Below are 121,896 nucleotides of genomic sequence, written 5' to 3' on the forward strand. Positions count from 1 at the left end.
GAAAAGCCTGGAAGAAAAAACGGGAAACAAAAAACACCACTCAAAATATGATCGATTTTTCCTTGTTTTAGTCCATTCTCACGGCCTCCACTCATTCGTGTGCTCTCAAGTCTCTCCTCCCACCCACCCTACTCCTCTCTCCACACTAATTTATCATGAAAAAAAAATCATGGTTGCCAAAAATGGCCTTAAGTGAGAGATATTACCTTGGAATTTATTATTTTACTAAATTTCTTAGCCATGCTATGCATGGCTTGGGTGGAGATCGTGGGACCCACCATATCCAAAGATGAGGTAAAATGGTGGGCCTCACACGATGCATGGATTTACGTGGATGGTGGGACCCACACTAATCAAAACATAGATGTAAAATGGTGGGCCCTACACTATGCCACTACTTGTCGAGCGCAGGGAGGACTTGAATGGATACTTATTCATCCACAGGATAATCACACAGGGAGGGGTACGGCGAAAAGCCATTTGCCGATAAGAAAGGCGAGAATCTCGACAAGTAAGGGAATTAGTCATATGGATGGAAAGGAGAATCTCGATCTAGACCGATTCAAGAAGGTTTTTTCACGGGGCTAGGATGCTGCCAGTATCTGTCACGTGTGGACTATGAATTGTTGTGACATACCACCAAAATAGAGCTATGCTTTTCACGGTTTTCAAGTGGTGGTGGTTGGGGGTTCGCTCAACAGATCGAGTCCTAATCATTATCGCTATTAAATAAATGTGGCTCCCAGATCAGCTCTGAATTATATATAGACCCCTTTTCGGATTAGCTCTACTCGGATTCAGACAACTATGTGATGCCGGGTCCGGAGAGAAAGTCTACCCGCCTAACTGAGAAGCTCCTCTCTTTTCTCAAAGATCTCCGGCTAGTAGCTAGATCCACCCCTCTCCTCTCTCTCTCTCTCTCTCTCTCTCTCTCTCTCTCTAAAGCTAAAGGAGTCGTTCTAAGGATACAATTTCTACCATACAATTAATTATTATTGGGTGGCCCCATTCATAAATGTAAAATGGTGGGTCCCATATGCACAAGCTTGGGTAGAGATGGTGTAGACATACTATAAAAAAATTACAATGCAGCTCCCCTTGCAAGACCCAAAAAATTGATTGTTAGAATTAGTCTCGTCTGTCTAGACATACTATAAAAAAAAGAGGGCACTGATAAATCGACTCCCCATGTGTCCATCTCTCTCCTCTCTCTCTCTCTCTCTTACCCAGAGGAGAGGGAAAAACACATGGGGAGTTAATTTAAGATATATGTGGGTCGATTTATCACTCCCCTATAAAAATAACTAGCATTATTGGCCTATGGTATGCACAGATAAATAATAATAATAGTGAGCTCCATCCAACGAGGTGTAAATACCCTATCCTACGCATGGACTTGGGTGGAGATCGCGAGACCCAACCATCAAAACATGAGGTAGAATAGGATTTAAAATGATGGCCCTCACCTTATCAAAACATTGTTGTAAAATGATGGGATCCACCCATGCAATGCATGAGGTGTAAAAACACCTATCAAATATGTGGGCCCTATCTCTACTTTTTTCTTTTTCTCTACGTGCATAGAACAACTTTGGCTCCAACTTTAAGTCACTTAACAAGTTAAGTATATTTTGATGGACGAATGGAAGTTTAACTCCTAAAGAAGCACTTCGCGTAGCTTCTCGTAGTTTGATTGATTTATTTATTCATTTTCTACATAGTGATGGTGAGGAAGAGGACATAAATTTAGAGTATAATATCTAATAATTCCCCATAATACGCCTCCATTTCATAGACACCCACTATAAAAGTACCTGATCATCATCTTCCTCAAACACTCAGTAAATATCAATAAATTTAGAGGACAATATCTAAAAATAAGAAAGATGATTTTTTCGCCCCACTGTCGGATAATGCACCCCTCTTTGTAACGTGAATCGTAAGAAGACTTTAAACGTCAAATCACGTTAAAAGTGGAGGGAGCGGGGTGTATTATCCTAAGAGGGGCGAAAATCTTATCTCCAAAAATATTCCAATTAGTCAACACAACGGAAAATAAAGTGGGCCCACAAATGAGGGGTCATTTTCACCCCCACGTAACGGAATCCATCCCGCTCTTTAAATACTTCAAACCCCTCCAACACAAGGATTCCCAACTCCCACTTCCTGCAACCCCAAACACAAACCCTACAAATCTGAAATCTTCTCATTGAGAGAGAGAGAGAGATCTGTTTAGTAATGGCTTCTCCGGCGAGAGTAGATCTGGACGGAAATCCGATCAAGGCAATGACGATATGTATGATTGGAGCGGGAGGCTTCATAGGATCTCATCTCTGCGAGAAATTAATGGCGGAGACTCAGCACAAGGTTTTAGCTGTTGACGTTTGTAGTGACAAGATCAAGCACCTTCTCGAACCTACTCCTTCAAACCCTAACCTTCCATGGGGAGATCGCATCCAGTTCCACCTATTCAATATCAAGAACGATTCCAGACTCGAAGGTCTCATCAAGATGTCCGATCTGGTCTGATTCTCTCTTTTTCTCTATTTTTTTGTTTCTTTCATCTTTTCTTGTAAGTTTTGTTTGTTTCGCTTGATAGGAAAATGCAGAAGTTTCTGATTTCTCTACATTTTGTTTCTTTCATCTTTTCTTGTTAGTTTTGTTCGTTTCTGATTTTTATCTTTTTGTTGCTTTCATCTTTTCTTGTAAGTTTTCTTCGTTTTGAAAAATATGAGTTTGTAAGTTTTCTTCGTTTCGCTTGGTATGGCCACCCATCATATAGGAAAATGCAGATCTGTTTCTGATTTCTCTACATTTTGTTTCTTTAATATTTTCTTGTTAGTTTTGTTTGTTTCGCTTGATAGGAAAATGCAGATCTGTTTCTGATTTCTCTAAAAAAAATTTCTTTCATCTTTTCTTGTTAGTTTTGTTCGTTTTGCTTGATAGGAAAATGCAGATCTGTTTCTGATTTCTCTACATTTTCTTTCTTTCATCTTTTCTTGTAAGTTTTGTTAATTTCGTTAGGAAAATGAAGATCTGTTTCTGATTTCTCTCTAAATCTGTGTTTTAATTTTGCTTCTTGATTTGTAGACTATCAATCTCGCGGCGATCTGCACGCCTGCTGATTACAACACCAGGCCTCTGGAAACAATTTACAGCAATTTCATTGACGCCCTTCCTGTGGTAGGGTTCTTTCTGAATTTTCTTGTTTTTTTTTCTTTCTGGAATACGCTCTGCTCGTTCTTGATTCCTTTTTTTGTGTTCTTGTTTTTCATGACGTTGATGTGTGGATGGATATGTTATCCAGGTTAAGTATTGTTCTGAGAACAGCAAGCGCCTCATTCACTTTTCTACTTGTGAAGTCTATGGGAAGACTGTGGGTAGCTTCCTCCCCAAGGATCATCCTCTACGACAGGTAAATACCTCCATCTCTCTCTCTCTCTATTTGATTATTTTGCTATGACTATTCATTTCTTAGGGTTTTGATCTTCTTCTTGATTGCTGTGGTCAGTGCTTGACTAGTTTTTCCTTTGTATTTCGTACATATAAATACAACATTTCAAGAACGGATCTTGGATCCTAATTTAGTATCTTATGGTTACCCTGAAGTGATTCTTGTTTTCTCTCTCCAAAATTTCCACTGGGAGCAATTATGGGTTGAGTTCTTCACGTTAAATGTGATTGCATTTCCTTGCAAGATTCATGCACGGCCTTTTTTTTTTTTTTTCTTCTGCAAATTAAATGTGTCACAATGTTTTTCTGTTTCGTTTTTAGTTTCCATTTTCTGTTATATGTACTTTTACTGTTTAGACTGTTGCAAGAACATGTGACTTTCGAGGAATTTAGGAACTATAAAATGAGTTCTGATTCAATAAAATCAGCAACATGCATTCCCAAATCAACATAAACATGACAAGAATAATCAAAATCAGCCAACGATTTTTAGAGAATTCTAGGTTGGAAATTTCAAGCGTTCCATCAAAAACAAATTATTGATAACATGTTCTATATTATAAATCCCAACAAGAAGTAACTAATAAAACCATTCAATAAAAAAGAAGTAACTAATCAATATGAAATAAAAATTAGTCCTCAACTGTAAATCTATCGCAATAATCAGGCATATGAAATCCAACCAATATGGCTTACCAAATGTCCCAAGGGGTGAAGATATAATGGGTGAATGGGGTGAGAGAGAAGAAATGAGGAGAAATAGGGGTGAGAGAGAAGAAATGAGGAGTGGAGAGGGAGAAATCGCAAGTGGTGAGAGGAGGCTGTGAGGATATAATGGGTGAATGGGGTTAGAGAGAAGAAATAGGGGTGAGACAGAAGAAATGAGGAGAAACATGGGTGAGAGAGAATAAATGAGGAGTGGAGAGGGTGAATTCGCAAGGGGTGAGAGGAGAGGCTGTTTTTCATTTTCCAAAACACTCTTAGGACTTCCCTCCAGGTCTTCTGTACAGGGGCTGAGGGTGTGGGTGTGGGTGTGTGTGTGGTGGGGGGGGTGGTTCATACTCACTAAAAATAGGGCCTTGGGTAAAATGGGCGTGAGAGAAGAAACGAGGAGTGGAGAGGAAGAAATTGCAAGGGGAGCGAGAAGGTTGTTTTTCATTTTCCAAAATTCTCCTAGTACTTCCTCCTTTTCTCTTTTATATAAGGGCTGATGGGAGCTTCTTACTTACTAAAAATAGTAAGTCCACGCTTACTAAAAATGGTAAGTTTTGCATTAGTGATATGTGAAAAAATAGTAAGTCCATGCTTACTAAATGCTATAAGTTTGTACTTTGCATTAGTGATGTGTGAGCTTGGACTTACGTGATAGTAGGCCTTAGGGAAAAGGTGGCCTATATGTTGATGGGACATTCCCCACATCTACCTAGGATAAATTGTTATAACTAAAAATAGAAATAAATCCCTAATAAAAGAACTACACAAGTCACTAGGAAAATAAAACTAACTAAAATCAAGTCTATGGTGGATGGATCCCATCAATTACTGAACTGAAATCACGTCATAGATGAAGAATTTTTCTCAAGATGATTGTTTATGTAGATTAAATAGCATTATCTTCCGACAAGTTGAGTTCTACCGATCATTGGGTAGCGTGGGTTGATTTGATAATTGCAAACTCTCCATTTAGACAATTCATGGTGGGTTTGGGATCTCTTTTGAATGCCCCCTTAGTTGAGGTTGGCTGTTTCCTTGTTTGTTGTCACACAAATATTGTGACTTTGAGAACATATGCTCAATCCCTCCGTACCTATTAAAAAAAAATGACCCTTTGGAGAAATATTGATTTGATAACCAAAACAGAGAATATGGCCAGTTTAAGATGGGAGAAGAACACCCATTCTATTTGGGGCTCATGATATCTTGATTTGTAATGTACATGTTATCTGTGTACGCCACATGCATATCTTGGGTATTATTTTATACTAAACAACAAGGTGTCTTTTATGGATGAGGCTCTCAAATTGAAGTATCTAGGTAAAGGTGTCCGTTTGAATTATTCATTTCTGTATTTTTCTACTGTATTCTAATTTCTTGTTCTTTTTTTGCATTCTTTGACAATATGCTTCAGCCATACAGTTTTCGTCTTAAGGGAGGTGCCAATTTGTTTATTGTTTTCTTTTTCCAGATCTTCAATTATGCACTCATCTTTTTTTCTAATGGCAATTATGCACACATCTTTGTGCATGGTATGTTGTTCAAGATTATATTAATCTGACAGCATGGAAGTATTCTTTCCAATTGATTTCTGCTAGTCTTTGCTTCGAAACTGGTTGTTTTGTCTTTGGGATGGTTCATGCATGCCTGTGCAATTTTTCCTTATAGTGATTTTCCTATGAATTTAGCATTAAAATTTTGAAGTGGTAGCCTGGTAGGGCACGCAACACTTTTTTCCTTTTGGTATTCCCTCCTATGTCGTTTTATCACAAAATGGAAGAGACTTCAAATTCAATAGAAGTTTAGGGCGTGTTCGGCAACCATTCTAAAGTGGTGTTTCCTACTTTTAAGGCGCTAGAGAATGAAATACGCAATAAAAAGAGAGAAAATCTCATTCGGCAAATTCGGCCGCTTCTATCCATTCCTATTTTTTAGCCGTATATTGATGAGAATTTAGGAAGCACTCCAAGTCGCTTCCCTAGATTCTCATCTCTACCCATTTCCGCCGGATTCTATAGGAAAAAAATGAGAATGGTTGCCTAACACAACCTTAATGTTTCCAAAGTTTCAGATTTCAGGTTCGATATGCATTTCGGTCGTGATGGAAATTGAAATACGTCGGTTTCAAATGGAAATTTTGTAAAATCACAGAAACGTATGGAAACATATTCAAATGATGGACATTTAAGATGAAACTTTTGGAAGTGCCAGAATATAAATATAATCATATAATACATATTGGTATAGCTTACCATTAATATTTTACAGTTTTGCTTTCAGTTAACATGGGTGGTAGTTGGGGGTTGGTTGGGGGGCATATTTAGCAAGAGAAAACTTATATTTTTCTCCAAATTTATCATGAAACCTAAAAATTTGATTGAAGGTATCAATCTTGAAATTTTTAAAAGATTTCTACAACAATCATGCTTCTTCAGGATCTCCCATTTTCTATTTATGAGATTGGTTGAAAACTTGAAACCAAAATTTTACATTACTAGCGTTGAATCTTTAATTGGTTTTGGGGTTGCTGTCACTAATGATTTGGTGAGTGTGTATCACTGGAGGATTTGGTATTGCTGAGTACAATCAAACCAACATGCACTATAATTTTAATTTTGGTAATGCTTCTTGTGGATGCCCCTCAAACAAGTTTTATAAAGGGAAATCCTAAAAAATCGTCCAAAAATGTATTCCTCTTGGAATTTTTGCAAAATTTCTCAATGGACTGGAACGAACATGCCAGAACAGATCGGAACAGGTCTAATAAAAACAAAACACGGTTGAATGTTTCGTTTTGCATTTTGTTCGTTCTGGGTGAAATAGAAAGGAATTAGTATGTTTGCTTCTGTCCATTCGTTCTAACCTCCATATTTTCGGTGCTTTCTGATGATAGGACCCTGCATTCTATGTCCTCAAAGAAGATGCCTCTCCCTGCATTTTTGGTCCTACTGAGAAACAGAGGTGGTCATATGCATGCGCAAAGCAACTAATTGAAAGACTGATTTATGGTAGGCAATTCATTGATCTTGGTATATTGTTGGACATGCATTTGCAGTATATTCTCATGCTTGTGTGGTGATAATTTTCTGTTATTTTTGGGCTGGTTATAGGTGAGGGAGCGGAAAATGGGCTGGAATTTACCATCGTGAGGCCTTTCAATTGGATTGGACCAAGGATGGATTTCATCCCTGGTGTTGATGGTCCAAGTGAAGGTGTCCCAAGGGTTCTGGCTTGCTTCAGTAATGTAAGTTACATTTCTTGCGTAGTTGAAGCTTTCAATACTTTCATGTAAATTCAAACCTTTCTTTTGTGTAGAATCTCCTACGTGGGGAGCCATTAAAGCTTGTGGATGGTGGCGAGTCCCAAAGAACCTTTCTTTATATCAAGGATGCCATTGAAGCTGTTCTGTTGATGATTGTATGTGATTTTATTTACTTTATTATCCTTTCATGCTTCCCATTTCTAAAGCAAAGTGGACTGACCAATCCTCTTTCTTCAGGAAAATCCTGCCAGAGCTAATGGCCATATCTTCAACGTTGGAAATCCAAACAATGAAGTTACTGTGAAGCAACTTGCTGAAATGATGTCAGAGGTAGGTTACACAGAGCGGCAGCAGTTGATCATGTGCATTTCATTTACTTCCTTTCCCTTAACCAATAAATTATTTTCTTCCAGATTTACGCAAAAGTAAGTGGAGAACCCTCATTAGAGGTTCCGACCATCAATGTCAGCTCCAAGGATTTCTATGGTGAAGGGTATGATGACAGTGATAAACGAATTCCTGACATGACCATAATCAACAAACAGCTCGGTACTTTCTCACTTTTTATTGCCCCCCTTCTTCTAGCATTCAGTCTGGTAATGAGAGATCAACTTTAAAAAAAACCTGTCATTGGCCAAGTTAGTCAGTTTGGCCGGGGGACCGAGTTCATAAACCTACCAACATAGTTACTGCATTTTCTTCAAGGTTTTTTGTGAAAATTTGGATGAGTCTGTCAAGAGTCAATTAGTGATAGATTTTTTCTGTTTTGGCTCTTGTTGTCCGTCTTCTTTTCACTTTGACTTGGGGTGTTTATTAATGTTGGAGTCTTCATTTAAATCTCTCACGACCCATCATCATCCACTTTGAAATCACTCCTTCCATTTAAAATAACTGGAGTCGTGTACCCTTCTGATTTCTTTTCTTTCCCTAAATCTAACAACAGCCTCTTCGTATGGAAGTATCCATTCTTCTTCTGCAAATAGTTCTTCTCTCAGACTCTTACTTAAATGTTGAACCCCAAATTGAACCTTGATATTTTTCTCTGTCAGCGACCCTAAAACCCTAGAGTTTTCTCCTTTATAGATGCTAATCAATGGATCAGCAAAGAAGTAAAGTCATGTAGCAGCATATGCTTTTTTGCCTTTGTTTATTTTTGATAATATAAAGTCATGTAGTAGCTTTTATGCTATTTTTTTTTTTTACCTTTGTTTATTTTTCATAGTCTTGTTCTTGTTTTTCTTATTGATCTTTCTTGGACCTGCATTATGTTTCTCTTAGGCCCTGTTAGTTTTGGATATTGAGAATAAAACTGGTTTTTGGACTCAAATTTGCAGTTAATTTTGAGTCCAATAATTAGTTTTGGGCTCGAAATCAATTCTCAAAATCCAAAACGAACAGGTCCTTGGTGAAATGTCAGCCTGATTCTGTGTCAATTTCATTTTCTTGTAACTATAATTCTTATTGTTTCCCTTCCTGCTCTTGCATGCAGGTTGGAATCCTAAAACATCACTCTGGGACTTGCTAGAATCAACATTGACTTACCAGCACAGGACTTATTCAGAGGCTATCAAGCGGGCAATTGCTAAACCCATCCCGTCCAGCTAAAATTGGAGCCATCATTAAAGGAAGTTAATTTTTTACTGGCCATTGTTGCAAGGCCCTATTCTTTTGAAGAAATCACATATAGTTTAGCAATTGATATATAGTTCTCCGGCATTGCTAAGTGCTTGCTGTATCTGAAGTAGTAGTATAAAAGCCTTGGGATATCAAATGTCACCATGGTCATACTGGAGTGGCGGCCTGCTTAAACTGCATTGGGTGGGGCAGGGTGGGTGGTATGAGAAACCTCATCTTTTGTCTTGTTGTATTTTTTTTCCCTTTTCTTGTAGGTATGAGGTGTATTTTTTTTTTTTTTTTTGAGACAGATTCAGGCTTCAGGGCGTGCCATTATCATTTAATGTGGTATGCAATCATCTTAGGAAGTTTATGTTCATTTAGCACATTCCTTGACTGAGTAAACTGTTCAAAAATGATCTAAGCAAAAAAACAGTGCTTAAAGTATCATGTGAGGTTCCTATGTTCACGTCTTGCAGGGTAATCCATGGATTTTGCGGGGGACCTCTACCGGCTTATTAAAAGATACTTCATGACATGGGCTTACACCATAGATATTCTAACAAGAATTTTCTGACAAAGCCTGCGAACCAAAAACATATTTCTTGTGGGAAGATTTGTGGACAAGCTGTGTTTGTCCATTTTTTCTCATTTTTCCCTCCACTGTTGCATGGGTTAAGATGATCCTATGAGGCTGATTTTTTGTGGACACCCTATCTAGGTAAGGGCCTTTCAAATGAATGGTTTGGATCACTCCAAAAATGTGGGCCCTCACTGTTTTTAACCCGACTGAGTAGATAAGCTTATGTACTCGACCGAGTACGCACACCTTTCCCATTTCTTATACTCCCTATTAAAAAAAAACAGTACAGTATAACTTACAACATAGGATGATCCAAACCGTCCAATTGATGGGCCACATCGTACATAGGGTGTTCCGAAAAAACAAATTGCCATGCGATGATCCTAGCCCTGCAATCTATAGAGGAACGGCATATTTAGGAAACATTTATTGGTTGGAGGGTTGTAATTATCCTATGGAAATAAATTTTCAAGAACTCCCTAGCAGAGTCGCCAGCCTGTGGACCCCGATCCGAGAGAGGCGGGGGACAGGTCCTCAGAAAGTCTCTAGATCATCCACGTGATTGAGAGCTCTATCAAGGAACTCTCAAAAGAATGCCTCTCACAGTATGAGTGGCGATGTAAAGTGAGATACCTCTCGATTCGGGGACTAGCCCAGATTCGAGGCATACCTATAACAAAGAAGAGTCGTCATTCAAGGAAGTGGACCCTGGATCCCATACTATGCTCTGTCGCAACGGATAACCAAAGATACAAAAAGGTCCGTGCCTGATGACGAATGGGGAAGGGGTTAGGCGCCCCCAATTCGTCCAAGTGCAAGCACCTGGTCTCTTATGCCATTTATAATTTTTTGGGCAAAAATTATGTGAAATGGGAACGAATATCTCTGAGATAACGTCTAGCTAATCATGCATGTCTCGGAGAGGAATAATAAGCACACACAAAAAGAAATGAAAGACATGCCACCTAAGAATAGCTAGGTTATGAGTGTCATGCCTAATTGGTGTCTAAGTTCTGATGGGCAAACACATGGATGCTAAAGCTAAAGGTATAGGGTCTGTACATGAAAGTAAGAAAACACGGCAAAACACACAACACGACTCGGCACGACAAACCCTAGACTCTAATGCGATACTTGACTCGAACCAAGATGGCCATCCATCCTGGCTGCTCTACGTATTCCGGCCTCGGGAAGAATCAGAGTCAACGTAGTTCGGCGACCTATGCTAAACTACGATGCCTAACCATCTAGGACCGCTATCCTTGACTCGATCAACTAGACTCGACTAGTTTTTAAAGCTTCTTGCGCTACTACAATGCCCTAACTAATGCAGGTGGCCCTACACCCTATGAGTGACTAGGATGTGCGTCCTAAGGAAAACCATGGGCTATCTAAGCACATTCTAGTCTAGCCATCGGCTCGACTAAGTGTCTAACCGACCACGACTTGAGGCCTCCTAACTCTAGGGATACTCACACGACAAGACACAGCATATCAACGCAAATAGGACAGACTCCTAACTCTAGGGGAAGATCTTTTTGAAAATGTTTGTAAGCTTATTTTAAAGAATTTTGGTTTTTGAAGAAAATTTGGAATGTTTATTTTTGAAGGTTTTTGGTTTATTTACTTACAAAATAGTGAGAAATACTTATAAAATGCTGAATGGACTCAGAATGCTTGCTGCATACATGAGCTACCTACGTACCCCTCAGCTAGGGATCAAGCCATCCGTAGTTCAGAAATTTTCTAAACTACGAAGCCTAGGAACATGCAAAGACTGACTCTGAAAGATGTAAGGACGGAATCCTAAACTCTATAACGGTAGGACAAACTCCTAACTCTATAGGGGGTAGGACAGACTCCTAAACTTTATAGGGGATAGGACAGACTCCTAAACTCTATAAGGGTAGGACAGACTCCTAAGCTTTATAGGGGTAGGACAAACTCCTAAATTCTAAAAGGGCAGGACAGACTCCTAAAATTCTATGACAGCAGGCCAAACTCCTAAACTCTATAGGGGTAGGACAGACTCCTAAACTCTATGGGGGGTAGGACAGACTCCTAAACTCTATGGCGGTAGGACAGACTCCTAAATTCTATGAAAGACCCAAAGAAAGAAAGAAATCCCTTAACCTGCAAAAACTCTAAGGCAGGAAGGGAAGGGGGTTGGCTCAAGATACATTCCGTCATAGCCCGAACCCGGGGGAAACTCAGAAAATCGATGAAGGCCCCGAAAACCGAATGAAATATCAAAGAAAAGAAATTCCAAAACTATGCAGAGAGCAATCCTGAAAGAAGGAGGTCGTTAAAAACCCTGCGAGGCTCTCGAATGCCAAAGCAACATCAAATGGAGTGACGTAAGGGTAAATAGTGAAGGGCTTGCTGTTGACTTGTACCACATGAAACGAAGTCAACTCGACTAAGATGGATAACATTTAGATCAACTTGCTTCACAAGAAACAGAACCAATCCGACGAAGTAATAAATCAAGTATCCCGATTGACCTGTTCAAGGAACGAAGTCATGCGGGCCAAAAAAATGAAATATCGGTCGCATTGATCGGCTTGCTCCGCAAAGAACGAAGTCGATCGAGCCCCAAATGCATCAAAATTCCAGACAAGGATGAAGTTTTACCCCCATTTCACTCGGGATACAATGTGAAAGCTCAACAGAGGATTACATGGGGGTTAATCTTGAAAATTATTCGAGACTTATCTCTTTCGAGGGTTGAAAATGCTGATGAAACTTGGGCTTATAGACCAAACTCTATTCTAAACCGACATTGAACGTTAACTTTGAATATTTACTTGATTACTACCAGGAACAAGCCTCCCCATTTCTGCTCTCCTTTTGAATAGCAGCATAAGAATTAGAATCAAATGGATGCCCAAGAGAGTCAGAACGACAAAATGATCCTAGAACAGTGGACCCGTACATGCTGCCGAATGGGGTTCAAAACGAAGATCTTAAGGAGGGTCAAATCTACAGAACAAGATTGTTTCCTCTCCTTTATAACAATTTATAAGAGCTAGATCCCAAAACGAGTTCAAGTAACTATCAGGACATGAGAATACACATACATTTTCAAGATGAAATGTAAAGACGAAAGAAAATTTGATGACTACCACCCTACAATTTTTTTTTTCTTCTTTATTTTGATTTTTTTTGCAGAAATTCATTTCATTTCCCATCAACTGAATTCCTTCTTGGGCCCATGGGACGCAAAAGGACAAATCACAACGAGGACAACAACTTGACTTTTGCACAAACAAAAAAACCACAGGTAGTGCTGATATGACAAGAGAATAAATGTGACAACCTGGGCACAAATTTTAACTAGGTGCTTGCATCAAATTTGTCACAAATTAACAACAAAGAATATCAAAACAAGATCAGCTGATGTCATTACCCCAAGCAAACACCCATGTCACCATAATTCCGTTGAAATATTCACAACAGACTCACTTACAGAGAGGAAACCAATCGACTTTCTGTCACATTTAAGGTTAAACACCCTCCAAAGCGAAAAAAAGACAAAGTCTATTTGATCCAAAAATACTGATAAAGTAATTTAGAATCAAAACTCCGGAAACAATGAAATTACCTCCCCCTTTTCTTCTCTTTTTTACCTTTGCAAGGGATGAGCACTTAAACTAATTTGGATTTTAAAATCGAATTTTCACGAAGAAGGTTGTACCCAGAAAAATACGAAAAGGGATCGTAGAACCGATCATGATACTTTAATTTTAACCAAGTAAAATCATGCTCCAAACAGAGACAAGCACAACCAAGTCATCGGATTAAGCCGCCTCGAAGAGGAAGCATCAATCGGTGAAAATAAGAAAAGTACTGGAATGGAAAGAAAAGAATAGAACATAGATTACCTCTTTCACTTTTTCTCTCTGAGATTTGGGAATTGTCGGAGCCACGGAATCGCTTTCTTTGCCGAGATCGGTGTTGGGCATACTGAGATGGGGGTCAAGTCTCATTCATCTCCTTCTTTCAATCAGCTGAGAGGTTTGTGGTCAGAGGGTTTTGTGACCGGAATTAATGGGGTAATGGTCGGAAATTTTAGGGATGGCTGTAAATCCTAAATCCAAAGAAACGGTGGTAGAAGATAGAGAGGATACTGATTAGAGATAATGGAGGTGGTCGGAGATGGGCGTATGGGTCGGATCTTGTTGTGAGGGGAAGAGAAATGAAGATGATGGTGGAAATGGGTTTGATAGTTTTGGGGGAAATGAGAAGAGGGTTTGACAGCAGGGTGGCGTTGAGATTTAAGCGGTGGCTGAGATGGTCGTGGTGGTGGTGATAACGGTAGGAATGGCCGGAAAAAATGGAGGGTTAGCTGGAATGGGGATTACGGCTATGATGTTGGAATGAGGCAAATGAAATTAGGGTTTGTAGTGATTGTAGCTCGAAAGTGGGTTTAATGGGGTACGGTGGCTGAGATGGTAGTGGTCGTGGTGGTTGTCTGGGTTGCAGAGGTTGTGGTGGCTCGGTTTTTTAGAAACAAGCTTATGGAAAATGATGTGGGTTTGATGGGGGAGATGGGGTTCGGATGAGGAGATGGTGGTCGAAGATGTTGCAACTGGATTTCAGAGAAGGGTTTTGAATTAATGGCTCTTTGAGATGGAGATGGTGTTAATGGATGGAGTCGGTGGCCGTGGAATGGGATGGGCTTGCCGGATTCCGGCAAAATCCGCCGGAGAAGATGGGGATGGGGGTCAGATTCCGGGGTTTCAGAAAGAGATGAATAGGGTTTTGATGGAAATGGGTTTCAAGGAGGTGGATTTGGGATAGTGAAGGACATGGAGATGGAGATGAGATGGGGTGGAAGATAGAAGTAGGGGTGGCAATGGTGAATGGGCGTAGGGTCGGATCTCCGGCCGACGGCAATGAAGTTGGCCGGAGAAGATGGCTCAAACTCCCCTCTCTCTCTCTGCTCGCTCTCTCTACTGTGTTGCTCTCCTCAAAAAAAAATAAAAATAAAAATGAAGAAGACTCTCCCTTGGAACCCTAGTCCGATGGCATATAAAGGGAAATGATAAAAAATATTCCTCCCCCCATCCCCCATGGACAGCCACCTCCTATGCATTTATCACTATTCCATTACACTAGCAAGGGGTGGCTCAGGAAAGAAAAGGGAGAAATGAAAAGGAAGATTCCTTTCACCCTACACAATCTTAGTAAGGGTTGCTTGCAACAAAAGTAATCCCAGAATTACAAAATTGCCCTTATAAAGATAGCAAACCCCCATTTTGCCCTGAATAAGGCAAATGATATCAACACCCCAAATTTTGATACTTGCACAACCCAACTTGTCTCTTCCTCTTCCCTTATGATTTTTGCAGGGTATTTTATAAAATGACAATGATCACTGATGACCCATTAAACGCCTAAAGAAGATAAGCTATCTAACATGTCGTTTGGAGCTTAGGGGTACGAATAGAGGAGTGATAATATCAAAACTCACAGGCATTTCACAATTTTTGCAAATTTCAGGAACACGGGTACGAGGACCAGGGTCAGCGATTCCAGGGTACAAATGCGATTTTGGGTTTTCCTGGGTTGTGAAAAATGTTCAATGGGCTAGGCAACAACAATATTTTTTTCAAAAATTTTGGGTTTATTTATGACTTCGGGACCTTATTCAACCTCGGGATTTTATTCGAATAAGGAAATTTATTCAATTTTGGGAAAAATGGTCTAGTCAAAATGGGGTGTCTACAGATGCCCCTCTTTGGCAGAGGGTGCTTGTCGCACGAATGCCAAAGCCGAACAGACAACACATTTTGACTGCCCAAAGCTTCAAACGAAAGGGGTGTAACGGGGGAACAAGATGGATTGACAAGACAGATTCTCATTGGATTGACTGGCGAATTGGCGAGACAGACTCTCAATGGGATAGTGAGACAGACTCTCAAAAGGATAGTGAGACAGACTCTCAAAAGGATAGTGAGACAAACTCTCAACGAAAGGACGAGATAGACTCTCGATGAGAAAATGAGACAGACTCTCATAAGGCTATTGAGACAGACTCTCAACTGAAAATAGTAAGACAGGCTCTCACAAATTGCACAATGGAATGATTAGACAGCCTCTAGTTAAACCACTCAAGGAATTGGAGATTACAAAGCGGAATGATTAGACAATAATCATGATTAAGTCATTCTAGGATCTGAGAAGACGGCCTCTTATCAGATCAACAAAGCAGAATGATTAGACAATTATCATGATCAAACCATTCTAGGATCTGAGAAGACGGCCTCTCTTATCAGATCAACAAAGCAGAATGATTAGACAATTATCATGATCAAACAACTCTAGGATCTGAGAAGACGGCATCTTAATAGATCAACAAAGCGGAATGATTAGACAATTATCATGATCAAACCACTTTAGGATCCGAGAAGACAGACTCTTGACAGATCAACAAAGAAAAATGACTAGACAATCATCATGATCAAGCCAATCCAGGATCTGAGAAGACGGCTTCTTAACAGATCAACAAAGCGGAATGATCAGACCATCATCATGATCAAACCACTCTAGGATCTGAGAAGACAGCCTCTTAACAGATCAAAAAATGATTAGACAATCATCATGATCATTCCCAATTTGAAAATTTGACTTAGAAAACGCGTTCAAGTTTCTCAAACCTTGATTTGTCAAGACTGCTATCTCAACTATCATCGCATGCTAGGTATCTTTTATGGCCTGACTTTTATCAGGACATAAAAGATATCTCTAGTATAATTTCGCTTCCAATACAGGTGTCTTAACAAAACTCGAACAAATTCAAGCTTTCTTTCATGAAATTTGGGTTACAAAGATTTTTGAAAGTACAAGAGACTGATTCTCGCTGAAAGGTCTGATCTTTTATGCCAATAGCAGGGATTTTGGGCCTCAAAGACTTTCAAATGCACAAGAGACTGATTCTGCCTGAAACACCTTCAATTTTGTGCCAGCTGTCAGAATTTCAGGTTATAATGGTTTTCAACTTCCCAACAGACTGATTATGCTTGACATATCATCAACTTTCTGCCTGCTGCAGGAATTTCAAATGGGCCTGAGAGCTTGCCGCGCTTCTAGACCATGTATACGTTATTTCGTCTTCTGGAGATACGACTTCATTTTCTGGTACCTATTACCCCAACTTTGGAAAAGATATTGGACCGAACAGGCCATTTGGGACACACCTGACTTGACTGGGTACATAACTTTGACTTAACAAAGAATGACCTTGACAACTGCTTGACAGAGGACTCTTGGTGAGTACTCGACCGAGTTAAGAAACTGACTTTCAAAAAGGACTGAATCTGCTTTTTAATTTGATAATTGTTTTAAGATGGTATAGCTTACCACTTTTAGAATTCTTTGAATACCATGTTTTAAGGTGATTCCGCCTCTTTCTGGTATTTAGCCTTGGTTATTATATCCTTTGGATTGCTCAGTTTTAACCCCTAGCTTAGAGGAATATCAAAGGAAGCTTTGCCGGCACTATTCAGACCTTGGAAGTGATGCCGATACAAATATGAAAGTCTCGCTAGCTTCTGAAATTTAGTCCTTTGTGAGAAGTCACTGCCATGACCAGATCGCTCTTTTGGGTTTTCAATTTAGCGGACCGTCTGCCTTAATTTTTGCCTGGACTGCCTGCCCTTGCAGGTTTTCCATCCAGCAGGCTCCACACTCTGATTTTTGCCTAAGCCGCCCTTTCGGATTTTCAGCTTAGCGGGCGAATGACCCTAACTTTTGCCTAAACCGCCCTTTTCGGGTTTTCAGTCTAGCGGGTCTAAGACTCCATTATTTTTTTCTTTTTTCTGTTTCTCCACAAACCTTTGCCCTATCACACCAGGAGGACTTCTAGGTGGGTTAGGGTTTGAAAGAATTGGATTAGGGTGTTTGCATTGACTGGACCGAATCTGGACCCTTCCAGATAGCCTACGTACCTCCAAAGAGTGAGGATCAGGTCCGCGTAGTTCGCCCATTGGCAACTTTGGGTTGAGATTGTTTTGATTTGACTTTTTCTCTCCTCCATAGATTTAAAGGATTTGCTTTTCTTTTCTTTTTCTTACTTTTCAACAGCTTTGAAAGATTTGACCGAACCCGACTTTGTCAGGTTGCCTACGTACCCTGTGGAAAGGAATCAGGTCATGGCGTAGTTCAGGTCTTGCATCTTTTATGACGCAAGTCATAAAAGATGCCCCTGGCTTGAGAGTGACAAAGAAATTTTGATTTTACTTATTGGCTCATAGGGTTTGCAAACGGTCTTTGGCTTTCCCTCTTTTTTTCAATTGGATTTTTGGATTTGAAGCTCAGATCGACCAAGGACGGCCTCCTGGTGTCTTAGGCATAATACTTTTTAAGTTGATCAAGATTTGTAGGTTCTGATCAAGGAGTCTGACGGCTTTTCCAGGCAGGACTTCATCGACAATGTAAGGACCTAACCAGTTTGGTCTGAACTTTCCTCGGGGATCATAGACCGGTGCCCTGTAGGATTTCAAAACGAGGTCACCCTTCTGGAGATCTCTGATCTTCACCTTCTTGTTAAAGGCCTTCTTAATTCGACGCTGATATCCTTGGACATGATACAGAGCTCTGAGCCTCTTCTCATCAATCATCTGTAACTCCTGATACCGGGCCCTTGCCCATTCTGATTCTGGCAAATCAGCCTCCATCATCACCCTTAATGAAGGAATTTTCAGCTCAAGTAGTAGGACCGCTTCCATCCCGTACACTAGCGAATATGGCGTAGCTCCAGTAGAGGCCCTGATCGACGTTCTGTAAGCCCACAAAGCATATGACAGCTTATTTGACCAGTCCCTGTACATCTCTGTCATCTTGCTGATGATGGCTTTAATGTTCTTGTTTGCGGCTTTGACAGCTCCATTTGTCTGAGATCGGTATGGTGAGGACTTGTGATGCTTGATCTTGAACTCCTCACATAGGTGTACCACTTCTTTCTTGAAGTGCGATCAATTGTCTGAGATCAGCTCATGCGGTACCCCATATCTGCAAATTTTGTTCGTCCGAATGAATTTAGCAACTGAGGCTGAAGTCAGCGATGCGAAGGATGTAGCTTCGATCCACTTAGTGAAGTAATCGATGGCCACCAGGATGTATTCATGCCCACTTGAGGATCTCGGAAATACCTTTCCAATAATATCGATTCCCCAAACTGAAAAGGGCCACAGCGAGGTCAGAGAATGCAACTCAGAAGGCGGCACATGAATGAGATTGGCATAAACCTGACATTTATGACACTTCTTCACGAATGCAAAGCAGTCAGCTTCCATGGTAGGCCAATAATATCCAAGTCTCGGGATTTTTCTCAACAGCATCTTTCTGTTCATGTGAGGCCCACAGACTCCTTCATGCGTCTGCTCTATGAAATTAGCTGCTCGATCTTCATCTACACAAAGAAGCTGGATTCCATCAAATGACCTCCTGAAGAGCTCATTGCCACAAATAATGAAGTTAGCGGCCAAGTTCTGGAGAGACCTCCGTTCTTTTCCCGACGCTTCAGGGGGGTGCCCTTGGCCCGAAATGAGATTCTTATTGTCAGTGTACCAGGGCTTTCCATCTGGACATCTGGCTGCTATCTCTATGGCGTTTACATGTGCTGGAGTCCATTGTAACCGCACTGTTAAAGGCTGAACTTCCATTGATGCGGAAATGTCTAACATTGAGGCTAGTGTAACTAAAGCGTCCGCGAAATGATTTCTCACCCTTGACAGATGAGTAAACGTAACATTCTTGAATCTCCTGACCAAAGAATCCAGATACGGGTTATACGGTATCAATCTATCTTCTTTTGTTTTCCATTGACCATTGATCTGACAAATGATCAAGATTGAATCCCCGAAAACATCTATCTCTTGAATATGCAAAGTCAATGCTGCTTCGAGACCAGCAATGCACGCCTCATATTCGGCCTCATTGTTGGTACACTTGAACTGCAATTTGATTGATACAGGGATGTACTCTTTCTTCGAAGATATCAACACCGCCCCAACCCCTTGACCTCGGTTGTTCACAGCACCATCAAAATACATCAACCATCTGGTGTTTTGGACCTCATCTTCTACAGCCATGATCTCTTCGTCAGTAAAATCTGCCGTCAGAACTGCATTCTCATCTACAGGCGCATCAGCCAACTGCTCAGCTATCACACGCCCTTTAACTGATTTCTGGGTCACATAAGTGATGTCGAATTCAGACAATAACAGCAACCCTCTGGATGTTCTCCGAGTGAGGGCAGGCTTCTCGAACAAGTACTTCAACGGATCCATCCGTGAGAGTAAGAGAACATTGTTTGATAATAGGTAGTGTCTGAGCCTCTGAGTTGCCCAAACCAATGCCAGACAAGTCTTTTCCAAGATAGAATACTTCATCTCGTACTCTAGCATCTTCTTGCTGATGTAGTAGATAGGCTTTTCTTTCTTCGACTCAGGGTTTTGCTGGGCTAACATGCAACCCATAGCTGTGTCAGTGACAGATAGGTATAGCAACAATGGCTGGTCCGCAATAACTGGTGACAAGACAGGAGGCAAAGCTAGACACTGCTTGAATTTATGAAATGCTTCCTTACACTCATCATTCCACTTCTTCGGAGAATTCTTCTTCAGCAGCTTGAAGATGGGTTCACATGCCGTCGTCAACTGATTTATAAACCTTCTCAGGTATTGAACATTTCCCAAGAAACCCCATATCTGTTTTTCAGTCCTCGGCGGCTCCATCTCTTAGATTGCTTTGATTTTTTGAGGATCTACCTCGATTCCTCTTTCGCTAACCATGAACCCCCAACAAATTCCCTGAAGTAACCCCGAATACACACTTGCTCGGGTTCAAGCGAAGCTTATACTTCCGGATCCTTTCAAAAAATTTCCTCAGGACTACGACATGCTCTGGTCGAGTCTTAGATTTAACAATCATGTCATCGACGTAAACTTCGGCCTCTTTGTTAATCATGTCATGCAATAAGGTGGTAGCCGCCCTCTGATAGGTTGCCCCAGCATTCTTCAGCTCAAACGGCATCACTCTGTATCAATACGTTCCCCAAGGAGTGGTGAACGCCGTTTTTATCATATCCTCAGGGGCCATCTTGATCTGATTATATCCAGAAAACCCATCCATAAAAGGATAACAAAGCATGACCAGCTGTATTATCCACCAGAATATCAATGTTCGGCAAAGGAAAGTCATCCTTGGGACTCGCCTTGTTCAAATCTCTGAAATCCACGCACATTCTGACTTTCCCCGTCCTTCTTGGGCACCGGTACTATGTTAGCCAGTCATTCTGGATATTCAACCACTTCAATGAAAATCACATCTAATAGATTTTTTATTTCATCATGGACTTTCAACTCCCACTATGGTTTTAATTTTTGAAGTTTTTGCTTTTTGGGCTTGGCACCCGAGATTAGGGGAAGACGATGCTAGACGATGTCTTCACTTAATCTCGGCTGTCATCATAGGACCAAGCAAAAACTTCTTTGTATTCCTTAAGCAAAGTGATTAATTCTTCACGCTCCTCCGGGGATAACATTTTGCCAATCCGTATTTCCCGGATTAAGGTTTCATCACCTATGTTGACAGTTTCAATTTCTTCTTCAAGTGGTTTAGCTCGGCGCTGCTCCTCCTGAGTAATCAAGTGTTTGATCTCAGAGGGAGTTTCGTCGGCATCCTCATAAGAGGGGGAGTTTTGATCATTGTTATTAGTTTTATCAATTTGAGAAGCAGAAATAGAGACAGGAAGCTTTTGAAATGAGTTCTTTATTTCATTCATAGAATCAAGAATTACATCATTAATCAACTCGCCCACATCAGGCTCTACATTATGCTTAAAAGAAATGTTTGTATCGTCAACCGAAATATTGACACCTGACTCAACTGGACTATTTATAGACTTTGTAATAAATTCTATAACGGACTCATCTTCATAGACAGCATCCAGAATGGAGGACTCGCCATCTACACCAGAAATGTATAAGCTTCCTAAGGTACCTGCATCCAAAGAATTGTTAGAAATAACAGACTTTATGGAGGTTTGTGGTCAGAGGGTTTTGTGACCGGAATTAATGGGGTAATGGTCAGAAATTTTAGGGATGGCTGTAAATACTAAATCCAAAGAAACGGTGGTAGAAGATAGAAGGATACTGATTAGAGATAATGGAGGTGGTCGGAGATGGGGGTATGGGTCAGATCATGTTGTGAAGGGAAGAGAAATGAAGAAGATGGTGGAAATGGGTTTGATAGTTTTGGGGGCAATGAGAAGAGGGTTTGACAACGGGGTGGCGGTGAGATTTGAGTGGTGGCTGAGATGGTCGTGGTGGTGGTGGTAACGGTAGGAATGGCCGGAAAAAATGGAGGGTTAGCTGGAATGGGGATTATGGCTATGATGTTGGAATGAGGCAAATGAAATTAGGGTTTGTAGTGATTGTAGCTTGAAAATGGGTTTAATGGGGTACGGTGGCTGAGATGGTAGTGGTGGTGGTGGTTGTCTGGGTTGCAGAGGTTGTGGTGGCTGGGTTTTTTAGAAACAAGCTTATGGAAAATGATGTGGGTTTGATGGGGGAGATGGGGTTCGGATGAGGAGATGGTGGTCGAAGATGTTGCAACTGGATTTCAGAGAAGGGTTTTGAATTAATGGCTCTTTGAGATGGAGATGGTGTTAATGGATGGAGTCGGTGGCCGTGGAATGGGATGGGCTTGCCGGATTCCGGCAAAATCCGCCGGAGAAGATGGGGATGGGGGTCAGATTCCGGGGTTTCAGAAAGAGATGAATAGGGTTTTGATGGAAATGGGTTTCAAGGAGGTGGATTTGGGATAGTGAAGGACATGGAGATGGAGATGAGATGGGGTGGAAGATAGAAGTAGGGGTGGCAATGGTGAATGGGCGTAGGGTCGGATCTCCGGCCGACGGCAATGAAGTTGGCCGGAGAAGATGGCTCAAACTCCCCTCTCTCTCTCTGCTCGCTCTCTCTACTGTGTTGCTCTCCTCAAAAAAAAATAAAAATAAAAATGAAGAAGACTCTCCCATGGAACCCTAGTCCGATGGCATATAAAGGGAAATGATAAAAAATATTCCTCCCCCCATCCCCCATGGACAGCCACCTCCTATGCATTTATCACTATTCCATTACACTAGCAAGGGGTGGCTCAGGAAAGAAAAGGGAGAAATGAAAAGGAAGATTCCTTTCACCCTACACAATCTTAGTAAGGGTTGCTTGCAACAAAAGTAATCCCATAATTACAAAATTGCCCTTATAAAGATAGCAAACCCTCCTTTTGCCCTGAATAAGGCAAATGATATCAACACCCCAAATTTTGATACTTGCACAACCCAACTTGTCTCTTCCTCTTCCCTTATGATTTTTGCAGGGTATTTTATAAAATGACAATGATCACTGATGACCCCTTAAACGCCTAAAGAAGATAAGCTATCTAACATGTCATTTGGAGCTTAGGGGTACGAATAGAGGAGTGATAATATCGAAACTCACAGTCATTTCACAATTTTTGCAAATTTCAGGAACATGGGTACGAGGACCAGGGTCGGCGATTCCAGGGTACAAATGCGATTTTGGGTTTTCCTGGGTTGTGAAAAATGTTCAATGGGCTAGGCAACAACAATATTTTTTTCAAATTTTTTGGGTTTATTTCTGACTTCCGGACCTTATTCAACCTCGAGATTTGATTCGAATAAGGAAATTTATTCAATTTTGGGGAAAAGGGTCTAGTCAAAATGGGGTGTCTGCACTTGCACTATATAAAAACTCTCATAATCACATCATTTCCCTCTAAATCATGGGGAAACGGGTCAAACGGGTCGGGTCAAAATCACCCGGGAAATTTTATGGTTCATTGGGCTTGGACGGAATTTTGACATTTTTTTGAAGATATTTTTTTGTATAGAGATTTGCTAGCCACCTTCGCCGAGGCACTTTGCTGCAAAGATTGGCAAAAGTACGATTTGTGCAAAGGTGGCTAGCAATACATAATAGCAATAAATAATAATGATGCAGGTCCTAAGTTTTAAATGAAAAATTACGGGCAAATGGCAGCAAAGTATCAAAATTATGAAAAAAAATACCGAAAGAGTCTAATAAAATATGACAATTACGGCAAAAAGTACAAAGAAAATTAAAAAATTATGACAATTACGGGCAAAAGAGGCATAAAAAAGCAAACAGCTGGCGTCTTTTCTTTTTTTTTAACTCATGTGCAAGGGCATATGAGAAGCGGAAATGACGAAAAATAAGTAGTGAAAAAGGACATAAGTGGGACTTTGACGGAAATTAAGGGGGACGCATAAGGCAATAGCAGGAAAGAACGTGCCGAAAAATATAGGATTCTCGCTTTTAGTATAAGTAAGGATAAGGATTACAGGGGAGTTGCTACGTTCCATCGCAGAAGGCATTTCATGTACCGGCTGTTGCATGAGAAAGCAGCCACATAGGCTTAGATTTTGTCTCATTCATTTAATTCATCTGAGGTGGCTGCTCTCCCATGCAACGGTGGTCTATGAAATGCCTTATGCGATGGTCCCTAGCAAATCCCCTATCAGTCTTTTAGGGCCCGTTTGGATACCCCTTGGATTTGGATTTGGAGGTGAATTTGGATTTCCAAAATCCATGGATTTGAAATCAAGAATTTTAAAATTCACAAATTTATAAATAATGCCGTTTGGATGACCACGTATAGATTTGGATTTCAAATCTAATTTTATTTTTTGTTTGGATGCTCTTTGGATTTGAATTTGAAATCTAACAAAACCAAAAAGCCCTAAAATACTTGATATAGGGGCATTTCAGCCATTTTCCATGATCCAGGGGTATTCTAGTCATTTTACCCTATGTGGGATATTTTGATCATTTTTTATGTCGTAAGGATGTTTTAGTCATTTTCCATGACTCAGGGTATTTGGTCATTTTCACCCGGTATAGGTGTATTCCGGTCATTTTGCATGACCAGGAGGTATTCTAGTCATTTTACCTAATATGGTGTATTTTTATCTCATTAGGTTATTTTTAGTCATTTTAGTCATTTTTCATGAGTCATAGGTCATTTTTACTTGATATAGGGATATTTCGATAACTTTCCATGATCTTGGGGTATTTTAGTCATTTTACCCTATATGAGGTTATTTTGATTATTTTACGTCATAAGGGTATTTTAGTCATTTTACACGACTCGGGGGTATTTTGTCATTTTTACCTGGTATAGGGGTATTTCTAGTCATTTTACCTAATATGGCGTATGTTTATCAATTTTATCTCATGATGGTAATTTTAGTCATTTTAGTCATTTTTTATGAGCCATGAGTCATTTTTACTTGATCTAGGGGTATTTTAGTAATTTTTCATGATAATGGGTATTCTAATCATTTTACCCTGTATGTGGTTATTTTGATCATTTTTATGTCATAAGGGTATTTTAGTAATTTTGCACGACTCGGGGGTATTTTGTCAGTTACCTGGTATAGGGGTATTTCGGTCATTTTGCCTGACGGGGGTTTTCTAGTCATTTTACCTAATATGATGTATTTTGATCAGTTTTTAGTGTCATGTGGGTACTTAAGTCATTTAACACTTTTTTTGTATATTTTGGTCATTTTAACCCCTGAGCTCTGTTTGGTTGCTGGGTTTTTTTTTCTTAGGATTTATGTAGGAGAAAAAAAACCAATGTTTGGTTGCTTTTGGGTGCTGGGGTTTAGGTGGAATTAAAAGTCAAATGGGATTTGGGTGGGATGTCGGTTAAAAAGGAGAAAGCTGGCATCTTTGAAAAGTGGGGTTTGGTTGTAAAGGCAAAAGGTGGAAGTTTGCTAGAAATGACAAAAATTCCTGCATTTGGTTGCAAGAATATGTTGAGGAGAGGTGTCGAAAAGTTGTAAAAGTGGCATTTGGTTGACGGAATTTGTAGAGGAGCTTTGAGGAGAAGTTGTAAAGTTGCATTTGGTTGCTTGAATATAGGTGGGAGACTATTGAATGTTATGTTTATTTTCAGTGCTTGGGCTTGGTTATTTGAAAAAAATAGGCAACACAAATTAGGATTTCATTCTTGAAATAGAAGGAGAAAGGTTGAAGAAAATAGAAATAACAATAGAAACATACAAAATAGGGTTCCACATATCCTTCTCAACCAAGGAAAAAAATAGGCAACACAAATTAGGGTTTCATTCTATAAATAGAAGCGGAAAGGTTGAAGAAAATGGAAATGACAAAAAAAAATGCAAAATAGGGTTCCATAGATCCATGATCGAAGAAAAAAACATAAAAAATGGTGCGAAATTACCTCGAAATGCTTCCTCCCTCGCTGTGTTGGCTTCGATGGGGAGTGGAAGGAAGAAGATGAGCTTTCTGTTCTTGAAGCAACGGAAGAACAGAATGAGGCCATTTTTTCTTGGTCTCCCTGCATGCTGTCGAATCAAGATCTAGGGGAGATCTCTCGGCTTGAAGAGTCCTTTCAAAATCCCATTCCAACGTAGATTCCAGAAAAAAAACCTCCTATTCTGTGGTTTACAATTCGGCTCCAGTTTGCATTCCACGTCAGCAGACAGGGTTCCGACAATCCCAGTAGTCAAAAAGGCTTTTGGACGAAAAAAAAAGCAACCAAACGTGTAAGGTGTTTCAAATCCCGTTCAAATGCTTCAAAACTTCCTCTTTTTTTGGCAACCAAACACAGCTGGGTACTGGGAAGAAAAAAAAGTCCTAGAAGTATCCCAGTAAAATAAGAAACCCATGTTTGGTTGACCAGACTATGGTGAGCAAAAATTTTTGCTTTGTTTGGTTGCTTGAACTATTGGGAAGAACAAAATTCTTCTCAAGCTTATTTTTGGTTCCTGGGATTATTTTGGTTCCTTGGAGTATTTTTTTCCCTTCCTCGGTTTCGTGCGGGGTTATTTTTGTTCCTGGGATTATTTTGGGCCCACAAACCAAACGTGGGTTTCCTGAGGAAATCCCACAAAAGTCCCAAGAATAAAAAAAAGTGCCCACCATAGTCCGGTCAACCAAACATGGGTTTTTTTTATTTTACCGAATACTTCCCCACCAATCTCCTTGGATTTTTTTTCTCCCACATAAATCCCAGGAAAAAAAAAACTCGGCAACCAAACAGTCAGAATTTAGATTTATAAATAATCTCTCGCAGAAAGGATTTATAAATCCAAAAAATTACACTAGCATGAGGAATTTGTAAATCTTGTGGATTTCACTCAAATCCAAATCCAGATGTCATAAGAGCCCGTTTGGATACCCCTTGGATTTGGATTTGGAGGTGAATTTGGATTTTTAAATCCAAATTTGGCGTTTGGCAAGCCTTTATGACATTTGGATTTGGATTTGAGTGAAATCTACAAGATTTACAAATTCCTCATGTTAGTGTAATATTTTGGACTTATATATCCTTTCTGCGAGAGGTTATTTATAAATCTAAATCTGACCTGTAAGGGGTTAAAATGACCAAAATATACCAAAAAAGTGTTAAATGACTTGAGTACCCACATGACATTAAAAACTGATCAAAATAAATCGTATTAGGTAAAATGATTAGAAAACCCGAGTCAGGCAAAATGACCGAAATACCCCTATACCAGGTAAAAATGACAAAATGCCCTCGAGTCGTGCAAAATGACTAACATACCCTTATGACATAAAAATGATCAAAATAACCTCGTACAGGGTAAAATGACTAGAATACCCTAATATCATGAAAAATTACTAAAATACCCCTAGATGAAGTAAAAATGACCCATGGCTCATAAAAAATGACTAAAAATAACATCATGAGATAAAAATACGCCATATTAGGTAAAATGACTAGAATACCCTCGGGTCATATAAAATGACCGGAATACACTTATACCGGGTGAAAATGACTAAATACCCTTAGTCATGGAAAATGACTAAGACACCCTTACGACATAAAAAATGATCAAAATACCCCCATATAGGGTAAAATGACTAGAATACCCCTGGATATGGAAAATGGCTGAAATGCCCCTATATCAAGTATTTTAGGGCTTTTTGGTTTTGTTGGATTTCAAATCCAAATCCAAAGAGCACCCAAACAAAACAAAAAAAAATTTAGATTTGAAATCCAAATCTATACGTGGTCATCCAAACGGCATTATTTATAAATTTGTGAATTTTAAAATTCTTGATTTCAAATCCATGGATTTTGGAAATCCAAATTCACCTCCAACTCCAAATCCAAGGGGATTTGGATTTGGAGGCCCGTTTGGATACCCCTTGGATTTGGATTTGGAGGTGAATTTGGATTTTCGAAATCCATGGATTTGAAATCAAGAATTTTAAAATTCACAAATTTATAAATAATGCTGTTTGGATGACCACGTATAGATTTGGACTTCAAATCTAAATTAATTTTTTTTGTTTGGATGCTCTTTGGATTTGAATTTAAAATCTAACAGAACCAAAAAGCCCTAAAATACTTGATATAGGTGCATTTCAGCCATTTTCCATGATCCAGGGGTATTCTAGTCATTTTACCCTATATGGGGGTATTTTGATCATTTTTTATGTCATAAGGGTGTTTTAGTAATTTTTTATGACTCAGGGCATTTGATCATTTTCACCCGGTATAGGTGTATTCCCGTCATTTTGCATGACCCGGAGGTATTCTAGTCATTTTACCTAATATGGCGTATTTTTATCTCATGAGGGTATTTTTAGTCATTTTAGTCATTTTTCATGAGCCATAGGTAATTTTCACTTAATATCAAGGTTTAAAATTTCGATTTCGACTGAAATTTCAAATTTTCGGTCGAAATCTGGTACTTGACCCGAAACTAATATTTTATTCTATATTAAATTTTGGCCGAAATTTCGGTGAAATGTTAAATTAATATTAAAAAAATATATTTTTTGGGTCAAATTTCGGAAAAACCGAAATTTTGTCATTTTTACCTGGTTTAGAGGTATTTCTAGTCATTTTACCTAATATGGCGTATTTCTATCATTTTTATCTCATGATAGTTTTTTTAGTCATTTTAGTCATTTTTTATAAGCCATGGGTCATTTTTACTTGATCTAGGGGTATTTTAGTAAATTTTCATGATATTGGAGTATTCTAGTCATTTTACCCTGTATGAGGTTATTTTGATCATTTTTATATCATAAGGGTATTTTAGTCATTTTGCACGACTCAAGGGTATTTGGTCATTTTTACCTGGTATAGGGGTATTTCGGTCATTTTGCCTGACTCGGGGGTTTTCTAGTCATTTTACCTAATACGATGTATTTTGATCAGCTTTTAATGTCATGTGGGTACTTAAGTCATTTAACACTTTTTTTGTATATTTTTTGTCATTTTAACCCCTTACGGGTCATATTTAGATTTATAAATAACCTCTCGCAGAAAGGATTTATAAATCTAAAAAATTACATTAACATGGGGAATTTGTAAATCTTGTGGATTTCACTCAATTCCAAATTCAGATGTCATAAAGGCTTGCCAAACGCCGAATTTGAATTTGGATTTTAAAATCCAAATTCACCTCCAAATCCAAGGGATATCCAAACGGGCCCTTAGGGTATTCGGTGTGTAGGTCAGTGCTTATTTCTTAGTATTTGGTATCAGCACTCACTATTACAGCCAACACCAGTCTCAGATTCAAGTCATATAAAAGTGACCTATGAAAGAACTACATGGAATTACGGGCTCAATCCTAACCCGAGTCTAGTGGTTGGTCAACCCTAACCCAATCCGCCTATAAATTTCTTAACCCTAACCTGACCCATTTAACCTGTTTTTTCCCAAATCAGGTTTGGTTGGGTCAGATTGAGTTCAGGTTAACCTAGGGCCAGATGAAAAAAAAAAGGCCCTAAAATTAGAGAAGGTTCAGCCTGACCCAAGTTGCATCCCTACCCAAACAACTACAGTAAAAGCCTTGACAGTATTCATTATATTCCTAACACTCAATGCTCATGTTTTGATAATACACTGAAGCCACTACCAACGAGGGAAGAAGAAGAAAAGCTCATTTGTTTTTAAACGAAATGTCTGACTCTGATTGAGAAGAAGAGATGAAGAAGGCATGATGGGGTCATCGTTTGTTTACCGAACAGAATCAGCCCATTATCGGCTGTACGAATTCGCAAAGACAGCTCTTATAAAGATATTCGTCTCTCCCTACGCCACCGTCTGTGATTTCTATTGCGGAGGAGGCCCCGACACCGATAAGTGGGACGATGCCCAAATCGGCCACTATATTGGACTAGGTAAATAGTAAATACAATACCTTATTTAGGTTTTGGTTTGAGAATTTTGATACTAATTTGTTCTCTTTTCTTACCAACAAAAATCCGAGAAAGCAGATGGTTCTTCTTCTGGTATGAGCGAAGCACGTGAGATGTGGGAGAGCCAGAGAAATCCTTACACTGCAGATTTCTGCGAGCTCGATCCTTGTATTGTCAGTTTTTTTTTTCTTAACCCCCTCTCTTCTTTTACTTTATTGCTTTTCTTCTTGAATGTAATCTTGCCCTGTTTGGATTGCTGGAATCTGTTTGGATATCCCCCTTGGATACAATTGCGAAAACCACACTATCCTCTTCCAATTCATACTCGGATTCATGTCTAGAAAGGCACACTATACCTTTCCCTTTTTTCAAATTGGGTTCACTTTGGAAGGTATCAAAGTGTAATTCTCATCATTCATATAAAGTACAGATTTTTATTTTTTTTGAAGGGTATAAAGTATAGATATTTTCCCTACCATCATGCATAACATATCTTTCAAACTTCCGAGTATGAAATTGATGCTTTGTGTTTACGTCATCTTGAGTTCTTTCAATTTGTCTCTACATGTCTTCGCCTAGAGTTTGAGGCGTCTGAGCGAGAGCAGTGTTGTGTTAGGCGAACTCCTCCATCTCTTGATCATGTTCTCCACTTGTCGTGTTATCTCTCTAACCTCTTTAAGGTTCTTTTCATTCTCATTTTCACCCAATTCATGACTGGGCGACTTCTTAGGAGCCATCATAGCTCTGCTAACAAATTTATGCTGCAGCCTTGTATGAAACCTATGTCAAGAGTTGATGAATTGCTCTTGATAAAGAAAAAGAAACTACAACAATTTTCGTCAAGTCTGTAATCAAACTAGAAGATAAAATCTGCTTCAGAAAATTTGATATAAAACTAGATATTTACACCAGCTGATCAAAAGAATAAAGAAATCTGCAACAAAAAACTCACGAACACATTTTCTCCCTGTTATGAAAACAATAATAAAAGTTTCACTTTTTGAGTTTCAACGGAACTTTTAAAGGCCCTACAATTGTCGGTCATCATTCTTTAGAATCCAAGTCATCATGGACTTCCTAAAACAAAAAAGGAAACACGTCTACTAAAGCATGCTACATATAAAGCAAAGCTGAGTGTTTATAAAAACATTGTTAGTGAAAGGCGATAACAAAAATTGTTAGTGAAACACGATAAATAAAAACATTGCTAATATAAAGCAAAGCTGAGTGTTTATCTCTAAATTTGCATTGATAGCGTTGATCTCTAAAGGATTCATTTAGCCGATCCCAACTAGTTTGGGACAAAGGCTTTGTTGTGTTGTGTTGTTGTTGAGCCTCAATATCTCTTCATATATGAAGTTTTTATCTCTGAATTTGCTTCACAATGCACATGGTGACATCTACTTGAAGTGGCTCAAATACATCTTAATTCCGTGTTCCTTATTTTTTTTGCACTAGTACTTTATTTCATGTGGAGCTACACTGGTGTTACTGCTTTGACAGGAAAATTTAGAATCGTATTTGCATGACAAGGGCATCCCAGCAGACATTGTTTGCTGTTTGCAGCACTTGCAGGTTTGCTTAGTTTCTAATGTACTCTCTTGTAGTTTCTTTTGCTTTAATTATCTCAAAAATTAATATTAAAAAAATTTGTCTAAAAAATTGCCATACCTACAGTTGTGCTTTGAAACAGAGGAGAGGGCAAGGAGCCTTCTTCGTAATGTATCATCTTTGCTGAAGCCAGGGGGATATTTTTTTGGTATTACTCCAGACTCATCTACCATATGGTATGCATTTAAGCATTGTATGCTTTCTTCTTTTGTCTTTTAGTTTCAGCTTCCAGTCAAAGCATGCCTTTATTGTCACCTGCTGTCCACAGAGATGATATTTTGGTATCTTATACATCAAAATTGCATATTGTTACTTCTTTTGTGGGTATGTCAAAATAGTAACCCCAGTTCTTGTAGCCATCTCACAAACTTGGCCTTCAGAAAACATCAGACACTTGTGTGTGTATGGGATTTGCTAGCGTCCATTCCAGAAGGCATTTCGCAGACGGGCTGTTGCATGTGAGAGCAGCCACCTCACGAATAAAGACAAAATCTGTTGAAAAGTGAGCCTGTGTGGATGCTCTCACATGCAACAGCCCATCCGCGAAATGCCTTCTGCGATGGACTCTCGCAAATCCCTTTACATATTTATATTTATATTGAATGAAACAGCCTGAAATTTATTGCAGAAAGTCTCCTGTTATTCCATGCAATGTTACCTGGAAACTTCTACTTTACAATATTTTGCCGTGCCCACACTTGGGGACACTTGGAAACTCCTTGTCGTGACACTTCTAGAGATGCATGGCTAAGTGTCGATGACGTATTAAAAACAAGGTGATCTATTGCACATAAAATGAAATTGATGATTTCTTAGTTTTGATTTTTTAATTGAATTTGTCAACTTAAAAAAAAAAAATTAATTGAATTGATGTTTTCAAAATTTTGCTTTTCTCTATTACTCTGTTAGAGTTTTATTACTCATTAGTTTATCTATTATTGTATAAAGTGTGCATGGGTCTTGGATTTTTAAGGTAGCCTTTTCAAACACTTGAGACACTTTGACAGTTGACACTTGGACCTAGAGGCCTTTACTTGCTTGTGCAGACCATTTTGATTTCTTAAATATCCAGTCTTACGCTATTTTGACTTTTTGGTTTGCCTGAAACAAATAAAATTAACACAACTTTTATGAACATCCAGTCATGTATTGATAAGCAGGTGATTTTTATACTAATTATTAATTAAGTGAACAGTCTTGAGTTAGTTTTTACTTGACCCGCATTGAAACAAACATATGATAAAATTTACCTTGCACATTTTATAAGATTTTTGGGTGTAAATTACCCTCAACAAAATTTCACAGGCAAAAGTTCTTGCTGATGATTTTGATAAAAACTACACCTGTTGGTCTAAGGCTAACATTTCTTTTTCGGTTTTTCCCAATAAATTCGATAATGAATTTTCAAGTGCAGTTATCAATCACAATATCTCAACACCTTTTGTGTGGAGAATGTTGCATATAGCAACGGCAAGCCTCTATGATGCAGACTCATGCATCAAAAGGCAATCGTTGACCCTTTAGGCTTTAGCCATCTATTCCCAGTTGCAGCATGCAATGGTCTGTGGTTGCATTCCTAATTCTCATAGCTATGTGCATGGTTTTAAATTTAGGCCGAAATCTCAAGAAATTGATTTTTTTTAAATATAGTAGTATTATTCCGAAACTTCATAAATAATAAAATAATAGTTTTTTTTAATTACCGGGTTTCGGCCGATATTTCGGTTTCAGACTTAAAATTAAATCCATGGGTATGCGGGACATTTATGAAAGACTTGATAGCTAGGAACATAGAACATGACCTTGGATGGGATAGAATGGAAGAAAATGATCCACGTGTAAGAACCCAACAAGAGCCAGGTAGATTCCCTTCACCTTTTCATGAAATTTTTCTAAAGGATTCATTTAGCCGACCCCAACTAGTTTGGGACAAAGGCTTTGTTGAGTTGAGTTGAGTTGAGGGTATGCGGGACATTTGTCGCAGGGCATTAACATCTCAAGTTCGAGAATGTGATACCTCATGAGTCCTAAGGGATAATGAGCATTAGGAGGGGGGTGCTGTTTTCTTTTTCGTAAATAATAATGTAGAATCTATGAAAGTGTCTTGCAAGGTGATGCAAATTTCTTACATTTACCACATTGCCTTAGTGGCCATTTTCTGTTCATATCATTGTACCTACATGTGCAGCAAATATGTTAGCTCCTAGAGTCTTGGTTACAAAATTCATAGTCACGTATTGCCAGTTAAATATCCCATCACGGTCACTCTTTTTTGATATATCATGTACAAAGTGAGACTTTTCCTTGACCTTGATATGTTTAAACATTTTTGCATGAAACTTCAGATTTTTGCTGAGTGCAATCAGTGATATCCCTGCTCACAATCCTACTTGAACGGCTCCTAAAATTCAGAAGAAATTGAGTTTGGATACAAACTGAACCCAAATGGGCCCTTTGCATAGTGACATCATCAGTAGGCGGTAGAAGAACCCATTATCAGCCTCTTTTTTCTTCTTATTTGTCTTGCAAGACAATTCTCTTCCCCAGTTGGATAGAATTTCCCCTTGAATTCATGTCTGAATCCAATGGTGCATTACGGCTGTTTGGTCATCGCCTTCAGATTGATCTTTTAAATCACGTGTTTTAAACACAAAATGTTGCAGGAGGAGGGCCCACTTGGTTTTATAGAGTTTTGATGCAAACATGCCCTCTGCTGTGTCATCATGACGCAAGGATGACAATCTGGTGACATGACAGTTGGCTAGAAAAAAAACCCCCTCAAATTTTCCTTTTTCTTATTGTTGTCTTGGAGAAGTTCCGTTGGCGAGTTGGACCCATCATATTGAGTCAGCAACGTGGATACTTATGGTTACTTTTGGCTAATAGGGGACTTGATCTCCTGCACCTTTGTATCCGGGTCTGCTATCTCTCCTACACTGTGAAAATGTGTATTTTGTATCTTGTTTCATTGCAATCAGGAGACCAATTTATCAAAAGAAGATTCTTAATCTTTGTAATGACTTCCATTTTTAGTTATTATTACATCTGTAGACATTTTTTCACAAATTGCCTCTATATCCTTATTTATATTTTCTTATAAAATGTTCCTCATCGCTTAAACGTTGGGATTATATATTTGTTCCTGCATTCCAGCATCAATATTTAATTGCTTCACGTGAGCCATGTTTGATAAAAATTTCCTTTCATGATGAAAACTCAATCAGGACAAAGTACCAAAAGAATGTTGAGGCATCGCACAATAAAGGGAGTGGTATGAAGCCGAACACAGTTCCAAATTGCATACGATCAGAGAACTATGTCATTACTTTTGAAGTTGAAGAAGAGAAGTAAAAATGAAATGACCTACTCAGGCATTTTACTTTTTTCATATGTTTGCTGTTCTTCTGCGACACTTTTTTTATGGATGCCTTGGAGACATCTTAGAATTGCATGCATAATCAATTTCAGATTCCCATTATTTGGAAAGAAGTATCAGCTGAAATTTGCTAATGAAGTGGCCTCTGAAATTCATTGCTTAGTGCACTTTCCAAGCTTGATCAGGTTAGACATCATCCCTTTTCTCTTTGGATTTTGAATTTCCATTATGGTTATGGGTCACTGAAAGATGTCATTTTGCATCAATTAAATCAGGTTGGCCAGAGAAGCTGGTTTGGAATATGTGGAGATTCAAAACTTGACTGAATTTTATGATGATAACAGGTAGTATTTGCATTCTACCAATTACGAACCTTTTTTTAAAAACTTTTATGTGTGGCCTTAACATGCTATCTTTTTTTTCATACTTTTTGGTGGATCTTGGATAATGCCATGTCAATTTTGTTGTTCAGCTATGTTTATTAATTAATTTGTATCTGATTTTTTTGAAAGGAATATATTAAGAACCGAGCTGGTTCAAAGCAAGATACAGAAATAGTGAGAGAAAGAAAATACAAAATCAAGGAGGTAGAAAATCAAACCGCTCCAATCTAGGCCTAAATACACCACTCCGAGCTAGGGAGTCAGCCTCTGAATTAGCTGATCTCCTCATATGCCTAAAGGATATAGACGAGAGAACAACTAAATCATCTAGTTCCTCAAAGAGAGATAAAAAATGCCACGGAGGAGAGGCCGCACCCAGAAGCCAGAGAATAACATTAGAGGAGTCCCCTTCCACAATCACCTTATCTAACACAGACATATCCAACGACTTAATCCCACAGTGAACAGCTCTCACTTCCGCTTCATTCGAATCTGCCACTCCAATGGGGCCCGAGAAAGCCCAGAGAACATCCCCCTTGGAATCTCTGCATAAACCCCCAATCCCTGCATCACCAGGATTAAGAGAGGATCCATCGAAATTTAGCTTTATCATTCCCTGATGAATTTGTGAATGCAATAAGTGTATCCATGTCTCATAAGTTTGGTCTGGTATGAATTTGCCTTGTACATACCTGGGATTAATCTCATGTGCAGAAAAAAGATTGTGTTACCTTTCCTTCTATCGTAATATTACTTTGATAGTTTGATTCTTCTTAGATCCTCTTACCTTTTTCGGAAGCACAGTTTTTCCTCAGTCTAACCTAGAAGTTTGTGATGATTGGGTTCGAGCCACGGAAACAGTGTAACGACCCGGATTTGGGGCAAATTTTTTAGACATGATTTTTTTTTCTGCAAAATCCCAAAATCCGATTTGCTACCCTAAAAGGGAAACAAGGGGACTAAAAAAAACCCAATACAACTCACAAGGTAAAGGCACTTTGCCCAACAAGGCCACATGGCCAACACTCTTTCCTCGATCCCTTTAAACTCCTTTATTTTGAGTTAATGTCATCATGTCAACCTACAAGAACTGTAGTAACTGAGTCAGAACGAGCTGAACAAGATCCCTTAGTGGGCTCACATAATAAAAATGCATAGTAATGAAATTGCATTATAACAATGATCCTTATACCGATGAACAGAATAGGCAACGACTTGAATAGAGATATGAAAATCGAAATAAGAGTACGAGTACGATAGTCAAAAGACATGAGAACAAATAAAGAGGATATCAATGGATCATAGTAGAGATAAATAATACAAGAATCAAAACCTCATATTGGAGGAAAAACATAGATAGGCACTGTAAAAAAGTCACATCGTATACCAAAGTATACGGTCTCAATCCGAATCATCATATGTATATATCAAAAGTCATCATCACCTGGCCGAAGCGAGTGGAAGCATAGGTCTTTATATATATGCCACGCATATATATAGGTCAATAATGTTACCATACGGCGACCAGGAGTATATGCATAAGATCATACGTCTTTTTTTATTTAAATCAAATCTTTTCAAAACTCTTGTTTTTTTCCTTTGAAATTCCAAGGTACAGAAATATGATGCATGAGCATAGGGAACAGAACTATAATATCAAAACATTAAAGGAACCATTATCATGAGAGTCCACTATCAAGTTGCCTTAATGTTTGACTATGGAAGGAGATGGAAGGCTATAAGTATCAATTGAGAAGCAACCCTGTATAGTTTATATATCAAGCATGTTACCATTGGTTCAAGTGCTCAATACTTTTGTACTAAACTTGTTCGTATTTATACCAAATTTATTACTAAAATATTGATTTCTTCGTGAACCAATTGTTATAACATATTGTATCATTATTTATAAATCTGATTTCTTTTGAAAACCAAAATAAAATGATTATTTAACCCCTTTTAGGTGCTGATTTTAATGAAAATCTGCCATTTAAGGCTTATATAATATACACGTATACCATCTCTTTCATGCAAAACAACATATGTATATTCTATAACAATTTTATCAAAGATGTGTATACAAAACAACCCATTTAAACACCCATACTTGTTGATTTTTTTGGAAATCAGCACTATAAGACTTAGATACATTATTTATATATCACATACATTACATAAAACACTTACATGAGTTATATAATTTATATACGATAAAATCTTTACAAAACAGTCATTAAACACACTGTTTTTGTGCTGATTTTGTTGAAAAACTGCCATAAAAATCAGATATAACACACCTATGTATCTTATCTTTCATGAAAAACATCTTACATAATTTATATGAGAAGTACTCGATGAAATCTCGGAAAAACAATCAGTTTTAAGTGCTGATTTTTAAGGAAAACAGTGATAAATCCTCTAAAAAATCACACGTATAGATTTAGACATCCAAATATAATTTCTACTACATTCTAGATTACTCCAATTGGGGCTTTTCGTAAGTAAATACAATACATATATTTTTAAGGCATAAAATTTTAAAAAGAAAATTTAAAATAAGTTTCTTGATTCAAAAGAAAGTAAAAAAATCAATAAAACATTGTTGGAAACCCTACTTAGGTTGAAATAAGATAAACAAAAGCAGAAACCCTAATTAGGTTGACATAAGATAAACAAAAGCAAAAACTTTGAATTTAAACAAGAAATTACGAAAAACATAGTTTTCGACGAAAACCCAAAACGACGAAAAACACCAATTCTTCTTCTCCTTTTCTTCTCTTTTCCTTTTCTTTTCTTTCTTTTTTTCTTCTTCTCTCTCTCCCTCTCTTGGTGTGCACGAGTAGGGTTGCAAAAGTCCATATTTTGGATTTTTTATAGCTAATGAGTTTTGTGCTTAAAGTGGGTTTCCCAATTAGATTTGATGTTAAAAATTAGTTTCCTAGTCTAAGTCTTCCACAATTAGCAAGAGTCCATCTTTATTAAAACTCCCTAAGGGTATACTTATCAAATTTAACAACTAAATTAAAGTTTTAAATAAAAATAAAAACCCAAAAGTTGCCTAATAAGACAAAACTCGTAACTATGCCTAACCCTAATAAAAAAAAGGTCATAACTTGCTCAAATCACGTCCGAAACGCTAAATCTTGGGTCCGTTGGATAGGTATTTAAAATACCCATCTACCGGGACCAAAAATCATGTCGAACGAACAAGATTTGATGCCCCACAATTGGTTATACTAAAAAAATGGAAATACATTGTTGTGATTTTTGGTCTGGGGATCTATGGTCAAGATTTAACTGAGGTTATTAACTTTCTAGGCCCGTGTGGGCTGGGTCTTTACAAACTACCTCTCTGCAAAGCAGGGGTAAGGCTGCGTACATCTAGCCCTCCCTAGACGCCGCAATGGCGGGAGCGTCGTGCACTGGGCCGCCCTTTTTTTTATCTGACCTAGAAGTTTGTGATGATTCTTATTCAATGTCATAATATATGTTACTGGTATTTTCGAGACATTTTAGTTTCTATTACTTGTGGCTTGACCCTTTTGATCACTCATAGGTGATCTATAAGGGATATTTATTCGGAAGTAATTTCTAGAGAGATGAATTTTAAAGAAATTTTAAACTATAACCATATGGTGTGGACAAATAATGCGGACCTTTCTAGGTCCATATTCTAATTTTTAAGTGTCATTTAGGTGTCTTTTAAGTCTTATAAGTTATAGGAGGGGTACCATGGTCTTTTCCAATCAAAATCACCTAAGTTCTTTGAGTTATGGGTGTTTTAAATAAGCCCCCGTACATCTATTATGAAAATTTAAATGGGGAGAGTCATTAAATCATTAGAGGGTATTTTAGTCCAAAAGTGTCCAAAAGTGTAAGGTTTCTGTTTTGGGTTTTAGAGCTTTCTAGTTTTCTTTCTTTTCTTATTTATATCCTCGGGGCACTTTTCTTTGATGCTATGCAATGATGGAATGAATAAAGATTAGGAGTTTTTTTTTCTCTTGTGTGTGTGATGCTTTTCTGAAGTGATGTTTCATATTAGGTCACTTTTCTACCCCTAAATTCTTTCTTTTTTAAAAAAAAATGACTACCCCTAAATTTTTATCTTTCTTTCCTTTATCTTCTCCTCTCCTCTCCCCCACATCCTCTCTTGATTGGGATTATAAGCCGACATCCCCTTATGCTTTCTTACATCAATATCTCCATCTCCATCTTACTTCTCATGTCTCTTTGTTTCTTGTCTCATTTCTCTTTTCCCTTCATTTTCCCAATTTTATCTTTACCCTTCCCTTCATTTCTACTCTTATCACCCTCTTTTTTTATCTTGATCTTGATTATTTAATCTTTCTCTCTTTCTCTTGGTTGTTATAGATTCACATCAATTTGGTATCAGAGCTAGATTCGCATCAATTTAGTTTCAGAACCAGGTTTGAATGGCTTCTTGGGATAGCAGGAATATGGAGGAAAGCTCCCAGCCCATGGATCGTAATTAACACTATGAGGAATAAAGACATACATGGATTTTATGGAGTTAATGAGCGAGAATGTCTTGATCAGATAGAAGCGTTGGAGATGTATTTATCGCAGCATATCTAGGCAATGACCAAATAATTTGCATGAGGTAGAGTCCTAGACAACTTTGGTTGGAAGTGCCGTAGAGTGGTGGCTAACATTGAAGGAGAAACAACGCATAATGGGAAAAGCACATGTTATTCATTGGTGTGACATACTATTTCAAAAAAAAAAAAAAAAAAAAAAAAAAAAAAATCATTGGTGTGACACGAGGGATCTATTTTTGGAAAAGTTCGATCTGAAGACTTTAGGAATGCAAACTCGTGCGATAAAATTATCTGCTTGCCTGAAGATCCAAAAAACTTTACGAATGCACTTGGATAACGAAGTGCACAAGAAACAAGTTATTTCAGCCATCCATAGCCGAACTTATGTGCAAGAATTGATTTGCAAGCTTTCTACGCATGCTACTTTCAGAGCTAAGGAATCCGTTAAGTTGTGAATCTTGAATGGGTCTATTATCCTAGCCCTTGGTTAGAATTGGCAAGGAAAGGGGCATTAGTCCGATTGCATCCTGGGTTAAATATTATCTAGTTTCCATCAATAATACTCTGGAAATTATCTTCATCTGAACCTACATTTTATACTCACCATTTGAGTGAGAACATTAGAGATATATTGCTGCAAATAATGGTCTAGGGTACATTGATTGGTTTATTCTCATTTTAACTGATACTTGATTTCTTATGTTATTTGTTGATCATTATATATTGAGATTGTGAAATTGGGACTATATCCCTGTGATCCCACAGTGATTATTGAGTTTGGAAAGGGAGACTCCTAGGCTCATATAAGTGGTATCAGAGCATATCATTCTAGGTATCTTGCATCTGGATCCTCTACATTGTTCATTACTACACAGAATTACAGAAATGCCATGGAACATTACAAATTGACTAAAATCTGATGTGGAATGTTAGAATATATAGTTGATTTGGTCATGTCTAACACATGAAATTTGTCAACTCTCCTTAAGGTTTCGTTTGATTTTTAGTTTGGTTATGTTTCTATTCTATCTAATTTTGGCTACTCATGAATTTTGACTTTAGAATCAGATCTTCAATGGAATGTTAGCTCGTGCTCTTAAAAATATATGCATTAGACACATTAAATATGTATGCACTAGCTAGCTTAAAAATGTTCTAAATGTGCCCGAAGAGCACAATTTGCAGGCATGCTCCACAGTTATGGCCCAAATTTTGTGGACCCCAGAGGAAAACTTCTTGCACGATCCTTTGATGTGTTAGGTGATGTTGTCATCTTTCCTAGATTACATTATCACCACTTGTCTTAAAATTATTTAATACTCTCCTGCCAATGCTAATCTTGGCATCATTTTGTTACAGGTTTGTATACCACATTTATATTTCAAAAGCCAGACCCTGATGCCGTTCCTCCAATCCCAACTCCTATGTTGCAAGATGGAAACCACATGCATGAAGAAGTAAAAGTGTTAACACAGAATCCAAAACCATTTTACTTTAAGTTTCATATCCACCACACTCAGCTGAATTTACACTACGTTTTGTGTTTCTGATGTGCAGCGTGAGTGGCAAGGGAGTAGCCGGAGACATCAGATGCCATCAGATGAAGAGAAAAACGGGCCCGGGGATGCATCTCTTGGCATGGAGCTGAACAAAGGAATTTTGGGTCCGGGACCTGCAGATCAAAGGATTTCAGACTTCTTATAACCTGCAGGTACATCATGAGTACAGCTTTTACACTTGGAAATTGAAGTTTCTGCTGTGGCTACTTCAACCTATTTTGGAGCATTTGGGCAACAAAGGTTGATTTCTGCCTCCCATGTAATTTACAGCTGTATGCTCCAATTGTAACATAGCCTCTTCTTCCTTATCACAAGTGAAAATCGCTTGGGATTAGTGATCTTGTCAAGTTATCGAGATCGAGATGGACTGGCATCATCATTTCAACTTCTACATCAAACTGCTACAAAGCTCTCACAATGGATAGCAAAATAACTCTTAATATTTTATGGAGGATCCATTTCTCATACCCACATGCAGTTATTTAAGCTCTTTAAATGCTAACCAGTTTTCTTAATTTAGGTTGCTTTAATTATCTAGGTTTCTATTTCGTATTTAGTTTCCTTCTTTGATTGGTATTTGTACTCTTTAGGTTGGAAGAATATTTGTGTCTCAGTGCACCATGTGTACTATTTACCAGAGTAAAAATTTGATCGAGTTATTAGAAGATGGTCATTTTTTTTTCTTTGAATGGTCAAGATAACATTGAAAAATACGACCGAGATGGTAAATTTTATTTGTCCTTTCCCTTAGAAGGCGGTAAATTTATTATGTAATGAACGAAAATTATTGTTACTATTATTATTATTATGAGCAAGCATTTGCTGCTCTCAAGCACAGAACAAGGGCGGGGCCACATTTTGGGTCGGATCCAAAGCATTCATTTGATGGGCCCTTTCATGGGTAAGGTGTCCACCAAAAATCAGTTCCATTAGATCACCTTAGGGTGTCCATTTGTGGGGCAAAAATGGACAGATTTGTGTACAAACAGTATCTGTCCATTTTGGGCCCCACAAATGGACACCCATTGGTGATCCAATGGAGCTGATTTTTGGTAGGCCCCCCCATCCATGATGGGCCTTCCAAATGAATGCTTAGGATCACCCCCCTGTTTCTGTGCTTGAGCGCAGCAACCCTTTTCTCTGTTATTATTATTATTCTTTTGTGTGTGTGTGTGTGCGCGCTTTGGTTGGTTTCTTAGAAAAAAAGATATAAAACATGTTTGCACAATTTCCAGGGATTCGTGTGTGTGATCATGTTTATATAGTAGATTGGAAGTGATATTTCCACCACTTTTTGGTTGGCTTTTATTAAAAATGAAGTAATTTCCAAGAAAGTTAAAAAAAAGAGGAATGGAAATGTATCATTTTAAGGAAAGCCACTTAAAAAACAAACCAAAAAGCAGTGGAAATGTCATTTTCCAAAAAAAGGGAGATGATTTATTCGCCCCCTGTTAAGGTGATTTGTGAGCTGACTTTAATGCTTTTTTATGTCAAATCACGTTAACATGGGGCGCAATATCCTACCCGGGGGGTCATCTCCCTTTCCAAAATCATTTCTGGCAACTATAATGCAGTAAGGGGCCGTTTGGATACGTGGATTTTAGAATCCGAGATATCTTCAAAATTCTAGGTAAGAGACAGGAGAAGAAGCAGACCAGCCGTCGTTTTTTACTCGCTTTTGACTTCTCGCCCTTCTTTCCGCAAGCAAGAGAAGAGTAGCTAGCAGATCCTCTCATATTTCTAGGTTTTAGAAATCGAAGTACGTGGGAGTGATTTTTAAAACCTGAATTTCTCACTTAAAATTCAAGAAACACTGTCAGGACAGCATACAACAGCTTGTTCATGAACCATCTTTTACACTGTATTCAACCTAAAAACCTGGATTCTAAAATCTGCTTATCCAAGCGGCCCCTAATTATCAGGTAATGTGATATATATGAACTAATACTGTTTACCGTTACTATTCAATTTTCGTAGTTACCAAATTTCAAAGACATTGATTTTAGATTGCAAGTTTACACCCAAATTGCACCTACAATCCAATTAGATCTAACACCCAAACAACCTTTTTAATTTGCTTAAAGCCCTGTTTGTTTTGGACGTCATTTATGCAATTAAAGCCTACAAAGGACGAAACAATCCAAAAGGATGGAAATAGAAAGTTTTAATCAAAGAACAATCATTTCACCTAGCCAGTAGTAGCATACTATCCAACATTTCCCAAAATAAACCCTCAAATATCCAATATCAACTTAAAATAGTTACGCCCTTCATGCAAGAGGCCTAAAAATTTTACATAAAAACCCTACTAAAATTATCACACATACCAAGCTGTAATCCTTGATTCAGATATCATATATATGGTTTGTGAGCTCTAGCTCACAAACAATATATCCCATAGTTGGTTTAGTCATCCAACCCGTTAGTTTTATATGTTATAGTTATGGTTATGGTTTGTGGAGGTTTAAAATGGATGGCTAGAAATTACGCTCCTATAGATCGGATGGTTAGGATTATGGTATGGAGATGGTTTCTTAGGAACATCCTATCTATGTGAGATGCTATAAAATGAATGGGTTAGATTAGTCAAACACCTATGGGAGATGGGGTATTGTAAGCTCTAGTGCCGGCTGAGCTCTAGCTCACGAACCGCACTCCCATCATATTTAGACCCTGTTCAAGTTTTGGATTTGGTAATCAACTTTGAGTCCAAAACTGAATATTAACCAAAAAATGTGCTTTGCTTCAAGTCCAATAATCACTTTTGGACTCAAAATCGATTGCCAAAAACCTAAAATGAATATGGCCTGAGTGAAACTTTAACCTTAATCACCACTAGGATTAGCCTTAATCTCTCACTGCCTGTCCTTATTGGCATTAAAATAAGCCTTAACCCTTGCACCCTACTCTAATTAATGTCAGGATTAGCGTTAATGCTTTCTCCCTACACCTACTAAAATTAAGATTTAACTGCATCCCTTCAACGACAAAAATCTAAGCAAAGATTAAGGGCGCCCCCCGTCACCAACAACAGACTTTATCATCAAAGCTGCTCCATAACCCTACTACTCTCCATTCCATTGAGTTTTCTTACCTCCTCTCACAATAGGCATGGCAATCAAACTCCAGAAATTCCATTACCAATACCAAGTACTCAGTAACCATTGTGAAACCCTCTTTTCCAAATTCAGAGGGCGCTCTGGTTTTTATTTGGCTCCCTTTGTTCTGATTATCAAGAGTTAGAGAAAGTTGAAAAAAAAAATACTCCTATCATTGAGAGAGAAGAAATAAGGTTGGGTTTGACGATGGAAAAGAGTCAAATTGCCACCCCATGTAGAGTCATCAACTGCTTGGACTGATTTTAGTATACTAAACCCTTCCCATGTCTGCATAAAAAAAAAGAGAATACATAAAAAGAAAAAAAGTCAGAGAAATGATAATTCATTGAAGAAAAGTAGTCCTTTAAAAGATGAGTCAAGGAAGCACAACTTTTATTACTCAAAAATTTACCCTTGCTTTCCTCTGGGAAAAGCAAGTTGCTAATCTTATACCTGAACTCAAATTATAGAGACACTACCATGAGTTCCAAAAATATATAGGTGTTCCTGTAGAGTAGAACTGCCTCAGTGTACACTATCAGAACTCCCAGGACTAGTAATAATTTAGATGCCATTAAACCTGGCCCACATCTTCTCAAAGATCTGATGGAAAAGGATTTAATCTTCTAGCTCGATAATCTTTACCACAGATGCATCCCCCACTTTCTGGCAGATGACAACACGATCATGCGACTTTATTACGCCAGAGGTCTTGCCATGGTCAAGAGCAACCTTCAGAACGGACTCGCTCGTGGCACTAGTAGACTCGGCCTGAAAGAAATGGAACAATTGTGAAGATATCTTAATTGCTATACAAGTATAACACAAATAGATTTTTCAAACTTGAGTACTTATAACATAGATTTTCAGCTCATTTCCTTTACTTTTCCATTTGATAAAAAGAATTCCATTGTTGGGAAAAAAAAAAGAAAATGGTCCCAAAGAGAGTAAAAAATGGAGGACCCAAAATTACAGGTAAAAAGGCAACAGACGATTTTGAAAATTTATAGAACAGCTTTTCTTTAAAAATTACAAGCATCGCTTTGTGAGATGTGTACTCAGTGTTAAAAGAAAGTGGCTTTGCAGAAAATTCTCCTTTCCTTTTTTTCTACTTTTTTTGGCGAATAAATAAGGCGCATAACTCTATATTACCCATAAAGAGATTATTACAGATAACATCAGAGAGATTGAACTAGAGTATCTTGCAAAATCTTGGACATACAAAAAAGAATAACTTACAGCGTGTCGAGGATCTGCAAGCATAGGAAATAGGCCTCTGACTATAAGTGATTGCCTTGCCTGCCGATTTTACCATAAAAAGGAGCACATAACTATCATTAATTCTCATGTTAACTGGATACAAGGTGTAACAGAACAAATGAGGGAAAAGGGGCAGGCTCATCTTTCCAAAATAAAAACAGGACCAAAAAATTAAGGTATCATGAGCCCAATGACTAAATGCTATATACAATTTTACACGTGTGAGAAGCATCATAGGCATTTTAATATGAGAAACACCATAGGCACATTAATATGATTTTATTTATTCTTGTTCTCATTATGCCTAGAGGGTACATATCTTGGGTGTATTAGGAAGAAGATTAACCTCCTTTTCCTTTTCGCTGGATAAATAAAAGAAGCAAAAAGGGCACACACAGATAAGAAAAACCATGGCTAAAGCAGAAAGTTTGGGTGTTAATGGCCCAACCCAATTACCACAGGGTAATCGGGCCACACAAAAAATGGAACTACTGTATTCCTTAAAACATGTTAATTGCTGGTGTCGCTCGGGGGTAGTAGAATCATGTTAGGGCTGCAAATGAACTGAACCGGCTGGCGAACATGTTTGGTTCGGCTCGTTAAAAGCTCGGCTCGGGCTCGTTCGTTTACTAAACGAGCCGAACCCGAGCCCAAAAATTAGGTCGCCAAATAAACGAGCCGAACTTGAGCTTTGTATAGTTCGGCTTGGAAAAGCTCGCGAACTTTTTAGGCTCGGTTCATAAACGAGCCGAGCCGAGCTTTAAAGCTTGGATTATGGTTGCTTTTTATATATAAAATAAAAGAATCTGGGTTGTTTATCACAAATGAAAGTTTGGCAGCGTGGTTAAGGCGCTGGATTTAGAGGGGGCTTGGGTTCAAATCCCACAGATGTATGTTTTTATCATTCTTGAGACGAGCCGAGCTTAAGCCGAGCCGAGCCGAGCTTTTTCGAAAACTAAACTAGCCGAGCCGCTCCTTCATAAAAACTAAACGAGCCGAGCCCGAACATCCCAAATCTCGGCTCGGCTCATTTGCAGCCCTTCATGTTGATTCAGGCGATGCCTTCAAATATTCCTATTTACTTTCTCTCTTTTCAGATACCCGATTAGGGTGGTAGTGCAAATATCAGTAGCCTTTATTTTATGAAAGGATAGCAGAATTTATTAAAAGCAAAGAAGATAGAAATTATGAAGGGAGTATAGAGTCTACAGACTGCGACACAAAAAGATAGACTATGTACACTTAGCCAAACATGTACGCTAATCCATTATCCCCTCTATACAGTTGTGAAATGATTTTGGTAATGGCCTCACGTCCACTAATTTGTTATTTCCTATCTGTGAGTGCCATGATTATTAAACCTAGAAGGAAATAAAACATGATGAAAGAATTCTGCAGAAAAAGAATGATAATGAAAATAAAATCAGGCTCAGAAATACAGTTTCACTATTCCCTTACTTAAAACACAACTAACGTGATGTAGGCCATTAGTTGTTGATTTGATATCTTGGGTTTGGATCCTTTCCATTACTTGCCATCTTTCTCACCTCTTTACATCAAGTTCTTTTTTTCCTCTTTCTTTTATCAAGAGGAAACTTTATTAGCAAAATATCATGTATTAGATATAAAAGATATATTCTACCAATGATATACAGTGATCAGAAGTCATGATTCTCCCTCTTCAGATTCTTTGAGGGAAACAGTTTTGCAGGAAATTACTACGAGTATTTTTTTAATGGTGGAAATTTCTAAGAGTATTATAATCATGAAAAGAAATTTATTCACTTAATGCATAATTTTGAGACCTGGTAAGACGAATTTGCTTCTTGTGGACTATAAATGACTTGTGCTGATAAAATGCAAGTTGTTTCCAATTCACATTACTTGCATACAATCACTTTTTGAGACCCTATTGTGGGGAATTCACATTACTTGCATACAATCACTTTTTGAGACCCTATTGTGGGGTTTTAATCAAGAGTTTAAGCAGTTAAATACCAAGAAAACTTGGATGCTGCAAACAATCTATAAATGAATTAATAGAGATAAAAAGGTAAGATGTTCCCTGTTAGAAACTTGCATAGAACTGCTTCTCAAGAAGTTGTAGAAAGTATACGAATCAAGAAATTATAGTTTATTCAGTTAAATCGCCATTTGAAACTGATAATACGTAAGAAATTATAGTATACATTTGCATGCTGGGGAGACACTATAAATACGTAAGAGTGATAGACATACCTCAAAAGCACCTGTAAAACTCCACCGAAGTTGATTAGTTTTGAGCCGAGGGATGACAACTGATAGTACTGGCATTGTTGGCCTATATTTCGCAATCAATCTGCATTCAAAAAATAAACTAAGACCTTATGGATGTAAAGACGAGAAATTATATCCGCAAGTTCTACAAACAAGAAAATAATGATCCACAGAAAACAGCTCACCACCAAAATTTCCAGCACAATTTATGATAGATTTTTTTTTTTTGAATGAAATCATGGATTTGTTTACATTAAAAAAGGTATCAAGATTCAAGAGTAGAGTACCTTGCAGCCCTTCCAGATGAGGTGAAGACAATAATGACGGAAGCCTTCACCTTGATTGCTGCACGTACCTGGATAAGAATCACAAATATTGTTTTCAAAAAAAAAAAGAGAGAATCACAAATACAAACTTAATAATGAAGTGAGTACACAAAGGAGAAAACATACAATAATTACATGCATCATACAAAAGGACAGCAAATCAGCCTATTTCTGTAATCAAACATATGCAAAGACAATGTGAACATCAAAAAATTACCGCAGAGGAAGCAATAGACTCCAAGTGGGTCATTGGTTCTCCAACATATTTCACAGTCTTCTTGAAATAGAGGTCTTGGTTGAAAACTTTCTCTGCCTGTAGACATAGCATTTTTAAATAAGGTCAAGTCATCCATTTTAGGTAGGCCTCAATAAGATAATGACCAAAAGAGACAAACCTAGGAGGTGGAGGTGAATGTGTATGGGCACGATGAAGTAGACAGTATTCCATAATGATAATAGCATCCCATTTTATCATAATGATATTTCAGTTTTCTTTTATTGAATGGTCATAATTATATTTCAGTTCACACGGCACTTAGAAGCCAACATCATAAAAGTAAATATAAATGTCCACATACAATAGTATAATTTATGTAATTTGACATTAATATGTCCAGACTCCAGAGCTGGAAACAAGCACGCATCAACGCATCAAATATAGCAACCACGAGGAAACCCTACAGATACTAACAATAAAAAGATAGATATGCAAAAATGATTGAAAATATAGCACACATATAGCCTAACTGATGCAACTCAGCTCCCTGAATAGACTTAGGTGGGCTGATTTCCAGTCACCACCAATTAGAACCGGTAAATTGGAAACTTTAAACAGCAGTACTACTAAAAAACTAGAAAAATAAAAGCTTGAAAAGAAAACAACTCAGAAATTTTGAGCAATTAAAAGATGGGATTTAAAAACACAAGCTTTCTTCTATTGCTTAGTCTGCTTTATATTTATAAGCAGTGCATGTTAAGAAACTCCTACTTGTTGCATATTTACCCCATTACAACTAATTCAAACTTGTGAGATGCCAAGGACCCGGACTTCAATACAAAGCCCAAAATGATTGCATTTGGTAAGTCCCCCACCCATAAAGCCTACCACCAATTTCCTGACAGAAAATCCAAGTCCCAATGAGGAGAGCACAACCTTCCGCTTCATTTGAGTCTTTTATGACAGTCCAACAAGACTCTCAACTCACATTCCTAGAAAGAGAAATCCCCACAAGATGCAAGGCTTTTTACTCATCTAGGAAGGTCTAAAGAGGACTTAGGAAAGACCCACACCACACCAAACCACTTGAGCACATCATTTCAAACACAGATCTGCATGACAGTGGATAAGTTTATTTATTTCCCATCTTAGATTTCTAAAATAATTTACCATTAGTACTTAAGTTCTGGACTGCAACCAAGAATTCAAACTCAAAACCTAGTACGAATTTTGTAAAAGCTTCCGAACTTTCTAAGATTGAGCTAAACACATTTCCACTCGGATTTGGAATTACCTATGAAGTTCAATTCTTCCCAAAATCCTGTGTTCTCCTTGAATTCTTCTCCCAAAATGTAGTTTTTCCAATTTTATAGGTTCACGGGAAGCATGATGTGGCATCCTCAAAATTCACTTTAGATCCAACCCAAAGTTAAGAGGTAAAATCACCATAATTACGAGGATGAAAAAAAGGTACGGTTCCCAAGGTTGTCATGTTCTGAAATGAGCCAATGAGCAAGCCTACCCTGTTGACATCACCATTCACCAAGATGAAAAATCGTGATGACATCATCACTGCAGTTTCCCGCCATCCCAGAATTTCATTTCCTTCTTTCTCCCAAATGAATATATCCTTATAATCCTTGGATTTATTGGGGGCTGAAAAATAGTATCACTGATATATGTGCCAATATTAGGCATCATTTGGTACAAATGGAATATCATCACATATACTTCATGTGGAAATAACTTTGGAAAAATACATCTTGTTCAATTGAAAAGATAGTTATCAAATGAGATCTCCACATCAACATTACGGAGAACTGAATTGTTAGCAGGGTCATAATAAGGAAGCAAAGGAAGACTCGAACCATCTCTTTATCCATTGCGAAGTGGTGTATAGCATTTGATCGAACATCCTTGGGTGCATTGACAAATCTTAGGTGACCCATGGTCCAGTGTGTAACCTCTTCTAGGGATGGCCAACATGGTCATTTGATCACCGAGGTAAGATCCTTTGGGAAGTGACTCCATCCAAGCTTTGAAGCGTAAAAAATGAAAGAAATGGTAGAATATTCAATGGAACATCTAAGCCCCTAGGAAACTAACATTGGATATAAAACTATCAATAAACAAATGGGCAACTCCTAGAAAATAATACTGGGGAGGAGCCACAGTTGGAGATGTATTTTAGAATTGGGAACTAATATATGGGAGGCCAAAAGATTGTGGATACGTGCAGTCCTCCAATGGACACCATCATACTCAATTTTGACGGTAGTTATAGGAATAGTTTCAAAACTCCATCGCGTCAGTGTCGACTCGCTCGAGTTGCTGCGCTGTGCAAAGTCAATCAAATTCCTTTGACTCTTTCAAGTCACGACCATAGTTAGCAAAACTCCGTTTTAAACGGCGTTTCAAAAAAACTCGTTTTATTGGTGTGCCGTTTAAAACTTTTACAACGAATAAAACTCCGTTTTTTTTAAGCAAACGTTTGAAACATGTTTAAAATGCGTTTTAAACGTTTTAAACACGTTTGTTTGGCCAACTTTCCAATTTTACCCCCACCATATTTTGTAAATGACAAAATTCTAAACTCATTTTCTTGTGTTTCTGTTTTTTTTACTACGTTTTTTTTAACCAGTACCATATTAAACTCGAAATTTTGCCGTCCCGTTTTTTTGCCGAATCGCGCTTTGCTAACTATGGTCATGACTGAATCAACCGAGTACTCGGTTGACCGAGTACATGATCGCACCGTGCCGAGTAGACTACGATTTTCTTTGGCCGCATTTTTGGCCCACATCCGCTTTTTGAAAAACTGGTTTTAAACGACGTTATCAATGGATATTCCGAACGAGATTGTCATCCCTGTCAGAAATACTTGAACAGAAAGTTTTCTCCCTCGTTTAGCCACATTATGGGTGCTAATGATGCGGTTGACACAGTTGGCAAGAGAAATGGTAGACCGGTTAAGACTCCATTTCAGTCAACTGATACCCCTTTTATAGCATTTTTTCCTTTTTTTGTTGTGTGGTCATCTGACAAGCCCCGGTCACATCGTGCAGATATTGTCCGGTTCTAGGTCGCAACCCTCCCCGGTTTTAAAACGCATCATAGCCCAGGAACTTTCTCTCCGCTTCTGATGTGGGATCTTACAATCCACCCCCCCTTAGGGCCCAACGTCATACTAGAGGAGGTACGGCTCTAATATCATTCCGTCACGCCCTGGTCACATCATGCAAATATTGTCCGGTTCTAGGTCGCAACCCTCCCCAGTATTAAAACAAGTCTACACATGGAAAAAGGGGTCCACATATATAGCCCAGGAACTTTCTCCCCGCTTTCCGATGTGGGATCTTAAAATCCACCCCCTCCCCCCTTAAGGCCCAACGTCCTCGCTGGCACACCGTACTAGAGGAGGTCCAGCTCTGATACCATTCCGTCACGCCCCGGTCACACCGTGCAAATATTGTCCAGTTCTATCTCTCAACCCTCCCCGGTTTTAAAACGAGGCTACAAATGGAAAGAGGGGTGCACATATATAGCCCAGGAACTTTCTCTCCGCTTCTGATGTGGGATCTTACAATCCACCCCCCTTAGGGCCCAGCGTCCTCGCTGGTGCACTATACTAGAGGTATGGCTCTGATACCATTCCGTCACGCCCCGGTCACATCGTGTAGATACTGTCCGGTTCTAGGTCGCAACCCTCCCCGGTTTTAAAACACGTCTACACATGGAAAGAGGGGTCTACATATAGCCCAGGAACTTTCTCTCCGCTTCCGATGTGGGATCTTACATCATCCCATCCTATTTTATTAATATTCTTGAATGCTTCTTTTCCCCATTGCACTTTCTTTTATTAATAGTCTGTTTTCATCATCAATGAAAAAATAATCATAAATAAAAATTAAAATCAGATCTTAGTTTCCGTATGGGAAAAAAATGAAACAAGGGGATATGAGAAAGCTAAAACAATTAATCTGACATCCATAAGGATGGATGGGTGAATAACTACAACTAGTGATGAAATGGTGGACACGCATTTACTAGTAATCATTCAGAAGTTAAAGGACAGTCGCGTGCTTCTACAAAGGTTATTAATAGAGGCAAAGGCACCAAAACATAAGAGAAGAAAGATGCCTACGGCATTAGACCACAGAAAATTGGGTAGCATTAATTGTGCATGTTTAGTAATATGAGTTGCCAACGATATTGATGCAATCCAAAAATTAGCAATAAATTTTGAGGATGGCTATTTTAGGAAGATTCATAGGTGGAAGTTTCATAAGTGGAAAATACGGAAAGTTTTCGTGAATAAGGAGGTGTTTTGGCGGAATGGAAACTTGCTAAGGTTACATGATTTTGAGATATGGGAAACTTACATTCTTGAAAAGCTTGCAAGATTACAAGCTTTGAGATTTAGCAAGTTTCAAGATTTGGAAGATATGATTTCCTATTCTCTTAAGTATTTTATTTCCTAAAAAGGTTATCATTTTCTAATTTAGCTATTTACTAGATTTGATAGGCTCTAGTTGCTTTTCTTAGTTTTTAGCTAAGGAAACTTTAATATTTTAGATAGATATGCCAATATCATTTTTAGCTACTTTTTAGATTTTGGAAATCTTTTAGAAATGTAATAAAAGAGATGGATGATTGGAGTTGTGGGAGTTTTTGAGATTGAATTAAATTTTGTCTTCACGGCATACGTGAGATTTCGTACGAGTTCTTCTTGTTACTTGTTCTTTCTTGGTTTTGTTTGATCGTTGTGTTTGGGCTGCGCCAGATTGGTATTAGAGCTATCTCATTACTGTGGTTGGCGGCGGATTGATCATGCCACCGAAAAGAAGAGGCGCTCATACTGTTCCGATGGCGGAGATTGATACACGAGACGAACTAGCCACGCTTCGAAGACAAGTGGAAGACTTGACGACCCGGATTCTTCACTTGGAAACTTCTGGCCAAGATGACGAAACCGAAGAGGAAGATGAAACCTGCCTGAACACTTTCCATGACAGGGTGCAAATGGAAGCTCCAGTGAACCCGCTTGAAAGAGACAACCACAGTTGGGAATCCGGACTGAACATAGTGATGCCCGAGTTCCATGGTGGATTGTTCGAAGAAGAGTTCTTGGATTGGTTACGTACATTGGAAAGAATATTTGAGTTCAAAGGGGTTCCAAACCACAAGCAAGTCCAACTTGTGGCTTTGAAGCCGAGGGGACAAGCCTCGGCATGGTGGACACAATTGGAATTGACACGATCCCATCGTGGAAAGTCCAAAATCAACACGTGGGAGAAGATGAAGAAGAAAATGATAGAAGCCTTTTTTCCTTTTATCTACGTTCAATTCATTTATCAACGACTACAGAATTCGAGAGAGAGAAAGCCATTGCTTGTCGAAGCGAACGATGAAGACCAAGGTGAACCTATCTATGATGAGGATGACGAAGATGAAATAGTGGAACTACAACCCATTTATGATGAGTACGAGGACGAGAATGAAATAATAGAACTACAAGGAGTTGTTGGGGAAGCCTCGGTCATTCGAAAAGAAATGATTTCACTTCAAGACAATTTTGTCGACTATATTATAAACAATATTTTTCATTCTACATGTACGTTGTCCAGGAAAATTTGCTCGTTTGTTGTCGAAAGTGGGAGCTGTGAGAGCATCCTATCAAAGTCTCTCGCGTTCAAGTTGCAGATTGACATAACAAACCACTCAAAGCCCTACAAGCTTGTATGGTTGAAACGAGGAAGCAAGGGTGATTCGTCGAAGGATGGTGTATCGAATTCGAGGGCGAATTCTTCTCAACAGGGGGTGACTGATGCAATCCAAAAATTAGCAATAAATTTTGAGGATGGCTATTTTAGGAAGATTCATAAGTGGAAGTTTCATAAGTGGAAAATACGGAAAGTTTTCGTGAATAAGGAGGTGTTTTGGCGGAATGGAAACTTGCTAAGGTTACATGATTTTGAGATATGGGCAACTTACATTCTTGAAAAGCTTGCAAGATTACAAGCTTTGAGATTTAGCAAGTTTCAAGATTTGGAAAATATGATTTCCTATTCTCTTAAGTATTTTGTTTCCTAAAAAGGTTATCATTTTCTAATTTAGCTATTTACTAGATTTGATAGGCTCTAGTTGCTTTTCTTAGTTTTTAGCTAAGGAAACTTTAATATTTTAGATAGATATGCCAATATCATTTTTAGCTATGTTTTAGATTTTGGAAATCTTTTAGAAATGTAATAAAAGAGATGGATGATTGGAGTTGTGGGAGTTTTTGAGATTGAATAAAATTTTATCTTCACGGCATACGTGAGATTTCGTACGAGTTCTTCTTGTTACTTGTTCTTTCTTGGTTTTGTTTGATCGTTGTGTTTGGGCTGCGCCAGATATTTAACTAATTTTCTAAATTTCCAATCTTTACTTTCTCCATCTTCACTGTTTTCAAAGATACTGTATATTTTTTTCCTATTTCCTCAATGATTTCTAGGCTGTTTTTTTATTTTTGAAAGATGATGAAACTTCTTAAAAGAAGAAGAAACGAAAATGATTACATGTGTGGCAGATATTGCCCCAGAACTAAAATAGATCTATTTACACCCTCCTTGCCAAATAATCGGCCACACAGTTGGTTTCTCTAAAGAAATGAGAAAAGAGCAATGAGTGACATACATATATCTAACATCACAACTACCCATCAAAATAGTCTCAAGGACCCAGATTTTTGGAACTGCACACAAATTATCACTTAACTAATCGACAAAAATAGAAATTCACATCAGCCCCAAACACATTTCGGATTTGTTTGCATCATACACACATATTGGCCCAGAGAAGGATTTCACCACCTCTCCTTTATCATCTCCAAATAGACCCACTGGTGACAGCCAGATGCGAGTTGCCACCGGAGCAGTCATTTGAGTTTAATTTGATTCAAGAAGGTGGAGATGGCTGTACAAGTTTTTTTTCTATTCGGTTTCCTGATTGTTTTCTAGGTTGTTATTTGACTGTAAAACATTGTTAACCCATCCAAGTCACTGAGTCAAGATGCATAATTTTCAAGCTAAAATAGTTCAGTAAAAAAAAGAGTTCCAAAACAATGTTAGAGCAAGTCAAATTGAAGACTTACCAATCATTACCAATGAAGATAAAAACATAATACAATCTTGCAATAGAGCCACAGAATTGATGAAAACACATCATTAGGCAGTACAATCCAAAGCTCTAAACTTCAAAGAGACTTCAGTTTGCACTAGTTTCATTTTGGGAGGATAACAAAACACCTAATGAAGACTTAGTGAGAGTGAGAGCCATTAATCTACATACCTCAGCACAAATTTTACCAACAATTGAGATAGTCTCAACAGGGTATAATCCTCGGAAAGTCTCTGCTCCTAAAAGAATTGAGTCAGTTCCTGCACCCATCATCCAAGGAAGATTAAGAACATTAGAATGCCAAAATGCCTGAGTGTAAGTCATGCAATAGTAACTCAAAGAGTAAGGTGGCAATGGAAAGCACAAAGAAACAAAAATAGTTGTCCAAAGACTAATAAGAAATATTTTCCAGCATCAGAAAATACCATCTAATACAGCATTGGCCACATCAGTTGCCTCCGCACGAGTTGGCCTCAGGTTGTCAGTCATACTGTCCACAACACGAGTAATTACAGCAGGCTTTCCAGCCATGTTGCACTTGTAAACAGCAGCCTTTTGAAACAGAAACACCTGCAAAAATTATTAACGGATTACCAAAAGAGACATAGATGAACTCTAATAATACATACATAACAAACTCATTTAATTACCAAGAAAAAAAATAAAAAATAGAGTAAAAAGTAAAGATAAAACCATTCAGCAAATGACAGTACAAAGAGAAGCATGTCTAACAACCATAATTTGTTATATTTTAGATTTCCAATACAAAAATTTAACTGAGTTTGTTTTTTAACCCCATAATGAGGTAGAATTATATATTAAACTTGATCTACGGTAATGTTCATCCAAGTATAATGAATTTACAAATATGCCATTGAATAAAAAAATAGCATTCCAATCATCCTTCTCATGTTCAGGAATCCTCAAATTTTTTGTAGCACCCTTTGGATGCAGGACGAAGCTATTTCATGAAAGAGTCGAGATTTTTTCTTGAAAAATTAAGCTTTTTTATAAAAACAGCGCCTAGGAGAGTAGGCAAATACAAAAGTACATATGAAAAAGCAAAAGAATAGACTGCAAAATGGGGATCTCCTGTTAAACTAATAAGCCCGTACAAAATACTTCGTAATTAACCAAGCAATCTGCCAAATGATTGCCTTCACGATGGATGTGGGAGAAAAAGCACTCCACGTCACTCAAAATATCAAAAATCTCTATGAATAATAATATGATTCCCCATGGGGAGGGACCTCCTTTTTAGCTAACGAACTGTATTGACAGAATCTTCCTCGATCCACAATTTCTTTACTGCAACCCCGATAATGCTGGCTAAAGTATCACTTTGATTACGAACTTTGCAGCTACCATCAAAGTTTAACTTAGTCTACCTGTCTAAAGGGGGAGACCAAGGTCAAAAGGCTTGATGGAACGAGCGTACCCCACACTTATTTGATTCCATTGCGAATAATCTCTTGCAAGGCTACTACTTCAAGACAATTTACCTTTGAAGCTTCCTCAGAAACTTTGACGATTATCCATTTAATTACTTTGCCAAGTGAGTTACATCTATTATTAAAAATGCAATCATTTTTGTCCTTCCAAATTATCCAAATTGCCAAGGGCATGAATTTAAATTTCCACCGAAACCAACACAAAACAAAAGAAATGTTCCTATTTATATCCCCATTGAAACGCATATCAAAACCAAAATCGTAAGTGCATTATTGATAACTATATTTATATGATTACATGTGAAATGTGGTGTATTATATGAATTACATGTGAAATATAGTGTGTATTAAATATTTATGAAGGTTTTAAAATTGGGATCAAGGAACGGAAATATCCCATCTTCGGTTTGCTGATGATACCCTCGTTTCCGGGGAAGTATATGTAGAATTTAAAATCAAACATTCAATGTTATGAAGTAGTTAATAGGCATAGGTCCAACTTTCAAACGTCTAGACTGTTTGTCATCCACAATTCTGACCAGACAGAGATCGTCACGCCCCAAACCCACTGTGTAGATATTGTCTGGTTCTGGGTCATCTACCCTCCCCGGTTTTGTTTTCCAGCAGCACTAACCGTGCCCGACCCACTCCGCGGGGTCCGCCCCTTGGAGATGCTGAAAATGCGTCTACATAGGGAGAGGAGAAATCCACATATACAACCCATTAACTTCAGTAACTTTTCCTCCCTTTCCGATGTGGGATCTTTCAATCCACCCCCCCTTAGGGCCTAGCGTCCTCGCTGGCACACCGCACTGGATGGGAGGTCCCGCTCTGATACCATTATGTCACGCCCCGACCCCACTGTGTAGATATAGTCCGGATTGAAAGATCCCACATCGGAAAGGGAGGAAAAGTTACTGGGCTATATATGTGGATTTCTCCTCTCCCTATGTAGACGCGTTTTCAGCATCTCCAAGGGTCGGGCCCCGCGAAGTGGGTCGGGCACGGTTAGTGCTGCTGGAAAACAAAACCGGCGAGGGTAGAAGACCCTGAACCGAACAATATCTACACAGTGGGGTCGGGGCGTGACAGAGATCCTGGCAGGTCTCCTTGGGTGCTCCATTGATCAGTTTTCGACCCCTTATCTTGGCCCTCTGCCGAGAGAAGGCAGACCCAAGAAGCAAGGGTGTGCTCCTTTTGTAGTGAGGGTGGAGAAAAGGCTTTCCGCTTGGACGCGGGGTATGGTATTGTTGGGAGGAAGACTCACTCTAGTTAAGGCGATTCTTGCTAATATTCTGATCTACTTCATATCAATCTTTAGATGCCCAATTAGTGTGATCCACCGTATTGAACAAATTCAGAGGGACTTCTTATGGGGCGGCAATGATGAAAAAGGAAGATCCATCTTGTCAATTGGGAGGTTTGCAAACCAATTAAGATGGAAGGCTTAGGCTTCCCTCGATTGAGAAGCATGAATGATGCTCTTCATGAGAAATGGCTATGGATATTTGGGGAAGAAAGAACTTATTGTGGATAGAGGTTATTGAAAACAAGTATGGGGTTTCTCCTAGTTGGTGGATTTCCGATGATAGGTTCGTGAAGAGTAGGGTGACCCTTCGGAGGGATATATTGAAGATCAGACACAAATTTGACGAGGGGATAAAGTTCAAACTTCAAAGTCCATACTGGAGATCGAATAAAGTGCTTGCATGACAAATAGTGTGAAGGTATAGTTTTTTCTATGGCGTTCGCCAATCCTTTTTGTGGTGGCTTCAAATAAGAATGATTGCTTCCAGTGGGAGGAGAGCCGGGTGTTATGGAAGATTGAGTTTAGGGGGAATTTCTTTGTCTGGAAGATTGATAGTATAGCCTTCTTGCTGAATTTTCTGGGATCCCCTAACATTAAGAAGTCAGGAAAAAAAGAGCGTTTGAATCTGGAGTTCACCTAGGGTTTTCAGTTTTCACTGTCAAATCCTTTTAACATCATCTAGTCCCTAACCTATATTTCTCTCAATTGGCCAGAGTGTGCAGCATTCCAACTCCACCTAGGGTCTACACGTTTGGGTGGAAAACAGTTCAAAAAAAGATCCAGTCGGTGGATTTCCTTCGGAGGTGCGAGTCATCAATTATAGATCACTGCTATGTACATTCAGGCAGGAGAGACTATGGATCGTATTTTTCTTTATTGCGGGGTGGCTAGAGAGATCCGGTGCCGCATTCTTGGGAGATTTGGCATTCAGTGCGTCTTTCCGGCTCGGTTGATTAATCCACTTGATTGTTGGACTTCGATCCTTCGAGGAGTAGCGGGAGAGTTTTGTGGCAAGTGGTGTTGATGGCCACGTTATGGGTAATTTGGAAGGAAAGAAATGGCAATCTTCGGAGGCTCGGTCAAAAGCTCATATGACTTGTTTATGAAAGTCATTCTTCTTACTATTGCTAGGGTAAAGATTCTCTTTCGTTTCAGGTTTACTTTTAGCACCAACTTATGGAGGTGCCGGCGAGAGATATGTGCTAATGGGGATATGAGGGAGACTGCCTCTCCCCAATGGGCTCCTCCTAATCAAGGTCTCTTGAAGTTCAACTTTGATGACTCAAGTTTGGGCAACCCAGGACCAGCCGAGGTTGGAGGAGTTTTCAAGGATGATCAAGGTTTGACAAGATGGGCTTTCTTTGGGCCAATAGGGATTGCGGACTCCAATGAAGTTGAACTAAGAGTCATCTTGCAAGGAATTAGAATCTCAGAGGAGAGGGTCCTAAGGAGGTTGATTGGTGAGGGAGACTCGCTCAATGCAATTAGATGGATGGATGGCAGCAATCCTCTTCCATGAAGATATGCCGATATATTTGAGGAGATTCAAGAGCGAGTGTGACGCAGGACAATACCTAGAATCGGGAAAATCCTACAGTCCTATTGGGATTAAGACTTTAGGACAATTTAGGGCTTACGCAGAAAATTAAAAGAGCACTTAACAACTAACCTAGGGTCGAATTAACACCTAATTAATCTATGGGCAGCAGCAATAAGGAGACTTAAATAGTATAAAAAATTGTAAAGATCTTAATTAAGCATGAACTAATCCTTATACAAATCAATCAAAGCGATAAAGATTCGTAAGATGAATTGATAATAGAAAGATTAGTCTGAAACTAGGCCTACGCATGCAACCAATTAAAAGAACTAAAAGCTAATGTAAGTACCAATGAAATAGATGTCACAGAAGCATGGAAATAATAATATCCAATGAAGAAAAACAAAAAAAATGTCCAGCAGAAGTAAAAAGCTCAAAATGGTCCAATTTTGGGTTGTAGGGGTATTTTGGTAATTTTGCAGATCTGGAATTTTGGTTTAATACTGCTGTCCAAATCCTAGGTTAAGGTTTAGAAGGTAAAAGAAAGGTTAATATAGGGTTTAGGCTCCGATTTGGTGGTAGGTTTAGAAGGAAACATATACTCACCCGAGCGGGTGTAGCTCGAAGAGAAGTGCTTTCATTCACAAGTGGTGTAATTACTCTATGAATTCTTGATCCCTTTGAGTAATCCACATAAAAAAAAGGCACCCTATGTGGGCATGTGATGCGATGAATTCTTGATCCCTTTGAGTAATCCACATAAAAAAACGCACCCCATGTGATGCGATGAGTTTCTACTACATCTTCATTTGTTTCCGGAAATATGGTTGGGGTGTATGTTGCGGGGTGGGTTTGGTGAGAGGGGAGGGGGGTTGTTGGGTGTTATAGCCCTTTTTTCCAGCCACGAGGCGTAAACACCTGTTAAAGCTCTGGATGGGTAGAGTGCACCTGCAGCTGTAAAAGGTTTTCAAACTGAGATGGGACTGGTTTTCATCCTGAGGATTCCTTTCTTTTAAAGTGAATGGTGATAGTATCAAATGTGTAGAAAAAACCAAGAAATACCTTCTCAATAAGGATCAAACACGATATGCAGCAAAACATGAAGAAAGTATGCAAAGAAACACAATCACACAAGAAAGAACACAAGGTTTACGTGGTTCGTCCATGGGAGGAGCTTTCACTATTTCGGTTCAGGGTTACAAACGTCTCTTCTTGGCCAAGAAAACACAAAGAAAACCTAGCAACCAGTAACCCTAACATGTGGCATGTATACCAATGCCACTACATCAAGAAAATTACCGAAATACCTTTAGCGAAAAACCGAAAATTAAATTTAGGAAAACCTATTTTTTCCTAAATGGCCAAGAAAACACAAAGAATACAAGACATCTGCACGAAAAAAATGGTTCAATGTCCACGAACCATGTTCTCACATACTCTTGTGCAGGTCCACTGACTCTTACAGCTCATGCAATAAACTAGAAACCAAACCACTAGCCTTCACAATAAAAGTTTATTGCACCCAATCAGGTCCTAAGTGAATATTTCTTTTTGAAAATGTCCCAAGTGAATATTTCAATGGGATATAATTGTCATGTTGATTATTCAGCCAATCGGCATGAGAAAAGTTCACCGAGCAAAAGGGCATTTCTGTCACAAAATTGCAGAGACAATCTTGGAATTATTGAAAAGCTAAAATAAATATCTACAAGATTATAGCAACAAGTTCAATTTTACCATTTGGAAACCAATGAAGGGCAAAACAAGTCCACTGGGTATTTGTAAGATTTCTAGCCTCAATTTCAAATTATGCAAATTACACACATGAAGACACATCCGTGAGTGCACGTGCATGTATGCATTAATGCATGTGTACGTGCACATCAAGTTTGTGCATATGCAAAATTGTGTGTACGAAAATTTCAGTATCTATTGTGACTTTGTTGATTGATATATACTTAGTGCCGCAAAAGGTGCTTCACATATTGGGATGGAAATGGTACTAGAACTGCTAGAATGACTATTATAATTGGTAATGGTAACAAAACCAATAAAAAAGTACTAAAATTGATCCCTGAGTTGGTAGTATATAAGATAAATGTATATGAAAGGCAGATACTGTTACATGGACAGACTCAAGCCCTATTACCACTGGGGCCACAAAAATATACAGATATTTAATGATTCAAAATAAATAAGTTAGGAGATGAAACTAAGAAATCATTGTGACAAAATGATTCCATGATTTCTCAAACTCGAAATATACACGAATATGCTGTTTGGTCTTCTTGTTGATGCACAAGAATAGCAAGATTTATACAATTAAACGAAGGTGCCGACTGCCTGACCACCAAAGAAGCATATACTAAAAAGAAAATACATATCAATAAAGATATCTATAATGTCAGTGATAATGCAAACTTTACTAAAATGTGAAACCAAAATGGCAGAGCATAAAATGAAATGACACTTCCACTAACCAGTTACCCCAAATGCATAGAAAAATATGGACAACCCATGAAGAAAATAAAATGTTAAATATATGCCAATCTTAAGGATCTTGAACTATGCTGAATGTGGTACTGACCTTTTCAGGTGGGAGATCTATCCCCAGATTTCCACGAGAAAGAATTATGCCATCCGCCTCTTGTAGGATCTCATCAAAATGTTGCAAACCCTGCAAGTATGGTAAGAAACTGCTAACACTGGTCTTGAAAATTAAAGTTCGATTTGCTCGGCTTCACCAAATTAAATAGGATAATTTTTAAACCAAAACCAAGGTTTTAAATTTCAGCCGAAATTTCAGATTTTGGCTGGGACCAAAAACGAAATTTCCAAAACCCGAAATTTCAGTAATTTCTCAATTTTCGGAAATTTCAGAAAAAAGATTTTTTTTCACAATTTTACTAATTTTCCAAAATTTGGCCCGAAATTGCCGAAACTGAAACCGAAATTTAAAACATATGTAGCAAGAAAACTGTTAACACTAGTATCCCTCTGCACGCATGGGTTGCTTCAACGGTGGAAACTATAGGGAATCTTTTTGGTAAAGTATTGGAAACCAAAATGGAAGGCAACCACCAGCATTGTATGAGCTTCGTTTCGGCCAAGATTCTAGCCCCCAAGTGGCATTTCCATGCTTCGTGTTAAAATTAGAATTATGGATAATGTTTACTCCATTGGGATTGAGATCCAAGGAAAAGTTAATAATAAAATTAGCGGCCATTTCTCTGAAAATCCTAGTTCCTTGGGATGTGATGGTTTGGGCATTATGCCGTCGATATGGGGCTCTCCGACGATTGATGATGTGCCATTGGTCCCGGACTAATTCAAAATTCAAATCCAAGGTTGGCGCTAAAAAAGAGCTCGAAAAAGGCGACAAGGGACCTGCTGCTAGGAGTGTTGGTCAGTCTTCTGTGCCCCTGGTGGGGCTAGAGAAGAGTAAGCCATTTGACTCTGCAGTCCCTAGACGGAAAGTTGTTTGGTCGGACTTACCCAATAAGGATAGAAATAAAGGTGCTTTCTCTCCAAAAGCAAGGAACACCTTCCTTAATCATGGCCTAAATTTTAATGCTATGGTGGTAAGATCAGGCAATAACCTCCTCGCACGTATTGTTGAGAAACTTTTGAAAGCATCTTTAGTAGAGTCAAAAAGGAAAAATAGTAGACTCTTAAATTTCCTCAAGTAGCGTTTAGATGTTTGGTCGCATTTGCGCCTCTATATTGCTTATCGGCATCTCCTGAAGGAACCCCTAGTCTTCAGTTGTTTTCTCCTCTGGGCGATTCCTTGGGTTCCTGGTTGATCTTAGTTCTGGTTTTAATCAAAGTCCTTTGAATATGGAGGATTTAGGAGATTCTTGTAGTAATTCCACCTCCTCGGATGGGAGAAGGAGGCGTTTATCTTCAGAGGTAATGGTTCTTGAAGACATTCTCAGAAGGATTTAAGCGATGTCTTTTGATGAAGAAAAGGCCGCGATTATGGACCCTTTGCCCAAAGAGATAGCCGATGATTTGCTTCGGAAGCAGTGGGACATTTTTAGACTTGAAGCTCAAGATTGCCTGTTTACCTAAACGCGTCTTACTGGGTCAAGTGAAATAAGGGTAACCCAATTGCCTCTTTTTGCGCATCCTTTCTTTAAATTCCTTTTGGCTGAAGAAAGGGATTGGAGGAGGCTTAATTGGGAAGCTAACAAAATCGTCGGTTTCCGGCAAGTGGAGGAGAGGATTGCTGAAAGAAAAACGCCAAGCCGTCTAGAGCGGGTTCCGGAGGAGCTTCTCTTAGAAATGCCGGATTTCCAAATCCAGCATATCTTGGACGAACTGGAGAAGGGTGCAGCTTAGATGTCCTGGTGGGAGTGATTTTTGACTGAAAGGTACAAGGATCCCTCAGAGGTAATTGGTTTAGGTTAATCAGAATTTTGTGTAGTGGTTCAGATGAAAAGTTTTTTTTTTTTTAATTGACAAATATATTCATACCAGCAAAATTACAATGGGGGCTAGTAGTCCCAAAAGATTTACATAGTATGAATTGCCCAGGAGCATTCTCCTTGGCCCAAAAGAAAACCCATTACCCCTTACATTACCTAATAGCCTCTATTGAATCGAATCCAGGAATTGTGGGAGCCCCAAGTCAAGATCGTGACCTGCCACGTCACACCAATTTCTACACTGCAATCCGCCGGCAAATTCGATTTTCAAAAATCCCGCTCAAAGGCCCAATAGCCTCAGATGAAAAGTTTTTGGAAATGCATTGGATAAGGTAAAGAAGGCATGTCAGTAAAGAAAGGAAGGGGGTAGTTTATGTTTTCATGTCATATTTGGACAGTTTACTTTGCATTGGTCTCTGGTATGCCCGTGCCAATATACGTTAATCTCTTGTAATGCAGGCTAGGACTTCTGGTCCCGAATGCTTTCTGAGTATTAATGAATTATGTCACCTTTCAAAAAAAAATTTGCTAACACTGGTCTTGATACATAAAGTTAGATTTAAGCAGCTTCACCAAATTAAATTGGAAAAATTTTCAAACAAGAACCTATGCAGCTCACCTCTTTGTTTTCAATCTTTGCAAAAATCTGTGTTTGGCTAAGGTCACCCAACTTAGAAAGAAAATCACGAGCCTGCAATACAGCAATATGATGAAAGAGGAAACAAGTCAGCAATAGACCGTTAGTAATTAACTAAATAGATCATAAACAGGGAAGTTAAGCTCAAGCAACCAGAGTGGTTATAAAGTACAGAAGCTATTTTAGAATATATATATATATATATATATATATATATATATATATATACTAGTTAAAAAAACTCGTGCGATGCACGGGCCGACAAAGAACTGTACGGACCACATCATAGGTTGATCCAAACCGTCCATGTGATGGAACACAACATCAATAGGTTGTGCCCGTAAAATCATTTCCATAGGCTGATCCTAGCCCTCCAATCTATAGATGTTTCCATAATTAAAAAAGTATAAAGGAGAGGGGTAGGATTGAAATTATGGGGCTTCAATGGGTGCCTTTGTTAAAAAGCATAAAGGAGGGGTTAGGATTGAAAATATGTGAGTTGAATGGGTGCCTTTGTTAAAAAAAAGTCAAAAAAAGTGATGTGTAATTCTCATAGAATTTTGGGAGAAATTCAAATAATTCTTTCCTTTTCTCTTCTGCTATATATATATATATATATATATATATATATATATATATAGAGAGAGAGAGAGAGAGAGGAAAGTGTCTCTAGTCTCTCCCCTAGATAAGCTTATCTACTCCTCCCTTTAAAAAAACACAGTGGGCCCACGCTGTTTGGATGATCCAAAGCATTCATTTGATAGGTCCTAACATAAATAGGGTGTGCCCAAAAAATCAGCACCAAAGGGTCATCCTAGAACTTCGTTTTGTGGTGCCTTGTGGTACCCAGAATGGACACATATAAACGTCCACGTTTATATGCGTCCATTTTGGACACGGTGTGCCCAACAAAATGAAGTTCTAGGATGACCCTTTGGTGCTGATTTTTTGGGCACACCCTATCTATGTTAGGACCTATCAAATGAATGCTTTGGATCATCCAAACAGCGTGGGCCCACTGTGTTTTTTTAAAGGGGGGAGTAGATAAGCTTATCTAGGGGAGAGACTAGAGACACTTTCCTCATATATATATATATATATATATATATATATATATATATATATATATATATATATATATATATATATATATATATATATATTGTGTGTGTGAACCAGAAATAGGGTGGGTCCACGTTGTTTGGGTGATGCAAACCATTCATTTGATGGGCCCTAACATACATAGGGTGCTCTCAAGTGCATATAAGCTTATATGTGCTCGAGCGCCAAAAACAGTGTGGGCCCGCAAGTTTTAAGTGATCCAAAGCATTCATTTGAAAGGCACTTACATAGATTGGGTGGTGTACCAAAAATCAGCTCCTATGGATCAACCTAATTCCTAACCCATCCATTTGTGGAGGTTAAAATGGACAGATTTGTGGAAAAACAGTATTTGTCCATTTTTTACCTCCACAAATGGGTGGGTAAGGATGATCCATAGGAGCTGATTTTTGGTACACACCCTATCTATGTAAGGGCCTTTCAAATGAATGCTTTGGATCACTTTAAAAATGCGGGCCCACACTGTTTTTGGCACTCGAGCACATAAACATTTTTCCACACACACACACACACACACACACACACACATATATATATATATATATAGAGAGAGAGAGAGAGAACGGTTCCTACACATATGTGTAGATAAGTTATCTACACACTAGCTTAAAATACAGTGGGGGCCACATTATTTGGGTGATCCAAACCATTCATTTTTAAGGCCCTCACATACATAGGGTGTCCACAAAAAATCAGATCCATAGGATCATCCTAACCATTCAAACTGTGGAGGCAAAAAATGGACTAATTTGTGAAGGTTTAAAGACATCCATTTTACTTCCACAAATCGTAGGGTTGGGATGATCCTATGGATCTGATTTTTTGTAGACACCCTATCTATGTGAGGGCCTTTAAAATGGATGGCTTGGATCACCCAAACAATGTGGGCCCACACTGTATTTTAAGCTAGTGTGTAGAGAACTCTCTACACATGTGTAGGAACCGTTTTCTCATATATATATATATATATATATATATATATATATATATATATATATATATATATATATATATATATATATATAGAGAGAGAGAGAGAGAGAGAAGTGTAGCTACACGTACGGGTAGCTAACTTAGCTACTCCGTCGGCTTAAAATACAGTGGGGCCCACATTGTTTCGGTGATGCAAACCATTCATTTGATGGGCCCTCACATAAATAGGGTGAGCCCAAAAAATCAGCTCCATAGGATCATCCCAACCCTACGATTTGTGAGGCAAAAATGGACGTGTAAAAACCTTCACAAATCTGTCCATTTTTACCTCCACAGTTTGAAGGGTTGGGATGATCCAATGGAGCTGATTTTTGGGGCACACCCTATCAATGTGAGGGCCTATCAAATGAATGGTTTGGATCACCTAAACAATGTCGGCCCACTGTATCTTAAGCCGACGGAGTAGCTAGGTTAGCTACCCGTACGAGTAGCTACACTTTTCTCACACACACACACACACACACACACACACACACACATATATATATATATATATATATATATATATATATATAGAAAACGGTTCCTACACATATGTGTAGATAAGTTATCTACACACTAGCTTAAAATACATTGGGGGCCACATTATTTGGGCGATCCAAACCATTCATTTTTAAGGCCCTCACATAGATAGGGTGTCCACAAAAAATCAGATCCATAGGATCATCCTAACCATTCGAACGGTGGAGGCAAAAATTGGACTAATTTGTGAAGGTTTAAAGACATCCATTTTACCTCCACAAATCGTAGGGTTGGGATGATCCTATGGATCTGATTTTTTGCGGACACCCTATCTATGTGAGGGCCTTAAAAATGGATATATATATATATATATATATATATATATATATATGAGAAAACGGTTCCTACACATGTGTAGAGTTCTCTACACACTAGCTTAAAATACAGTGGGGGCCCACATTGTTTGGGTGATCCAAGCCATCCATTTTATATATATATATATATATATATATATATATATATATATATATGAGAAAACGGTTCCTACACATGTGTAGAGAGTTCTCTACACACTAGCTTAAAATACAGTGGGGGCCCACATTGTTTGGGTGATCCAAGCCATCCATTTTTAAGGCCCTCACATAGATAGGGTGTCCACAAAAAATCAGATCCATAGGATCATCCTAACCATTCGAACTGTGGAGGCAAAAAATGGACTAATTTGTGAAGGTTTAAAGACGTCCATTTTACCTCCACAAATCGTCGGGTTGGGATGATCCTATGGATCTGATTTTTTGTGGACACCCTATCTGTGTGAGGGCCTTTAAAATGAATGGCTTGGATCACCCAAACAATGTGGGTCCCCATTGTATTTTAAGCTAGTGTGTAGATAACTTATCTACACAAGTGTGTAGGAACCATTTATATATACACACATATACATATATGTATGTGTGTATGTGTGTGTGTATGTATGTGTGTGTGTGTGTGTGTGTGTGTATATATATATATATATATATGTGTGTGTGTGTGTGTGTGTGTGTGTGTGTGTGTGTGTGTGTGGAGGAATATTTAAGCGCACCAAAAAAATGGTGTGCTCAACACTTTCTCATATATATCCTGCCCACTTCAAATATATAATGCATAAGGGATTGAAAATGGCAACAGCAACCATGACAAACAGCTCCTTACATGGCGAACATCTTCTGCGTGTCGGGTATACGATAATGAGAGGAAGTCAATATTGTTACGAACACCCCATGTACTAATAACCTGAAATGATAAATGGAACATAAAAGGCAATGAGAAGCATCCAATAAGCAATTTGAGGAGTAGACAAAAAATATAATATTAAGAGAAAACAATCCTTTCAGCAAACTAGATCCAAGTGCCTTTAAACTCTAGTCCATATTTCAAAAAGTGCCTCGGGTGATTTAAGATAACCAAGGAGCATTCAAAATAAAACAATTCTCTAACAATTTCCTTATGCAAACATTGAATCTCATGTAAGAAATGTAAACTAGAAATTGAATCTAAACCATTTTCTTACTTGATGGGCCAATTGAACCAATGTTACCTGGAACGTGGTTCGCCGGTACGTGGTACGGGAACAGGTACGGGTACGGGGTACGATTAGTAGCCCAAAAAACGGTACGATGAGGGTAGTCTAAGTTGGTTCACTATTTGGGGTCGGGTCGCTTCGGAGCTCTAACTCGGGTCGCTCCGGTACACACACTCTCCCTTTATATATATCTATATCTATATAGCTGAAGAGAAAAGGTTGGATTTATTTGATTTATTTTTCTGTGTGTGTGTGTGTGTGTGTGTGTGTGTATATATATATATATATATAGAGAGAGAGAGAGAGACAAAAATATCTTTCCATAATCCATACTACATACATTTAATAAAAAAAACTCATGTCATACGTATTTTCCAAAAAGAAAGTTCTAGTTCCAATCCAACCCAAAATATATAAAATTTATAAGTCTCTCCCTCTCTCTATCTCAGTATACGTGCATCTCTCTCTTTCTCTCCAACGGGTCGCCATTTTTTTATCATCCTGGTCACGAACGAACAATGTTTGTGATTGTACGACCCGAGATTGCGGGTCGGAGGGCAGGATGGCGACCCCGGTAACATTAAATTGAACAATGATGGAAATGCAGCTGTTTTGGGGGAAAACAATGTAAAGCATGAATTTTGTTACGCAAATTGGGCATCAAAATACATATCAATCAGAATACAAGTTGGTATATAGACTAATATTTGTATGGTATACAAATATTAGTATGGAGATCTGAAGGTCTCTGCCCTACAACATTATGGCATGAAATCGCACATTGAGCATTACAATGACACATGCCACACAGTGTTCAGGTAAAACTCCAGCACACGAACATCAGTCAAAGCACCGGATGATGCTGTCACAATTCTTGATTCCTAGACCTATTAGACAAACTTCACAAATGCTGACAAGGATCAACCAATGAAATGATAGGCAGTGAAACACCAATGTATACTGGGTATACCGTGTTAGGAAGCACTTCACAAGAGTTGAAGTCACACCCATGGCCTATGGAATGGATGCTACAAAGTTATATTGACAAAACTTTTCTCGATTATTTCACAGACAAATTATTTTACCTTGAAGTGTGGGCCCTGCTTTAATTAAGAGTGCATTGTATGACTGCTGCTTATTTTGAAGTTCCAAACTACTATATTCAGTATGAACCATAGTCGCATAAATAATGCTTCACTTTATCAGAAAGAATATGATTTTGCAATGTTCTAAGATTTTTGCTTTCAACAAGAAATTTCACCCTAGAGGCCAGCCTTTGTTCCAAATGCTGACTTTTCTGATAATGCACGCCTATGTAATTTTGCTTTCAGCAAGAAATTTTACCCAAGAGGCACTCCTTTGTTCCAATTGCAAGTATATTAATGCAGTTTAATAAGTAGATTAATCCAATAGCAAGCATTCCTTTCATTGTTTCAATATTCTGTCCTTTTTGCTTCCACAAGAAATCAATTAATGGCTTACCATAGCTACAAAAAAAATTCAGCCTTTGGAGTAAATATAGTGAAAATACAACAGCAATTCCGGTGGAGGTCAATAAAAATTATTGAAACACCCTAAGATAAAATGCAATGACGTATGGCATTCTCAAGCTATTATCATGCTTAACTATGTCCTGCACAAATGAGAACGCCAACAAAATAAGGAATAGTCCAAAATGAGAGGGTAACCACTATATCACGGAGTAAGATGATCTACAGAAAACTGATTCACTGTGTCGCCAATAACATTAGCGATATTCCGGCATCATATGCCGTAAAAGAGAATGCATTACATAGGCAAAAGAAAACACACCACACAGTCAGGTTCAAGTTAATGGGTTCCACACATCAGTCACCTACTTCTAAGATTTTATAGTACCAAACAGAGAATTCATATAAATAAAATATTGATCTATAAGCTAAAACACCCCATGCATTTTTTGTTTGGTAAGAACTTCACAATAACAAGTCTCCAGAAATTGAAGAAGTACAAAGGAAAAAATAGTAACAACATAGATGAACGTCATGGAATTAAGATTGGAAAAGTGAGTTTTAACTTTCAAACAATCGGCCACTTACATTTTTGTCAGCATCAGTAAGCGTGGGCAAATCAATTCGAACTTGAGATGCATGCAATGTGAACAAAGATCCTGAAAGAGTAGCAGTGTTCTTTATCACACAGATCACGTCATCCCCTTCCATCTCAGCTACCTGCATTGTGAACCATCAATCCATAAAAAGCATATGGCATAAAAAACTAATATTGTAAAAAATCCAAAAAAAAACTAATGTTGTAAGATAAGTGTGATCTTACCTCCAGCCAAACAGAAGTAGTTTCACTTCCAGTGAACAGATATTGACCAATAAAAATTGTGTCTCCTTTCTTCACCGCCTGCAAAGCATAAGTTCAATTGCTGGGTTACATTCGGAGTGGTAATGGGAAAACATAATCAAGTGCATATCCAATTAGTAAACAATACTGCACCCATTTCACAAAAATTAAGAAAGAAAACTCAGACATGGCTCTAAACTATTTTGCAATAAAATTTAGTAATGGAGGAAAAACATCACAAAGAAAAAGAAAAGAAAGAAGGGAACAATATGCGGAAGCAAGAAGTATTGCAATTAGGGATGATAAAGGAACAATAATCATGTCTTACTCCGAACCGGCAGGGGAATGTGACGCAAACGAGGCTGAAGTTAAAGCTCCCCTCTTTGGCCTTCGATGGGCCCATGAGCATGTTCTCAGTCAGCTGATAGTGGAAGGCGATTCAGCCAATGTAGTAAGCTGGGCATCAAGCAAATCTTAGACCTTATAACTCTATTGAAGCCGAAGATAGAGCATCGAAGGGGATCTACAAATGAGGCGGCAGACTCTTTGGCTAAGGAGGGGGTTCTGCGGGAATCTACACTAATTGTATCATTGTTTAACACCCCCCTCCCTTTACAAGTATCCTGTAATAGGTCTTCGGAAAGCACTTCATGTAACATAAGTCGTGGGACAACTTGTCCCTGGCTAATCCTAATGAAATTAATGAAATTTCAATTTTCAAAAAAAAAAAAAAAAAGAAGAAGAAGCATTGCAACTAGTTAAATACTTAAATGCAAAGAAGGAAATCTCATAAATCAAAAGACAGTATAATAATTCTATTTCACAGCCCCAAATAGTGAAAAGATTTCCATAACCCACTGCACATTTGAGATATCAAAATGGTTGAAGCCTGGCACATGAGCTCAAGCATCTCAAAACTACCGAATGAGGTTCAATCACAGCTTTTGTCTTTCCATCCATTGGAGGTTACTTATTGAGTCTCACCTTGAATCCAAAAGTCCCAAAAGGTAGTGGCAAATGAAGGCATTACTTCAGCCCTAATCATGTCTGATAAACGAGAAAATTTGTGTAAAACACTTCCAATTCCAACATAAGAATTCAAATGCCACAATTAGGTGAATCCATACAATATAAAACAAAATCATAAATGGAAACCTTGAATATGCATAAGGACCATCACACTTAGATTTCTCCACTCATCACACTTAGATTTCTCCACTCACACATATTTGCATCAAAAAAGATCCATCCACAAGCAGGAGGAAGCTTTATGAAGCATCAATCCCTCGTCACCTGGTTGACTGCAGGAGCTCGCAACACCCCTTACTAATCAAAGGCCGAACTGCATCCCTCCACAAATCTTTCTTTCTTTCTTTTTTTGAAAAATGACATTTCATTAATACTCAAAAAGCATTCGGGACCAGAGGTCCCAGCCTGCATTACAAGAGATTAAAGTATATATTGGCACGGGCATACCTGTACCGAATATACCATACAAATAGGACGTAAAAACCAAAATTATCCCTTTCCTCCCTACACTATCATGCCTTCTTGACACTATCCATTGCATTTCCAAAGACGTTCGTCCCATACTCTTTTCCAAACCTCAATTTTCTTAACTAATAGCGATAAGAAAGACTCCTAGGCCAGAGTGCTTCCAGTAGCGAAAGACCATGGTCTCTCAAGCTAAAGCCGACCTACAACTTATTGCAACGCAACTAGAATCTTGACTTACCTACACAGGGACTAACCTCTACGAGCATTCCTTCTAACAAGTGCCCTACCTCCAGCCTATGGGACTGAAGCCCTCATCACAATTTCCACCATCTCAGTACTGACTTTCTAATTTCCTGCAACCGCTTCCTTCCCAGCCTGCCTCTAAATAATTAAATCTTGTCTGAAGTCTGCCACCAGAAGTCGAGTATACCACTCCACAACTAGCAACTTCTCCTTAAATGAAATCTTTGGAAAACAATACACACTCCCTAAAACAGAACATCTTAGCACCCTCTCAAGGTAGGTCCTTTAATCGCATAATCCGGCCTCTGTTTCAACCTCCTTAACTCTTTCTATTTTATCATCTACAACTCTGGCTTGCATTGCAAGGAACATTTCTCAAGACTTTCCTAGATTCTCCTGGTAGGCCCAAACACATCGCCAATTGCTAAGAAATCATTAAAACCTACCAATTCGGGGTGCCCAGGTTCTTGAAGAGTAGACGATACCAAAGCACCCTTACCTTTGTCACGTCTATTGGATTCATTAGACTGCTCAAATTGCTGACCATCTTCCGCCTCGGGGATACCTGGCCCCAGACCCTGGTCAGCACCCAGGGTCACGCGCTTAGTTTCCAGACTTGCAATTGCCAGTTGTTTCTCCGCTTCCCATAAACGCCTTCGAGTTTGCCTTTCCTTTTCTAAAATCTTGTTAAAAGTGGGCAAATTTTGAAGGGGAGTATGAAGCTCTTCCTCACTATTCAGGGTGACCTGGGAAGGAGACAATCCCAAGCTTTGACTTACTATTGCCCGTTCTTTCAACCATTGCTTCTTAAGAGGAGAAATAACACCTCACCAGGGGTAGGCGATTCCTTCCTCGCAAGCTTTTCATTATATTTGAGGTTTTTTAGGATCTCAAGGTCTCCATCCACCAAGGTAATTTCCCCTTTAATTACACTACTTGTATCATCTTTTCCATTCATACTTGGACTAGGGGAGTTTTGCGAAATTCGTAGGTAATGGTGGTTTCCAAAGTGAAGATTTTTCTTTCTAACTTCCTTCTTTCAATACAAACACTTAATCTTCATGTTAAGATAAGCTGCCACGGGTAGCGATGAGACGAGCGTTCTGGCCAAGACCTCTTCTGAGTTTGCATTTACCCGCACGTGTACCCTTGACATCTGAGCTCCCACCTGCCCTAAGGAACCTATTTTTTAATTTTAGGGCCTTCAACTCCTTAGCCGATTTTAAATTAAAAGAATCCACAACATCCTTTCTACCCGCCTTTCCTTTAGTGCCACGTGGAGCTGCCAAAACTGACTTTGGTGTTGTCCTTACATTCGACAGTCACAGGTCCCCTCAACTTAGCCTCCCTCTTTCTGACAAGACAGTGACAATCCCAGAGGGTCCAGGTAGGGTTGCAACTTGGATCGGGTTTTACCCGACCCGCATCAGCCCGACCCGAAAAACACATGGGACGGGTTTAGAGATCATGGGTTTTTCTAAAAGAAACCCGACCAGACCCGACCCGAGATAGTTTCTCGGGTAGGGTAGGGTTCTACAAAACCCGACCCGCCCGACCCGAGTTGCAACCCTACTTTATTGCCTACTACGAGACACTTTATTGCCTGCTATGATACACAATGGTGAAGATAATATCAATGGAGGTAAATCATATGAAATGGTCATGACATCTATTTAGACTTGATGTGGCCTCAGTCATTTGACATGGATGGTCTTATTTTTACTTATGACTATGTTTACTCTATTTGCTAGATTTATCCTCTGCTTAATATGATGGGATTTCTTTATTTACAGTTCATGTGTAATAAATGGGAAGAGCTAGGATATTAGCCTTCATCCCAGTATTCATTTTGCAGGATGAAACTTAAACTATGGGTTAGTCTCTAAAGTTAGTTAAATATTTGGTCAGAGTGGGAAGAGTAAGGATATCCGCATTGGCCCATTCAATTGTCTGTGTATCCCTGGACATACCTAGGCAGCCCAGAGTATATAATGATACGTGGTAGACACACATGTAAGAAAACTAAATAAAAACTATACAACGAGTACCAAAAATGTGCGATTTTGATTTAATACATGATAGTTTTTTTCCATAGATGCTAGTTCTCTGAGTAGATAAGACCACGGTATTATGCATCTTAGTATGGTGCTCATTTATATTGACTGTAATGAAATGACCTTCTGATAAGGCTTTTGCAAATAGATTCTTGGAGCTCTTTTGCAAATAAATTGCTTGTTCCAATGAAGAACCATTGTAGCATTTACTTTAATCTCTTTGTTCAGCACTAAAGGTGCATCGCTATTTTTTTATCCTAGTGCATTCTTTAAATCAAGTTAAAATAATGCGACGATGTGAAAAAACCCGACCCGGCCCGACCCAACCCGAGAAACTAGCTTGGGTAGGGCCGGGTTTATGAATCATGGGTTTTTTCAAAAGAAACCCAACCCGACCCGACCCCGACCCGACCCGACCCCGACCCGACCCGAGATAGTTTCTCGGGAAGGGTAGGGTTCTTCAAAACCCGACCCGCCCGACCCGAGTTGCAACCCTAGGTCCAGGAGACAGTGACATCCCTCCACAAATCTAGCAACCGGATATTTCAATTTGTTGATTCCAGTTGTGTAACCTTAGAAGCACATGGCAGGTGCGGGAGCAAGAGCGAGAGCGGGGGCGGGGAAACGTGGGGTTCCAGAAGAGTCAAAGGTCGGGAAAGACATGGGGAAGTTTATGTAATATATTTTTTATATATTTTTCAAAATTCAAGTACATCAAACAAATAGTAATTTCTACCCATCTTCAGATATATATCTTTCAAAATTTAAGTACATCAAAGAGTAGTAATTTCTAACCATCTTCATTTTTGTCTTCCCTTTCCTTGTGGCTTCTGAAGACTCCTTTATGCTTGCTCCAATTAAGTACTTTGAAGAGTTTGAGGAGTTTGATGCAAGAAAGTTGGTGACAGTAGGATTGATGGAGTAATAGGAGCAGGTTGGGAGCGTCATGGGAGTGGTTTCTGTCTCTTCAGGAACGTCCTGGGTGTGATTTCCTTCCTAAAAGCGTCGAATCGCGGTTCTAGCGCGGGAGCGGCACCCATGAGGAAGAATCTTGTTTCTAAGTGTGTAACCCAGCAACCACATCATCCTTTTTTAAATGAATTGTGAACAATTACTTTCAATCACTTTCCTCACCCATATTAGTAAGGGGGGCATCTCTCCTTCGGATCCCATCCCAGTGTCACCTTCCCAAACTCCTCTTTGATGCTTTCTCTCTATATGTAATCCAGGCGGCTGTCTTTTCTCTTCCAAAAGAGAAAAACACACCCATGGGCATTTTCAAGGACTTGTGGGACTAATGAAGTTGGATCTCTTACAGGCTTTTTCAAAAGGAAGCCCCCTTCATTGTGTTGATTCCCAATGTTGAAGTATAAATGATCAAATAGCATCAACCCTAATTGTTTAAGCTTTTGGAGTAATTGGTTGTTTCACATGGTATCAGAACCAGGGTGTGATAACTATGGTGTACCCTCGAGGATGGAGAAAATCCCTCAGGGAAGATCTCTCAGATCCCGCGTTGCTCCCCCGTGGAGAGAGGTTGTCGGAGGTTCCATGCGAAAGCAAAGATCCCACATCGGAAAAGTGAATGGATGTGGAAGGGCTTATAAGGACTTGGGCACACTCCCCTTAACGGCTAGCTTTTAAGGTTGAGTTCTACACGGGTCCCAACAAGCGGGCATTAGAGCTGCCTCACGGTAGGTCCTGGGTTCTAACCCAACAACTCCTTGATAATAAAAATCTACGTGTACGGCCAACCCCCCCAAAAAAAAAGTGGGGTCACACGTGAGTGAGAATGCTAAAGTATAAATAAACAACACCAACTCTAACAGTTTAAGCTTTTAAGTAATTGGTTGTTTGACACCCAATAAAGGTCCCAGCGACGGTCACTTCTGGCCATTTTGCCAATCCCTTATTCCAATGGCCTAATCCCAGATCTGTGAATTAACCCTGTCTTCTGAGGATCTTCGACACCTTCAAGTTTGCCATGCATGATAGCGGTGCCATTTCGCACACAGCCTCAGCCAGAATTTCAAACCAAAAACTGGTAAGGCTAAGGTCTTCCTCTGAGAGATTTGTGAAGTAACCGAAATTTCCAACAACACATTTCGGTCGAAATTTTAAACCGTATATGAAACTATGTTCCACGTCCATGGCATAACCATAGCTTCTGAGTTTGAACTGAAGGATATAATATACCATTGATGAACACATAATAGTAGGAAGGTGAAAATTCCTTAGAAGTAGTAGACACCACGTTGATTGCTCTTTGTAATATATTAAAGGGCGGATACACTAACAGCGAACAGTGGGAAACAAGCAAACAATGATTTTATAGGCTTATCCAATGTCCAAACATACTGAGGATCTTCAGATACCAGTGCATTTTTTGCAGGCATGGATGCCCGTGCCAAAGGGAATGTCCATAGAGATTCGTTGTATGTGGCGCAATCTCTGCTCCCAGCGTAATTTACTGATTTCTTTGCTTATTTTTCTTTTTCCGTTTCAAAAAAAGTCCGTCCTAACAAAAAAAATGGTTAAGGAGGATCTGTTTTTAGGTTGCATATGATACTGAGGCAAAGGTCTTGAGCTTGGTTCCTTCAACTTGGCTTTAGGTTGCATATAATACTAAGAAAACCAGCAATTTACCTATGCTGTCTCAGGACTTGGCAATGGATACTGGCTAGAATGCCCAAAATGGGATTATGGACTCTTGAGGCCCCTTACCACAGGCTTGTTGTATTCAGTGGTGTGGCAGGGATAATTCCGGATCACCTGCCTTGAAGAAGCATTCATGCTTGAAGTCTGAACTACGGATTACTAGCATGGGTGACCTTCTTGGTTTACCGATTACAAGCATTCTAAAGGTCAACCAAGCACTGAAAAATGGCCATGAAATTTTGCCTCTGATACAACCAAGCACTGAGAAATGGCCTTGACCTTTTGACTTTGATACCTCTTAGAATGCTGCCATAAAACAAAACTCTCAATGTGATAGTTGAAAGAAGGCATCTTCTCCCCTTAAGAGAACTTACTTGGGTATTGAACATCATTAATGTCCTATCTCAATTACTTCAGTCTATTTAATACACACACATACTATTTCAATAGAGATTATTAAAGATTTTCAGCAGGAGCATCGACATGGGAGAAATTCAATGCAGGAGCAAAGGAGCAATGATTCTCATAAAGAGTCTGGAAACCGGATCATCTATAAAAATACTTATGAAACAATATTATAAAGTTTCTGGAAACAGGAACATCTATAAAAATACATATGAAACAATATACAAACTTAGAAATGTTACACTTTTTTATCAAAGAAAAAGGTATAACATTCAGGATTCAGAAAAGAACAGCTAAAAAGATACAAAAGTAATCAGTTATAGGCTTATAGCAGAAGCTAATAACTGAAGCAAGAGGAGACACCAAGGTGAGAACCATATTAAATGCAACATGTTAAGAAACAATTCCTGCTCGTAATTGGTTTCCCAAATCTTATGGAGGCACGTCACATCACTAAATACTTCGCTAATTTAGATGAGTATTTAAATGAGTTTGACACTTTAAATATTGCTGGTGGGAAACTAATAACAATGCCTTGGGAATCGTTGATGAAGCTTTGCCTTTTTTACCAATAAAATGAGGAGTACAACACACTACATATTACTCCAGCGAGAGACTTTCATAAGGAACCTAGGTTACAAATTGGACAAAGATGCAATTATTTCTTATCAGCTTCACAGCAATCCATAAGGCTGGCATGATCAACTAACCAACTTCAGACCAGGGAAAGAGACCAGGCATCATCAACTAAGCTACTGATTGTGTTTCACTTTATAACCATCGAAATCAGACACATTCTAATCATATAACTAATTCCGGAGAGAAAAACAACCAGTGCGATAAAATCATAAAATAGGGTAACAGGTGGTACTGTAGCATTCCAACCATAAAAATCATCCCAGACATATGAAGTTCCTTCTTCTTGCAATTGAATTATGAGCTAATGACAATTCCATTTTCTAAGCATGTCTAAGAAGTCAGCAAATGCTGGATCCGATTATCTAAAGTGGCAGTCTTCCTCAACCCCAAAATGCTAACACACTAAGCAACCCCAAAGTTTGCCAATTTCAGCACATAAGATGACACAGGGAAAGAACACTGAACCAGGAAGTGCTACTAAATGCAAATGCAAAATGTCAAGACAAATCAAATCAATCATTGTAACCTACACAATATCCAATTACATAAAGTGGCATTCTTCCGCAACCACAAAATGCTAACTCACTAAGCAACCCCAAAGTCTAACAATTTCAGTACATAAATGCAAATGCAAAATTTCAAGACAAATCAATCCCTGTAACCTACATAATATCAAGAAATAACATAGACTACTAGAAAGCAGATTTTACAACAAAACAAAAACTGAAAATTATTCAAATTGATATGAATAAGCAGGGCAAATAGAATAAACAGAATAGAAATGAAAATTATTCAGTTCTACCATTCAAAAAAAAAAAGTAGAAGAAGCCTCTTTGGCGTGGAATTGTTAACTCAAAATATGCGGCTGGATGGGGCAATTGAGAATGCAAGGACCCTCCTTCCGGTAAAGGGTCGGGTGCTTGGAAGTCGATTTGTGCAGCTCGTCCTCTTTTTGAGTCATTGGTTAGACTACAAGTTGGAGGGAGGAGAGGGGGTGGGGGAATCCAGTTTTGGCATGACCTATGGTTAGGGGAAGATAGTCTATGCAATTCTTTCCCGTATCTTATCTATTGGCCTTGGACAGAGAGGCAGAGTGTGTGATTATTTTGGAAACAATTAGGGATGGGAGGCCCAATTGGATTATCAAGTTGAGGAAGCATTTAAAAGATCACGAAATCATCAGTTGTGCACTCCTTCTTTCACGCCTTCTTTCACTCCAGCAAGTGATTTATGTTTCCCCTTTCAGTTCGGATCAAAGAGTATGGTCCCCTAACTTATCATGTTCATTTTCCGTTCGCTCGTTCTTCCGCAAGTTGGTTGGTGGAGGTGGGGCGTCGCCCAAGTTCTCACGCATTTGGCGGTCTGCGGCGCCACTGAGGGTTGCAGCAGCCTTTGCCTGGTCAGTGGCAGATAGGCAGATAAATACATGCAATAGACTTAAGCGGCGATACTTCTCATTGACAAGTCGATGTATTCTTTGCAAGGAGCCAGAGGAGTGTATTAATCACGTATTATTACATTGTCCCTTTGCCTTCTCGATTTGGATGACCATCATTAGGAGCTTTGGAATTTCATGGGTTTTCCATCGCTCGATCAACAAAACGCTATTACATTGAAGTGGTTGCCCTTTTGGAAAGATGAGGCGTTCTCTTTGGAGCCTTGTTCCATTAGCGATCTTATGGCACATATGGGGTAAAAGAAATCGAAGGAATTTTTACGATAAAGAAAAGTACATAGGCAAGTTAGTATCAGATATCAAAGTGGATTTGGTTGCATGGGCTCGAGAGAGCAGCATATCTTCATCATACTCAACAGCTGAAATTATGCGCAACGGGTGGGCTATTCTATTGGAGAAAGAAATTAAGAGTCGTCCCGCCCCTAGGTGGCTGCCCACTCCCTCCGGGTCATTTAAATTGAATTTTGATGGGAGTGCAATAGATAAACCGGGTCCGGCGGGTATTGGTGGTTGATCCGTGATTCCGAAAGGAAGGATGTGGATGTCCTTTTCAAGCCCCGTCGGTATTTGCAACTCAAATGAGGCGGAGGCCAAAGCATTATTGTGGAGGCTTAAATGGTCGGTGGAACATTTATCTTTACCATTGATAGTGGAGTGCGATTCCTCAAATGTCATAGCTCACAATGTCAAGATAAAATTATAAAGGAAAGGCGGAGAAATAAGAATATGAAAAGGAGAATTGCTTACCTTGGCTAGTCCATCAAAATTTATTGGCAAGACCTTCGAAGATGCTTCTTGATTTTGATCTGGAGTCAGAACAACCAAGGCATCCGCTTCGAGTGAAATAGAACGCTCAATTTTATTGACAACCTGCAACTCTGGGCCCACAGTATCTAACATAACCTGAAAAAAAAAAGACATTGATATTCTCTATTATACTTGTTTTGAAGTGAAAAATAACATTGTCTTAAGTAATCAAAACAGAAAAAAATGGCTTAAAATAAGACCAATAGTAAGTAAGCAAGCGACATGCCTCATTGCTCAGAAAGAAAGAATGGACAAGGGAGGAAAAAGCACAGCCCCATCTAACATGTAGGACATCATCAAACAATTTAACTTCAAAAAATCCCATTACTAGCAGTCTAGTATTCATTCAAATGGGATATCATATAAAATATCAAAAATGAAACATTCACAGTACATGAAACAATGAACCGAATTGCAATCGGGGTCCATAAATTGGTACAACAATTAGAAGGATTTCAAAAGAAAACAAGGAATGAAAAGATCAAACTTACCGCACATAGCTTCTTAGTGCTCTTGACAGCAGTCTTCAGGTTTTCGAGTGTTTCTTGATGATAATCAGTATCTCCCCACGAAAAATCGAACCGTGCCACTGTCGCAAAGTGAATTCAAACATGATAACTCTCCACCATACCCTTCTCAAAAAAATTAATAAAAGATAAACACAAAAATGACAAACTAAGCCCTAACCTATGTCACAAATATTGTTCTCGGGAATTTCTCGACAAGGGAAAATCTCGGCATGTATTACTCTTTTTTTATTTTTTAGGGTTTATATCAGGAAAAAAACGATAAAATAAAATTATTTAAAAATTTATAAAAATATCTAAATTCAGAAAAAATATAAAATATAAAATTTCATAAAAATATCGTGATATTATCTCGGCAAATGAAAATATCGCTATATTTTTTTAAATTCTCCGGATTATTTCGAGATTTTGTCATTTTACTTTCATCAAAATATGGCGATAAAATCAATGTATTTTGAAAATATCGGAGATATTTGGGGCATGGGCCCTAACTTTGGTGAAATTATACGTGCCTAGATAGATGGGTCCCACATAGAGGAGAATAAATTAGGATTCAGCAATATCTAAATTGGCTTTAGATATTAATGTGGTTGCTAGCAATATTTTTAGTTCTTATCTGTATTAGGATACGGAGATTTGATAGGACTCTTAGCATATTCCCTAATCTTAGCATAGTAAGCTATTAGGAAGTATATTTAGGTAAGATTCTTGTTAAGTAGGAAAGTTGCATAAGATCTATGGGTTATAAATAAGTTGTAATGTTCCATTTCATCAATGAAGAAATCATCTTAGAAATTGTGTCCCTGCACAAAGGAGGACAAATCCTTCCCTCGAAATGGACCAAGAGGCCGATCTTCCCTCTAAGAAGATCAATCACGTTACGAACTGATTCGGGTTCGTAACAATTGGTATCAGAGCGGTCAATCCTACGCCATGGCTACATCTTCAGAGATTTTGGATTCGAAGCATGAAGATTTTCAGAAGATCAAAGAACTTGTTTTGGAATTGATGGAAGGACATCAACAGTTTGCGGAAGGCTTGAATAAAATCAACATGGTGATCGAGAAGTCATGCACGATAAAAAAGAAAAGACGAAACAGAAAAAAGAGGAGAAAAGAAGAATGGAGAAGTAAAAAAGAAAGTCCACGTTGATTTTCAGTATCGTCAAGTTAGACGAGTACGCTGCCGAAAAATCCGTCTTCCCTCTCAACATGTCCAACGCCATCGAGAAGATCATCATCCACGACCATCCGTGCATCAAAATCGTAATCATTTCAAAAAAGCATGGCAAAAGAGCTTTGATGAACAATGCGATGAGATCCGTTTGAAGATGGAGCTATAGCATCCCTTAATGATGACATGCGAAATGATGACTCATTGTAGGACGAAGAATAGAAGAAAGGCTCGAGGGGAAGTAAGAATAAGAAAAGGGCAAGAGAGAAGAACTTCAGAAAGTCCTACATAAGAAGACCTTATTTTTCACCAACTAGTAAGCATTTAATCTCCAACCTTGAGGACAAGGTTGATTTCAAGGCGGGTGGAATGAGACGTGCCTAGATAGATGGGTCCCACTTAGAGTGGAATAAATTAGGATTTAACAATATCTAAATTGGCTCTTGGTATTAATGTGGCTGCTGGCAATATTTTTAGCACTTATCTATATCAGGATGCGTATTCCCTAATCTTAGAATAGTAAGCTATTATTTAATTAGGAAGTAGATTTAAGTAAGATTCTTGTTAAGTCGGAAAGTTGCATAAAATCTATGGGTTATAAATAAGTTGTAATCTTTTATTTCATCGATGAAGAAATCATCTTAGAAATTGTATCTCTACACAAAGGAGGACTGATCCTTCCCTCGAAGTGAATCAAGAGGCCGATCTTCCCTCTAAGAAGATCAATCACGTTACGAACCGATTCAGGTTTATAACATGAAACGAGTACTGATCTCAAAGCAATGCAAATTTCAAACCAGGCATCGTAAAAATAACAAAGAAACTAGAAAAATGTGATGAACTAGTTGCAATTAATAGCGAAATTTTCCGAACTTTTTATAGATCTAGAAAACTTCGTCGGATTAAAAGAATATTAAATAGAAAGTTTTCAAGAGCCATACCAGACATTCCAGCCTTGAGACAGCCCGAAATCACATCTACAGATCGCGATTTGGGACCTAGCGTCCCAACGATCTTGGTCATTGCAGGAAAGAAATTCTACATAATCATCATATAGAGAGAAAAAAAATCAAATTAAGTGATAAAGAAAAATTCAACCCTAGAAGAGAAAAAAAATTCACTGGTAAATTGCTTTGATTAAAGTTTGATATTCGATGAGAAAAAAAAACTGTTAGAAAGAAAATGAGAGATATGAAGGATTAGTTTTCAGTGAAAAAAAAATCTTGGATATAAGAATTTGTTTTTTTTACCGTTTTAGATGGCTCGAGGATGGAAGCCATCCGAATAGGTTCTTCAAGGAGGAGGTGAGTCGCATGCATATTTGCTGATCGGGAAAGAAGAAGATCTGCAATAACAAACAGCAGAAATACAGGGAAAAAATTTTCCAATGGGACAGAGGAATGAATCCTAGGGGCGCAGCCGAGGCAGAAGAAGAAGAAGAAGTTAAAAACAGGAAGAGAAAGACGACCTAACGAGATATTTCTTCTTTGAAACTGCTTTATATACTAGGGTACTGATATCTGCACTACCATGTCATAAATACACAAACTCACCTTGTCTTTTCGTTTTTTAGTGAGAGCTTCTGGAACTTGTAAATTTGTAATAGCTTTTGACAGCTGTTAAATAATAAAAGAGATTGATTTGCTTGGTGCGGAAAGTGATTTTGGCAGATGATAAATTCGCCCCATTTTAGGATAATTCGCACCACTGGAAAAAGGAGGGTATGTGGCAGACTTTATTACTTTTTAACGCTTGCTATAGTCAATTCATCTTACAGTAGTGGTGTGAATTATCCTACAGAGGGAGCGAATAAATCATTACCCTTATATCATACATTCATACCAACAGAGGTGGCTCACCAGAAACAAAAGCCATGTCGGGGAAGTAAGTTCTACGAAGCTTCCTACATTTTCTTTATTTTCTACTTGACTAATGAATAAAATAATCGAGAGGATATTTTACCCTAATGCTCTTAATTGATCTGGACCGACCCTTGAAAATATCTAATGAGCGATCCAGATCAATACTATTCACGAATGGGCCCCATCTAGTACCAGTCAAACCATGAGAATATACTATTCAACTATTTGACTGATAAATTTATTTTGAATTTTCTACACCTCTCTTCTAGGCCCTGCCATTTTACACATGATGTTTTGATGTGGTGGGCCCACCATTTTACGCCCCATGTTTTGTTGGGTGGGGTCTACTATCTCCACCCAATCCCATTCATTATGAGTTGGGCTCATCGTGTGACCCACAGTTTTACATCCCATGTTTTGAAGGAGTGGGTTCCACCATCTCCACTTAAGACTTACACCTTGCATTAGTGTGGGCCCACCCTATTGAACATTATTATGTTTGGGAAGTTATATATCTGCCCCCTTTTCTTCCCCAGGCCCATCCCACTTTGGCGTATTTATGGCTATTCTTTTTTACAGTGAAAGGGCGTAGACCAGGTGGACAAGGGGGTGAATAAATCATTTCTCCTCATGTTTTACTGAGGTGGGGGGGGCAACATTTAGCAGGGGGAGGAATAGCAATATTAACGCATATGTTTCTTGTTGTCTCACGTCAGCTCATTTTTTAAACGGTGAAGAGACGGCCATAGCAGCGGTCCCCGTGATTATGGAATGTTTTAAACTTTTAATTAATTTTTGGAGAGAGGGAAGAGCGAGGGTGGAACGTAACCTGATTGTAAGATAACATAGTAGGGGGGGCCCCATGTTTAGTTTAAAGGCATTGTCTAACTAAGCGCAGACGCATTTGACTTGTCAAAGGTGGGACCCACTGGTAATATTAATATCTCGCGTGCTAAAAAAGCATTCCTCGGAGCATATTCTGCTCCTGATCCCTACCACGAAATACTTCTTTTTCCATGTGAAAGATACTGCAGACTGCTTGTCATAGAATATTGAAAAATACTTCTAAAACTCACGTGCTGGAAATAAAGACATAGAGTGAACATGACCGTTGGTTTGGTCAATTTTTTATTTTTTTTTCAAAGCATAAATGGGGAGGAAGAGACTTGAAAGGGAAGGAGCGAATAGAACATAGAAATCTAAAAACAGTGGGAAAAAAAACAAGGGAAATGATTTCAGTGTTCCATTGTTTTGACAAACATACGCTCCGCGTATTTGTCGTGTAGTATTTAAAGGTCTTCAGAGCTTTTTGAGAACCCGTAATATTCCTACAACACCCATTTAAATTCTACATGATAAAAATTGGAGCGCTTAAATACTGGGCTCTTTCGTAATTTTTAGGGCTTTTCATGCTCCTTGCACCCAGCCCCTCTCATGTTTCTTCCCCTCGCACGCATTTTTCACAATGGCCACATAAATAGGAGATTTTATACGGTGGAAGCTGTTATAGTCCCTTGAAATATGTTTTCATGTTTGCCAGACATGGCTGTGGGGAAACGCCGGTTCAATTCAAGTGTGTTTGGTTGCACAAAAGCCATGGAGGCTTGGGTATGTCTGGATGCACGCCATAGACTCCGAAAGTAGTGGAATAAGAAGTTAGTAGGGAGGAGACAAGCATAGGATTTGCTTGGAATTACAGTGGAGAATAGTGGTAAGTACTGTTTGGTTGTCTGGCATAGACTCATATAAAGGAGGAAAGTAGAGGGTGGCTTAATCGCGCGGGATTGTTGACTACTCTGGGATTGCCCGGGATTACGGGTCACTCTAGGGAAGTCTAGCAAATTTTTGGTCACTCTGGGAATTCCTAGGACTCCTAAAGCAAGGATTTCAGAGTGATCGAGGCTTTCAAGTTTTGTGTTAGCCGTGAAGAAATGAGGATTCTTAAGTACTAAAAAAGTTTTACATTATAAGTTTTCACAATTACTATAGGGAGTTTGTTGGCCTCTATTGGGAGCCCAAATAAAAATATTGTGGGCCTCACTGAATGGGTCCAGATATTTCTACTCACATTTATTGATTATCAACTTTTCAACATACGAAACATCCAATTTGGCCTTAATATTCAATTAGACTAAATCGGGTTGACCAAGCCCAACTTGAGAAAATGCCCACCCAACCCAAGCCAAAATCAGGTTGAATCGGAGCCCAAAACTAATTATCGGACTCAAAATTAAACAAAAACTTGATTACAGTAATCAGTTTTGGACTCAATCGGCTCAAAATTTGAAACTGCGTAAAGAACGAGTTCTCATTCTGCCACCAAACCCCGTCTCAGCCATGGGAACCATTATAGTAGAAATTGCAAGTTCTTCACTCCCACAAGGAACATATGCTTCTTCTTTTCTTTTGTTGTGTGGAATTATCTAAAGATAAAACCATTAAAAAGAAAGAAAGAAATCTGGTTCGTAAAAATGGCTATATATGATCATATAACATGAGAAAGACGACAATGATTGTATAACATGATCATACAAAAAGTAATTGTCAAGAAACATCATTGATATTTCCAACAGTAATTCAAAATAATCTAAAACCTAGAAAAGTATCATCATCAATAATGCAAAACATGAGTCTGTGAAAATATAATTCTCACAAATCATTGGCATTCTATTGGCTTCCATTTAGGTAATATTTTTCACAACTCGATTTTAAATACCTCATGCGTGTCTCTAGATCCATCGCTATAAAACTCTCTTTCAACTACGGTGTATTCAAGAACTCATGAGCCCTAAAACGCATATCCTTTATTTAGGTTTGGAATCTTATTTTTCGGATTAAGAGCGTTAGTTTCACTAAATATATCAGCAGCGGCTGCTTGTACCGTGTCATTGTTGTTCGTAGGTGGTAGTGTCCTTTGGCGGGATAAAGCCCTCCCCTCGGTTGTACACTTCCTCTTTGACGATGATGTGATATAGAAGGTACACGGCACTTGCGAATTATCTTCTTCAAAGTCATCTGCCTCATCACCAGTGTCTTCCATCACGACGTTCTCAAACCATGTATCAATACTTGCACTTGTCCGACATTAAAACCAATTGAAATCCTCGAGTCAACTACTATCCTAACTTCCTCAAAGTCCTCAGCAGATATTTTAGTTCTATGGTTGATTGCATCTGAGTGTGCCTATATGAAAGATAAATTAAAATTTATCACATATGAGAGTAATTGTATTTAACACGATATAAAAATTTGCATAAAACCATATTCCTACTCTAGATATGCATCCCATACTCCGCCATTGACTGCTTCCCAACCAAATCCATAATTGGAAGCTAGCAACTATGCATTTATTTTGTATTGTCTCTTCCATATCTTCAACTTGATCTTGAAGTGCTCGTACGTTTTATTACAACCAAATTTAGCATTGAGAGTTGGAAGAACTATACTGATGATAAGGTTCTTATGGAAAGACTCATTAGGCCCACTAGCCCTAGCATGATCTACCAACATCATTGCATGCTGGGTGGTGTGTCACCCTTGTATCCTCACTATGAAATTCAAGCAAATTTCACATTTTTTTGGATTTTGGCTTGAATTTACTGTGAATTGTGCTTTTTTTTTTATTCTCTCTTTCTCTCTACATTGATAATCCCCTACATCTATTATTGGGGTCGACAACCAAACACTACATACCATAGTGAGATGTATGCTTCCTTATTTAATTTTAGAGGGCCGCGCCACTCTCTCCACATTGAGAGTTGTCCAAGTTGGATCTGCATGGATTGTTGTGTTCCTTGGGTAGGGCGCTACCTCATTGCAATACATTGGGGCATGGTCACTACGTCATAGTGGGTCTAAGACCACCATTAGATTGATTTGAACTGTCCAGTTGCTAGGCCTTGGTTTGGATCTTCTAAGGCCAGCGAGGTATTCTAATAATCTTATCATATATCCAACTATAAAATCCAATAATCCGTGTTCATTTGTGTTAAATTAGGGATTTTCCACTAATCTTGAACAATTACAATCAATCCCAGAGTGTGCTTATATAGAGCACCAAAGGGATAAACAAAGAAAGAAAAAGATAACAATAAAAAAGATCAGCCTAATCTAATCCAACTAATCTAACCCAATCAAATCAATTCATAGAAGATTTGATCTTATTTTAACATGATTTTATTTTATTCTCTAATATGCTCCCTCAAACGTATATGGATTGAAAATCGATATGCGTTTGATATTATAATAAAATTCCCCGATGCAATAGAATTCTCCAAATATGAAAAATAAAATCCTCCTTTAGAATCTCCATAATAAAATAGAATCCCCATAAGAAAAGAAAATCCTCCAAAAATTGATGATGAATATCCCGTGATGTTGTTGCCACTGATGATGGTGGATATTGGTTGCCAAATAAGACGTCACTTGTTGATGTGCTTATAAAAGCCAATAGATCACAAACCATGGCCTCAACGAGGCCAAATGATACTCAGCCATCAATGGACGAGTTTCCATAGACCGATTTTAGATATCGATCCTTTTGATAATGGGTCGTTGTGGACAAGTGCCGGAATGGGCAAGAAATGGGTCACTATGGACCAACGCCGGAATGTGCAAAAAATGGGTCACTATGGACCAAATGCCAGAAAGGGCAAGATAAGGGTCACTATGAATGAATGCTGGAATGGGCAACAAAGAAGAGAAAAATTGAGAGAAAAAAAAAACAAAGAGAAAAGGAACTTAAGATTTAAGAACAGAGAGAGGAGCAATAAAAACAATGGCAAAGGATATTGACAACAAATATAAAAGATCATATGAATCCCTTGCCATAAAGAATAGGAGTGCAAATTTCAAATATTGGGGATCTTTCACGAGGGGCAACCAAAGGGATTTCATATAAAGACAAAGTGAGGGGTGCCACTATCATTTTTGAACCATGCTTGTTTGCTAAAAGATAAAGGAAAGATGGGTATAAAAAAAGAGGCCGATTATTGTCTAATGGAGAATGCCACGTAAAAAATGGAAAGTGGGATTTGAAATCTTCCATCCTCTTCAACGTGTCGCAAACCACCAAGCAACTTTACTCCTCCTTACTTGTTTCTTCCTCTTCAGGGTGTGAAAAGATTCAGATCCCAGGAGTTCATAAATGCACTAGCTTTGGGAAGAGAGAGTGACACCACAGGAAGTCCCTTTGTTGTTTCGAATAGCGTGAAAGATTGAAAATAACATGCAGGCAAAGAACCTGATTAGAGTTTTCTTGGGCAAAGGGCTAGGGAAATCTCAATAGATCTGCTATAAAGATGAAGACTGACACATGAGACTTACAATGCCATAAGAAAAATGGGTGGAGCTGAAAGATTCGGCATTTTCGTGGTAACATTAGATGTTGTGGTTTAGGGGTTGATGCAGGAGGGAGGAAGTTTGTGAAGACGGGAGTTTAAAAGAACAGATGGAGGGGTCTTTTGGCCGTGTGTTACGTGCCTAGATGGGTCTTGCAATAGTAGAATAAATTAGTTGGATTTAGGATATGTGAGATCTTTGAAGATTTGTTTATTGGATTGCTTGTACGGTAGAGTAGGCAAGTAGGGTGGATTAAGTAACTAGAATTAATTTGGATACTAGCCAAGATTAGATTAGTCTTTATTTGGTTATTTCCATTGTTATCATAAGATCTTTCTAGATCTTTCGATGTTTATCCCTTAGTGTTTTATTTAAACACTCATTTGCTTTTCTATAAAATAATGAAGAAATTGTGTCTTTTTTCCACAAAGGAGGACTGATCCTTCCCTCGAAGTAGAGAGGTTGACTTCCCTCTAAGGAGATCAATCGCATTACGAACCATTTAGGTTCATAACACCGTGGGTAATAGGCTACTGGTTGCGACCCATAAAGTGATGGCGGGCTATCTTGGCTGGCATTTTAGAAGCAGATGGGAGAATATCAAAGAGGGATGGTGGAGATCCACACAACAATTCGGGTGAAGAAATAATAACAAAAAATAGGCTAAAGGATTATTGTGACTGTGCATAAATGAAGATGCAAGAAGAAGGAGCAACAACGATCGTGACAGGTAGTGATGGCCACCCGCGGACGGGGCGGCGAACGGGCGATCTCCGTCCGCCGGAGGACACGAAATCTTGTGTGTTGTTCTCAAGCCCTAGTAGGATCTAATGCTGATATCATGACAAATCAGGGATTTTCCACTATTCTTAAATAATTACAAACAATCCCAAAGTGTGCTTATATAGAGCACCCAAGGATGAAGAAAGAAAGAAAAAGATAACAATAAGAAAGATCATCCTAATCTAATGTAGTTGCCTAATCTAATCCAACCAATCTAACCCAATCAAATAAATTCATAGAAGATTTGATCGTATTCTAACATGATCTGATTTTATTCTTTAATATTTTCCCTTATGGCCATGCACTACATACAAGCAACATTTCACAATCAATGAAAAAAATGCTCATTTTTATGTCAAGATTGCATAATCGGCCTATATGCCACTCAAGGAAAAGTCTCTGAAATCAATAATAATGATCAGTCAAATGTAGGGCCCACTATAACAATTACATGTCATTACATTACACTATAACATTTTAAATCAAACAATGGACAAAACTAATTCTTAGCTAGTACAGTGTTAACCAATTCAAAACACCTCGATGTTAGAAAACCATGTACACAAACAGAAGATTAAACCAATTCAAGATGAGCTATCCATGACAAGAATAGCCATGGACAAGAGTTTACTCTAGATAAATCCTATCCCGCAATTCAACGGGCCCACTACACCAGTCTAGAAATCTCGTATTAGAGCTATGATACCTATTGCCGTTGATATTACCCTTATCTCATGATTCTAAATCTATGATTGGAAAAGATGCCTGAACTTTTTTTAAGCCGTTGATTTTCGCACCCGTCAGGCTCACGAATGAGATCTTTGTTAGTAATTAAACGTGGCCCACTGTGTCACCAAGTGTGCATTTGATCATGTTCGTTTTTTTTTTATCATCAACAAGACACCGTATAATGATAGCTCATCTAAGAGAAGAAGGTTTGAGCTTTTATCAAGGTTTTAAATTTTGGTACACACCGAAACTGAAATTTCAAAATTTTGGGCCAAATTAGATTAAATCCATAAAGGGCTATTTTTTCACCCAATATATTTCGATAGTAATTTCCGAGCCTAAATTCCCGAAATTTCGGGACAATATCAAATAATTATAAAAAAATCCAGATTTTTGGATGATATCCCTTAAATTTTGGACCGAAATTTCATAAAAAAGAAATTTCGACCGAAATTTTGGTCGAAATAACGTTTCAACTTTACCCAATTTCGATTTCGTTATGGATCAAAATTTACAAGGTTGGTTTTTATACAGTGTAAGCCCTTATCGTCCCTTATTTTCAAAAGGGTTATTTACTGTTATGTGTCAGAGAGTTGCATTATTGACATAAAAATGTCACTTGTTGAGAAAAAACGAATAAATGCTGATTTATAAAAAATCAAAATTTTAGGACCAAAATCTCCCTTGTTACATTTATTCTGCTTCCCTTCTTTTTTTTACAGTTTTACTTTTACCCTGTTTTTAACCTAATTAAAGTGCTTCTTTTCCGGCGAAACTTACTATTTTCTCCGGCAATACGTAAGAAGGTAAGCCTGAAATCTCATTCTCCCTCTCTCTCTATATTTCTATTTTTTTTTCAAAACTCCATCTAACATCATCTCCCTCTCTCTCTCTCTCTCTCTCTCTCTCTCTCTCTCTCTCTCTTTCTCATTTTTTAGGGTATTCAAAGGTTTTTTTTGCTTGAAATGCACAAAATTGGACCCATCAGTCTTCTGTCTCGTCAAATCTTTCTCAAAAAGGGTTTCGAGATCTCCCCCTCTTCTTCTCAACACAAAAACAGGTACTCGAAGCCAAAACAGGATATTCAAAGCCAAAATTTACTTGGTCGAAGTGAAAAATGTGTTTCATGTAACATTTACCGTTGTGGTTTTTCGCTTCGACTAAATTTTTTTAGGCTTCGAATAACTGATTTTTTTGCTTCGACTAACATGTTTTTGGCTGCGACTACAACTTTTGAATTCCAGTAACATTTGGAACTTTTTTCGTCTTTAACTAATATATTTTAGCTTCGAGAAATATTTGTTGGCTTCGACTAAATTTTTTTTTATCTTCGACTTCTTTTTTTGGCTTCAACTAACTTTTTTTTTGCTTCAAGTAACTTTTTCTGGCTTTGAGAAATTTGTTTTTCAGCATCGACTAGTTTTTTGGCTTAAGTAAATTTTTTTTTAGCTTCGACTATCATTTTTGCCTTCAAATAACTTACATTTTGCTTCGAGTGCCTTGCTTCTTATTTTAGCTTCGACTATCACTTTGTGGGTTTGAGCTATCGATTTTGGATTCGAGTTACATTTTTTTAGCTTCAAGTAACCTATTTTTTGTCTATGAATAACCCGTGCGAGTACCATTTTTGCTTCCACTACCCTTTTGCCTAGTGAGAGCTCTTTGGGCAACTAATTTTGGCTACAGCCACTAGAAAAGGGAAAATTTTTACAAAGATAATGAGATTTTGGATATTTGGAGGAGGAAAAAGAAAATAAGAAAGGGGCGTCTCTAGATAACTCCTTCTACCCTCTCAAGACAAATGAGCATATGCCGGAGAAATGAAGTTGTTTCGCCGGAGAAGAAGGCTTTTATCGCCGGAAAATGGGCCGTTTCACACAAAAAGGGTCGAAGTAAAACTTAGAAATGAAACTGTAAAACTTGAAAGTAAAAGTAAAAAAGTGTAAAAACAAAGAAGACAAAGATAAAGTAAGGTTAGGGGTATTTTCATCATAAAAAGTCATTTTTTTAATAAAATAGCATTTCTTAGAGTTTTTTCAAGTCAACATTTTCTCGTCATTTTTTCAAATGTCCAGCATGTAACAGTAAATAACCCTTTTAAAAAAGTACCATACGGACCACACTATAGGATGGTCCAAGCCGTTCATGTGATGGAACACAACCTAAATAGGTTGTTCCCCGAAATCAATTCCACAGGATGATCCTAGCCCTCCAATCTTCATAGATCGGAGGGTTAGGATCATCCCATGGAAATGATTTTTGGGCACAACCTATTTACGTTGTGGCCCGTCACATGGACGGTTTGGATCATCCTACAGTGTGGTCCGTACCTTTAGGGATAGGTTTCGCTCACTTATCCGCTCCTCAACGCTCCAGGGCACACCGACCCAAGGAGGGAGAGAGAGAGAGAGAGGGAGGGAGAATGGCGGAGGTGGAGCGACCGAGGGCTGAAAATGAAACAACTGGGGGCTTAGACGATCGTCAAAAGTACGGACCTTCTTCGGTGATATTTTCAGACGGACGGCAAAACTTTCCACCATTGAAGCTGGAAACTGAAGAATCTGCAGAAGGGATGAGCCCTCGAAATATGTGGCAGGTCATCCTCTCTCTCTAGGGTTTCTTCTACTTCTCGTGCTTCTTTGCTTATTCCTTTTAAGATAGGATTCCTGTAAAAAATAATCAATGCAAATGCGATTTTTGAACAACGGAATTCTGAAATAAAGAATGGATGCTGAGAACATTGATTAGGGTTTCGTCTACTTCTGCTTCTTTTATGATTCATGTTAAGATAGGGTTGTTGGGGAAAAAAATAATATATGCAAATATGATTTTTGAACAATGGAATTCTGAAATGAAGAATAGATGTTGATAAACGCAAAGTTCAGTTAAGGGGTAGACAAAACTATGAAGATAAACAATGCAGAGGTGGATTCGCGGATTTTAGAATCCATGTTTTTAGTTTGAAAACAGTGTAAAAGATGGTTCATGATCAGGCTGCTGCTGCATGCTGTCCTGGTAGTGTTTCTTTGATTTTAAGTAAGAAAACCAGGTTTTAGAAACCTCTCCCCATCATGAGGTTTCTAAAACCTTGTTTTCTTACTTATAATCCTAGAAACGCTGCCAGGATAGCATGCAGTGTGGTTACCCGTCTGGAAGAGATGCCAATTGCGCACTGGATTGAGGGTGAATCTCTCAATGTCTAATTCCCTATAAGCAGGGGAAGAGCTCCTTATTGGTGTCTATTCTTTGGGAACTGTTGATGCAGAAATCCGCTTCAAGGGTTGTCGGGTTGATGACTGGTAGAGCTTCAATCTGTACTTACCCTGCGCTCAAAGAACATGTGTTAGGGGTCTTGGAGTGTGGACTCTAGGAGACCACTCCGTCACTTAAATCAGAAATCGACACACAAGCAGGAAAGCCAAGCAATAGGAGAACGGAATAGCAATGCTTGTGAGATAGGGATTACTCCAAATGCGTACCTTTGAGCGTGGAGGTCTTTTTTATAGAGGAGGAGTCCAAGGAAGTATATGAGACTTGCCTTAGTGGGAGTCTTTCCTTATTGGTCGACTTCCCATGGAGCTACTTTCCATGTTTATCTATATGAGCATCAGGTTTCCTCTGGGAACTCGTCTCCATATTGAACCACCGAGCTTTTAGGAAAGGAGCTGTGCTTGGCAGTGACTTTCCCTCTGGATTACTTTCCTATTTGGTCGGTGTTGCTAATCCTTGGAGATGGAGAGTCCTTCTTGCCCTTTACTCTAAGAGGCAAGCTTTGTTTCCTATTTAGGCTAGGTGCCACTCTACGAAGCACGGGTACTCTCTCGGGGGTCCCGTACCCGTACCCCACACGTATGGGGTGCGGGTACGTCCCGGGTACGCACCCCAGAAATGTTTTTTAAAAAAAGAAACTTTTGTGATTCGGGTGCGTGTCGGGTGCGTTGGGGGTGCGCACCCGACGCACCTGACACGTTTTAAAAAAAAAACTTTTAAGTAAAAGGGGTGTGTGTGGAGTAAAAGGGGGGGGGGGTTTAAAACTTAAAAAAAAGTATAAATGCACGGTTTGGGTTTTTTAAAAACCCTAACATATCTCTCTCTCTCTCTCTCTCTCCCTCTCCCTCCGGCTCTCCCTCCGGCCCCGACGGCTCCCTCTCCCTCCGGCCCCTCCGGCCCCTCCGGCTCTCTCTCCCTCCGGCTCTCCCTCCGGCTCCGTCTCCGTCTCCCTCCGGCTCTCCCGACGGTTCCCTCTCCCTCCGGCTCCGGCTCCCTCTCCCTCCGGCTCTCCCTCCGACGGAACCTCCGGTATTTCTCTCTCTCTCTCTCTCTCCCTCTCTACTGCTCTCTCTCTCTCTCTCTCTCTCCCTCTCTACTGCTCTCTCTCTCTCTCTCTCCCTCTCTACTGCTCTCTCTCTCTCCCTCTCTACTGCTCTCTCTCTCTCTCTCTATTCCTCCCATTTTTTTTTTCTTTTTCCTTCCTCAGATTATGGCAACCGATTGTGTTCCCCAAACCTATTTCCTCAGATTAATAGGTTTAGGGCTGACAATCAGTTGTCATAATCTCCAAACTTAGGCCCTTTTCGTTTGAGATTTTGCCAACTGATTGTTTTTAAATTTTAATCAAACCTATTTAGGGCTAACAATCAGTTGTCATAATCTCCAAATAGGTTTTGGGCTTTTTCCCTTTTGGGAGCACAATCGGTTGTCAAAATCTGAAACGTACAGGGCCTTAAATCTGTGTATCTCTGTCTCTCTCTCTTTTTTTAGGGATTTTGTGAATCTGTTTTTTTTGGGATTTTGTGAATCGATTTTGAGTCCAAAAACAGATTATTGGGCCCTCTTTCTTTTGGATTTTGAGGACAGATTGTGACTCCAAAGCAGATTTTTGGACTCAAAGTCTGTTGAATCTAATTTTGAGTCCAAGAATCAGCTTCGGACTCACAATCTGTTCTCAAAATCCAAATCTGATTTTTGGGTGCAATACATGTTGGCTGTTGAGAGTCCAAAACTGAGTTTTGGGTGCAATACCTGTTGGCTGTTGAGAGTCCAAAACTGATTTTTGGGTGCAATACCTATTGGCTGTTGGTTGTTGGCTGTTGGCTGTTGAGAGTCCAAAACTGATTTTTGGGTGCAATACCTGTTGGCTATTGAGAGTCCAAAACAGATTTTTGGGTGGAATACCTGTTGGCTGTTGAGAGTTCAAAACTTATTTTTGGGTGCAAATACCTGTTGTCTGTTACTCTGTTGAGAGTCCAAAACTGATTTTTGGATGCAATACGCCAGTACCTGTTGAGACTTGAGACTTGAGAGTCTAAAATTGCTTCATTATAAATTTATAATTGCATTGCATTGGATTGCCATTTGCCATTTGCCATTTGCCATTTGCCACTTGCCTTTTGAATTTACATGGGTATGTTTGGTTGTGTAATGTGTATACAATTGTTTAATTTACATGGGTATGTTTGGTTGTGTATACAAATTTACAATTGGTGTTGCCTTGTAACCTTGTTTGTTTCAATTTGTGTAATTGAGAATTAGAGTCCCTTGTTTTGTTGGGTTGCAACGTTGCGTACTAAAATTGTTTTTGTTGTTTAATAGATTTTAGAATGTCTTCATCCGGTGCTAGTAGTGCCGCCCAAACCGCACATACGTCTTCTACTGATGAAGATTTGTCGAAGCCTTTATGGAAGCATGTCTCTAGATTTGATAAAGATCCTAAGGGTGGAGGGAATGTGAGGTGGCAATGCAATTTTTGCAGTAAGAGCTTCAGTAGCTCCTACACAAGGGTTAGGGCGCACTTGTTGAAGATAGCGGGACAAGGAATCGGACCATGTTCTAAAGTGAAAGCAAGTGATCTACTTGCAATGCAAAGGTTTGAGGAAGAATGCAAAGAGATTATGAAGCAAAATGCTCCCAAGAAAGTGCCATTGCCGCCATCGTCGAGTACTGGATCATTGGGTTGCACAAGTATGTTTGTGGCTCCAAGTTATGATTTGAAGAAGAGAAAGACAAGTGGAAATGTGAGTGCACTTGAAAAAGCTTTCAACATGGCGGCCCGTGATCAACTACATGCCGAGATTGCTAGGATGTTTTACTCCGGTGGCTTGCCCTTTCACCTAGCAAGAAACCCATACTATGCTAGTTCCTACACTTTTGCCGCCAACAATGCACTTTCGGGGTATTTGCCTCCGGGGTACAACTTGCTTAGGACAACTCTACTTCAAAGAGAGAGGGCTAATATTGATAGGTTGTTGCAACCTATTAGAGACACGTGGAGGGAGAAAGGCGTGAGCATTGTTAGTGATGGATGGAGCGACTCACAGAGGAGGCATCTCATTAACTTCATGGCGGTATCGGAAGGTAGAGCTATGTTTCTTAAGGCGATAGATTGTTCGGGGGAGACAAAAGACAAGCATTTCATTGCTAACTTATTGAAGGAAGTCATTAATGAGGTTGGACATGATAAGGTTGTCCAGGTAGTTACCGATAATGCTCCAAATTGCAAGGCGGCCGGACAACTTGTTGAAGCTCAATTTCCTTCCATATTTTGGACCCCGTGTGTGGTGCACACACTCAATCTTGCTTTGAAGAACATTTGTGCGGCAAAGAATGTGGAAGTAAATCAAATTGTCTATGGAGAATGTAGTTGGATCTCGGATATTGCGGGAGATGTCATGCTAGTGAAGAATTTCATCATGAATCATTCGATGAGATTGGCCATATTCAACGACTTCAATAGTTTGAAATTGCTTTCCGTTGCCGAGACTCGCTTTGCGAGTGTTATTGTGATGCTTAAGCGATTTAAACTCTTAAAGCAAGGTCTACAATCGATGGTGATTAGTGACAAATGGAATTGCTATCGAGATGATGATGTAGGAAAAGCAAAGTTTGTGAAAGAGAAGGTGTTGGATGACATTTGGTGGGATTCTATCGATTACATACTCTCTTTTACATCTCCTATGTATGACATGCTAAGAGAGTGTGACACGGATAAGCCTTGTCTTCATTTGGTTTATGATATGTGGGACACGATGATTGAGAAAGTGAAGACGGCAATCTATAGGAAGGAAGCAAAGAGAAAAGAAGAAGAGTCTAGCTTTTATGAAGTGGTGCAAGAAATTCTTTTTGATCGTTGGAACAAGAGCAACACTTCGCTTCATTGCTTGGCTCATTCATTGAATCCAAGGTTAGGTGACTTCAAATTTTATTTAGATTAATAGTTATGTTCATTGTGAACTTTATTTCCTACTTTTAACATGAAACTAAATTATTTTTTCTATTCTTGAAGGTATTACAGCGAAGAATGGCTTAGTGCCGGTTCAAATCGTGTTCCTCCACATAAGGATACAGAGATTTATGCAGAGAGGGTAAAGTGCCTCAAAATGTACTTTCCCAATTCAGCAGATCGCACGAAGGCTAATGTGGAGTTTGCCCACTTCTCTATGAAGTCTGGATTATTCAATGACGTTGATTCTATCAATGACCGAGCTACTTTAGAGCCTCATGATTGGTGGGCTGTCCACGGTACGTGTGCTCCTATGCTTCAAAGCTTAGCTTTGAAGCTTCTTATGCAGCCTTCGTCTTCATCTTGTGCCGAGAGGAATTGGAGCACTTACTCCTTTGTGCATTCTTTGAGAAGGAACAAGATAACTCCACAACGGGCTCAGGACTTGGTTTTTGTTCATAGTAATCTCCGTCTTCTATCAAGACGATCTCCACAGTATGCACAGGGAGAGACGAGGATGTGGGACATAGGTGGAGATTCATTTGACTCTTTTGAGGATGTTGGGGTGCTTGAAGTTGCTAGCCTTTCACTCGATGAGCCGGATTTGGAAGCCGTTGTTTTTACCGATGATGTAGATGATGATATTGGAGATGAGGCGACGGACATTGTATCTAATGAATGATGCGATCGTAACATTTTGTACTTAAAGTTGGAACTTATGAAATATGGAGTAATATTAGATTTTGCTATGTTGCTGATGTTAATTGTAATTTGATTGTTCTTTAATTGTTTTTAATTTTTATAAATATATAATAAAATAATAAAAATTATTATTATATTTAACGTAGTTATTATATTTAACGTAGTTTTTCATTATAATAATAATTTTTATTATTTTATTATATATTTATAAAAATTAAAAACAATTAAAGAACAATCAAATTACAATTAACATCAGCAACATAGCAAAATCTAATATTACTCCATATTTCATAAGTTCCAACTTTAAGTACAAAATGTTACGATCGCATCATTCATTAGATACAATGTCCGTCGCCTCATCTCCAATATCATCATCTACATCATCGGTAAAAACAACGGCTTCCAAATCCGGCTCATCGAGTGAAAGGCTAGCAACTTCAAGCACCCCAACATCCTCAAAAGAGTCAAATGAATCTCCACCTATGTCCCACATCCTCGTCTCTCCCTGTGCATACTGTGGAGATCGTCTTGATAGAAGACGGAGATTACTATGAACAAAAACCAAGTCCTGAGCCCGTTGTGGAGTTATCTTGTTCCTTCTCAAAGAATCCACAAAGGAGTAAGTGCTCCAATTCCTCTCGGCACAAGATGAAGACGAAGGCTGCATAAGAAGCTTCAAAGCTAAGCTTTGAAGCATAGGAGCACACGTACCGTGGACAGCCCACCAATCATGAGGCTCTAAAGTAGCTCGGTCATTGATAGAATCAACGTCATTGAATAATCCAGACTTCATAGAGAAGTGGGCAAACTCCACATTAGCCTTCGTGCGATCTGCTGAATTGGGAAAGTACATTTTGAGGCACTTTACCCTCTCTGCATAAATCTCTGTATCCTTATGTGGAGGAACACGATTTGAACCGGCACTAAGCCATTCTTCGCTGTAATACCTTCAAGAATAGAAAAAATAATTTAGTTTCATGTTAAAAGTAGGAAATAAAGTTCACAATGAACATAACTATTAATCTAAATAAAATTTGAAGTCACCTAACCTTGGATTCAATGAATGAGCCAAGCAATGAAGCGAAGTGTTGCTCTTGTTCCAACGATCAAAAAGAATTTCTTGCACCACTTCATAAAAGCTAGACTCTTCTTCTTTTCTCTTTGCTTCCTTCCTATAGATTGCCGTCTTCACTTTCTCAATCATCGTGTCCCACATATCATAAACCAAATGAAGACAAGGCTTATCCGTGTCACACTCTCTTAGCATGTCATACATAGGAGATGTAAAAGAGAGTATGTAATCGATAGAATCCCACCAAATGTCATCCAACACCTTCTCTTTCACAAACTTTGCTTTTCCTACATCATCATCTCGATAGCAATTCCATTTGTCACTAATCACCATCGATTGTAGACCTTGCTTTAAGAGTTTAAATCGCTTAAGCATCACAATAACACTCGCAAAGCGAGTCTCGGCAACGGAAAGCAATTTCAAACTATTGAAGTCGTTGAATATGGCCAATCTCATCGAATGATTCATGATGAAATTCTTCACTAGCATGACATCTCCCGCAATATCCGAGATCCAACTACATTCTCCATAGACAATTTGATTTACTTCCACATTCTTTGCCGCACAAATGTTCTTCAAAGCAAGATTGAGTGTGTGCACCACACACGGGGTCCAAAATATGGAAGGAAATTGAGCTTCAACAAGTTGTCCGGCCGCCTTGCAATTTGGAGCATTATCGGTAACTACCTGGACAACCTTATCATGTCCAACCTCATTAATGACTTCCTTCAATAAGTTAGCAATGAAATGCTTGTCTTTTGTCTCCCCCGAACAATCTATCGCCTTAAGAAACATAGCTCTACCTTCCGATACCGCCATGAAGTTAATGAGATGCCTCCTCTGTGAGTCGCTCCATCCATCACTAACAATGCTCACGCCTTTCTCCCTCCACGTGTCTCTAATAGGTTGCAACAACCTATCAATATTAGCCCTCTCTCTTTGAAGTAGAGTTGTCCTAAGCAAGTTGTACCCCGGAGGCAAATACCCCGAAAGTGCATTGTTGGCGGCAAAAGTGTAGGAACTAGCATAGTATGGGTTTCTTGCTAGGTGAAAGGGCAAGCCACCGGAGTAAAACATCCTAGCAATCTCGGCATGTAGTTGATCACGGGCCGCCATGTTGAAAGCTTTTTCAAGTGCACTCACATTTCCACTTGTCTTTCTCTTCTTCAAATCATAACTTGGAGCCACAAACATACTTGTGCAACCCAATGATCCAGTACTCGACGATGGCGGCAATGGCACTTTCTTGGGAGCATTTTGCTTCATAATCTCTTTGCATTCTTCCTCAAACCTTTGCATTGCAAGTAGATCACTTGCTTTCACTTTAGAACATGGTCCGATTCCTTGTCCCGCTATCTTCAACAAGTGCGCCCTAACCCTTGTGTAGGAGCTACTGAAGCTCTTACTGCAAAAATTGCATTGCCACCTCACATTCCCTCCACCCTTAGGATCTTTATCAAATCTAGAGACATGCTTCCATAAAGGCTTCGACAAATCTTCATCAGTAGAAGACGTATGTGCGGTTTGGGCGGCACTACTAGCACCGGATGAAGACATTCTAAAATCTATTAAACAACAAAAACAATTTTAGTACGCAACGTTGCAACCCAACAAAACAAGGGACTCTAATTCTCAATTACACAAATTGAAACAAACAAGGTTACAAGGCAACACCAATTGTAAATTTGTATACACAACCAAACATACCCATGTAAATTAAACAATTGTATACACATTACACAACCAAACATACCCATGTAAATTCAAAAGGCAAGTGGCAAATGGCAAATGGCAAATGGCAAATGGCAATCCAATGCAATGCAATTATAAATTTATAATGAAGCAATTTTAGACTCTCAAGTCTCAAGTCTCAACAGGTACTGGCGTATTGCATCCAAAAATCAGTTTTGGACTCTCAACAGAGTAACAGACAACAGGTATTTGCACCCAAAAATAAGTTTTGAACTCTCAACAGCCAACAGGTATTCCACCCAAAAATCTGTTTTGGACTCTCAATAGCCAACAGGTATTGCACCCAAAAATCAGTTTTGGACTCTCAACAGCCAACAGCCAACAACCAACAGCCAATAGGTATTGCACCCAAAAATCAGTTTTGGACTCTCAACAGCCAACAGGTTTGCACCCAAAACTCAGTTTTGGACTCTCAACAGCCAACATGTATTGCACCCAAAAATCAGATTTGGATTTTGAGAACAGATTGTGAGTCCGAAGCTGATTCTTGGACTCAAAATTAGATTCAACAGACTTTGAGTCCAAAAATCTGCTTTGGAGTCACAATCTGTCCTCAAAATCCAAAAGAAAGAGGGCCCAATAATCTGTTTTTGGACTCAAAATCGATTCACAAAATCCCAAAAAAAACAGATTCACAAAATCCCTAAAAAAAGAGAGAGAGACAGAGATACACAGATTTAAGGCCCTGTTCGTTTCAGATTTTGACAACCGATTGTGCTCCCAAAAGGGAAAAAGCCCAAAACCTATTTGGAGATTATGACAACTGATTGTTAGCCCTAAATAGGTTTGATTAAAATTTAAAAACAATCAGTTGGCAAAATCTCAAACGAAAAGGGCCTAAGTTTGGAGATTATGACAACTGATTGTCAGCCCTAAACCTATTAATCTGAGGAAATAGGTTTGGGGAACACAATCGGTTGCCATAATCTGAGGAAGGAAAAAGAAAAAAAAAATGGGAGGAAGAGAGAGAGAGAGAGAGAGAGAGAGAGAGAGAGAGAGAGAGAGAGCAGTAGAGAGGGAGAGAGAGAGAGAGAGAGAGCAGTAGAGAGGGAGAGAGAGAGAGAGAGAAATACCGGAGGTTCCGTCGGAGGGAGAGCCGGAGGGAGAGGGAGCCGGAGCCGGAGGGAGAGGGAACCGTCGGGAGAGCCGGAGGGAGACGGAGACGGAGCCGGAGGGAGAGAGAGCCGTCGGGGCCGGAGGGAGAGCCGGAGGGAGAGGGAGAGCCGTCGGGAGAGGGAGAGAGAGAGAGAGAGAGAGAGAGAGAGAGAGAGAGAGAGATATGTTAGGGTTTTTAAAAAACCCAAACCGTGCATTTATACTTTTTTTAAAGTTTTAAACCCCCCCCCCCTTTTACTCCACACACACCCCTTTTACTTAAAAGTTTTTTTTTTAAAACGTGTCAGGTGCGTCGGGTGCGCACCCCCAACGCACCCGACACGCACCCGAATCACAAAAGTTTCTTTTTTTAAAAAACATTTCTGGGGTGCGTACCCGGGACGTACCCGAGCGTACCCGCACCCCATACGTGTGGGGTACGGGTATGGGACCCCCGAGAGAGTACCCGTGCTTCGTAGCGATAGCTCAGGTGTTCGGAGTTCGTCCTTATCATATCCGAGCTTATGGAGAGATCCTCATGTGGCGAGGTTCGTGGCTTAACAAATTTTTCTAAAACTTTTTGGCAAGATTACGAATCAACAGCTGAGATTTGCCTAAGATATCTTTCTCCATTAAGACGGCGTGGAACTTGATTAGGGATACTGCAGAGCCAAAGGGTTGGGCTAAGGTTATATGGAGACTGATGCATAAAGCTATTCTGGTAGATGCCAGAGTTCAAAATAAACACATAGCTTTTGCATCTAAGTGTAATTGTTGTGATGAACGTAGTAGTGAAGATATAATCACCTCTTTATAGAAAGCAAGTTGGCAGGTGAACTATGGAGGTACTTTTGTAATGTTCTTGACATCCTTTTTTTTTTGAATGGTCAAGAGATTCATTAAAATAAAAGACCAAGATGGTCAGAGAACAAAATAAAAAAGAGAAATACATGAACAATGCAAGAAACGAAAAATCAAGGAGGTAGGAAGTCAAATTGTTCAAAGGATGACATAAACACCCCATCCTTGGCTAACTTATACGTTGCCTCATTAGCCGATCTCCTGATATGGCGGGAAGAGATATTTGAGGATCCTTATTCTTCAAAAAAAAAAAAGAAGATATTTGAGGATCCTGTAATGTCTTTAATCTCCTAAAAAAACTCCGCGAATCTCCAAGGGAATACATGAGAACCGCTAAGCCAACGGATGACATTGAGGGAGTCGCCTTCTACCACCATTCTATCTAGATCCTTCATAGCTAACAACTTGATTACTTGGTAAGCTGCATGGACCTCCGCGTCATTTGAGTCGGTCTCTCCTATTGGGAGTTTGGGCTCGGGCTCGGGCGGGCTCGGGCTCGGAAGCTCGCTTGAGCCCGGCTTGGTAAGGGCTCGGCTCGAATCCTTAACGAGCCGAGCCCGAGAAATGCCAGGCTGAGCTCGGCTCGGCTTGTTAAGAATTTAATATATTATATATTATATATATATATATATATATATATAATTTTATAAGTTATAACCCTAATTTCATTACAGGTTATGTGATTATTTAAGGGCGATGATATTTTCACTCCCCCTGCATTATGCGCACGCTCCCCTTATAACGTGATTTGACGTGAAAAGTGGGCAACTTTAACGCTTTTTTACGTCAAATCACGTTATAAGGGGAGCGTGCACATAATGCAGGGGGGAAAATATCACCTCCCTTATTTAATTTGAATCATTTGATTGTACAGGACATGTCCAAAAAATCCCAAAATAGCCCAAAATACGTAGGATTTTGGGGCCCAATTGGCCCATTAACGAGCGCCGCTCGCGAGCTTGACCAAGCCGAGCCCAAGCTCAGGTGTTGAGCTTAACGAGCCAAGCCGAGCCAGGCCAAGCTCGGCTCGGCTTTGCTCAGCTCGTTTACACCCCTAATCACACCCGCTTCATCTCTTAAAATTCCACCTATGCCGGCTGGGCCCCGGTTGCCAAAGCTAGCTCCATCGAAATTTAATTTCAAAAACCCAAGGCTCGGTGGTACCCACGTTTGCACTATTACAGGTCTTCGCTCTGAGTTATCACGCACTTCCCTCCATCCACACCAAAGGTCGAATGTGGAAACAAACTTAAAATTTGGGGTGGACTTGGTCCAAAAGATTGCGAGGGAGACTACCTTATTGAGAAGATAGGAGGGGCTCTTAGCATATCCTCTAAATACCCTAGCAGTCCTTTTTGTTCACAGCACCCATAGTACTGCCGGGAGAGAAGTGTACCAATGCCCTCTTAACTCCACGGAACTAGTTGCTAGCAATCTAGCACTTCAATTAACTGTTCGGAAAACACCCAAGACATTCCAAATCTACCCAAAATACCGCTCCAAACTTCCCTTGCTACCTTACAGTGAATAAATAGATGATCCACTGTCTCCCCATTTTGAATGCACATCCGGCAGTGATCCATGATCTACATATTCCGCTTTCTAAGGAAACCCATTGTCTAAACGCGATTGCAAATTGCCGCCCAACCGAAGATACCTACTCTGGGAGGAGCTTGAATAGACCATATCTTTGCTACTCTTGGGGCTGCAGGGTAAGAGACAAGCTGCTGATAAAAAGACTTTACTGTGAATTTCCCTGAAGTATTCCATATCCATATCCTTTTGTCTGATCCATCCCCCTTCAAGTAACACCCCTCAAGAATCTCAAATAATCTAGCCACTGAATTCAACTCCCTATCAAAAAATCTTCGCCTGAATGTCGGCATCCAAACAAGTCTATCCTCCTGTCTCTGAAAGAATTCCTTAACTAGTGCATCCGAAGACGATGAGACATGAAACAAATATGGGAACATATCCTTTAGAGTTGTAGGAGCACACTACCAATCATGCCAAAATCTCACCCTATCTCCCAACTGAACTCTAAATCTTGTTCCTGCCAGAAATAAAAATTTGAAAGCAAAATATCCCTCCATACAAAGCATCCTTCCTTTCTGAATCTGTTGTCAGACAGACAGCCAGTGCCCCACTTGTGATCCATACTTACTATCAATTACTTTGACCCAAAGTTGGGATTGTTCCTCCCGGGGGGCCACCCCACAAAAATCATCTCTGTATCTCTTCAATTCTGTTTATTACAGTGACACACTGACAGGGCATTTGAATAGAGAGAGATGATAAACATGAATATTGGCCAGAACCGCCTTGATAAGAGTTAATTTGGCGCTTCTCGACACTAAGTTTCTTTTCCAAGTATCTAATATTCTTTCCACCCTTTCTACAATAGGATCCCAGCATGAAACACGTGGCCTCTCTATTCCCAAAGGCAGACCCAAATAAGAAGATGTGAAGAAGTCCAATTTGCACCCCATAATGTTAGCAAGCCCTTGGGCTACATCCAATCCATGTGAATGCCATAAAGCTTGGATTTATGAAAATTAGTTCTTTGGCCCGAGACCGCTTTGTAACACCTAATGATAGCTTTAAGAAGGTAGGCTCTTACAATGGTTCAGAGTTTCCAAGAACACTAATTATCTTTTCAAGTTCTTTATTAGAATTCTTCCTTCCATATTGTTATGGGAAATTTGGAAGGAGAGGTGCAGTCGAAGGATGGAAAACCATTATTGTAATGTAACTTACATCAGATGCAATGTGCCGATGTGGTGCATTGGCTACTCCATTTGGTTAAAGAGTTCAAACCAATTAGAAGATGTAGCTTCTTGGAAAGCTTGGCTCTAACACATCTGGGAATAGAGGAAAATATCATCCCTAATCAAAACATCATGAAGGCGATCCGGTGCAAGCCGCCCACTAAGTGGTATAAATTAAATGTTGATGGGGCGTCTAAAGAGAACCATGTTTGGCTGGAGGAGGATGCATTATTAGAAATTATCTTGGCAATATTTGGGTAGCTGAAAAGAAATTATCTTGGCAATAAATTAAAAGTTGTTTTGCTTTTGCGCATTTTTATAATATATCTTCAAATATGGTAGCTGACACTAGAGCCTTATTAGATGGGCTGAGATATTGCAAAACTTTAGGCCTCACCAATATTTGGGTTGAATCTGATAACCAAATCCTGGTTAGTCTCATTAAAAGCAACAATAAGCATCCATAGTGTATCCATTATTTTCTCAAAGATATATTGTCCCTTATTTCTAGTATGAACTGCTTCATAAATTACAAGTATAGAGAATGTAATTGTGATGCAGATTCATTGGCTAATCATGCTTGTTCTACTCGACTTAATGATACTTTTCGGAACTGGTTGGGTCTCCCAAGAGACACGAGAGGGGGGGGGGGGGGGGGGGTGATTCTTTGTATTTTGTATGGGTTTTAGAGGCAAGGTGACATGTCCTCCTCTTGTACTTTATTTCTATGAATAAAATTTCAGGTGCCGCCCTGGGTTCCTAGATAAATTCCGGTTTAAAAAAAAGATGAATCAACGCCGTGCTTTAATTGTTGATGGAAAGAAACGTCTTTTCGGGAAAGAGGTGACGGCTCTTCGATAAATGAAACGGCGACAACCCATTAATGATGTACGTAACGACGTCATTATGGGCGCCGTTTCTGGGGGCTAACCAAAATGCGCTACGTGACGGGAGTCCCGTCACCCGAAGCGACGGGATTGCTCCCATGTGTGGGCGGTCTCTCTTCTATAAAAGGGTGCTAAACCTCATTTTTCCATTGTTTCCGCTTTTGAGAGGGGTTTTTTGAGCTTTCCGGTGAGTTCGAAAGCTTCCAGTAGCCTTCCATTTTCGGCGAATTCTTCCATCCTCTAGTGGGTCATTGTCTTCCCCGACGATCCTTCTCATCCCCGGCGAACGTTTAGAAGTCCTGGCCCTCTTTCCTCTCTTAGTAAGTTTTTCTTTCCTTTCTTTACTTCTCATCTCTCTTTCTGTTTTCTCTTTTTCTTAGTATGTCGATGGCGACCGATTCCAGAATCCCAATCCGCCATCTTCGGTGATAATAGTAGAGGGTGGAGATTCGGGAATGGTGGAAGAAGTGGTGACAGAAAGCATGGTTTTAAATTTCATCCGAAATCTGATATTTCGGTTGGGAACGAAACCGAAATTTGGTGAAATCCCAAATTTCGCAAAATTCCAAATTTTGGTAATTGGTTCTTTTTAAATAAAAAGAATTAATATTATTCCAAAATTTCGGTAATTTTGGCTGAAATTTCGGTTTCAGTGAGGGCCAAAATGCATAATGAAACCGAAATTTAAACCATGCTAGAAAGAATGAGGGTAGAAAGAGAAGGTGAGGAACGAGAGTATAGTGATTCCGAGGCCACAACTAGTGGTTCTCACATTCCAAGCCTGGGTGCCTCACCGGCACGTAACCATGGCTCTGGTGAAGAGTCCGGAGTTCCTGGTGCTTAGGCCCGTAGAAGGCCTAGTCGAAGGGTTGTTAGAGGGGAAGAACCGTCGGAGTCTGGAAATAATGAGGACCATCTTCCTCTTAGTACGAAGTTGAAGAGCTCAGGGCAAGCTGCTAGTACCTCGGGAGAGAACACGTTTTAGCCAGAGGGTGTCATAGCCACCCTATGCCAATTAGGGGAGAAAACAGAGATCGAATTAGGAAGAAGTACCATATACCAGAGATGTACGGAGTACGGACTTCAACTCCCCGTTGCCAACGAACGAGCTTGCGAAAGCTCGGTAAAGGGGGAGTTTGCTTTCTATGAAAAGGCCTTTAGGGCAGGAGTTCGGTTTCCACTACCGAAGATCATCACATGGGCTTTGGGATTTTATGGAGTAGCCCTATGCAGATGACACCTAACGGGTGGCGAAACATCTTAGGCTTTATGGTGAAGATGGATATCCTCAAGGCATACCCATCTAGGGACGTGTTCCGGAGATCCTTTTCTTTGAAGAAGCATGAGGGAGAGCGAGGGTGGTGGTATTTCACCCACCAGAGAAAAGTCGAAGTGGTAGTAGGCTAGCTGTCCTCCATCAAGAGATGGAAGAACGAATTCCTTTTCATTAAACCTCTGGAAGGAGAGTCTTGGTCGTTTCCGACCACCTGGAAAATTCCACCAGAAAAGAATCACACCTCGTTACCGAGGTTGAATGCGTAGGACGTGACGACCTTCAAAAACATCGAGGACACCCATGCCGTGCATATTGATGAGTTCAAGTTTGAAGAAGATTTGGTCAAATATAAACTTAGATCCATAGTACTTGAACATGAAGAGGGGGAGGCTAGAGAGCACGACAAAGGAGAGCCTAGTGGTAATTCCACTGAGCCAATCTTGCCTTTATCCGCGGATATTGTTCTCATCATTGTTCTGACATGTGATTCCGAGGCCACGGCTAGTGGTTCTCGCATTCCAAGCCCGGGTGCCTCGCCGGTGCGTAACCATGGCTCTGGTGAAGAGTCCGGAGTTCCTGATGCTTAGGCTTGTAGAAGGCCTTTTTGAAAGGTTGTTGGAGGGGAAGAACTGGCGGAGTTCAGAGATAATGAGAACCATCTTCCTCTTAGTACGATGCTAAAGAGCTCGGCACAAGCCGCTAGTACCTCGGGAGAGAGCACATTTTGGCCAGAGGGTGTCATAGCCACACTATGCCAATTAGGGGAGAAAGGCATAGATCGGATTAGGAAGAGGTACCATATCCCAGAGATATACAGACTCCGACTCCCCGCTGCCAACGAATGAGCTTGCGAAAGCTCGGTAAAGGAGGAGGTTGCTTTCTACGAAAAGGCGTTTAGGGCCGGAGTTCTGTTTCCACTACTGGAGATCATCACATGGGCTTTGGGATTTTATGGAGGAGCCCTACGCAGATGACACCTAACGGGTGGCGAAACATCTTATGCTTTATGGTGAAGATGGATATCCTCAAGGCATACCCATCTAGGGACGTGTTCCGCAGATCCTTTTCTCTGAAGAAGCACGAGAGAGAGGAAGGGTGGTGGTATTTCACCCACAGAGAAAAGTCGAAGTGGTGGCCGGCCAGCCTTCCTCCATCAAGAGATGGAAGAACGAATTCCTTTTCATTAAACCTCCGGAAGGAAAGTCTGTCGTTTCCGACCACTTGGAAAATTCTACCAGAAAAGAATCGCACCTTGTTACCGAGATTAAATGCGCACAACGCGACACACAACGCGACGACCTTCAAAAACATCAAGTACTATGGAATTAAGTTTATATTTGACCAAATCTTCTTCGGTCTTGAACTCACGACTATTGTTATTATCATTGTTATGACATAATGATTTTCTATTTGCATAAATGGCACCTAAGAAAACAGTCGCCCTCCCCGACGAAGTTATAGCCGTTGCCCCTTGCGAGGTCGAAGATGGCGAAGCAAACTAAACCAGAGGATTAAGAGAAAGGGAATGTTGAGGAGAAGAATAAAGACCCTCCTAAGGAAAGAGTGCCTCCGAGCAAAAAGATAAAGCTCGGGCTGAGTACAATGACAGACCTTGTAGCCGCAAGGGGATCTTCAAGGGCATCTCCCCCGAGGATCTAGGGATGCCAAAAAACGGAGACGATCCTCCACAGAACCCGGCTAGAGGGAAATCGCCGGTTCGTTCTTCCGTCCGGATTGGGCAGAGATCGAGGACACGGGCCTCCACAATCCTCGGGTTGCTGTGGAGATGGGGCTGCTGATGGGAGTGCTTCTCGCAGAATAGGCGGAATTGCGCAAGCTTTCAACAAGGGCCATAGCCCAGGGCTACTTCTTCCATTCCCACGTTGTAAGTATAATTTTATCTTTGTACTTTTTTTTAAAAAAATTTCCATAAATGTTTGTGGACTTAGCTCTTAAACTTCTTTCGCCCTATCCTTCGGGAGTACCGTTGTTGCTTGAATGCTGGACTATTCTGCTGAGAACACAACTCTTCGGGTCAGTGGCAGGGATTTGAAGAAGAGGAATGAGGAGCTCACGGAGGAACTGGCCCTAGAGAAGACCGAGGTACGCTCCTTGGAGCAGGAATCAGAGAATAAGGAGGCCCAGGAAAAAGCGAAGACGACGACCGCAGAAGCACATGCTTTGGCTGAAGAAAAGCTTACTGAGGTCGGAGATAGGGCGGTCGAAGAATACAAGGAATCACAAGAATTCTATGTCGACGTTGTTGTCCATGCCTTCTCCTTCGGGGCCAAGGGCTTTTGCAACTTCCGGGACCAAGGGCTGACGACCGATTCCAAGTTCTCAGTAGCTCAGCTTGTCCCTCCTTCGGGTTCAGATAGATGACGTAGTGGAAGAAAAAGAACAAGATAAATCTTAAAAGGTTCCTCGGAGGGATGCCTTCTTGTTTGGCAATCATTTTCAACAATGGGCTTTAGTGTGATGCCGAACAAGGAGGTTTCCTGGTTGGAATTTTTGTCCTTTAATCTCCCTGGCGTTGATACTTCCTCCGATCAAAGGGGCATAATAATTGTGAAGCTACACCGTGGGCAAGAGTTGGGGCTTAGAGCAATAGCTTGAAAAAGGGATTCGTAAAGCCTCTGTCATCCGACCTTCCTTTGCTACTGTTACATTTATGTATGAATCAGACATTCATATCAATGGTTGCTTGCTGATCTTCTGATTTGTAATCAGTGTCGTGTAGTAGTCAGAACTTTTGGCTTAGGTTCTTTACCGAGCTTGTTTTATGTACATGACCTTGAAGCCCTCTAGTGTAAAGCCTTGTTAACTTTGATGAAGTGCTTCTCTTTACTTTTACTTGCATGTATGGTTTCCTATTTTATGCTAAGTAGTAGCACTGTATTTTAACATCTATCCTCGGCCTACTTAAAGTATGCAGTGTGATGCTACCATTGGAGAACCCCTTGGATGAATGTGGTTCTCCGACCTTACTAAGTCGGGACCGAGCTCATCTCGATTGGCGATTTTGGCTTAATAGCCTACCGGCCTGAAAAGGTTAGTGTATGGGAATTCCCCTCCGTGCTTCGTGCACGTCGGCTGGTCGTCCTCTCAGTCTAATCTGGCTTGCTTTATAGCTCAGCTTAGACTATTTTTCGGTGCTTTCTCATACAAGATTGGCTTAAAAGCTCAATTAGGCGGGTGCTGACTTGAAAAAGCCAGCTAGGGTTGGTGACCTTTTACCTCTTGGGTATATGGTTGATCCATCCTCTCCGTTTCCCGGAATATGGAGACGATTGGAGAATTACACACAATTTGGAGAAATATCAACTTTTATTCATTGATGAAAGAGCGATTACACGAATGGAGATAGGCTATTCCTGCATTTAACAAAAGAAAACAGAAGAAATGGGAATGAAAACAAAATGAAAACAATTACCTCACTGATATTTTTTTTAAGATTATCCTAGTTCCAAGTTTTGGGGATCAGATTCTCGTCGAGAGTTTGCAACTCGTAGGTGCCCGGCCTAAGGACTATGGCGACCTTATATGGCCCTTCCCAGCTCGGGGCGAGCTTTTCGGAGTTACTTGGATCGGATACCTCAGAGCGATGAAGAACGAGATCGCCGCCCCGTACGGCCCTTCCCTTCATTCGAGAGTTGTAATAGTTGGCGACCCTGTGTTAGTAGGCGGGGATATGCATTCAAGCTCTTTCCCTTGTTTCTTCGAGCAAGTCGAGGTTGGCTCGGAAACTCGGCATTCTCTTGTGCATCAAAACTTTGAATTCTGAGAGAAGGGATGATAATCTCTACAAGTATCACGGCTTCGGTCCCGAAGGCTAAGGTGAATGGAGATTCTCCAATCGTAGTCCGGGGAGTAGTGCGGTAGGCCCAGAATATGCGTGGAAGCTTGTCCGCCCATAACCCCGTAGCGTCTTCAAGATGCTTCTTGAAGCTCTGTAGGAGAATTCGGTTGGTGACTTCAACCTGTCCGTTCGCCTTCGCTTGGGGGTAGCCAATCGAAGTGAATCGATGGTCGATGCTGAGCTGTGTGCCATTAGTAGTGATCAGTATGCGCGGCACTCCAAATCAACATATGATTTGGTGATAGAAAAACTTGTGTGCAACTTTTGAATCAGCCATTCCTACTGCTCGGCTTCCACCTACTTAGTGAAGTAGTAATGGCGACGAACAATATCTTCCGTTGTCTACTCGCAGGGGGAACGGGCCGAGGATATCCATGCCCCACATAGCGAATGGAATCAGATTGGTCATAGGAGTATATCGAGTGGCCCGTTGGCATGGTACCGAAGAAAATTTCTGGCACTTTTCACACCTATTGATGAAGTCTTGGGAGTCTTGAAGTATGCTAAGAAGGGGTTTAACCAGCTCAGCTCTGGGTAGAGTTCCATCAATTCCTCTTCGCGTTCGATACTCGGCCGCTGGAAAACATCGGTATAGACCGTTCCTAGGCTCAGAGTATTTGAGGATGCCAATTTTGACAAGGCATCGGCCCAGGAGTTCTCTGATCTCGGTATTTGGACGATTACAAAAGCTTCAAAATTTGAAATCTTTTAGCATACCTTTTCCAGGTACTTGAGCATCCTTGGTTTTTTCCTTGTAAAGTCCGTTGACCTGTCCAACAATGAGTTGTGAGTCGCTGCGGGCCTTTAGTCGATCATCTTTCATCTCGAGCGCGAGGTTTAGTTCGGTGAGGAGTTCTTCATATTTGGCTTCATTATTGGATGTTCTGAATTCAAACCGCAAGGCGTACTCAAGTAGGAGTTCATCGGGACCGTCCAAGGTTAGTCCGACACCGCTCCCACTTGCATTGGATGAACCGTCAACGAATAACATTTACGGAAAGTTTTCTTCTTGCTTGTTAGTGGGCGCCTCCTGTCCCTTTGGAGTCTTCGGGCGGTAACATGCGCTCCACTACAAAGTCGGCAAGAACTTGTGATTTGATTGCCGGACAGGGCTTGAACTGAATGTCGAACTCGCCTAACTCGACCGACCAATTAATCAACCGACTAGAAGTGTCTGGCTTTTGGAGAATTTTTCGAAGGGTTGGTTGGTCAAGACGATGGAGTGTGCTTGAAAGTATATGCAGAGTTTTCGAGCGGCAACAACTACAGGGAAAGTGAATTTTTTAATTTTCTGGTATCGCGTTTCATCATCATGGAGAACTCGGTTCACGTAGTAGATTGGCTGTTCGTTCCTTCCCTCTTAGCGGACTAGTACCTGGGCTTACAACAACTGGGCTGATGGCGAGGTAGAGGTGGGAATCTTCTTCTGTATTTGGCTTTGTAAGCAGCGTAGGTGAGCTAAGGTAGGGCTTGAGTTGCTCGAAGGTTGTTTGGCATTCCTCCGTCCACGCAAACCTATTCATGTTCCTCAAAATTTTGAAGAACGACAAGCACTTTTCCATGGATTTGGACATAAATCTACTTAGTGCGGTGATTCTTCCCGTGAGCCTTTGTACATCTGTGATGTTCGATGGCGGGGCCATGTTTAAGATGGCCTTGATCTTCTCAGGGTTCGCCTCGATTCCTCATTGGCTAATCATAAACCGAGGAACTTGCCCGAGGTTAGGGGCGGAGCCAGGAATTTACACTTGGGGGGTCGGACACTAAACTAGCCAATCATGCAAAAGTACAGCCATGAACATAAAAGGGATTTTGCATGTCATTGGGGGGGGGGGGGGGGGGGCATGGCCCCCCTCATGCTCTATGTGCCTCCGCCCCTGCCCGAGGTTACTTTGAAGGCGCACTTGGAGGGATTCATTCAACTTCATCTAGAATTGGCGAAGAACGGAGAACATTTCTTGAAGGTCGTATATGTGTTGCGCGGCCTTGAGGCTCTTAACGAGTATATCATCGACATACACCCCCATATTTCTACTTATCTGATCTTTGAAGAGTTTGTTAACAAGTCTTTGGTAGGTTGCTCCCGCCTTCTTTAGTCTGAAAGGCATGACTCTATAGCAAAGAGTCCTTGCTCTTTGACGAAGGGCGTTTTAGGAATGTCGGGGCCGTACACCTGGATCTGATTGTAATCGGAGAAGGCATCCATGAAGCTCAACATCTCGTGTCCGGAGGTAGCATCAATGAGGAGATCGTTCCGGAGAAGAGGATTGTGGTCTTTTGGGCAGGCACGATTGAGATCAGTAAAGTTGATGCAAATCAGCCACTTCTCGTATGCTTTTTTTGACGATCACAACGTTGGCTAGCTACTCCGAGTAATATATATCTCGTATAAATCCAGCTTGTAGTAGCTTATCAACCTCTTCCTTTATGCGCGCTTGCCTTTCCGGGGCGAAGTTACGATTTTTCTGCTTCACCTGCTTATGGCTCGGATCTACGCTGAGCTTGTGAACGGTGACTTCAGCAGAGATGCATGGCATGTCGGATGCTGACCATGCAAAGACATCTGCGTTCATTCTTTAGAAATTGACAAGCTCGGTTCGAGGTTCACCTGAAAGTAAGGAGCCAATTTGAACAGTCCGTGCTTCGTCACCTTCAAATAATGGGACTTGCATGCTTCCACTACCCTGGACTTTTTACGGGTGAAGTCCAAATCGTTACAAGCTTCGACGCTCCCGAGGTTGAATCCGTGCCTCATCCACTAATCCAAACTTTAAACTAAAGCTTCACTCCAAGGGTTGATAAGGTGCCCTCCACCAAGTGCAAAGAAGATAATTGATTGCCTTCACAAAAGGCTAATCTACAATGAAAGCTCGCTCAAGAACAAAATAAAGATTTACAAGTGAAAACCTAAGTCTAATCCCTCAAACAATAATCAAATAAAGGCACAAGGAGTTTTCTAACTCAAGTGCATGTTCAATTAAGTCCCAAGTGTGTTTCTTGAAGGTTTTTTTTTTGTTTTTTGTTTTTTTTTTTTTGGGGGGGGGGGGGGGGGTGGTGGTGGTGGTGGGTGGACTCCTTTATATAGAGCCAAGAAGCCAAAACTAGCTGTTATAGGCTTCCAAAAGGCAACTCAGATGATCTTCAGTCGACCAAGTAGGTGACCGTTGGAAATCTAGCCGTTTGGCAGATTTGCATGTTCGAGCGCCCAAGCACCTCTTCGGACCCCGACTCGGTCGCCCGACCAATACTTGCTCATCCGAGAAACAGCTTATGGAAATTTTCTATTTTGCACAGTTAACTTCGAAAATTCATGTCCCCCTCGTTTCTTATCAGATTTTGATGATCCCGTGCATTACAGAAAGCTTAGAAAGTCTACTTTCTGTTAAAAATAATTTAAAAATATTTTGTAGCGTACCTAAGGCCAATATTTACCAATTTACTCTAAGGGACTAGAATTACACTTTAGACTTACAAAAACTTCTTCAATACTTCAAGTCTTGAGATCTCATATTCTTCTCCTTTGATCTTCTTCTAACTTTTAAGCCTTCTCACACAGCTCCATTCTCCATGGATTTGAGTTCCATGCCTTCAAGCTCACATCTTCAATTTGGTACTATCCTTTTGATCCGTGTTCCCTAACTTTGCTCTTTGATACCGTCTTCAATTTGCTTGCTAACACATAGAACACATTAGTACAACTAACTAACATAAAGTGTCATCTTGTGTTTGAAATCAATTTTTTTTTTTTTTGAATGGTTTGTGTTTGAAATCATCAAAACATAACTTAGAAGATTGCCAAGGCTGTACCCTTAGGCTTATAGAGAGCAAAGAGCATATTTTAATTTCCAACCTTTAGAATATCAAATGATGTTTTCTGCATTTAACAAGTTTGTTTTCAACACTACTTGGTTTGTGCAAATTTTCTGCTTCCCCTTTTGGTGGCAAAACCATTGGCATGGATAACTTACGTTCCTGTCTTTCGCTAGAAAATTAATGTCACAGGGAAAGTTGTTATTTTATATGGGAGAAATATACTCCAGGTGTCATTTTACTTGAAATATCTGCATGGACCATTAGATATTTTAGATTGTGTTCACACTATCCTTGGTTGGGGTATGCATCTACTTGTCAATCCACTTGTAGCATGATTGAGTAGGAAAGATCACATGAAGTCGTGCTCAAGACTATTGCCTCGTATGCGCTTTGCTACTGACATGGATTTAAATGTCGGTTTCGGTTTCAGTTTCAGCCTTGGCCGAAATCGAAATTTCTGCCGAAATCCGGTAAAAAAAAAGTAATTACTTATTAATTTCGGAATTTTTATATTAAAAAAATCAATAAGTCGAAATATCAGATGAAATTCCCGAAATTCAGATCAGAAATTTAAAGCCATGGCTACTGAAAAAAGATGACATGCTAATAACTACTTAGCAAACTGTTGCTTTGCAATGGAATGGGCCTTTATGCTTTACTACCGGAAAAAGATGACATGCAATTCACTCCTTGGCAAATTGTTGCTTTGGAATGGACTGAAAGTTTGAACTTTGAAGAGGGGTGTGTTCCCCTATGTCTGTTAAGGGTAGATTATTACCTTTACTTTCTATCTATGTGATTGTAGCATATCTATTAGGGGCAGATCTCCTCGTTGTGAATCTGGTATGTTTTATGAAAGGCCGAAGTTCTCAATTAATGTGTTGGGAGGAGGCAGACCTTTTCTCTTAACCTGGCTGTGTCTCAGAGTCTAGGACAGTGAGAGGTTTGAATCCATATGAGTCATGGGTTCTACTGTTTGAACTCCTTGTGCAGGTCCTGTTAACCAATGCAATAATTATAGAGCCTTGAATGGAACCAACGTTCATTTATTTTTAGATTTTCTTAAAGTATGCATTCCCAAAGGTAAATTCTCAGACACAAACGCAGAAAACGAAGGACAAGAGGATGCCTTGGTCTTCTAACTAAACCCTGATGGAAATGTTTTCATCATATGAAATACTCACTTTTCAGTTGATTTTTTGTCCAATGCTTGTGACTATTTTGCTAATGATATTTGGGACAGATATCGGCACGACCATGTTTTGATAGTGGGACGACTAACCTTGTTTTATACTTCTCAGTTTGGCTGCTGGGTGCTTTTTGGGAATTGTAATAGCTTTTGAAAGCTGATTAAAAAGTGTAAAGCAAGGTGTGTCCCATTATCAAAACATGGTTGTGTGGGTATCAGTTCCGTTTTCTTTGTTGCTATTTTGAGTTTTTGTCTGACCTTTTTTCCCTTAAAATGAGTTGTGTTTTCTTCATCAGTGAAGTTTTTTGGGGGGCACTTATTTCCTCTGAAGTTGTGAACAAACAGCTACAATATCTGATTGGTTTGTACTTCAGGTGTATGCTCTTGGAGGTTTCATGGTTCTGAGGTGGATATGGGCTAGATGGAGGGAGAGGAAGAGCAGAGGAGAATCATCTGGAGAACCATCAATGTCAGATGATTAAATTTTAATCTTTGGAATATGACACTCAAATAGACACCTGCTTTATGTGGAACCATGACTGCTTGTACAATCTGTGAGTGAATTTAAACATTTGGAATAGGGCACTCAAATATACACTTCCTTTATGTGGAACCATGTCTGCTTATACATTCTATGGCTGTTTATTCCAAAACCTGCAGCTTCTGTTCTTTGTATCTTAAATATGAGAGCTGTGCTTCTTACAAGGGATTTGCTAGGGACCATCATGGGAAGGCATTTCACGGCTGGATATTGCATGGGAAGGCATTTCACGGCTGGATATTGCATGTGAGACTTTGTGGCTGCTCTCACAAGCAATTGCCAGCCACGGAATGCCTTCCTGCGAAGGTCCCTAGCAAATCTCTTCTTACGATATTTTGGGTGATCTTGGATATACTATCATATGCACTATTACACGGCTGACGCATTGGGGTTAAGCTTATAGCTTAGTACATCTCTATTCCAAATACCACGAGGTAGTGGAGCAGTTGCTTGGTTAATGATACTTTTTTTTTGAAAGACGACAAATATATATATATATATATATATATATATATATAGAGAGAGAGAGAGAGAGAGAGAGAGAGAAAACGGTTCCTACACATATGTGTAGAGAGTTCTCTACACACTAGCTTAAAATATAGTGGGGGCCCACATTGTTTGAGTGATCCAAGCCATCCATTTTAAAGGCCCTCACATAGATAGGGCGTCTACAAAAAATCAGATCCATAGGATCATCCCAACCCTACGATTTGTGGAGGTAAAATGAATGTCTTTAAACCTTCACAAATTAGTCTATTTTTTGCCTCTACAGTTCGAATGGTTAGGATGATCCTATGGATCTTATTTTTTGTGGACACCCTATCTATGTGAGGGCCTTAAAAATGAATGGTTTGGATCACCCAAATAATGTGGCTCCCACTGTATTTTAAGCTAGTGTGTAGATAAGTTATCTCTACATATGTGTAGGAATCGTTTTCTCATATATGTATATATAGATAGAGAGAGAGAGAGAGAGAGAGAGAGAGAGAGAGAGAGAGAGAGAGAGAGAACGGTTCCTGCACATGTGTAGAGAGTTCTCAACACACTAGCTTAAAATACAGTGGGGGCCCACATTGTTTGGGTGATCCAAGCCATCCATTTTAAAGGCCCTCACATAGATAGGGTGTCTACAAAAATCAGATCCATAGGAACATACAAACCCTACGATTTGTGGAGGTAAAATGGATGTCTTTAAACCTTCACAAATTAGTCCATTTTTTGCCTCTACAGTTCGAATGGTTAGGATGATCCTATGGATCTGATTTTTTGTGGACACCCTATCTATGAGAGGGCCTTAAAAATGAATGGTTTGGATCACCCAAATAATGTGGCCCCCACTGTATTTTAAGCTAGTGTGTAGATAACTTATCTACACATGTGTGTAGGAACCGTTCTCTCATATATATAGACCTGGCAAACGGGCGGGCCGGGCCGGATTTGACCCGGCCCGTACGGGTCAGGGTCAAAGTGACCCGGAAAATTCTACGGGTCATTGACATTGGACCCGCGGGTCACCCGGATTTTTGACGTATTTTTTAAGAGTTTTTTTTTTATTTAGGGATTTGCTAGCCACCTTCTCCTGGGCTATTTTTCGGCTTGTAGCCCCTCCTTTGCTGCAAAGATTGGGTGAAGTACGGTCTGGGGCAAAGGTTGCTAGCAACAAAAGAATAAAGAGAAGTAATCATTACGGATTTTTGAAATATTCTCAGAATTTCTAAGTTTGAAATGAAAAATTACCGTAAAAAGGTCAAAAGTAAAAAAATTACATATAAAATATGACAATTACCAAGAAAACTACGGAAAAAAGTAAAAAAACCGTCTTTTGCACTTTTTTACGGGCACCCGCGGGTCCACCCGACCCGGCCCACTTTTGACGGGCCGGGTGGACCCGCGGGTCAATTTCTAACGGGTCACCAACAGGTGACCCGGACCCGTAAATTTACGTGCGGGCCGGGTGGACCCGCGGGTCCGGGTCACTTTTTGCCAGGTCTACATATATATAACCGAAAATTTACAAAATATAGGGACCAGTAGTCCCCTACATATTTACAGCGTCAAGGACGCCAAGAAGCCAAAATCCCAAAAATCCTTAAGATTTGTCATTCATCAAGGACCACCCTTCTAAACTCAAAACAAATTTCGTCGAAAACACTATGAACCAGAACCTTGAAAAGAACATCTTATAGGGACTTCCCTTAAGATGAGCACCTCTGTAGGTTCGTGAGGAGTCCCACTATTTCAGAAGTAAATACCTCCTCATCAAGACTGATGATTGAGAGTTCCTTATCTGATGATTCTTTGTCTCTTGATGCCTTCTTCCTAGAAATCATAGCCTCCAATTTTCGGATCCCCACCTCTTTATCCTCCTCCCATTGAAGAAGTCTTGTGGCTTTTTCCTCCGACATCACCTTGATAAAGAAGGGATGTTTGTGCATGGGAGAATGAGTTCCTTTGACGTTGCGTGATCCAATCAAATTAAAAAAATACTTCCGGCCTTCTGTTGGCCGCCTATTTAAATAGGCTTCCATTGACGTTTTAGAAACTCTCTAATGACTTCTCTATGCGTGGGTGAATGTTTGGAGGCTCATTCCTCATTAAACACCATCTCTTTCATCCTTCTCAAAGAGTCCTCCATCTCCAATAATTCCACCGCTCGATTCCTCTTCCAGCCCGAAGTCAGGGAATTCGAAGAAGACGGGCGATATGAGGATGAGGCGTTCTGGTTTTACATCTTGTGTATAGATATGTTTTTCCTCCATTCGGATATATTAGAGGGAAAACGAAGAGGCAGGAGGTGGTAATGATGAACCGTCTCAGGAGGAACTTTGCTGGGTGTTGCATAGTTGTTCATGAGGCGTTCTGGTCCTTCTGTTGGCCGCTTGGTTAATGATACTTGACATAGTTTTTCATCTCAAATACTATATAAGAAGAGAATGATCAGTGAGGAACTCTGCAAAAAGGGCCATGTGATCTAAAACTTGGACATGATTATCTATGTCAAAGCAATTCTAAAATTAGCCATATATTGAGTATACAAATATAAGAGAAATTATATGGTGGTATATGTCGGCCTTGAGTAGAACAAATACAGTGGGTAATACCTATTTGGATGATCCAAACCATTCATTTGTTGGTCCCTGCCTAGATGGGCTCTGCCTCC

General features: G+C 39.5%; 5 protein-coding genes and 1 long non-coding RNA gene across 10 annotated transcripts; 4 read left to right on the forward strand and 2 right to left on the reverse strand.

Moving 5' to 3' along the window:
• Positions 1-2,162: 2,162 nt before the first annotated feature.
• Positions 2,163-9,490, forward strand: LOC143863584 (UDP-D-apiose/UDP-D-xylose synthase 2-like). The gene is made up of 9 exons (XM_077374294.1): positions 2,163-2,523; positions 3,091-3,183; positions 3,308-3,415; positions 7,061-7,175; positions 7,278-7,411; positions 7,483-7,584; positions 7,667-7,759; positions 7,843-7,978; positions 8,919-9,490. The coding sequence occupies exons 1-9, from the start codon at positions 2,239-2,241 to the stop codon at positions 9,032-9,034; spliced, it is 1,182 nt and encodes a 393-aa protein (XP_077230409.1). The 5' UTR covers positions 2,163-2,238; the 3' UTR covers positions 9,035-9,490.
• A 20,066-nt stretch (positions 9,491-29,556) lies between these two features.
• On the forward strand, positions 29,557-41,845 carry LOC143863540 (S-adenosyl-L-methionine-dependent methyltransferases superfamily protein). 5 transcript variants are annotated; one of them, XM_077374237.1, is made up of 11 exons: positions 29,558-29,872; positions 29,969-30,063; positions 31,394-31,465; positions 31,568-31,677; positions 34,726-34,848; positions 34,970-35,062; positions 35,153-35,221; positions 40,991-41,079; positions 41,179-41,282; positions 41,377-41,530; positions 41,649-41,845. In XM_077374237.1, exons 1-10 carry the CDS (start codon positions 29,689-29,691, stop codon positions 41,521-41,523), a joined length of 1,086 nt encoding a protein of 361 aa, XP_077230352.1. In that variant the 5' UTR covers positions 29,558-29,688; the 3' UTR covers positions 41,524-41,530; positions 41,649-41,845. The 5 variants fall into 5 exon arrangements, 3 of the variants coding, with proteins under 3 accessions (XP_077230352.1, XP_077230351.1, XP_077230353.1); XR_013240896.1 differs by lacking the exon at positions 41,649-41,845 and having other exon boundaries at positions 29,557-29,872; positions 41,005-41,079; positions 41,377-41,409; XR_013240895.1 differs by lacking the exon at positions 41,649-41,845 and having other exon boundaries at positions 41,005-41,079; positions 41,179-41,276; positions 41,377-41,416.
• Positions 41,846-44,803: 2,958 nt separating this feature from the next.
• On the reverse strand, positions 44,804-84,457 carry LOC143863281 (pyruvate kinase 1, cytosolic-like). Its single transcript, XM_077373968.1, has 16 exons — positions 84,239-84,457; positions 83,930-84,026; positions 81,780-81,877; positions 81,229-81,384; positions 71,512-71,589; positions 71,277-71,408; positions 68,829-68,909; positions 65,043-65,114; positions 62,584-62,673; positions 56,122-56,266; positions 55,868-55,956; positions 48,536-48,631; positions 48,280-48,347; positions 47,975-48,074; positions 45,716-45,775; positions 44,804-45,247 (listed from the first exon to the last, which is right to left on the reverse strand). Exons 1-16 carry the CDS (start codon positions 84,305-84,307, stop codon positions 45,095-45,097), a joined length of 1,584 nt encoding a protein of 527 aa, XP_077230083.1. The 5' UTR covers positions 84,308-84,457; the 3' UTR covers positions 44,804-45,094.
• Positions 84,458-93,880: 9,423 nt separating this feature from the next.
• Positions 93,881-118,877, forward strand: LOC143863634 (uncharacterized). The gene is made up of 2 exons (XR_013240916.1): positions 93,881-94,298; positions 118,570-118,877. It is a non-coding gene; the product is annotated as an uncharacterized LOC143863634 (long non-coding RNA).
• Positions 96,947-99,662, forward strand: LOC143863793 (uncharacterized). Its single transcript, XM_077374555.1, has 2 exons — positions 96,947-98,882; positions 98,985-99,662. The coding sequence occupies exons 1-2, from the start codon at positions 97,303-97,305 to the stop codon at positions 99,601-99,603; spliced, it is 2,199 nt and encodes a 732-aa protein (XP_077230670.1). The 5' UTR covers positions 96,947-97,302; the 3' UTR covers positions 99,604-99,662.
• On the reverse strand, positions 99,952-102,619 carry LOC143863586 (uncharacterized). The gene is made up of 2 exons (XM_077374295.1): positions 100,673-102,619; positions 99,952-100,570 (listed from the first exon to the last, which is right to left on the reverse strand). The coding sequence occupies exons 1-2, from the start codon at positions 102,250-102,252 to the stop codon at positions 99,952-99,954; spliced, it is 2,199 nt and encodes a 732-aa protein (XP_077230410.1). The 5' UTR covers positions 102,253-102,619.
• Positions 118,878-121,896: the final 3,019 nt, after the last annotated feature.

The sequence above is a fragment of the Tasmannia lanceolata genome, unplaced genomic scaffold (assembly GCF_043159265.1).
Source record: "Tasmannia lanceolata isolate RefF3 unplaced genomic scaffold, GAP_Taslan_0.1 ptg000044l, whole genome shotgun sequence".
NCBI classification, from domain to species: domain Eukaryota; kingdom Viridiplantae; phylum Streptophyta; class Magnoliopsida; order Canellales; family Winteraceae; genus Tasmannia; species Tasmannia lanceolata.

What these genes read in the sequence shown, in the direction of transcription:
- LOC143863540 (XM_077374236.1), top strand. Translation starts at nt 29,689, where the DNA reads ATGATGGGGTCATCGTTTGTTTACCGAACAGAATCAGCCCATTATCGG. An exon ending in CGGCCACTATATTGGACTAG is followed by an intron (nt 29,873 to 29,968) that starts GTAAATAGTAAA and finishes CCGAGAAAGCAG; the next exon opens with ATGGTTCTTCTTCTGGTATG. An exon ending in ACATGCATGAAGAAGTAAAA is followed by an intron (nt 41,283 to 41,376) that starts GTGTTAACACAG and finishes TCTGATGTGCAG; the next exon opens with CGTGAGTGGCAAGGGAGTAG.
- LOC143863793 (XM_077374555.1), top strand. Translation starts at nt 97,303, where the DNA reads ATGTCTTCATCCGGTGCTAGTAGTGCCGCCCAAACCGCACATACGTCT. An exon ending in GCTCATTCATTGAATCCAAG is followed by an intron (nt 98,883 to 98,984) that starts GTTAGGTGACTT and finishes CTATTCTTGAAG; the next exon opens with GTATTACAGCGAAGAATGGC.
- LOC143863586 (XM_077374295.1), bottom strand. Translation starts at nt 102,252, where the DNA reads ATGTCTTCATCCGGTGCTAGTAGTGCCGCCCAAACCGCACATACGTCT. An exon ending in GCTCATTCATTGAATCCAAG is followed by an intron (nt 100,571 to 100,672) that starts GTTAGGTGACTT and finishes CTATTCTTGAAG; the next exon opens with GTATTACAGCGAAGAATGGC.
- LOC143863584 (XM_077374294.1), top strand. Translation starts at nt 2,239, where the DNA reads ATGGCTTCTCCGGCGAGAGTAGATCTGGACGGAAATCCGATCAAGGCA. An exon ending in AAGCTGTTCTGTTGATGATT is followed by an intron (nt 7,585 to 7,666) that starts GTATGTGATTTT and finishes CTCTTTCTTCAG; the next exon opens with GAAAATCCTGCCAGAGCTAA. An exon ending in CATAATCAACAAACAGCTCG is followed by an intron (nt 7,979 to 8,918) that starts GTACTTTCTCAC and finishes TCTTGCATGCAG; the next exon opens with GTTGGAATCCTAAAACATCA.
- LOC143863281 (XM_077373968.1), bottom strand. Translation starts at nt 84,307, where the DNA reads ATGCATGCGACTCACCTCCTCCTTGAAGAACCTATTCGGATGGCTTCC. An exon ending in GCACTAAGAAGCTATGTGCG is followed by an intron (nt 81,385 to 81,779) that starts GTAAGTTTGATC and finishes TTTTTTTTTCAG; the next exon opens with GTTATGTTAGATACTGTGGG. An exon ending in TCATCTGGAAGGGCTGCAAG is followed by an intron (nt 48,075 to 48,279) that starts GTACTCTACTCT and finishes TTTTGAATGCAG; the next exon opens with ATTGATTGCGAAATATAGGC.